At 44.0% G+C, this 144,179-nt stretch overlaps 1 protein-coding gene across 1 annotated transcript; it reads right to left on the reverse strand.

Annotated features, from left to right (window-relative positions):
* Positions 1-1,864: 1,864 nt before the first annotated feature.
* LOC126203989 (uncharacterized) lies at positions 1,865-105,676 on the reverse strand. The gene is made up of 4 exons (XM_049938419.1): positions 105,571-105,676; positions 33,356-33,475; positions 15,824-15,943; positions 1,865-2,027 (listed from the first exon to the last, which is right to left on the reverse strand). Exons 1-4 carry the CDS (start codon positions 105,654-105,656, stop codon positions 1,898-1,900), a joined length of 456 nt encoding a protein of 151 aa, XP_049794376.1. The 5' UTR covers positions 105,657-105,676; the 3' UTR covers positions 1,865-1,897.
* Positions 105,677-144,179: the final 38,503 nt, after the last annotated feature.

Here is a 144,179-nt window from a genome sequence, read left to right on the forward strand (position 1 = left end):
CTCATCCTCTTTTCGATGCGTCCACTCACGATTACTTCTTATCACGCTACTTCAATGGCAAAACTTTATCTTGTAGTATTCGAAACCGTAGGGTGCATAGGAGAAGCAAGATGAAAGAACATCAAGAAGGCATCTCCAGGAGAAGAAGTAGATAGTTGCGATAGGCACATTACATTTACTGGAATGGGGAAATGATTGGTATATATGCTAAGACTTTTCTTCGTTTGTCCCATTATGAGCATGTAGTAATTAATAAAGTTGTAACATATGTGCATACAATTCATTATTAATTATTAATGATGCTTCGGCACCCAAAATATACTTTGAAGAGCGTCGCGCTCTTGAGAAAGTTGGTATTGCTTGTAGTAATAAACTAAGGCAAATTTGCTGTTCAAGGGTACGATTCCGCTGGAGTTATGTGGTGTCCGTATAGTGAACGTAACATAGAAAGTGTTTCACAATTCATATTACACACTTCTATAGGTTATGGAGGGGACTTAGTAGATCATGTTTTACATAGGAATCCATGTCTCGAAACCTCATCTAACGACGCTATAGTGTCAATATTGTTGGCCCCGGCACCTGTAAGTGTACGTATATACAGGCTGATTCAGTGATGATGTTACAAACTCTCTAGGATGATGGAGAAGGACAAATGAAACAATTTCAGGTAAGGCTCCCTGTATTGGAGACAAACAAGCCGACTGATAAGCGAAAACCGTTCTGACACCTCTGACAGTGGAATACACCTACAGGTATTGTTGTTGCTAAGATTGTAATGTAGGGAACTTTCAGAGGCGGCAATATGGACCAAAACAAGGAAAAAATGTATAGCAAACGTGGGCTCTAAAACGCATACCTTAGGAGCACTTCTTCATCTTCACTGCTGTACAACACACAGCCGGCTCCTCTAACTCTGATGCTCTGTAGTGTCTTTGGATGACGTTTCCGGATATCGATTACTGTGTAAAAGTTGTTGTCCTAAGTCCCCTCCACATCCTCTAGAAACGTGTAACATGAACTGTGAAACACGCTGTATAGCAAACCAGAGCAATCTGCTGAAAAAAGTAAAGTTACAGACTGGTCAACGATCGTGAGCCAATGTAAAGCCGAAAATAGTTGTTTTATGGGCCAAATCCGTTTCACATACGTATCCTTGTACCTGACATAGAGCCTAAGAATAATTCTAAAAAACAAAGCGAGATTAAGTACATATTATTTACGTGTAAGAATGTAGCGTATACGACGTTTGGTAAAAGAAGTTTTCGTCCTAAATAAAGGCATTTGTTTGCGGCATATGACTATTGTTCAGTTTTTTACCGAAACTGGGATCATATCCGGTTCTATCCCGATGACGTCTGCCTGGCATTTCCAGTATCAAATGATGCAAGATTGAATAAGCTGGCTTCAACCTTCTATGGAAATAAAATAAATATGCATGCAACAGAACTTTTGTTGGAAAGATTACGGTATTGTAATTCAGACTGCGAGGCGCACACACAGATACTACGATTTCAGATTGGGGCTATACAGACAGTTGTGGTACGCGAACATTTATTAGAGTCTCAATAGAATAAAAAGAAGTGCTTCTCAGAAGCAAGCGTAGAAAATGGCCTCGTGGATAAGCAGGCTTCACTACCATTGTGGAAAGTACAGGTTCACGAACGGTTTGAATAAGGAAAGGAAATATTGGATATCTCAATGGAATGCATTGGGTTGGCAGGTGGTGATTCGCTGGACATCATTTTCGGTAAATAATGGTAACGACGTGTCCAATTTTGTGTAATGAAACAAAATGTTTTTATTTTCTTCAGTTGGTTTTATTTACAGTAACTGAGTGATCGTAGAAATATGTGGAGGGCTAAGTCAGCTCGGTACCAGAAGAGCAGTGAACTGGTCAACTGCTGCGTGCCGCGCCCCACCACTCCGCGGAGTCGACGTCTGTGTCGCCCTGGTCCGAGCCCACGCTCTGGTCCCAGTCACCAGAGTCTGCTACCCACCACGACCACGGGGCGCGCTTGCGACCTCTGCAACACATGAGTCAAACCAATACGTTAAGTACTAATCAATAGTGATCTGTCCACTGTAGCTCAGCAGATTGCAGGAAAAAATCACGCTGAAGTATTTTAATTGTGTAAACTGAGGAGCGAAGACATGATAACACTGTCGGTCCATTTTTGGAACGCAGTGCAACAGCGGTTCTGCGTACCATCGAACAGATAAGCGCTTGGTAGTTTTCTGAAGACACGTGGCCCCAGACGTCCACGCTCAGGTCACGCAGTTTCCGTAAACTGTAGGTCGACGGTTTGTGGCTAAGGAGCTGGCCACCGAAGTGTTCCATCGCGTTCACATCAGGTGAATTTGGAAGGTGAGACGTCGACGTGAGTTAACTGTGAGATTCCTTAAACTACTGTCGTAAGGTTCTGGTACTGTGGCACGGACAATTATCTAGCTGAAAGATGCCATCGCTGTCAGAGAAACATCACCCACGAAGGAGTGAAGATGGTTAACACACACATGGAATCGAAGCCCACCTGAACGTGCCCCATACCGTAAATCTGCCCCCACCAACCTGCATCGGTGGATCGGTGAATGTTTCGACAGTCATTCAGCTGTAGCTACTATTCCCTATAGACTGAAAAAGTAGCTTCTACAAAATTATACCTCCAATCACTGATTAAAGCGATAATATTCTGCAAGGCCTCTCTCAGTAAAGCTCACGGCTCCTGGACCTGGTTATGAATGCCTGTGGTCGTTAAATCTGTGATGCTCGACTTTTTGATCAGATTTCAGCATCATGTGCGCAGCTATCCTACCTTCGTGCAGAGAGGTTCAGGGATATTTCCACACCCTCTGCCTTCTCTTCTGTCTTATCAACGAACACTGTCCGTGATACCTTTCCCCGACTTTAACGCTCTTATCTTAACAACACAGCAGAAACAACCGATCCCGCCAGACGATATCCTGTTTTTCTCCACCGATCAGCCACTCCCTCAGTATCTTTGTCAGTATCAGTAACCCGACCGTATACTAACCTCCAGCATATTATCAGAGAACTCTATAACATCCCCAGCTTCATAAGATAGTTAATGACATACTACTAAAGCAACAATAAGCATTACCATTGTCTCTGTACGCACCCGTTACTCTCCTTCTCCCAACTAGATATTCCTAATTTCCCACCATTCTTAGCTGATACAGTCTCCTCAAATTTATTTTCTCCAGAGCACGCTATATCAGAAAACATCGATTTTGTACATCTATAAATTCTTTTTATATCTGCCATTATCATTATTGCTGTTATCAACATTATTATTATTATTACTGTTATCACTATTAGTGGCTACAGAACAATGCTGAAGATTAGATGTGTCAATTAACTAACTAATGAGCAAGTACTGAAGACGTGCAGTATGACAATAATGTTGAGGACGTTCAAAGGATTGGAGGTCAGTACGCACATGGCACCTTATGCGTCCAGGCAGCATAACACCTAAACCTCCAAAACGATCATGTTCGACCATGCTTCTGGGTGCAATACGTGTTTCCACATCTCGCCTTATGAGGGTACGGCCATCACTGTAGGTGATGATCATTTTGGTGGGCCAGGTGTTACGGTATTGGGGTGGCAAAATGTTGTGTGGATGTAATGAACTCCAAGTCTTTGAACACGGTACACTCACCGGTTAAAGTTATTGTGACTCTGTACTTCTTCCCCATGTGCTTATTTTCAAGGGAACCTTCGGCCCTGACTTCATTTCTATGGATGACAGTGAGCGACCGCACTGAACAGCGCAGATGGAGAAGAACGACGGGACTGGCGTGAACATCCCCCCTGACACAAATCCTGCCGAGCACGTACGGGACGAGCTGACGTGCACCAATGGCAAACCCGCAGTAGTCAACCGTGCGGGTGGGGGTGGGGGAATGTAACGCACTGGCACTACAACTGCTTCCCAACCTCGTGGGCAGCAAGGGAGCACAACTGTGTAGTTTTCTACTTGCTGATCGATTCTGCAGGCGGGCGTCATCCGTCCCACTTCTATTGTAAGTCTAGGATATCTACTCCAGTAGTTACATAATTTATTAATAGTTTTCACTTTGAGATTATTATGTTGCGAATACTGGTAATCTTATACACTGATTAGCCAAAACATTTTGATCACCTGCTTAATAGCTTTTCTGTCCGTCTTTGGAACGAAATACATCGCTGATTATGCGTATTACATTCTGTTCTTAGGTTTGTGGAGAATTGTGCCTTTATATGTCTACGCACAGGCCTGTAATTCGCTTAACGGGCCGCCAATTTGCGTACGCGGGGATGGTACCCGATAGCGACCCAGATGGGTTCCATAGGGTTTATATCAGGCGAATTTGCCTGCCGAGACATCAACGTGAGTTCACTATAATGCTCGTCAAACAACTGTAGCGCGGTTATGACTCCGAGGCACGAACAATTATACTGCTGAAATGTGACATCGTCGTCGGGCAAGACAACAAGAATGAAGGGTTCGGAACTGTCAGCGTATCTTCGATTACTACCACAGGTCCCGCGCAAGCGCTGGAGAATGATTCCCATAGCAAAATACTGCTCTCACCAGTCTGCGTCCATGGCGCGCTGCACGTTGCCTCGATGACAGTGTCTGTGGAGACGACCATCGACCCAGTGTAGCAAACTGTGTTTCACCCGAAGAGCCGACACTTTTCCATTTCCCGATGGGCCTGTGCCCACTGTGATCGTAACTAACGATGTCGTGGGGTCAACATGTGAACACGTAGGGTTTTCTGATGCGGAGCTCCACGTTCAACAATGTACAATGTACGATGAACAGTGTGCTCCGAAACACTTGTACCTGAACCAGTATTTTGCTCATTCGGCAGATATGCCACAAATCACTATCTATCCTACTTTATAGAGCAGCCAAGCCTCTGAACCCCACGTTCCGTGAAGAGTCGTGGACGTCCAAGCATTTAGCGCCTAGTGGTATTTTACTGCCCTTCTACCTCTTTCCGCAGAGGCTTGCGACAGTAGCACGTGAACATTCGACTAGCTTCGCCGTTTTCGACATACCCGTTAAAGTCGCTTATCTTACGAGATTGCCCCATTTTCAGTCCATATCTTTGCTAGGTTGATCCGCCGTCAGTGTATGCCCCGGTTTACATACTTTTGCTACCGTGTCACGTAGCCGCAATGCCACCGGGGTGCATCCAGTGTAACGGTGGGTAAGTGATCATAATATTTTTGCTGTTCAATGTATTTGCGATTTAAGTGCCAGCAACTTTGTTATGTTACGTTGTAAACTTTAACTTACAATTCCACAGTCAGAGTGCAGACGTGTTCACACTGTGAGCGCCTCTGGTGGCCTCTTCAGCTGACGTCTCATTGCATGCGGTGTGGTTGTTTAAAGAGCGCCTCATCAAACAATATGGAGGTCGGGGGCTTGCTGCTGTGTGAAGCAGGATAAACGGCGATCTCTGCCAGATCTGACGACAGACTGCAGTGCTGGAGCAGACGCAAGCGATTCAGAGTACACCGTCCAGCGCTCATGGGGCGCCGCAGTAAACGTTCTCTATTTCCTCACACGTTGACTCGACGACATCGTCAGTTACGATTACACTGTACACTGGACCATCGAGAACGTACCGCTGCTCAGTGTGAACGTGTCGTCCGGTCGGATGAACCACCTTTCTTGTCAGCAAGTTGGGTGGCGGTTTCCGGTCGCGGCCGTCATTTGGGTGAACGGCTACTCGGAAAAATTCACCGCGCCAGAGACTCTGTGGCGGCAGCATTACTGTGTCAGGGACACTCGCCTGAGCGTCAGGTGGAACTGTGGCAGCAATGGAAGGCAACATGGCAGCTGCGGACATCGTGCAGAATGCTCACACCACCTGCGTTCCTTCACAGCCGCCGTCATCACCAACGGTGGTGGCATCTTACAGCACGACAAATTTCCCTGTCAAATGCTAGCAATGGGCTACATTGATTTGAGTAGCACGATCGTGGACTCACACTGATTCCTTGGTCACCAAATTTGCCGGATGCGAACCAAATGTAACACAGCGAGGATGCCATCGGGCTCCATGTCCGCACCCGCAAACCAACAGGTTTTGGCTCTGAGCACTATGGGACTCAACTGCTGAGGTCATTAGTCCCCTAGAACTTAGAACTAGTTAAACCTAACTAACCTAAGGACATCACAAACATCCATGCCCGAGGCAGGATTCGAACCTGCGACCGTAGCGGTCTTGCGGTTCCAGACTGCAGCGCCTTTAACCGCACGGCCACTTCGGCCGGCAACAGGTTTTTTAAGGAGATGGTTGATCTGTGCATTTATCCTTCCATATGCTATCATATAGCAATAGATGACTAGTTTTATACGGCAAAGTGTTTTGTGAAGTGGACGAAGAACCTAAGGCCCCAACAATTCATTATCGTTGTCATTTTCGTTAGTATCATCATCATTTCAGATCATGTTTTCTCACCAGAAAGAGCTTCGAGATGACACACATCTTTTTCACCCCAACGAACAAGCTGGCTGGACCTGCAGTCGAGAGGCGTTCAAATTCCGTCCTTCCATCGTGATTTACATTTTCGTGGTTTCATTAAACTGCGTAACAAAAATACCAGGATAGATCGTTTTAAAAGGATCCTACCGGTTTCCTTCCTCATGCCTTGCCAATAAGGGCTGATCGCCCTTCCTTTATTTATTGTTGCTTACGTCTAGTGAACAAAAATATCCACTATTAAGTAAGATGAGCTAAACTTTCCCGTTCTTCCAATAAAACGAAATCCAGCATTCGCCTTCCCTAACGCCAACCTGACGTGTTGATTCTGTTCACACCATTTCATATCGCTCTGCAGCTTTAGGCCTAAATGTTTAATCGAAACGACTGTGTCAAGCTGCACCCAACTAATGCTTTATTAGGCCGTTGCAAGACTGTTTCTTGCTCAGCCGTAGTAAGCTACGTTTTTGTACACGGAGAGCTAGCTGCCATTTATGATACAAGTACAAATTTTGTCCAACTCATTTTGTATATTCCTACACTTACTCAACGACGACACGTTCCCGTACACCACGGTGCCATTAGCAAACAGCCGCAAATTGCTTCTCACCCTGTCCGTCAGATGATTTATGTATGAGGTCCGTTCAAAAAATTCCGGAACATTCGTAATTTCGTGGCCGTGGTGAGTTGGAGAGAAATGCGGTTGGCATCCCTGCTCACCTCTGTGTTTTGTGTTTAAGTTCCGGAAGTTTCAGTGTTGAATGTCTGTTGGTTATTCTGTATTCTGTACTGAGTGGAACGTTGTGTCGCACCGTTTGCGAATATCGAGATGGCAGAGTTATAAAGCCACGCTTCTGCATTGAACTGCGCGTGAAACTAGAGAGACACGCCAAATGATGCAGGAAGCCTATGGTGATGGGTCCTTAAGCCATACTCGGCCATACTCGGTGTTTCGAACGGTTCACACGGTTTAAAAATGGGTGGACGGAAGTTAAAGATAACCCTTGTTCAGGACGCCATCCGGCGTCAACCGACGACGCTCGTGCCGTTAAGTCAACGATACTGTGCATTCCTTCGAATACTGCCTGTCCGGGAGACTGCAGAAGAATGTAACATTTCAGTCGCATCATGTGATATCCTGACACAACATCTTGAAAAGTCTCATGTTGGCACCAAGTTCGTCCCACGGCTCATTAAGTTTTGGAAATTTGTAGTAAGGTCTTATGAGACCAAACTGTTGAGGTCATCGGTCCCTAAGCCTACACACTACTTAATCTAACTGAAAATAGCTTACTGTATGGACAACGCGCACACCCATGCCGGAGGGAGGACTCGAACCTACGACAGGAGAAGCCGCACGGACCGTGACATGACGCCCTAGACTGCCCGGCTACTCCGCGCGACCGGCTCATTAATCAGGACTAGAAAAACCTTCGCCTCGCAATCTATCAAGAGTTTCCAGATGGCGTAAATGTGATAGAAATGCTCCTTAAGAGAATCATAACCGGTTACGAGACGTCGGTTATGATGTTGAGACCAAGGTTCAGCTTCACAATCGATCTGGAAAGGTTTTCTAAAACCAAAAAAAGCTCGTCAGGTCAAATCAAATGTCAAAGTCATGCTCATAATTTTCTTTGGCTCTGAAGGATTAGTTAATCATGAATTCGTGCCACAGGAACAAAGTGTTGATCGATGATACTCTCGGGACGTGTTGCGACTCTTGAGAGAAAAGAAAACGGCCTGAAATGTGGCGAGAGAATTCATGGATCTCGCATCATCACAACGCATCCGCATATTCGTCCCTGTTGTGCGTGGCTATTGCACAAACTCTCGTACCTGACACCTGTGGTCTGTCTTTTATTTCCAAAGTTGAAAACCCCGTTGAACGAACGAAGATTTACAACGACAGACGAGATGAAAGAAAACTAGCACACGGCGCTTCACGCGATACAGCAAGAAGCGTACCAAGATTGCTTGCATAGTTGGGGACGGCATTGGAGCGGTGTATCAATTGTGGAGGAGAATATTTCGAAAGAGACCAGGCACAATAAGTAAAAGGTAAACGTAGAAAAGTTTTGTGGACAAAGTTCCGGAATTTTCTGAACAGACTCTTCTCCTTCTTCTTCTTCTTACGTTACGGCCTCTGTAGGACCACGGGTAGCCCCTTCGTGGACTGCATTTTCCTCTTCTTCTCCCAGAACCTCTTCATTCTTTCTCTTCTTCTCTCCCGCTCTTCTTCCGAGATCTTCAGTTTCCGTTTCTCCTGTCGGCTCCACTGGTGACACTCTAATCTTTTTCCTGTATTCTTCTCTGTCATTGATCTCCGGCATATTGGTCGGTGTATATTTGTTCCTCCAATTTTCCTTTCCTTCGATCTTGATCCCCAATTCCAACCATTCCTTCCGAAGTTCAACAACCCACTTGGTTCCTGTCTTTTCCCTTGTCCTCCCTGTTGTTTCCCACACTCTCTTCGTCATTCTGTTCATACTCATCCTAACTACATGTCCAGCAAACCTTGCCCTTTTGAGTCTGATTTCCCCGGATATTGTTCATGTTCCGGTACAATTCTTCCCCAGGTCTTTGCATCTACCTCTCTCCACCTCTTTTGGGACATAGTATTTTTTTCAGTATTTTTCTCTCTTCTTTCTCTAGTTGTTCTGCACCATTTCTTCCTAGTGTCATCGTCTCAGCAGCATATAATACTGCATTCCTCACCGTTGCCTTGTAGTGGCGTAACTTTGCCTCTGTGGATACATTCTTTTTGTTATATATGTCTCTCGTCATGCAGAAGGCTGACCTCATCTTCTTTATCCTCTCTGTTATTCTCTCCTTGCTCCTGTTCCTTCCTGTTATAAATTCTCCCAGATATTTAAATTTGTCCACCATTTGCACAGTGCCTTCCGGTGTTTGCCAGTCTGCAGTGGTATTCAATATCTTTGTCTTGTTGTAGGCGATCCTCAGCCCCACCTTTCTGGCTACCTTACTTAACTTGTGTCTTTGCTTCTTCTTCCGTCTCACTTACTATTGCTATGTCGTCTGCAAAGGCTTGGAAGTCCACTTGAGCCCTGTTGTGCTTTTTGCCCCCACATGGGTCTTTGGTATTCCCATTTCCTCTTTTATTGCTCTCCACTGCCTGATCACTTCGTCCAGTGCTATACTGAACAACAATGGTGACAATCCATCTCCCTGTTTAACACCAGTCTTGATCTCAAATTCTTCTGACAGTGCTCCTCTGAATTTCAGCCTTGCTTTTGTGTCTGTCATAATTTCTTTTAATAGTTCTTGTGTAGTTCCATCAAGTCCTCTGTTCTTCAGGATCCTAACAAGAGTCTGTCGATGGAGTCATATGCCTTTGTGAAGTCCACGAAGGTTATTACTGTCTTTTTGTTTTTTAAGGCCCTATGTTCTATCAGCTGCTTCAGGATAAATATCTGTTCTATACAGCCTCTTCCCTTCCTGAATCCCGCTTGGTAGTCGCCTACTGTCGTTTCTACTTGTTCTTCTACTCTCTTGAGCAATAGTTTTGACAGCACCTGAACAGACTCGTACATACAAAATAAATAAAGGGCATCGTACGATTTAAACAGATTTCAGGTTGGTCTCTATGGACCGAAAACGATAAACTCATGACAGTTTTTTTGATCATCGACTGCAATAGGAGATAATTGATACTCAACCAAACTGCCACACGTCATAATCAGACTCCATTACATGTATAAATCCACCAAATTAAAATTTTTTTCCGTTGAGAAATAAAAGTAAGAGAATTGATAAAGTCAATGGCAGTGACTGCCATATCTGACTACTAAAAATCTTTACGATTTTCTTCTATTGGATGATTTCTTAAATGAGTAGTTGAGAGTCTCATTGAACGCACGTTGAGCGAAGTCTCACAGAGCAGATATGGGAGGGTCAGTGTCGAGCCATTAGTCCCGCAAGACTACGAGTCCTACAAAAGGTGTACAAGCCGCCACTGCCGAGGAGGCGGCGAGGTGCCAGGTGCGGAGGCGCTGTGTGTGACCAGAGGTCTGCCTATCAGGGGCAGCCTGCGCCTCGTCGGATGGCAACAGTGTTTGCAGCATATTGAGAAGTAAAGGATTGTTTTCAGTGTGACATTTCCGCCAGCGCCAGGAATGCACAGCGACTCTTTCCCACTGCTTAAAAGCTACGGAGTGTGCAGGACTGTGAAGAAGTGCACCCTACAGTTGTCCTCCATTCTGGGGAACGCTGGGCCGGGGACAGTTTAGAGGCCAGTTCTAAGAGATGGAATGAGAAGAAGCCATCCTGCAACTTTATGCTTGCGGGCGTGGCTGACTTAGATTGATAATTTTTTGGTAAGAAACTGTAAGGGCACGTACCATTGGTTAATACAAATAAATTCTGGAGTGAGAGAACGCGCTTGACCAGTGCATGCATGGGGAGGCCTGGACAGAAAGTGGTACTCAGACACTGCCTGTTTCCGAGCTGCAGCACTGAAATTTCCGACTGCTGGTTAAACATATTAAAATCGAGTATGCGATGGAGACTGCTGGCTTATTAGAACGTATCTCATTGGGGGGGCTCTCAGAAGAACAACTGTCATTGGCGATCAAAATCGAAGCTCACATTCACAAAGTGAGAGTAAAAATTCCCTTCTTGCCGGAGCGCTCTGTAGAACAGTTCCATACGAAACACGACAGGGGAATTTTCGTCAGACAGACGGACTTCGACCTCGGGCTCTGGGGGAGACCAGGCTTCGATGCTAGGCGGGTGGGTTCCGCAGCCACCACAGCAGCCACTGGCCGCTACCGGGAACTCCCTGTACGGTAAACAGCAGCTGTGTTCACAAGCCGGATTGTAGGAGGCGAGCGTTCTCAATAATGGCAGGACCTTCACATTTTTATTCCAAGTACGTTTATTATCAATTGCAGGCTCAACATTATTTCAGTCAAGTAGGTACATCGGCAATTGTTTCTGTTGTCATTTGGATCTTTCTTGATTAAAGATTAGCAATCACTGCGCGGCTTCTAAGAGCCTAGTTGCACCCCAAATGTTGTGCTGGTTCTAATCTTCTCACTCGAGATTCATTATACAATCTTTCCCAAGTTGTTGAGGCTTCAATTAAATAGTAACATATGTTAATGTGAAGGGCATTCAGTAAGTAATGAAAAACTTTTTGCGGCCAATTTCCGTCGAGAAAATGCACAATACGCTGTGGCACATCGTGGAGTATTCCCGCTTCAGCTTCTATAGCACCATGAAGTTCCAATGGGTGGTACAGCTATACGTACGTTGCCTTGAAAATGGCGTCTGTAACGAGATGAGTTCCAACAATGGAACTGTCACTGAATTTATTTTGGCAGGAAACCAGAGCATCGCAGACATTCACCGGTGCTTCTAGAATGTGTACGCAGACCTGGAAGTGAACAAAAGTACGGTGAGTAGTTGAGTTAGACATGTGTCACTATCGAAAGAAGATCCCGCAGATCTGTTCGATTTCCCACGTGCCGGCCGGCCGCACGTAGCTGTGACTCCTGCAATTTTGGAACGTGCAGACACTCTCATTCGACGTAATCAACGGAGCAAAATCAACACCTCGCTGCTCAGCTGGACGTCTCTGTTGGTAGCGCTGACACACTCGTCCACCCGTTGACGAAATCAAAGGCGTGTGCCTGCTGAGTTCCTCGTAGCCTAACAGGAGACCATAAAGAGCGAAGGATGACCATCTGCGGGGTTGTTTGGCCCAGTGCGGGATATACATGGATAGCGGGGAGACTACTGATGCAGCAAGACGTTCGCTCCGTTGTCGACCAGCGGAGTGGCGCCAGGTGGGCATACAGCCCCCTGTAAGGTGGCATGAGGCCGTCGCATTGAACGGAGATTGTATGGAAAAATGGGCTGTTGTAGCTATAAGAGTGGGGAATAAGATGGCGTATTGGAATCCTGAATAAAACCAACCTGCTTTCAGAAAAAAGCTGTTACATTACTTATTGAACGCCCCTCGTTATTGCAGGCTCAACATGCGCTCAGTCAAGGCAATAGATGCATGTGCGATTCTTTATGTGCTTCTTTCTTTCCTTCCTTCTTGATTAACAACCAGCAATCTTCTGCGAGCTTAGTTGCATCCCCAAATGTTTCGCTGATTTTAATTTGTTCACTCCAGGTGCATTGTGCATTATTCGACGTTTATCAAGGTGCTGGTGCTTTAATTATATTGTAACCCGTGTTAATACTTCATAAAAGTAACTGTTCTTTGTTATGTATGCAGTCTGTGAGTTACAGCACCCATGTTTTTTAGAGTCACCCTTGTTAATTAATTAATTAACCTACGCCTACATCCGAACTCTGCAAACCGCTACTAGACATTTCCTTTCCTGTATCACTTGGAAATAGAACAAGGAGAAAACAATTGTCTATATACCTCTATGCAAGACCTAATTTCTCTTATCTTCGTGGAACTTGCACTACATGTACTTTGACGGCAATAGGATCGTTCTGCAGTCAGTTTCAAATGCTCATTATTTAAATGTTATCAATAGTTTTCCTCGAAAAGAACGTCGCTTTCCTTCCAGTGATTCTCAGAGGAGTTAGCGAAGTATCTCCATAATAATTGCGTGTTGTTCGAACCTACTGGTAATAAATGTAGCAGCCCGCCATTGAATGTCGTCCTTTAATCCTACCTGGTCTGCATCCCAAACATTGTCAGTACTCAAGAGTGTGTCGCACTAGTGTTTTATGTTATGTGGTATCCTTTGCGGAAAAATCTTACCACCTTGCAGCAATGTCAGTTGCATTTGGGTAATCTTCAGAGTGTCCCGTGTATGCTGGATTGTCTGCCTTTCTGCTCCACAGTCGCTCTTTGTAGGCGTATTTGGTTTCCTTTTATACAATGACTCCGCACACTTGCAATGGTTCATCTTCATTATACAGGATTTTCTTCGATGGACAAAGCCAGAAGGATTTTCAGCAGTACTTTCCTAAAATCCTCCCAATAAGCCGAATTCGACCATTTCATGTCGCTAGACATTTAATCGACTGTACTGTGTCAAGCAGCACACTATAGATGCTGCCTTCGGATATTGTGGGTTTGTTTTTCCTACTGATTTGCAGTAATTTACATTTTGTACATTTGAAGCTAGCAGCCATTCATCACACCAAGAAGAAATTTTGTCTGAGTCATCTTCTATCTTCCTACAGTCATTCAATTTCGACACCACAACATCATCACTGATTATTGGAAGTAAGTGGAGTAAGCAAATAAAGTGGAATAATGGCCTTCCTCAAGGGTCCGTCTTAGCTCCTCGCCTCTTTAGCATTTGTATTGCAGATACAGCTGCAACAACATCTCGAAAATTTTGATACTCTAATGAGTGGGCACTAGCAGCAGAACACAAGGAAATTAAGAAAACAGAGAATGTTGAAACAAATGATTTGGGTGCTCAGGGAAACTATTTCTGCAAATGGAGGGTCCAGCCCAGTTAAACAAAGACGGAGATTTTGTGCTTTGACCTGAACAATAAATTTGCAGATATATAACTTGGAATTCGTTTCAACAGTGTCACCTGAATTCACAATAAATCTCATAAGTATTCAGGAGTTACTTTAGACAGAAAGTTAAGGTGTAAGGCTGGCGTAAGAAACGCAAGGAATGAAATCAGACAGAAATGTGGCGGGACGTGGGGCCCTCCGGCACCTACATTATGAACAACGGTTTTAGCTCTGATTTAGCTGAACTGCCCACACACCAAGAAAACAGACATGGTACTAAATCACACAATGCGGATGACTTTGGTCACGATTAACAGTTCTCCCACCTTGTATCTAGCTGTCCTAAGTCATACACCTCCACCAAAACTGCGAAGTCAACAAGCACTTCTTAGAGAGTTTGGAAAAATGCAAAACAATTAACAACTTCCTATCCATTCTTTCACTGATGACACGAATATTAAACGACGCAGCTCAAGAGAACCATCGTTTTCGGAAGCTATATTTTTAGAAAATGGCGATTTTTTTATTGTGCAATACAGGGAGGTAGCCTGGAAAAATACTATAAATGCAGACCTACAGAAATTTCGAAGTATTGCTGAAAAACCTTCTGGCTTTGTCCATCGAAAAAAATCCTGTATAATTCTTAACCAAATGAAGATGAACCATTGCAAATGTGCGGTGTCGTTGTATAAAAGGAAACCAAATACTCCTACAAAGAGCGGCTGTGGCGCAGAAAGGCAGACAATCCAGCATACACGGGACACACTGAAGATTTCCCGAATGCAACTGACTTTGCTGCAAGGTAGTAAGATTTTGCCACAAAACATTTAATATTCTTGTAGATGTTTATTTAAATTAGATCACTGTTTACAATGCAAATTCGGATTACAGATCGTTTCATTGGATGACAGTGGCTAATACCACGTACTAACCATTTCTGTACTGAGAGGTAATTTGGGCTGAGCACTGAAAGTAAAGGTGAAGTGGGCCACATGTTCCTCAGAAGCAGCTACCGGCCAAAGAGGCGCTGAGAAGAGACTTACGTTTTCTGCAGGGGTGAAGATTTACTGTCCTGAGAGAGAGAGAGAGAGAGAGAGAGAGAGAGAGAGAGAGAGAGAGAGCGCAGAGTGTGTAGGCAGAGAAGTGCAGGTGTGCCTCGCACATCGTCTGCACTGCGGCCAACGTGCCAGCGAGCTGACCATCGGTCCAGTGCAACTGCTGGTCGTACTTCAGGAGGTGACATGCGTATAGGGAGACACTCACAGTAAATGTGGTGAGTTTCATTTGCTTGCCTATTGAGCATTTTCTGAAAGCGTCAGTCAGAGTGAAGGTCTTTTATTTCTCACAGTTAAACAGCATCAGCTAACATTGTGCCTGTATAGCAACAGGGGGCGCCGTCTAAAGGAAGTGAAACATATCTTCTGCAAATCTCGAAATCACATGTCGGGGTAGAACCCGATACTGCATGCTTCATGTTTATATCATTTTTTGCATTCTACATGTTTTTTTGAGAATAAATAATTTACGGTATCTAAGTTGTGATTCATTTTAGTAGCACCCCAATAGGAATGATGGTGCTACACTGAAGTGAAATAAAACCACAACACGGTACCTTATTTTATGGAAGTCTCTAAGAGTATGCAGTCAATGGCAGGGTCATCTTAATCATTTGTAGGCATAAAATTGTATTGTGGAGGAAACATTAGGCAACCAGACATGCACACGCCATTGTTACAGACACTGGGGCTTTACAGTTCAGTTAACTGTATTTGTAACTCAGGTGTTTAGTTATGAATGTCACTTGGCTTATAACCCTATGCAGTGGTCGGTGCTGCGAGGCGGCCGTACTCACACTTTGCGTGCGTCGACGGCGCCGTAGCCCACGGGCACGTGCTTCACGCTGCCGCCCATCGCCTCCAGCGCCGCCATCGTCTGCAGCTGCGCCAGCCGCTGGTCCGACTGCCTCTTCCCCCTGGAAGCGTGCCACACGCACGATTCATTAGCAGCTGCTGCACTCACGTTGTGACAGACAAAGAAATATTGAAAGTAGGTATTGTTTAATCTGTTTAACTCGCCGCTCTTTTCATAAATCAGAGATCAATTGCGCGACACGATCTATTTCGATTAGACTGCTTCAGATGAAAACTCCTTCGTGAACCTGTAATTATACGTAACAAAAGTTGGTTCCGATGTAACGTAACAACACTCTCGGTCACTATGTATAACTGCGAGAAATTATCAGACCGTTTCCACATCGATCTATTTAATTGTGTTTACTTTGTCAGTTTTTTCGAGTCGATCAGGTTTTGGTATTTGGTTTCACTCTGTTATTATCATATACTGGAAGTCAAAACCATCTGTTATTCGCAGTGCCGTAACACGTTTGGTGGGCTTTATCTTCCATCAACTAAGCCTGAAAACCCGTCGCTGGAACAGTGCTCGCCTAGATTTTGGCATTAAAGAAACAAAATGCTTTTTGAAGCAAAAAACGAAGCTCCGAGAAGGAATTACCTGAATAGGGCGGAAATCGGTGGATGTAATACACATGTACAGAAAAACGAATTATTACAAATTCAGAAAAATGTGATATTTTATTCGAGAGAAAGAGGTTCACAAATTGAGCAAGGCAATTACGCGTTGGTCCACCTCTGCCGCTTACGGAAGCAGTTGGTCGGCTGGGCACTGATTGACTCAATTTCTGGATGTCCTCTTCACTGATATCGTGCCAAATTCTGTCCAATTGATTCCTCAGATCATGAGAATCCCCATATCATTGGAAGGCCCTGTCAATAATGCTCTAAACGTTCTCAGTTGAAGATATCCGGCGATGTTGCTGGCCAACGTAGGATTTGGCGAACACGAAGACAAGGAGCAGAAACTTTCGCCGTGTGTGGGTGGGCACTATTTTGCTGAAACGTAAGCCGAGGGAGAATTGCCGCGAAGGGCAACGAAACGGGTCGTAGAATATCTTCGACGTGTGGCTGTGTTGTAAGGCTGCCGCGGATCAAAACCAAAGGCGTCCTGCAGTGAAATGTAGTGGTACCCCAGATCATCACTCTTTGTTAATCAATAATTCAAGAACAGTCTTACTCGCATATTTCCTACCGTTATGTAGACAGGAGTGACACCACCAGCAGTCGACCAATGGTGTAAACGCCCAGAAGATGACCCCTACGTCGGGTTGGAACCAGTATGCGGTATTATAACAATAATAAATGCGATTAAGACTGTTCTTGAATTACTGATTAATCATACTAATCGCTACTTCTCTCCACAACCACGTTGTCCAAAAATCACTCCTTGTTGCCGGCGATATGGCAGACGACAGTAAGGTTGGCAAACCACCGGTGTCCGGGGCGTCTCCAGACATGTCTGGTCATAGAGGCTCATTTCGAAGTGGGACACATCGTTGAAGACTACTCCACTCAGTGATAAACTGGTAATGTTTTGTTGCCCTTTATGGCATCCATCCTGTGCTTACATTACAGCAAAATGATGCCCTTCTGCAAACGCCGAGCCTTTTCTTTTCGGGACTTTCCCACAGTCCACAGTTCAATACTATACAATGCCGCGCTCCAGACGTACATTCTCAGACTCCCCTAGGCCAGGCATAGCCTCTTTGATTGTGCTCCGCTCATCTCCTTTTTATGCCCTCCTAGCTTCGTCCGATTAACTTCTCTTGTTCGCGATCACCAATTTCCATGTTAAGTTTCTCGCTACACTCATTTCTACTGTTTGTCATTTCTTTGGTCTTGTTCTGTAGTCCGTACTCATTAGACTCTTTGTTCCTTCAACAGACCCTATAATCCCTCTTCACTTCCTCCTAGGATAGCAATGTCATCAGTGAATATTATCATTTATATTTATTCATTCTGAAATTTAATCCCACCCTTGAACCTTTCTTATATTCCCGTCATTGCCACTTCGATGTTTAGATCCCAACATTAGAACAATCTCTCTTGTTCCCTTACCTTTTTGAAAGAAAGCTGGTCTTCATCTAACAGATCCTAAATTTTCTCTGTTGCCTATAATATTGCAGTATCATCTTTGGGGAGTTGGGCATATAGTATGTGCGTCTGACATCTGATAATTCACGCATTAAACGCGTTCGGAAGAGCCCTCCAGTAGCGTGTTATAAAACATGATGCTTGTATGATATATGTTATATGGACACATGAGTCGTGCTCTCATTGCAGCTTTCTTTACTCCAGTAAGCAACGTCGTGTGTGGAAGGGTACGAATAAAACTTTCGCTATCGTTTAGGTAACACAATTCTTCCGATAACGGAAGATAATGGTTGCAATAATTCACTGTTATCGTTTTTATTGTAGTATTCAGTCTGAAGACGTGTTTGATGATCTTCACGATAGCCTATCCCGTGCTAGTCTCTTCATCTCACGTAAGTATTGCATTTTAAATTCATCTGAGCCTGCTTACTATAGCTAAACCTTTGTCTATCTCTATAATTTTTACACCAAGCACTTCGTACCATTACGCAATTGACGAATCCTTCGTGCCTCAGTGTATGTTCTATCAACCGGTCTCTCCTTTTAGTCATATTGTGCCATAAATTTCATTTCTCGGCAACTCGAGTCAGTTCCTCGTTAGTTAGTCGATCCACCCACCTAATCTTTCTGCATTCTTCAGTGCCAGCAGAGTTCAAAAGCTTGTCTTTTATTCTTGTCTGAACTATTTATTGACTACTTTTTATTTCCATAGAAAGCTAAATTCGAAACAAATACTTTGAGAAAAGACTTCCTAATATTTAAATTTAATATTCGATATTAACAAATTTCTGTTTTTCAGCAATGCATTTAACGTCTTCTGTGCTCTGGCCATTGTCACAGAACTCATCTCCTGCCTTTCATATATCATTACATACGTTTATCCTGATGTACAGAATGATAATTATTGAACTATACGAATAAAACGTAAATTAGTTGCAAACTGCGGGGTGCATACACTTTATTGAAGATGTAAACGTCACTACAGGTATTCAGATTTACGTTGTGATATGTTCGATACGCTTGCCATCATTAGCGATGATGTGACGCAGACGAATAGCGAAATTCTGCATGATCCGCTGAAGCGTCGGAACTTCGATGCTGTCGATGACGTCATGAATAGCTGTTTTCAGCTCAGCGATGGTTTTGGGGTTATTGCTGTACACCTTGTCTTTAATATAACCCCACAGAAAGCAGTCGCACATGTCGAAAATCCAGAGGATATGGCGGCCAATTGAAGCCAATGCCAGTGGCCTCTGGGCACCCCAGAGCCAGAATGCGGTCCCCAAAGTGCTCTTCCAAGACATCAAACACTCACCTGCTTCGATGAGGTCAAGATCCGCCTTGCATGAACCGCATCTTGTCGAAATGAGGGTCAGTTTGGATAATGGGGATGAAATTATCTTCCAAAACATTCACGCACCGTTCGGCAGTCATCATGCCATCAAAAAATATCGCACCGATTATTCCGTGACTGGACATTGCACACCACGTAGTCACCCGTTGAGGGTGAAGATACTTCTCGATCGTGAAGTGCGGATTCTCGGTCCCCCAAATGGGCCAATTTTCCTTATTGACGGACCAATCCAAATGAAAGCGTGATTCACCGCTAAACCAAACCGTACAGCGCGTACTAATTCCCATCATACCCTGCGGCCAACCGTGCAGTTTGAACGTCCTAACACAAACGGTTCAGAAGTTATCACGATTTTATTTCATACAGTTCAATAATCGTTACCGTGTAATTAAACTATATACAAACTACACAACTCGTCATCATACTAGCATTCTTTCAAAGAGCCGAGTAGGGTGTGTAAAACAATTTGCTAGGAGTTTTCTCTATCTTAATATACTTCTTGCCTTGGTATAGTCTACCAATTTCCTCCTTTAGTCTTCAGATCTTCCTTAATCTGATCCAATCATCTTTTTCTGAGTCGTCCTATCGATGCTTTCTCCTGTACGTTTCTACCCATCCATTGTTTTGGCAAGCGGTTATTTTTCATCCTCTTCACACGTCCAAACCACAACTGGAAGAACTTAGCCAGTCATTGACAGACCCACTTTCATATCTGCTCTAATGTTTTCATTCCTAATTTCATGTAGTCTTCTGCAAGGTTGATCGCATGCTGGTAGCTTTCTCAAACCTGCCTTGTTGATTACACAGAACTCCTAGCTGTATGTCATAATCGACCCGAGATACGTTTCAAATATGGTCCGTTTGGCTCTCATAGGATCTCCCTTTACCCACACTTGATGGAAAAATTCGGATTTCTTTGTTACTCTGTTCTGTACTTCTATTCTTGCAGTTCTTTCCTTAATATTGTAGTTTCCAGGTAATTGAAAGCATCCACACACTGTTTTCTCTCCATCTAGCTTCAGGTTTCCCTGGACAGACGTCCTGCTCAAACTCGCCGCTACAATTCTGATGGTGCTCACTGTCAAGTGGTACTCTTTAAACCAGTTCTGTTTCTCCCCAGGTAGCGACGCCTTCACCAGGGACTAACACATTGAGATTACCATTTACTATCGCTTTGATTTCCTTTATAACCACTCCTATAAATGCAATAAAAAGTAACAGGGAAAGTGCACTAATCTGCCTCAGTCCTCTCTCTCTCTCCCTCCCTCTCTCTCTCCCTCCCTCTCTCTCTCTCTCTCCCTCTCCCTCTCTCTCTGTCTCTGTGTGTGTGTGTGTGTCCTGAAGCAGTTAGGTCTGCCAGTCTTCATAGAGCACATACACAATCTTTATTAGAGAACTTTGAATCATCAATTTTTCTAAACACTCCAGATCTTACACCTTGCCACACTGTCATATAATTTTTCCAAATCCAGAAACACGATTATGAGATCATCACCGAAAACGCCTTGTTACAACAGTGTGAAATAAATTATAAAAAAAAAAACAAATGAATAAAGGTTTGGATAGTTCTAAGAATTAACTGTAAAAGGTGGCTGTATAAATGAAGCTGAAATACACATATGGATCTAATAGACGAAGCAATTACGATACGAGTTGCAATATTTAACACACAATAATATATTCAGTATGAAAGTAGTTGAAATTTATTACCTACAAACCATAACTGACATCCCTGCTAATTACGTAAGGCCAGGCGGCATGCTATTGAAATAAAAGTCAGGGGTGGGGGGGGTATTCAAGAAGTATCCCGGAATAATTCCCCAAGACGCTACAGCATTCAGTCTCAGTTAAAAGGATGATTGACAATCAGGAATATGCATGACGATGCTATATCGAATGCACGTCTATGAAAGTGCATAACCAAATCAGATAATGTCATGTTGGAAAAAAAGGATCAATCTCATCGTGATCAACTGAAAATTTACTCACTCGGAACCAAACGCAACAGTCTCGGTCTTTGTGATAGATGGAAAATTGGTTTATACGGCAAGAAACTTCATGTAATCTTTGTAGATGGCTTAGAGACAAGGGAGATTTAATAGGTAACTAAAATTTAGCGATTTTACTCGTATTTACGACAGGTCGGTATTCGTTGCGTTGAGACTGTTTAGCACGAGCGGTTCAACGCTTCAGCACCGCTTTCTTATCTCCTTCACTTGTTTTAGTACGAGCATCGGGCAAAAGTCCCTTGTGCGTCACAAAAGTATATGACTGAAGACCACAATTCAGATATTTTCTCGTATTTTTTTCTCCCTCGATAAGAATCCGTTAGATATCGTATTACGCAACATGTACTGGCTGTTTTTATTAGTGTCTTTATTACTGGACCCCACATTTCAGATATTTTTTAGCATTTTTTGCCTCGTTAGGAATCCATTAGATATAGTCTTACACAACTGACGCGAAGATTAATGTGAATTCCGACGATTGTCACTTGTAGAGAGACAACGGGACTGATTGCCATTAACGGACCGGACTTGGACCTTTGAATAAGAGTTCGCGTTATGGTCGGCTGAACTGACGTCACGTTATGTTTATAAACATCAGAGACCCACGTTCAGGCTCTTCGGTTCTTGTATCTCTACTGACGACGCTGGGATTGTCAAGTACGTACATGACACTTGGGACGTAACGTAAGGGAACTGGTAATAAACACGTTTTAAAGCTACTCTTAACAATGCCATAGATTTAGACATAATCTTGCTGCGCTGACGGCTAAGCTCACGTGCTAGACACGTGCCCGGTGTGACCGCTCAATGTCATTCAACACGATCACGACGACACCCCTCGATCGACGTTAGCACTCGTGGTGTCATTCGCCTTCAAACATGGCAGTGGACGTTTGAAAATTCATGACGCTAGCTCAATGGTCGTCAATTGATTTAAATGTTATTCCCGGCTGACTCTTAATTCAATTACTGCCACGGGGGTGAGGAGAAAGAACACATCCTGGTGGTACCAGCATTATGCGTATTTAGATGTTCGATTAACCTGAATGGTTTGCAATGTTCCAGCGATTCTATTCGAACTCTATGCTGATGTACCGACAAGGACCATTTTCGCAGATAAACATGCAAGTACGTAATGGATGTTCAGTTTCTCAATATGGTTCGTCGCACTCACACATTATACATCCGCTGTAAGAACAATTTCATGGATTTACATTTTTGGTGTCCCCAATATTGGTTGGAAAATTTTATGACGATAAGTTTTATACAACTTCCACAAATATTGTTTATCATGTAGTCAAGGCTACGTAATGAATCCGAAATCGTGGGTAAAATTGAAATGTAGTTTGTTTATTAACACTTTTCTTTTCACTAACTAAATATGAAATATGAATCGGGATTGGAGGTGATGATCCTATCCTTCATATCTGGTAGTTAATGAGAGAACTATTTTTATGCTGGCGCGTTGTTTGTATCAGTTCCCCCGCAACCGTCCAAGGATTAGATTCTCTTAATGTTCCGCGCACGCTCGTTTCACAATTTCATAAAATGCAGAATTACGTAAACTATAGCTTTCCGTTGCGTACAACTTTCGTGGGTTCCACAACCATAATAGTTTCCCAAGAGTATTTTCCCAGCTAACACAAAGTTCGAATTATGTTGTCGGAATCATTTTCACTTCACCCGACAATAACCGCCTCTGATCACTTCGTCACACGTAATGTATTTTAAACGTGCTTGAAGACTCTTTAAATAATCTCTTTAACGAATTTCGCAGTCGCGTACCACTTTTTCATCGACTAGCCCGATCGCGATAACTGAAGGTAGAGAGCTCAGTAATGTGTTACATGTTCTTTTATATGTATTAAAAAACAAACGTGCCCCTATATCTTTCTGTCCCGCTTGGTCTTTGCTACTTTTCTTTTTATTACTTTTCATTATATTGCTTCTTAGTAATACTGTGCGGTTATTAAAGTTTCGTATTACTTTCCCCTTTTTAATTCTTCCAAAATAAAGTCTATTTATCCCCCATTTTAATTAATATGATGCCAATTGACACGTCTGCCCGCAAAGTACCGTTATACTAGCCAGAATGAATACTTGCACTGCACTAAAGTGCTTTTGACAGCCATCTAAATACACAGTGTGAGTAGCTGAGACGGGTCAGCGCGAACATACCCAGAATGACAGTGGGGTTGTCGTCCAGTATAGAGGACAACAAGGAAAATTTCTGGACGTTCAGAACTAATTTTTATCGTTTATAATCGCCGAATTACGACACCGACTTAGTTCATTACTGATGGAACTGTATACCTTTTTCTGTGATATTTGAAAGACCTTCTAAGAGAAGCTTCACTACATAACATGTATCGATCGAATAATATGAAGATAAGAGCGCCGCGAACCACTGTCCCGCCGTCGGAAGAAAAGGCTCCTTTCTGTTGTACCAAATGTAAGCAGGCACGTAGCTCACGAGGGAAACTCGCCGTTGCACCCCGCTCAGATTCAGTGGTAAGATGGTCCAGTAGGTAGCCCGTAAAAAACTGAACACAGATCAAGCGTGAAAACAGGAAGGAGGTGTGCTGAACAGCAAAATAAAAAAAAATATCAGTGAACGGTCCCAGGACAGGAAGTGCAATACAGAGCAGCTGGACAGCTCAGGGGCTTAGTGCTTAGCTGGCCGGCACGGCAGCTCAGCTGGCTGGTCTCTGCAGTGGAAAACTGAGTGAGGGGGTCAGAGTCGGACTTCAGTGAATGTCACGTGACGTCTGCTACGGTCAAATACAACGAACCATAATGGGAAAGAAAGAAAAGATCACGGTGTCTGACTGTTAAGCGGGTGCGCCGTTTCAAAACTACGAGGGCCGTTCAGAAAGTAACCTCCGGTTGATTTAAAAAAATATACCAAGTTAAATAAAAATATTTTAATATATACATCTTACAACTACATCTTTGCACTATTTTTCTACGTAGTCTCCATAGCGATTGAGGCACTTATCGTATCTCTTCACAAGCATTGAAATTCCCTCTGCATAAAAATCACCCGCTTGTGCCTGGAGCCAGCCTGTGACCGCCCGCATCTTTGAGCTCTTCGTCGTCATCAAACCGCTGTGACCCGAGCCATTTCTTCAAATGCATGAAGAGGTGATAATCACTTGGCGCCAGGTCTGGGCTGTAAGGTGGATGGTTGATAACGTCCCACTTGAAGGACTCAAGAAGGGCCCTTGTTCTGCGAGCAGAGTGAGGACGGGCGTTATCGTGCAAAAAAACGATACCGGAAGTCAGCATACCACGGCGTTTGTTCTGTATAGCCCGTCGTAACTTTTTTATTGTTTCACAGTACACGTCTTGATTAATGGTCGTACCACGTTCCATGAATTCAACCAACAACACCCCTTTGGCATCCCAAAACACCGTTGCCATCAGTTTTCTGGCAGAAAAAATTTGCGAGGCTTTTCTTGGTTTGGTAGGCGAATTTGAATGTGCCCACATCTTTGATTGTTCTTTTGTCTCAGGGTTCACGTACTTAATCCAGGTTTCGTCACCAGTCACGATTCTGTTTAACAATGGTTCTCCTTCGTCCTCATAACGTGACAGAAAGTCTAATGCAGAGGCCATTCTTTGAGTTTTGTGGTGGTCGGTAAGAATTTTGGGCACCCATCGTGCACAGAACTTACGGTAACCCAATCTTGCTGTCACTATCTCGTACAAGAGAGTCTTAGAAATCTGTGGAAAACCAGTAGACAACTCCGACATTGAGAAACGTCGATTTTCACGAACTTTTGCATCAACTGTCTGAACGAGTTCGTCAGTCACCAATGATGGTCTACCACTCCTCTCTTCATCATGAACGTTTTCTCGTCCACTTTTAAATAAACGTACCCATTCACGGACAACTCCTTCACTCATAACTCTCGGTCCGTACACGGCACAAAGCTCACGATCAATAGCTGTTGCAGAATATCCTTTGGCTGTAAAAAACCTTATGACAGCACGCACTTCACATTTGGCGGGGTTTTCTATTGCAGCACACATTTCAAACTGCCACAAAAACTAAACTAGCGCAGGTACGACGTTCACTCGACCACGGCTTGATGCCGACTGACCTGTTGAGTGCGTGAACGCACAGATGGCGTCGCTACTCCCCCCACAACCCGCACTGTGACCAATCGGAGGTTACTTTCTGAACCGCCCTCGTATATGTCATTTGCTTTTATTTTTTTCGCAACAACATGAACTGTCCATCTGGTCATTGAAATGTTTTTCCTCTTTCTGTAGTCTTGGCAACTTATACGATAGATTGATTATAGAATAGAAGTCATGTGGTAAGAATACATTACCGTCGCAAATAAATGTGATGAATAGTGAGAGCAGGAGAGATACCACATAGACGTCTCACAGAAATGAAAACAACAAATAAACAGGTGTGAACTGTGTTACAACAAAGGAATTCCAGATTCAAAACTCCGAAAATGGAACGCAACTTCAAAAAAGTTAGAAACATACGTTTTGACAGAGCACAGAGAGACTGTGTGATTGTGCAACTGTTGTGTTCATTTGTTGCAGCTTATGTGACAAACTATTATGTTTTCATCATTTCCTTGGCAGTGATCACATTCACCATATTCATACGAACACCTAAATCGGGCAAGGAGGCATACCTCACTCACTTACCAGGCTTACAAATTAGGTGCGTCGGTAAGAGATTCGTATCATATGACACTTGTAGTGTCACTAATGCCGTGTATGACATGCCAGACGTGTTTCTTGGTGGAGGATTTTGTTGACGTGTCGCCTTGTCGCCATCGTTTGCGGTTCCCATTCGAAATCCACTTCCTTTCGGCTGCTAATAGAGTACTTGTGCAGAATCAACTGCCATTATAGGCCTCTTTCTTACACCTCGCTGTTGCAAACGGACACAAATTTGAATACGGTGAACAACGCAAGAAAAAAATTGATACCACGGAGGTTCGAACACAGCTCCCCTGCTTGGAAGCCCACCGCAGGGATCACTGAACCACGGCGCCATTGTTGTATCAAACTGATCTATATTGCTCTTTTTGTGTTTGGACCGTTCACCGTGTCTATCTCGCTTTTTCTTTCACGATTCAGCACACCTTCTCCCTGTTTTCATGCTGATCTCTGTTGGGTTTTGACGAGCTGTCCACTGCGTCCTCTTAGCATTAAATCGCAGTGTTGCAATTCGGCGACTATAAATCGTAAACATTAGCTGTGAACGTCAGGAAATTTGCTACATTGTCGCCTATGACCGCACCTCGTTATATTTACTCATTCTGGACATATGGGGAGGCATGTGTTATCTCCCTCAACCTGCGTAACCTGACAATGTCGCAACAGCCAAAGCAGATGCGTAGTGAGAAATAATTAATTCTCTCAGTATATGGCCACAGAGCTAATGGAAAAAATAGTTTTAGTCCTTAAACAAACTCTTAGCAGCGATGGAATCCAAAGAAAACATATTAACTGCCTAGATTTTATTTTATTATTAGCATGAAAATCACCACAAGAGATATTTTAAAATCAGTACATCATGTCAAGACTGAAGAAATTGTTAGATAATAAAAGAGGTATTGAACTGATTACGAACAAAATATAAAATGACGGTAGATGAAGGAGGCAAAGGTGAATACAGTCGTCTAAAAAATAAGATTGATAGAAAGTGCAAAATGAAAAAGCGGGAACGCCTAAATAAGAAACGCCAAGCTATAGAAACACACACCACCACACAGATACGGGTACAAGAATATATTAAAGATAAGTGCCCGTACAAACTTCAAGAACTCAGATCGCAAGTTAGTACCAAGCAAAGAAGGAAAATCTAATACTGTACACACACACACACACACACACACACACACACACACACACACACGCACACACACACACACACACACACACATATATATATATATATATATATATATATATATATATATATATATATATATATATATATACTGTACAAGGGAACCGAACATAAAGACAATTTTATAAATGTCGATAGAACGGTAAGCAGTGGTTGAGAGTCTGTTCTCCAGATTATTCAATCTGTACATCTAGCAAGCAGTAAAGGAAGCCAAAGCTGAATTTGTAGAAGGAATTAAAATTCAGTGAGAAGAAATAAAGACTTTGAGTTTTACCGATGACGTAATTCTGTCAGAGGCAGCGAAAGACTTGAAAGTACAGCTGAACGGAATGAACAGTATCTCGAAAGGCGAACGTAAGATGCAGATTAACCAGTGCCATTAGTCGAAGTAAATCAGACGGTGCTGAAGGTATTACATCAGGAAATGAGAAACTACAAGTAATAAATTGGGCAGCAAAATAACTAACGATGGCCGAATAAAGGAAGATATCAAACGCAGACTGAAACAGGAAGAAAAGATATCTGAAATAAGGGAAATGTTTTAACAGCGAATGTAAATTTAAATATTAAGATTTATTTTCAGGGTATATTTGTCTGGATGTGAAACGTGGACTTCAAGGAGTTCAGATAAAAAGAGAATTGAAGCTTTTGAAATGCGGCGGTATAGAAGAACGAAGATTGTAGGGGCAGTCGCATAACTAATGGGGAAATACTGAACGGAAAGGTGTTCAGACTGGATTATTTAAAAACATTAAAAAAGTTAAGACGATGATTTTAATGTTTCAGGTGTTCCACATAGTCTCCCCGCCACTTGAGTGAACGTTCTTAGAATCACGTGAAACTATCAGAAAAGCACTTCTTTGCGATTTTGTACAACTCGTGTGTCACACTGCTCGTATGTCGGTTATGTTGCACCATCATGTGAGTTCCTGCACATTGGGTTTCGTGGTACGTTCGTATTCGTAACATCGTCTCGTCGCCGGTGGTGACTTTCTCCAGAAATTAATTCCCCCATTATGCATTTCAATCACGGCGCTGCAGGCGTCCTCGCGTTATTGTTTTTCTTCGGAAGCCGAGGTGTGCGGCATGAACATTGCCCACACTTTTCTCTTCTTAAAAACATTCTGGGGAATGTCCTGAACGTAAGCCCACTATTTAACACTGCGTGGTCACAGCTGACTGATCGCATGCAGGTCTTTCGTTGTTTACAGTTGTCAGCTGCCACCACAGCTACTGTGCTGCCGCCGCTTGTATGTCAGGAATAAAACCAGTCTTTGAACTTTTTGGACTGGAGGTGTACGGTAGAAATTTACTAATTAAGAAAACAAGCAAGCGGTTGGTTCATAGGTCACGTCTTGGGATGTCAAGGGATCTTTAGTTTAGTAATGGAGGGAAGGATGTGGGGTAAAAATCGCAGAGCGAGACTAACGTTTGACTACAGCAAGTCGAGCCACGCGGGCGTAGGCAGCAACAGGTACGCAGAGAAGATGATGACTGCAAAGGATGGACCAGCTGGGAGACATGGATGGATTCAGACTTCGTTCTAAAGTTCACAACAACTTCAGCAACAACAACAACAACATCAATAACTATGACAACAGTATATCAAGGAAGAAGTTAATCTAGTTGTGTGGGTGTCACATAACGAAATATTGTACTATTGTGGGGTTAGATGGCCTTGGGCAAGTACAGAAAGGGCAACAGCCTCAACGGGTGCAGGGCAAAGTCAGGACATGCGGGGACCAAGCAGCAATCGGTATTGTAATTGTAAACTGTCGAAGCTGCGTTGGTAAAGTACCGGAACTTCAAGCGCTGATAGATAGCATCGAAGCCGAAATCGTTATAGGTACAGAAAGCTGGTTGAAGCCAGAGATAAATTCTGCCGAAATTTTTACAAAGGTACAGACGGTGTTTAGAAAGGATAGATTGCATGCAACCAGTGGTGGAGTGTTCGTCGCTGTTAGTAGTAGTTTATCCTGTAGTGAAATAGAAGTGGATAGTTCCTGTGAATTATTATGGGTGGAGGTTACACTCAACAACCGAGCTAGGTTAATAATTGGCTCCTTTTACCGACCTCCCGACTCAGCAGCATTAGTGGCAGAACAACTGAGAGAAAATTTGGAATACATTTCACATAAATTTTCTCAGCATGTTATAGTCTTAGGTGGAGATTTCAATTTACCAGATATAAACTGGGACACTCAGATGTTTAGGACGCGTGGTAGGGACAGAGCATCGAGTGACATTATACTGAGTGCACTATCCGAAAATTACCTCGAGCAATTAAACAGAGAACCGACTCGTGGAGATAACAACTTGGACCTACTGATAACAAACAGACCCGAACTTTTCGACTCTGTATGTACAGAACAGGGAATCAGTGATCATAAGGCCGTTGCAGCATCCCTGAATATGGAAGTTAGTAGGAATATAAAAAAAGGGAGGAAGGTTTATCTGTTTAGAAAGAGTAACAGAAGGCAGATTTCAGACTACCTAACAGATCAAAACGAAAATTTCTGTTCCGACACTGACAATGTTGAGTGTTCAAGGCAATCGTAAAATGCGTTTTAAACAGGTACGTGCCGAGTAAAACTGTGAAGGACGGGAAAAACCCACCGTGGTACAACAACAAAGTTAGGAAACTACTGCGAAAGCAAAGAGAGCTTCACTCCAAGTTTAAACGCAGCCAAAACCTCTCAGGCAAACAGAAGCTAAACGATGTCAAAGTTAGCGTAAGGAGGGCTATGCGTGAAGCGTTAAGTGAATTCGAAAGTAAAATTCTATGTACCGACTTGACAGAAAATCCTAGGAAGTTCTGGTCTTACGTTAAATCAGTAAGTGGCTCGAAACAGCATATCCAGACACTCCGGGATGATGATGGCATTGAAACAGAGGATGACACGCGTAAAGCTGAAATACTAAACACCTTTTTCCAAAGCTGTTTCACAGAGGAAGACCGTACTGCAGTACCTTCTCTAAATCCTCGCACAAACGAAAAAATGGCTGACATCGAAATAAGTGTCCACGGAATAGAAAAGCAACTGGAATCACTCAACAGAGGAAAGTCCACTGGACCTGACGGGATACCAATTCGATTCTACACAGAGTACGCGAAAGAACTTGCCCCCCTTCTAACAGCCGTGTACCGCATGTCTCTAGAGGAACGGAGGGTTCCAAATGATTGGAAAAGAGCACAGGTAGTCCCAGTCTTCAAGAAGGGTCGTCGAGCAGATGCGCAAAACTATAGACCTATATCTCTGACGTCGATCTGTTGTAGAATTTTAGAACATGTTTTTTGCTCGAGTATCATGTCGTTTTTGGAAACCCAGAATCTACTATGTAGGAATCAACATGGATTCCGGAAACAGCGATCGTGTGACACCCAACTCGCTTTATTTGTTCATGAGACCCAGAAAATATTAGATACAGGCTCCCAGGTAGATGCTATTTTTCTTGACTTCCGGAAGGCGTTCGATACAGTTCCGCACTGTCGCCTGATAAACAAAGTAAGAGCCTACGGGATATCAGACCAGCTGTGTGGCTGGATTGAAGAGTTTTTAGCAAACAGAACACAGCATGTTGTTATCAATGGAGAGACGTCTACAGCCGTTAAAGTAACCTCTGGCGTGCCACAGGGGAGTGTTATGGGACCATTGCTTTTCACAATATATATAAATGACCTAGTAGATAGTGTCGGAAGTCCCATGCGGCTTTTCGCGGATGATGCTGTAGTATACAGAGAAGTTGCAGCATTAGAAAATTGTAGCGAAATGCAGGAAGATCTGCAGCGGATAGGCACTTGGTGCAGGGAGTGGCAACTGACCCTTAACATAGACAAATGTAATGTATTGCGAATACATAGAAAGAAGGATCCTTTATTGTATGATTATATGATAGCGGAACAAACACTGGTAGCAGTTACTTCTGTAAAATATCTGGGAGTATGCGTGCGGAACGATTTGAAGTGGAATGATCATATAAAATTAATTGTTGGTAAGGCGGGTACCAGGTTGAGATTCATTGGGAGAGTCCTTAGAAAATGTAGTCCATCAACAAAGGAGGTGGCTTACAAAACACTCGTTCGACCTATACTTGAGTATTGCTCATCAGTGTGGGATCCGTACCAGATCGGGTTGACGGAGGAGATAGAGAAGATCCAAAGAAGAGCGGCGCGTTTCGTCACAGGATTATTTGGTAAGCGTGATAGCGTTACGGAGATGTTTAACAAACTCAAGTGGCAGACTCTGCAAGAGAGGCGCTCTGCATCGCGGTGTAGCTTGCTCGCCAGGTTTCGAGAGGGTGCGTTTCTGGATGAGGTATCGAATATATTGCTTCCCCCTACTTATACCTCCCGAGGAGATCACGAATGTAAAATTAGAAAGATTAGAGCGCGCACGGAGGCTTTCAGACAGTCGTTCTTCCCGCGAACCATACGCGACTGGAACAGGAAAGGGAGGTAATGACAGTGGCACGTAAAGTGCCCTCGGCCACACACCGTTGGGTGGCTTGCGGAGTATAAATGTAGATGTAGATGTAGATTCCATAGTTCCCTGATTGATATAATTTTACAGTTAATGGTATAAGATTTACAATTAGAAATACGTAAGTAAATCCGGTCTTTACTTCTCATCTACGTGCAACACGGCGGACGATAAGGATACGCGGGCGCTGAAGACTTCTTTACTCGGAGACCACAGTTGATTATCCAGGTAATACATAGATCACCAATTTGGGGACGAGGAGGACATATTTAGTCTTAATTGGAAGACTGTTCTACAGCTCTCAACGAAATTATCGTGCAGACGTTGTATCACAAAATACAAATTATTACAATTTCGGAAAAATTGGATGATTTATTCAAGGAAAAGAGCTTCACAAACTGAGCCAGTCAGTTACGCTTACGTCCACCTGTGACCCTTCTGCAAGCAGTTATTCAGCTTGACATTGATTCATAGAGCTGTTGCATGTCCTCCTACAGTATATCGTGCAGCAATATGTCCAATTGGCTGGAATCTCATTGACTGGAGTAGAATTGCCTCGAGTGGAGTCCAGACGACCATCGAAGACATGTCTGGAGAGGCGCCTGACAGTGGTGGGTAATCACACCGAATGTCGCCCGCCTGGCGGCCCCACAATCAGGTGTGATAGGCTTGTGTGCCAAGTCTTTCCACAGCAGGACGCCATCCGCGGCACCCTCATGGCACAGCGGTACGTCGACGGTGTTGTACGTCCCGTTTTGTTGCCCCTCATGGCAAGCTATCCTGGGCTTACATTCAGCAAGGTAGTGTCCGCACTCACACAGGAAGAGTTTCTACTGCATGCCTCCTGCTTGCCAAGCCGTACCTTAGTCAGGAAGGTCGCCAGACCTCCCCCAAACGAGTACGTTTGTAGGATATCCCTCGAAGGAACATTCGACAACGCTATGAATCAATGCCAAGCCGAATAATTGCTTGTATAAGGGCCAATGCGTTATTACTTTGCTAAATCTGTGAAGCTCTTTCTTTTGAATAAATCATCAATATTTTGTGAAATTGCAATCATTTGTTTGTGTGTACATCCACATCGCTACTACCAGTTTCAGCACCATTCCGGGAATTCCTTCGAGTTGCGTCTTTTTTTTGTCTTAGAGTGTACATAGAAGTTAGTACGACACTGTAACGGTATCTTCTCTGTCATGTGACGAAAACAGGCAATGGAATCTCATTTCAAAGAAGTGCGTTCGGAGTACAGGTCTACTAATGATGATAGTGTGTAACAAAAATGAGCTTTTTGTGAACAAATAAATGGAGTACATCGCAGTCAAAAAATACACGTAATCTAGAAAACAGGCAAACGGAAACATAAAAAGCGAAAAATTCCACAAAATTAACATCAAGCTTGGCTATCAATCTGGAATAGTGATATCGATGTACAGACTGATTCGAAGATATCGAACAGCAATGCCTCACACCCATGTTTCAGTGGAGCTCGTACTCTTATGGTAAGCGGAGTGTAGGCTCTCGGTAAACACAAGAAGGCAATGTCAGTAAGGCAGCATATGTTTTGTAGAAACCTTGCAAGCTTATAGGCAGGTCAGACACAGACGATGGTCACTTGCTGCAAGGGTCAGCTGTGTGGCCGTACTCACACTTTCTGCACGTCCACGACTCCGTGGCCGACTGGGACGTCCTTGACCTTTCCTCCCATGGCTTCCGTGGCCAGCCTCGTCAGCAGCTCCGCCAGCCGATGGTCGGACGATGTGCGCCTCCTGGAAGCGAGATGGACAGGCTCAAGTTATCCGTGAAAACTGAGGGAAAGCAGTCTATTTCATCATCGCCACGTCCTTTCAAAACACACGAAAGTAGCCGCTCACTGTTTCTGTTTTTACGAAATTCTGGCAGAGATTGTAAAACTAAACCTAGCAACTAGCGGATTTGGTGAATGTAAGTGACCACATGCACTAGTAAGATGCCACAAAATGGTACGCTGGTTTCTGAAGCACAATTATTTTGTAGAAAAGTATTCAGTTACCACAAGCGCATTACCATGACTGTCAATACCAGATTTAATTGAAACAAAAACGTAACTGACATGTTAAGGGAGGACACACTGAAACCAGCGAAAATTGTGAAATTTTTTTATTGGCCCTTCATTTACTATATGATACTAAAATTTCAATTCCTAAATATTACGTTCCAATTCCACTCCCAAGTGTGATAAAAATAGTAGTTGGCAAAAGCTTGCACGGGGCCATACCGCTTTCTTTTTCTGTATTTCTTCATATTATTTATTTCTGTGGCTTTTTCTTCCAGTTTTATGCAATTATCATGCAGGGAAGGCTAGTGTAGTACATCAGGAAGGCTGTGAAATGCATCACAGCCATTCATTTTGTATTCTTTGATTTATGGTGTTTGTTTACAAGTGGTTGCTAAAGGTTAATGTTCAGGAAAGTTGTGTGCAGATCTATTATTACAACCTGAAGTATGCCTCGTTCCAGTAAAGTGTAATTATTAAGCATTAATAATTTTGGCAGACAAGACCTCTACAGAGGCTAAATTTGATCCAAGAACTTTCACACTGTATATATCGAAAGAACTTGAAAACAGGAGAACTGCTGCCGCTGACATTATTACTGCTCAGTTTGAAAATCGGATCAAACACGGAAGACAAACAAAGAAAAGACTGCTTCAGGATGAAGAGGGGTATGCATAACGTTTCCACTTGTTCACCCAAAGAAGGTAAGGCCTTATACAAACACTGCCAATCTTTGATTCAGATTTCCCGTATCTCACATTTAAAAAATTTATGTAATTTCTTCTCACAAATAACTGATGTTAGGGTACTTAAATTTGGCATGCAGGTAGTCAATGCGGCAGTGAAATATTTTATAGAAGGAACTTTCATTTAAAACAACAGTACGGCTTTTATGTAAGACAAAAGCCCTAAACTTTGCTGAATTTTTTTTACAGACATTTGGTTGGTTGGCTGATTTTGCGGAGGAGACCAAACGGCGATGTCATCGGTCCACAGATATTTGGAGAGCTGTAAAAATCCAGCAAAAGAAGGTATCAAAATTTTGTTCCACAGATATTTGTAATAATGCTCAAATTTTATAGAGAAATGCATTAATTTCGGTCTGATAGATTTTTCAAAACTGGAACATTTTTACTACCTTATTGAAAAAAAAATCCGTTATTTGTAACTTAAAACATATAACGACAATAAGCATGCAAACCTATGTGTATATCCACATAACATTTCACAACAACTGTACCGAATTTAGTTCATTGCCTTCAAAACTTTGGACTTTATAAGGTTTTTTCAAGGTATTCCAATTTCGCATACGCCCCTCTTTAATTTGGGAAACAAAATTTCGCATAACAATTCCGACTGCATCTCAGATCTGAGATGACACCACCTCAGTGCTGAAATCTACTTATTGCCACACCTTGTGCAGAAACGCACTCGTGTCGTGAGCACTGAGCGATTCCACCCCTCTGTTCCGAAGGAGCGCCCTGCCAACCTGAACACTTTGAGCTTTCAAGTTGCTGTCTCTATACTGCGTTGGGTAGCACAGCGAACTTTGCGCATTTTAGATGTAGCAAAAGATGTTCATAATTAGGCACGTGTGATAATATATGCCGGCCGGGGTGGCCGAGTGGTTCTAGGCGCTACAGTCTGGAACCGCGAGACCGCTACGGTCGCAGGTTCGAATCCTGCCTCGGGCATTGATGTGTGTGATGTCCTTAGGTTAGTTAGGTTTAAGTAGTTTTAAGTTCTAGGGGACTGATTACCTCAGACGTTAAGTCCCATAATGCTCAGAGCCATTTTTTGATTATATGCAATCCCATTAAATTGATGCCGGAAGAATGAAACGACGAAGCGAAACTCTCATGGCGCATGGAAAGGTTGCGGGAATCGCTAGCTATTCTACTTGATCAGTGAATTGAAGAGCCGAAGCCACCATTGAAGAAACATATCACCAAATTTTATAAGCGTCAAGTAATAAAATAATGGCGATTGGTATTTTCTGCTACATATCTATGGTATTCGACTGTGTGAATCACAGTATTCTTCAAGATAAATTGAAGTTTTATGGGATTAGTGGAATAGCCAACTTTGATTCCATAAGGAACTATTGTGCACAGCGACTGCAGACTATAAGTAAGAAGAGGCACACAGCAATTACTTGCAATCCCATTACTATTTATTAGTCTTGCATGTTTAGATTTCAGCTATAAGTTGCCATCTTCCGTAGTGAAATACAAGGAAAATTACAGAAACAGAATTTACTTTGCATAGAACAATAAGTAAAACTCCAGGTTATCCAATAGAAGTTATCCATTCTGGTCGAGAGACCATTTGACTCTTTCTGCAATCAGCATAACACAGTTGGAGCTATACCATACCTTTATGTATGAAATTTTACATCAGTAGAGAGCTTTTGTATGTTCTTTTAAATGTACCTGGTTAAATCAGCCTTGTCATGTTAATCTTCATTATTTCGCTATTATGTTAGCAGACCTTCATAAAAACTGCTTGTAAGGACTTTTATATTAAATACGTAGTGGATCACTTAACCACTATGATACGAGGTTTTAGCTTTTGACGAATTTCAAATTGGTTCGTACTATATTTTATAAAGACGATCTTCAACAAAAATTTTTAATTTATTAATTTTTATTTCTACAGTGATGTAAGAATTTTGTATAAGATAGTTGTATGGACGTGTTAATGATCCCTGGCGTTGGTTTTGATCGATCGCTTCACCACTAAAATGCGAGCAAGCACGTTATAAGCTGGCATTTCTTGAATACTTCAAAGTGAATTGCTAATATGCTTGTTGATTTTAGACAGTTTTAGATTGTTTTTTACATTACTGTATTGAAATGAAACTCTGCTACTTATTTCGTAACACAGAGGGCGTTACTTGGTGTATGTGATGTAAAATAAGGCTGTAGTACATGCTGTGAACAATCGTCTCAGTTCCTTTCTGCCTATACACCACTGAGAGCATATGACGACTTGTACTGCCACCAGTTTGTTAGATGTAACCCAAATGCTTCAGTCCGGAACCGCGTGACCGCAACGGTCGCAGGTTCGAATCCTGCCTCGGGCATGGATGTGTGTGATGTCCTTAGGTTAGTTAGGTTTAAGTAGTTCTTAGTTGTAGGGGACTGATGACCTCAGATGTTTAGTCCCATAGTGCTCAGAGCCATTTGAACCATTTTTTGTAACCCAAATGGTATGTTGGCCAGAATGGATAGCTAGTATTGGATAACATGATGTTTTACTTATTGTTCTATGTAAAGGAAATTAATTCTGATTCTGTAATTTTCCTTCTATTTTAGCACTTAAGATGGCTATTTATAGCGGAAATCTAGATATGCAAGAGTAATAAAAACCAATGGGATTGCGACTGACTGCTGTGTGCCTGGAGCCTAGATCGTCAATATTCTGTGTTGGCTGCAGGCCCTGCCCATAATCCTTCAAACGTTCTCAACTGGGAACAGATCCGGCGACCTTGCTTGCGAAGGAAGGGTTGGGAAAGCACGAAAACAAGCTACAGAAACTCTCGCCGCGTTTGGGTGGACGGTATCTTGCTGAAGTGTAAGCCCAGAATGGCTTGCCATGAAGGGAAGGAAACAAACCGGGTGTCAGTCAGGTTGGTATACCACAGCTGTGTGGGGCCTCTACTGACACACCTTCGCTGGTCGTTGAGGCCCCGAATCTCATTGAGTGGAGTAGAATTGTCTTCACTGAAGGGTCTCGCTTCTAACTGAGCCCTGACGACCAGCGAAGACGTGTCTGCAGACGCCCTCAACAGTGGTGGGATACCAACCTGACCGCCATCCGCCAAACTTCCTGACAACCAAGAGTGACGGTCTAGGGTGCCATTTCATTTCATATCAGGAACCCTTTGGTTGTCATCCACGGCGAGCTAACAGCTCGACGGTACGTCGACGATATTGTGCGTTCCGTCTTGTTGCCCTTCGTGACAAGCCATCTGGGCTCACTTTCAGCAAGATAACGCCATCCCGCACAGGCCGAGAGTTCCTGCTGCTTGTTTTCGTTCTTGCTAAACCATACCTCGGGCAGAAACTTCGCCAGATCTCTGCCCAATTGAGAACGTTTGGAGCCTTATGGACAGGGTCCTCCAACCAGATAGAGATTTTGAAGGAGTAACGCTCGAACTGTACAGAATTTGCACGATATTCCTTAGGAGGAATGCCTGAACGCGCAGTGGCTGCGAAGGCTGTTTGCCAAGACGGTGACTGTCTTGCTGCTGCTACACAGGAATACCGTTGACATTTCAACCTTCGACAGAGTGATTCTGTATAGTTGACACACACAATCAGGTTATGAGTAGAAAACTTTGAAGAAACAGGAAGTCCAGTTACCCTGAAATCTCCAGGAAAATCCAGAAATTGTTAGTAACATGGAAGAATAGAGGAGGTGCAAACTGTAATCAAGAGTCCAAAGCCTTATGTAAGACAAATTGCAGCAATGGTGGGAGTGTCTAGTCCTAGTATGCACAGAATTTTACGGAATGATTTAAAGTTGCAGTCGTACAAGATACAGATTGTAGAAGAGTCAAATAGAATTGATTATGAAAAGCGAATAACTTTGTGTGTTGAAATGTTGGCTAGAATTAGGGACGAGTGATGAGCACATTTTCATCTGAGTGGTTATGTGAAGAAACTAAACTGTCGTTGCTGGTGCGTGGATAATCCTCAGAAATCGACGTTCCTGATACAGTGTGGTATGCGAACGCTGACACGTCTCACCGCTATGCTGCCATGGCTGACATGTTCTTCGCGTCTGAGTCGAACAATTTCCTGCAGACGAGTACTGGTTACAGCTAGATGGTGGAGGGGGAGCAGCTTAGCGTTTAACGTCCCGTCGACAACGAGGTCTTTAGAGATGGGGCACAAGCTGGGATTAAGGAAGGATGGGGAAGGAAATCGGCCGTGCCCTTTCAAAGTAACCATCCCGGCATTTGTCTGAAGAAATTTAGGGAAATCACGGAAAACCTAAATCTAGATCGCCGGATGTGTGTTTCAACCGCCGTCCTCTCGAATGCGAGTACAGTGTGCTATGCACTGCGCCCCGTCGCTCGGTAGCTAGATGATGGTACGTCTGATTGTGCTCGAACTTCAGTGGCAGCAACTTGCAGAACGTTTGTTAACCACAGCATTTCAAGCAATGGGGACATTTGGTTGCCTCCCACATCTGCCGAGTGATCGGTCTGTGATTACTTCCTTTCCTGGTTCCCGAAACACACCGTGTATGCTAGACGTCTGCACACAATTGCGGAACTGAAAGACACCAGTCGTGCAAAATACAGAAATGTTATCACACAGATGCTTGAATGTGGCATGAACGATTTACAGATTGTCTGGGTGTCAACGTGGCAATGTACAAGACATTATTTTTTAAAACATGAAGAGTGCGTCAAATGGCAATACACAATTTTTTCTTTTTGAGAGCGAAAATAATCCTCGGCGTGTTTCGCTATGCTTATATCGGCCCGTTTTTTTTGCCACACCTTGCATAAAGCACTATATGTAAAATTCAGAAAGAGGTAGAGAGGTTGAGGGAGAGAGAGAGAGAGAGAGAGAGAGAGAGAGAGAGAGAAAGAGAGAGAGTGCGAGAGGGAGAGGTAGAACCTGACTCCTTCATTACCAGTTCCCGAGTTTCAAATTACGTCTGCTCGTGTACAGTGTTGAGAGAAACAACCCGATTACACTTAAGTGAACAAAGTCTTGAGATAGCGATATTCACATATACAGATGGCGGTAGCATCGCGGTCACAAGATATAAAAGAGTAGTACATTGTTGGAGCCTTCATTTTTACTCAGATGAGTCGTGTGAAAAGGTTTCCGACGTGTTACGGCCGCACGACGAATTAACAGACTTTGAATGGGGACTGGTAGTCGGAGCAAGACGGACGCGGCACTTCATTTCGAAAATCGTTAGCGAACTCAGCAATACGCGATCCACAGTGTCAATATTGTGCTGAGCATATCATATGTCAGGCGTTACTTCTCACCAAGGGCAACACAATGGCCGACGGCCTTGACTTAATGACCGAGAGCAGCGGCGTCTGCGTAGAGTAGTCATCGCTAAGGAGGCAACACTGTGTGAAATAACCGCAGAAATCAATTTGGTACGACGAACGTATGCGTTAGTACAGTGTTGCAAAATCTGGCGTTAACTGGGTAGGCAGCAGACGACGGAAGCGAGTGCCTTTTCTGACACTGTGACATCGCCTTCAGCAGCCTTCCCTGGCCTCGTGACCATACCGGTTGGCCCCTGGACGAATGGAAAACGTTGGGCTGGTCAGATGAGCCCCGACTTCAGTTGGTAAGAGCTGACAGTAAGGTTCCAGTGTGACGTACAGCTCACGAAGCCGTGGACCCAAGTTGTAAGAAAGGCACTGTTGAAGCTGGTGGTGGTTCCATAATGGTGTGTTGTATTTACATTGAATGGACTGGGTCTTCTGGTCCAACTGAACCGATCATTGACTAGAAATGACTATGTTCGACTAACAGGAGACCATTTGCAAACATTGAAGGACTTCACGTTCAAAAAGAACAACGAAATTTTAATGGATCACCATGCGCCACGTCATCGGGCCACAATTGTTCATGATTGGTTGGAAGAACATTTTGGGCAGTTCGAGCGAATATCTTGGTCAACCCGATAGCCCGACATGAATCCCATCGTACATTTATCAGACATAATCGAGAAGTCAGTTGTTGTTGTTGTTGTGGTCTTCAGTCCTGAGACTGGTTTGATGCAGCTCTCCATGCTACTCTATCCTGTGCAAGCTTCTTCACCTCCCAGTACCTACTGCAACTTACATCCTTCTGAATCTGCTTAGTGTATTGATCTCTTGGTCTCCCTCTACGATTTTTACCCTCCACGCTGCCCTCCAATGCTAAATTTGTGATCCCTTGATGCCTCAGGACATGTCCTACCAACCGATCCCTTCTTCTAGTCAAGTTGTGCCACAAACTTCTCTTCTCCCCAATCCTATTCAATACCTCCTCATTAGTTACGTGATCTACCCACCTTATCTTCAGCATTCTTCTGTAGCACCACATTTCGAAAGCTTCTACTCTCTTCTTGTCCAAACTATTTATCGTCCATGTTTCACTTCCATACATGGCTACACTCCATACAAACACTTTCAGAAACGACTTCCTGACAAATAAGTCAGTTAGTGCACAAAATTCTGCACCGACAACACTTCTGTAATATTGGACGGCTGCAGAGGAAGGCACGGCTCAGTATTTCTGCAGGGGACTTCCAACACCTTGTTAAGTCGATGCCACGTCGAGCTGCTGCACTAGACTGGGTAAAAGGAGGCCCGATACATATTACGAGGTATCCAGTACAATATCGAAGCAATATAGTGCTTGTCGATGTGAAAAACTCTTTCCACATAATAATGGTCGGATATGTAGTGTTGTCGACCTACTAGTCGAATACTATTGTCGCACATCAGATTAAGTTAATTAGAGGTTAACAAGTCTTCCAGACCAGTTACTACATTAATAAATATTTACTATAATTTTATTTATGGTTGTTTTGAACGACAGTTACCAAATAGACCATTACGGTTGCCTGGTGTGGACATACTGTACATATATTTCCCAATCGTAACTGGAATTTATTCAGGAGCTAGTAATTTTCGTTAAGATGGCGTTTTCACTTGCAAGGGAGTGGTTTGTACTGTGATCGGTCCTTTGAATATCAAAACGCCGGTGAGGCACCACAGAATCGGTTCTGGCAGTTATTAGAAGTCAGTATCAGTCAACATAATACAACTAAACAATTTTTCCAAAGCCGTGCAAATGGGTGCAGTTAGGTTGGCTGTGAAAAGTAGTGCCCTCTGTGCAGTCGGCCGAGTTCTTCGAATGGCGATGTTTTAAATTATCTCAGGAGGGAGAACTCTGCCTCTCTGCGAGTAGATACTTCTGTCTTTCTGTAGCCAGCGTAGCCGGTGTCCAGCACCGCATGGCCATAACTTCCAGGAGCCACATTGAGAAAGTTTAACTGATTGCTGCAGGAAGCAAAACGGCCGATAAGAGACAGACGGTTAGTCGGAGAAGCAATTACTTATCTTGTTGCTCGCTAGTCGCGACACAACGAACGCCTCCATGCCTCTACTAAGGTAATCTGCCACGTTCTCCTGCAATGTGCCACCACTGCTAGACAGTGGGCTACCTACGTCGATACCATCCTCACCGGCGTCTCACAGTTGGCAACGCAAGCTCATCCTATCGGCAGGCGCCAGTAGCGGTCGCATACGGACCCGGTGGGACATGCCTCCAGGGGCTCCGACTCTGAGGGCCCTCTGCTGGCCCATATAGGATGGCCGGCGGCAGCTACGTGGCCCAGTCTCAGTCGCAGTCTTACTCAGCCTTCGTCACTTTGCTCGTACATTAGTAGAGGCAGCCTCACATTACTTGACGCTCTTTTACTTTTTGTAATAGTTGGACTTTACTGCTGCTTGTTCTTTTGTTAAGTTCCTTTGCAATGCTTGGAGAAAGCTGCAAGTTCTTCTCCTGTCCAGCTTCCCTACGACAACACTCTGTAGCGCACCTCTCTTTATGACGGTGTATGAAGCAGTACGCAACAGATAATATCTCTCTCGCTTAGTTACGTGTTTTATGTCTTCATTTTGTGTCCAGATGTTACTTATGCACGTGGTTTTCCTTGATTGAGCGAGCATTGTCTCCCGGTCCCGTAAAAGCGGATCTCCACTAAGGCAAACTAGTTGGGACGTTACGTGCTACATGTCGCCTACAGTTGCCAACTTTAAGTATTCTACATGAAACTGTTCTACAAAGTTGCTGATGCCCCGAAAATGTGGTGCCCGCTATCGCATGATGCAAGTTGCGTGTGTTTCTAGCACGCGGCTCAGTCAGTTCCTCTGAAGCAACATGAGAACAAAGCACCATGTCTTCACCAACGTCTTATAAGAAGCCAGTAGATCATATTACAAACCAATTCCCTCCTTCTTCAGGTTATGTATCACTACAACTATACTACAACTACAAACACACTGAATATGATTGAATTACCTTATAGTTCCCTAACACGAACCTTGCTCAAGAGTCCTCCAGAGCTGGTGGTTTACAGTTGTTTCTTGCTTCATCAATGTCTTATAAAAAACTAGTAGATCATAATGGAAACTATTTTCCTCCTTGTTCAGGTAATGCACCACTTTTCTTTAACTGTTGTAGTTTTTTTTTACATTTATGGTAGAATACTGTTGTTCATAAATTCTTCATTTTCTTGTTTGCTTCCAAAACACTACAATCACATTTTTTAGCGGGCTGCTGCAGCTTATCGTTTCTCAATTTAGTGTCTTTGTAATCACTACTTTTGGCGACTGTTATAACTAATTTATATCTTTAATGCTTGGTAGTATGTTTAAAACTAAATGTTTGAACTTCTTTCTCCTTTGCTGTTCATCATATGTTGTTCCATCCAGTGCCTCTTAGTTGACTACTTAAAGCGCTATATTCATCAAGTAATCACAATTAATAAACATAGAAAACATATAGGTAAATTCGTAGGATATGAATTTTGCAGCTAGAGCTGACCAAGAAGCCTCTAGCTAAACAAAAAGTGGGGAACATGGTATTAAAATCAGACACGAATTATAATTTTGTGAACTACAAACCACAACAGCAAGGATGACATGTTGTAGGCCGAAATATAACACACAGTGTGATGGAAAAACGCAGATTATAAAACGAACCATAAAAGTAACAAAGTCATTGATGATGATACAGTGGTAATGAAACATATTTGGTGAGAGGTAACGCGTCACCATATGTATTTCTGACTGATGGTGCCTCTCAACTACAGGAACACATTAAGAAAACAATGTCAGGCCACGTTGAAAGAGGTTTTTGTAGAACACAACACGACTGCAGATACTCACATGCTCATAGAGTAGTGAAGAACAGCTTTGGGTTATCTGCATCAGTGTTTCGTGTATTTAGAAAATCACTATTTATATCTGTGGAAAATGCAGAAACTATTGCTGCAATAATTGTTTAACTTGAGGACTCCTTGAGAAAAGCTCCACTTCAGAACCACTGTACTCGCCTCAAGGAACATTTGACACAGACACAAGCAATGGAAACGTTGTTCATGAATCATGCTCGTCCGAAATTCGGAATGCTATTGGCACGGAGAATTTGCAAGTTTAAGAGCAAAAAAGTGTGGGATGAGCTTATGACTTTGTGTGTTGTAGATTAAATGAAGGACGCGTGCCTTGCCAAGATCACTACTGAGGTGTGCACAGCAAGATGAAATACGTATTCTTAGAATGCAAGGAAATGGAAACTCTGAACTGAACTACATTTGTATAAATGTAATCCACGAATTAAAAAAAATCTTTTTCTGTGGATTACTGAGACTGACAGTAGTAGGCTGTTGCAAAAAGTGCCCTAGATTTGGTACTTTACTTTTGGTGTCGTAGAACTCACACGGTTCCTTGTCGACAGGCGGCGTGAGTGGCTGGCAACTACTTGCCCAGCCCGACGTGCTACAAAGCCGCATCAACGTGTTGCCATGTCCCGTCCTGATCTGTTGCTCCTTGTAGCATCCCTCGTAGACTAAAGCCACATGTTGGCTCTGTGGAATGGCGCCTTAGTAACTGTCTCGTATCCAGATCATTTTTACACCTAATTTCATTGCGTTTTTACTTTGTTCAAACGTACGGTATTTATCAAAATTGGGTAAAGATAGTCTAGTTGTTGTGAGTAGTAGAGATGACGCACTTTCCGCTTTCATACTTGCCAATATGTGGCAAGGAAGTTATTAGCTGTAGATGACGGGGGTGATGCAAATTCTGTAGAAATTGTCAGCGTATTTGCAACTTTTAGGATTGAATATTATCACCGACTGGCCGAGCTAAGTGACTGAAACCATCAGGAACATTGCGCAGTATCGTCGTACACTCAGGTGACAAAAGTCATGCGGTACCCCCTAATGTCGTGCCGGACCTCCTTTTTGCCTGGCGTCCTGCAGCAACTAGGCGTCGTATGGATTCAACACACAGTGGGGAGTCTCCTGCAGAAATAATGAGCCATGCTGCCTCTACAGCCGTGTATTAATTTAGCAATATTGCCGGTGCTGGAATTTCTACGAGAACTGACCTCTCGATTATGCCCCATAAATGTTCGATGGGATTCATTTCTGGCGATCTGGGTGGCCAAATCATTCCATCGAATTGTCCAGAATGTCCTTCAAACCAATCACGAAAAGACGGTCCTGCTGACATGCCCTGGGGAAATGAACTTCATGAATGGCTCCAAACGAAGTATCCGAACATAACCACTTCCAGTCAATGAGCGGTTCAGTTGGACCTCAGGATCCAGTCCATTACATGTAAACAGAGCTCACACCATTACGAAGCCACCAGCAGCTTCCAAAGGGCCTCGTTCACTTTACTTCGTAGAGCCAGCGCCACACTCGAATACTACCATCAGCTCTTACCAACTGAAGTTGGGACTCATGTGACGGTTTTCTAGTCGTCTAGGGTCCAACAGCGATGGCCACGAGCCAAAGAGAGGCGCTGCAGGCGACATAGTGCTGTTAGCAAACGAACTCGCCTCGGTCGTCTGATGCCATAGCCCAAAATCGAAATATTTCGCCACCCTGTCCTAACGGATACGTTCGTCGTACGTTCCATATTGATTTCTGCGATTACTTCACGGACTGTTGCTTGTCTGTTAGCACTGACAACTCTACTCATACACCGTTGCTCTAGGTCTTTAACTGAAGCTTGTCGGTCCCTTAGTGATAGGTAATGTCTGACATTAGGTATCCTCGGCACACTCTTGACACTGTCGCTCTCGGAATCTTGAATTCCTTAACGATTTCAGAAATAGAATGGCTGATGCATCTAGCTCCAGCTGCTATCTCGCGTTCAAAGTCTGTTAATTGCCGTCGTGTGACAGTCATCACGCAGATAATCTGTTCACGTGACTCACCTGAGTGTATACGATAGCTCCGCCAATGCACTGCCGTTTCGCACCTCGTGCACTCGATACCACCGCCATCTGTGTATGTGGATATTGCTATCCCATGAATTTTGTCACCTAAGTGTGTAATGGGCACGGAAAGGAAATAAGAAAAAGCAAATGTGTAAGCGGCAGATACGTTAGTGGTAATGGCGAGTGGAGTATTTAATTTTTCAGACATTTTTACGTTTCCTTCAGTACCATTTGAGGACACTTGACGCATGAAAAAAAGAGAACCTCAAACTGGTGTACATTTATTGTTCTGCAGTTCCGCGCTCACAGTGTAGTACAATTTGTACAAATCACCTGTGTTGTGCTTGCCGGTTAAATTCTGTACATCATGCCAAATGCGCTGTGTGACGAAAAGCATCCGGGCACCTGGCTGAAAATGACTTACAAGTTCGTGGCGCCCTCCATCGGTAACGCTGGAATATCGTGATGGGCCATGCTTCGCCTTGTTGACAGCTTCCACTCTCGCAGGCATACGTCCAAACAGGTGCTGGAAGGTTTCTTGGGGAATGGCAGCCCATTCTTGATGGAGTATTGATGTCGGTCGGTGAGGCCTGGCACGAAGTCAGCGTTCCAAAACATCCTAAAAGTGTTCTGTAGGATTCAGGTCAGGACTCTGTGCAGAAGGGTCCATTAAAGGGATTTTATTGTCCTGTAACCGTCACAGGCCGTGAGCTATGAACAGGTGCTCGATCGTGTTGATAGATGCAATCGTCATCCCCGAATTGCTCTTCAACAGTAGGAAGCAAGAAGGTGCTTAAAACATAAATGTAGGCCTGTGCTGTGACAGTGCCACGCAAAACAACAAGGGGTGCAAGCCCCCTCCATGAAAAACACGAACACACCGTAACACGACCACCTCCGAATTTTAATGTTCGCACTACACACGCTGGCAGATGATGTTCACTCGGTAATTCGCCATATCCACACCCTGGCATCGTATCGCCACATTGTGTATTATGATCTTCACTCCACACAAAGTTTTTCCAATCATCCAATCTTTACGCTCCTTATACCAAGCGAGGCATCGTTTGGCATTTACCGGCGTGATGAGTGGCTTACGAGCAGCCGCTCGACCGTGAAATCCAAGTTTTCTCACCTCCCGCCGAACTGTCACAGTACTTGCAGTGGATCCTGATGCAGTTTGGAATTCCTGTGTGATGGTCTGGATAGATGTCTGCGTATTACACACTACGACCCTCATCATCTGTCGGCGATCTCTGTCAGTCAATAGACGAGGTCGGCCTGTTCGCTTTTGTGCTGTACGTGTCCCTTTACGTTTCCACATCGGAAACAGTGGACCTAGGGATGTTTAGGAGTATGGAAATGTCGCGTACAGACGGATGACACATGTGACACCCAACCACCTGACCACGTTCGAAGTCCGTGAGTTCCGCCGAGCCCCCATTCTGCTCTTTCATTATGTCTAATGACTACTGAGGTACCTGATATGACAGCACAATGCACCTAATATGATAAATGTATGTTTTGGGGGGTGTCCGGATACTTTTGATCACATTATGTTTCTGTAATCAGATAACGAATCTAGCACCTGGAAGTGAAGATGATTTGAGAAATGCGACCAATGCTGTAATGAATAAAATTCTTTCTTTGTAGGTAGCGAGCACGCAGTTCTGTAAACCCGAGAAAACACGGAGGACTAGACTAAAAAAGAATAATATGACTAAAGGAAGCCACCGACCTCAATCATAATCGAGACTTGATGCTGAAAGAAAATTAGTAAAAAATATTCTTGAGCTCCAGACTGCAGGATTTGTTCCATCAAGAAGATATGTTAGGAAGATTGCCTACAATATGGCGAATCTGGTAGATTTAAAAACTGCATATAATAAAGATGAGAAAATGGCGGGAAAAGTATGGCTAAGTTCCATTTTAAGAAGTAATTCTGAACACTGTATAAGAAAAAGTGAACGTTGTTCTCGTACAAGAATTGAAGGGATGAACAGAAAAGAAACATCTGATTACTTTGAACTCTTCACCTAAGTGCTGAGAAAAAATACTCTTCCTTACAAACCTGGATTCATATGGTAAGCTGATGAAACTGGACTCCATAAACAGTATCGCTGGACAAGCGATTGCTCGTAAGGGTAGCCAAGACTTAAAGTTATGAAACTGTCAGACAAAGACGAGTCAGTTACTGTTTTGGCTTGCTGCAGTGCAATAGGCTACTTTTATCCCCTCTCCCCACTTATTGCTTAATGTAGGGCGTGTACAGAAAACCAGGATTTCAAACGGGGTGGCACGTTCAGGGACAGTTATCAGTACGAGGCCTGAGTCAGCCTACGTTAACGGAGGCTTGTTCATGGATTAGTTGCTAAACTATTTTATTCCCCGAAAGCCTCTAGGAAAAATCTTTTTGTCTTTGATTGTCATGCTTTGCATATGGACAATGCGAATTTGTTAGAAGTAGCACAGACAATGACATAGGTCCACCGAGTCATACCACATATTATCTTCCACTACTGGTCTGTGTTGCTTTCGGATCACAAAAGAAATGCTGGGAACACGTTTGCCAGAAGTTCATGAGACTGAACAACGGCATCAAGAATATTTCCTGATCTCATTTTGCGAATTATTGAATACAGTGTGGATTAAATTTGCTAGTGTTCAGAAAGGTGTTTCAGCATATAGAGCTAATATGGACGCTGTTCCAGATTACGCTTATGTCTTATACTGCGACCAAAACCATTCCTATCATTCTTCCCCAAGACTTTTTCATTTAGTTTTTCTGTTTTTACTTCCCGCAAAGTAAGGTAGCAATTTCTAATGTGGATTCCTCATCTCATTTTCCAGATCCCATTTCTCCCCAGAAGGTGCAAGCTCATCAAGTTCTGAAATGGATGCTTGTTTCCAATCTCAGCATTTAATATGCACCAGAATCTTCAATTAACAACATCCAAGGGTCTGACAACTTCCTGCCCTATTCCCTCATAGTTAAAATCGTCTTGTTCAAAAAATGAAACTAAATGCATTTAACATAACGAATCCAGCTTACATTGTCAGACAAAAAAAAATCAAAGAATAAAATAGGAAAAAAACAAATAACAAGAAGCCTGCTGAAAATGTCACTCGTAAGACACGGAGAAATGAATCTAGGTTGTCGAAGAAGCATGAACGGACGGAATTAGAGTTATCATCAGATGATAACAATGACGAGGAGAAGGTTCTTCTCTCCGACAATGTGTCAGAGGAATTCAGTGAAGATGAGTGCGTGGGATATCTGGAACCGTACTCTGAAATTCGATCTGGCCACGATGTGTGTGTGCGAACGCTGGTTGCATGTAGACTTGATTTGCAACATGTGTGACGTTTGTGGAAGGAACGAAAACAAAAAACAGCAAATATTACAGTTACTCCAAAAGTAGAATAATAACTCGTATCTTGTAGTTTATTTGTTTGTTTAGATACCTGTCTACGTAGAGTTTCATTCAGTTTGTATGTTTACGTCAGTTATCGTAAGTATTTATAAAATTTAAGAGTTACTCTGACACCTTTATCGTTTCCATTGGTTTGTAATTGTAATAAGAACTTCTTAAGCCAACTGTAAACCAGTAGGCTGGACTTGCTCTTATATATTTAAACGAACCAGTTCCAAAGTACAGTCATGGGCAGCTCTCCTACAGATGGTATGTCATCTTACCTACGCTAGGAGGAGAGATGGCAAAATACAGATACGGTTTAAAATCCCAGTTTCATTGATATACACTGGTGTCCAAAATTAAAGCAACAATCGTAAAGATTGCTTTTATTTTGCCACAAAACAGTATATACAGGTGATAGTAAAGTAGAAACAATGTAGAGAATACAGAAACGTAATCAATGGCAGCATGCATAACGATAGACGAAAACGTTCTTCGTGCTCTCCAACTTACCGGATTGGCACACAGGTACTGGCAACTGGTTACGCTCTATGAGGTCGACCGTTATCACCCATCAACACGAAGTCTGGACCCGCAGCACCTCGCAACAGCCGCACATAAGGTCCCATGATATCCACACGATACATCACAGCAGTCAAACATTGCCGGCCCACCTGTACAATTTCGTGTAGATGTGTTCGTGTGGTTGCCTGCCCACACTGTAGGTAGCCTCCTCAATATCGGTCTCTTTCCACAGTGTTTGAGTCCCGAAATCGTATTCCATGTTCACTCCGGATGCGAATCCGTCGAGAATCACTCTCCAGAGCGAATCGGGACTAATCTGTGAAAAGAACATTGGCTCTCTGTTCGACTGTCCAAGCGACATGTTGACGCCTCCACAGTACACATTCCCGTCTGTGAAGACGCGTCAGAGGTAGACGTACAACAGGTCTCCGATAGTAAAGGTCACTCCACCGAAGCCTTCTGTACACCGTTTGCCTCGGTACGCACATCCTCGGTAGGTTTCTCGAGGTGTTTTGCTCCAGAATTCAACAAACTGGTCACACAGTTCCGGTAAATTAAGGGGGCCAAACAGTGTCCGAGATGTGTTCCACTGGGCTCAGATCAGGCGAATTTGTTGGCCAAGACATGTACCTGAGTTGACTATCATGCTCCAGAAACCACCACAGCACGATTCTGGTCTTGTGACACGGGCAGTTTTCCTGCTGGAATATATCGTGACTGTCAGAGAAGGCATCAAACATGGAGGGATGCAGCTGCCATGGCGCCTTCGATTATTTCTACAGATTCCACCGAAGCTCAGATGGATGCTACCCATAGCGAAATACTGCCCCCACTGGCTTTCGTCTGTGGTGGAGTGCATGTGTCATTCAGTCCTGACACGACCAGCGAGCTGGTAAAACAAGAAACATAATACATCTAATCGGAAGCCACGTTTCGACTAATTCACGGCCCACTCGTGATGATCCCACGCCCATTGCAATATTAAACGACGGTGTTGTTCGGTCAACATCCTGCAGAATCCAGTGCTGAACTTTGTACCGGGTATTGGTGAAGTAAGAACTTGAATTTTGAGCCATTTTATTATATGATGGTTGGTAGCCGTGGACTCTTTTGTGTTTTTTTATGTGCGATCGTTCCCATTTTTACTAGCCTGATAGCTTCTGTGCGGTGAGCATTGTTTTTTTATGTCTATTTTTCCTCATTGAGCAGATTACAACTGAGCGAGATATCCAAGTTATAAAGTTATTACAAAACAGTCAAACTCCCGTTGACACTCGGACGTAATGTCGCTCGAACTGAATCATCAGTCCGGAAGTTGATCTGGAAGTTTGAGACCACCAACTCTGTTTCAAACGTTAAGGAAACAGGACGACCACGTTCCGTTCGAACACAAGAAAACATTTTTGTCGCGCGTGACAGTGTGACCGTAAGCTCCAGAAATCGGTTCGCCGACGAGGTCGACAACTGAGTTTATCACGTAGTTCACTGCGTGAAGTCCTTCCAAAAGATCTCAAAATGCCTACGTACAAGATTCAACTTACACAAGATTTGAAGCCTGCAGATGATGGAAAGAGACCTCAATTTGCTCAAAGGTTGATGGTTCGACAAGCGGAGAACGAGTACGTCACAAAAAGAATAATTTTCTCAGATGAGACGCACTTCCACCTCACTGAGGACGTCGACAAGCAGAACTGCAGAATTTAGGGGTAACGAAAATCCGCGAGTGACTGTGGAAGGTGAGATGCATCCACAACGCACGACTGTGTGGTGTGGGTTCTGGGCTGGAGGAGTGATAGGCCCGTACTGTTTTGAAAATGATGACGGAGCTGCCGTCACTTGAACGGCGACCGTTACCGAAAAATGCTTCCTGACTGGTTTTTCCCTCTTCTTGATGGAAGTGTCGATTTTTCGTTTCAACAAGATGGTGCGACATATTACACATCCCATGAAGCGATTGCTATGCTGAATCAAAAGTTTCCGCGAAAAATTCTGTCTTTGCGTGGCAACCAGGAATGCTCTGCCGGATCATGCGATCTTACGCCTTGCGACTTTCTTGTGGTGTTTTGTGAACTTAAAAGTGTACGTGGATAAACTACAAACAATACACCAATTGAAAGTGGATATCTCCACATGCGAATTTTGTCGTCGCTAGAATGACACCCCACAAGGACGGGCTATAAAATGACGTCTCGTGGAATGATAGATTACGTTAAGCAATGAAGCCTCACATCTCTGAGCACAAATAAACTAGCAATGTATTTTCTTTTTCTGGTACTTTCTAGGAAGCGCGCAATGGAGGGTGCCACTGAGTATAGTTAGTTATTAGTGAATCGTAAACTGTGCGGTTTACTACTGAAGTAATTATTGATTTGAAACAGCAGTCAGTTTTTACGACGTACGTTCAGTAAGTAATGTAACACATTCTTTCTGAAAGCTGGTTGCTTTTATTCGACTCTTTTGGCTGAAAACTATTTTTCAACGTAACCTCCGTTCAATGCGATGGCCTTACTCGTGGCGGGGCCTGTAAGCCCACATGGCACCGATCTACTGGTCGACGTCTTGCTGCATCAATGTCCTTCCCATCAGCCACGTATTATGTCCCACGGAGTGCATCCTTCGTTGTCTCGTGCAGATGGAAGTCGGAAGGTGCGAGGTCCGGGTTATAGGTGGCTGAGGTTCCGTGAAGGTTCGTGAGCTCGTCTCTGGTGCCCACACTTGTGTGACGCCGTGCGTTGTCACGGAGAAGGTGAAGATCGTTTGCGATTTTGTGGCGACAAACGCGCTGAAGTCGTTTCCCCAGGGTATCACAGTAGAAGAGTTGATCGTTGCACCCGCGAGGACAGACACCGAACAGAATAACCTCATCAGAGTCCCAGACGACCCTCGCAGTGACTTCACCGTCTGAGCGTGAGGCTTTGAACTTTTTCTGCTAAGGAGAGTTTTATGGCGCCACTACATGGATTGCCGTTTCGTTACCAGTTCGAAGAGATGAACCCATATTTCATCGACTGTGATGGTGTTCGAAAAAAAAAAATTGTCACGATCAACCTCGTAACGTTTTAGCAGTTCCGCACAGATGGTCGTCCGTTGCTCTTTACGGTCTTCTGTTAGACTGCACACGTCACACCCTTGAGTGTGTCAGCACTAGCACTTGAGCAGCGGTGTGTTTGACTGTGATCTGTCGACCTCGTTGCAATGATGGCAGACACCTCTCCCAACGACTCATCATGCTTTTCTTCAGTGCCGGGTCACCTTATACATTCCGCAACCTCCTACGAATATCTACGATGCTGTGCTTTTCGCTGGGCGAATTCAATGACAGCTTCTTGTTTGGAGCGGACCTTCGTTACGTGAACTTCAACAAACCATAGGGGCAGAAGCGGGAATATTTCACGATGTGCCACAACAAATTCAGCGTTTTTCAACCGAAACTGGCCGAGAAAAAAAAGTGTTGCTTTACTTATTGAACGCCCTTCGTAGCAACATCCCTTATGCTACAATACAACATTGATCGCTTCGCAATCAGACTGTCAGAACGCGGCGCTGATAAATAACCCGAAAACACATTAGTGAGTGTGGCTGTCCAAGTATAGACTCCACCAGCCATCTTTCCTGTTTCTTTTCTGTGCCACGCGAAGCACACATACGAAGCAACGACGATCACAGTATCGGATCGTATTGTCAGCCTGCAAAGATTACTCTAATACCGGACATGGTTAAACAAGTGGTAGCTGCAATAACAAAATACATAATCTGCGATGAAGTTAATCGGTAAACTTATGACAAATGCCACAAAATATATCGCCGTGGAAGGATATAAAGGGTGTCTGGAAATTCCCGTTCAAGACTCGTCGGGCTCGTAAATAGGACTGAATAGATAATATTTTGAATAGGAACCCATGCCTGGAGACGTCAGCCAGCGATACTACTGTAGAGGCCGGTGCCTGGAAATATATGTGATGATATTACAATCTTGTAGGATGATGGAGCTGAATAAATGTATCATTTTGAGGTAAGTTTTGCCTGTACCGTAAACGAACGGGTCGAAAGTTATAAGCGAAAACCACTCTGATTCCTCTCACAGTGAAATATTTGTTCTGTTACTGTTTTTAAGCTTGTTGGGTAGGGTTAGCCAACTTTCAGAGATGGTATAATGTACCAAAAAAGGAAAAATTTCCAGTTAACATTGGTTCTAAAACGCATAATTGACAGGCTATGAGCACTTGCTCACCTTCGACACTACTCCTCTGTTGAAGAAGCCTCATGGCTCCTAAGGTATGCATTTTGGAGCCCATGTTTACTGGACTTGTCTTGCTGAAAGTTGCCTATCCAACGATCTCAGCTGCAGGAGTGCCAGTACGTACATTCCACTGTCGGTGGTATCAGAACGATTTTCGTTTATAAATTTCGACTCCCCCCATGAACCATGGACTTTGCCGTTGGTGGGGAGGCTTGCGTGCCTCAGCGATACAGATGGCCGTACCGTAGGTGCAACCACAACGGAGGGGTATCTGTTGAGAGGCCAGACAAACATGTGGTTCCTGAAGAGGGGCAGCAGCCTTTTCAGTAGTTGCAGGGGCAACAGTCTGGATGATTGACTGATCTGGCCTTGTAACACTAACCAAAACGGCCTTGCTGTGCTGGTACTGCGAACGGCTGAAAGCAAGGGGAAACTACAGCCGTGCAGCATCAAACCAGTCTCAGGACTGAAAACCACAACAACAACAACAAATTTCGACTCGTTCGTTTCCGGTACAGGATCCCTTACCTCAGAATGATACCTTTATCCTTCTTAATCATCTTAGAAAGTCTGTAACATCATGACGGAATAATCCTGTACATTCGTACATTTACATGGTACCGAAGCTTATAACTTTGACACTCTATAGCATCGTTTCCAGGCATGGGTTCGTATACAAAATACTACGTACTCACTCCCCTACAAAATTCCTAGTAGTTTTTAATGAGAATTTCCGAACACAGATTATTCGTCGAGATATCTTCTTCCCTGCCATTTTGTGGACTTTATACCCTGCGGTCATTCCTCCCAGTCTTCTTGCGTTTTACGTTATTATTGTTCACTTTTGGTTTGTCTTCTTGCTGATAAAGTTTCTTTTACGTCTTCTGCTGCTAAGTGGCTTTATCAAGTACCACCGTTCCCCATTCGCCTCCGTTGCTCTTATTACCGTTGTCCCGTCACCGCGTACCGCCTCCGCAACGCCACCAGGCCCTACTGAGGCTCGCGGTTTGCAGAGGTCGTTACGCTTCTGTTCAGCAGTGTGTGGCCACGAAACGGTAGCCATTCAGCGTGGATCATTGCACCGTAATCGAACGAATTTGAGCGTGTCAGGCAGTGCTGTTTTGTCTGACTAAAAGCTCCTGCTGGACTAATATGTGATTGTTGCGTTCCACTGTATTTGGAGGCAGGAATTCCGAGCAACTAATATAAATAATTGTGATTTGAAAACAAAAGAACGTTCAAAATTTAACTCGTACTTTGTTTTCCTCCATCATTTCGATTCACGCTTTATGCTCTACTGCACCTGTCTGAGTAAAAATTGGTGGTGGTGGTGGTTAGTGTTTAACGTCCCGTCGACAACGAGGTCATTAGAGACGGAGCGCAAGCTCGGGTTAGGGAAGGATTGGGAAGGAAATCGGCCGTACCCTTTCAAAGGAACCATCCCGGCATTTGCCTGAAACGATTTAGGAAAATCACGGAAAACCTAAATCAGGATGGCCGGAGACGGGATTGAACCGTCGTCCTCCCGAATGCGAGTCCAGTAAAAGTTGATTCATACCCTCTGTGATTAGCAAAAATTAAAATGTGTGAATTTTATATCTCCTTACGACAACAGACTTCTTAACCATTGACGATGACATGGCGTTGCTACTTGAGAACGATGTAAAAATGATGCTTCCTGTAACTCGGACAAAAGTCGACCTCAAGGCAGCATACAGTACACCGAGATCCTGATGCAGACACCAACTGAAAGGTTGAAGGTGAGGTGGTGGAGAATGTGGACACCTTCTGTTCACCGGGAGAAAACGGAAATTCCCACTACAAATTTCTAGAACTTATAGATGGGAGTGAGAGCAAAATATTTTGAACACCGTGTTCAGAAACATGCCGTTTCCTTTCAGTTCGTATGTTCAACTCATCTCCTTCTGCCTGAGGAACTGAATTAGGCGTGACACGGTGCAATTATTAAGTAACAATTTGAAAGGAAACATCCACGTATCACTTAAGCACGTTTATCTGCATTAACACTTAAACATTACGTGTTTGCATTGCCCCAAAACAAAATAGAATTGAGCATACTGTACGTACAGGGCAGTACTGATGGATTAGAACAGCGCATCGACGTGGCGATCACCTATGTTGTAACAGACATTGTACCCAAGAAGCATGCTCTGATACAAACTCTCCATTCCACCTGTTGTCTCTTCAATTTCTAGCGCAGCGGCTAGCACTCGTGCCCGCAGTTTCGTAAATTAAACTTTGCATACGACTCTACAAGAAGAGTTACACGTCACCGAATCTTCCCTATTGCACATCAGGACAAGCATCTCTCAGACTTTCCTCTTTTTCTCAGCAGACGTGAACGCGTTACACATCTCAATTCAAACAGTCGTAAAAAAAGAAAAAAAAAACGTTTCTGGGCATGAGTTACTATTCAAAATATTTTGTGCTCATTCTCCTGTACAAGTTCTAAAAGTCTGTAACGAGTATTTCCGAACACCCAGCATAACAAAGAAATTAGAAGCCAACAAGAGCATAACAGACAGGTCACAAACGCTGCATTTGGCAGGACAACGGTTAAGATCTCCGTCAGTCAATTCAGATTTAATGTTTTCATCAGGTCAGAACCAACAGCCGTTAAGTAGTTAAGGAAAACGATTTTAACCATCAGCTGTTTCATTTAAACTATATATCATCTACCAGTTTCGTTCATAGACCATCATCAGTGCGTATAACGTAAAACAGATCAATTAAAAACATAAGCCATTTTCCTTTTAAACTGATAAAACGTAAAGGCTGTCTCAGTGAAACCACCCAAACAGCTGTCACAATCACGGGGAACCTAAATCAGCTGTTTTCAACCGTCGTCCTCCCTAATGCGAATCCAGTGCGCCGCCTGGCTCGGTATGTGCGGACGGCGGTAGTTCCGCGTACACCAGGTATGAAGGGGAAACGCATTAGAGCAGCTGTCATTTGTACGCAGATGAGCCATGTGGAAAGGTTTACGATGTGATTATGGCCGCACAATGGGAGTTAACAGACTTTGAACGCGGAATGGTAGCGGCAGCTAGGCCCATGGCACATTCCATTTCGAAAATCCTTAGGGCATTCATTATTAACCGATCCACAGTGGCAAGAGTGTGCCGAGAATACCAAATTCCAGGCAGTAGCGCTCACCACGGCAACGACGGAGAGCAGCGGAGTAAGCGTACAGTTGTCAGTGCTACCAGGCAAGCACCGCTGTGTGGGAAAACCGTAGAAATCGATGTAAGACATATGACTCAGCGTGTCCGTTAGGACGTGCGACGAAATTCGGCGTTAATGGACTATGGCAGCAGACGACCGACGCGAGTGCCTTTGCTAACAAAACAACATCGACGGCATCGCCTTTCCTGGGTTCGTGGTCACGTCGATTGCACCCTTGACGACTAGAAAGCCGTGCCTTGGTCGTATGGGTCCCATTTCAGTGGATCAGAGCTGACATGCTCCCGTGGTCTATGAGCAGCGTCTTTGATTTGTAATCAAAACGTTCTCATTCCCGGATTCGAACGCCGCCACCGCTTAAATTTCGAATAAAAATCATCGGCAATGACGGCCCAAGACTTCTAGCGTAAGAAGTCACTCTCATTCAGCCATCGACGTTGTCAAAGAGAGCGGAAGGGTGGACAGAGTTTCGGGCACTCTCTTGCCCTAGGGGAGGGAAACTGTTCCTAAAGGTGGAAGAATCAGCTATGATCAACGGCGTGAGCATGCAGAACGCAATTGAAACCACTGCATTAAAGACACATAATGTGTATCCACAGATATGTGGCCTGTAATTGAAAAAGTGCCATAGTGATCTCACCATTCGCAAAAGATTCCAGAATAGTCCCCCGTTCGGATGTCCGGGAGGACGCTTCCAATGGGGACGCGACCATGACAAAAAGATTGGCTAACCAACGAAAGGATAATGTTCTACGAGTTTGAACGTGGTAGGGAACCTAGAAAATCTGAAAAGGGAAGTGCCAAGGCTCAGTCTTAGATATAGTGGCGGTCAGTGAACTGAAATGAAAAGAAGAAATTTATGGTCAGATGAGTACCGGGTAATATCAACAGCAGCAGAAAATGGTATAACAGAGTAGGATTCGTCATGGATAGGTAGGGAAGGGAGTTATTTAATGTATACAGTTCAGTGATGGGGCTGTTCGCATCAGAATCTACAGCACACCAACGCCGACAACCACACTTCGAGTATTCATCCAACGTCGTAACCCGGGGATGAAGAGAGAGAGAGAAAGTATATGGATACTGAACGGGTAATTCGGTACGTAAAGGGAGATGAAAATCTAAAAGTTATGGGGTATTGCAATACGGTTGTAGGAGAGGGAGTAGACGAAAGGGTTACGGAAGAATATGAGCTTTGTAGTAAACATGAAGAAGGAGAAAGACTAATGGAATTCTGTAATAAATTTCAGCTAGTAATAACGAATACACTGTTCTAGAATCACAAGAGGGGGAGGTATACTTGGAAGAGGCCGGGACATACGGGAAGAATTGAGTTAGGTTACTTCATGGTCAGTCAGAGATCCCTAACACAAATACTGTATTGTAAGGCGTATCAAGGAGCAGAAATAGACTCAAATCACAATTTAGTAGTGATGTAATTCAAGAGACTCGTCAGGAGGAATCAACGTCGAAAGAAATGGGTAGTAAGGAATGAAGGAATACTCTTGAAGTTCTCTAAGGCTATAGATACTGCAATAAGGAATAGCTCAATAGTCAGAGAGTGGCGGACGTCTCCGAAAAGGACACTCACAGACACTAGGAGGAAAAACATAGATACAAAGAAGGTAACGGCAAAGAAGACAGGGTTAACGGAAGAAATACTTCAGGTGATCGATGAAAGAAGCAAGTGCAAAACTGTTCAGGGAAATTCAAGAATACACAGGTACAAGTCACTTAGTAATGAAATAAATACGAAGTGCAGGGAAGCTAGGGCGAAATGCCTGCACGAAGAATATGAAGAAATCGAAAGAGAAATGATTGTCGTAAGGACTGACTCACCATACAGGAAAGAGAAAGCAACTTTCGGTGAAATTAAAAGCAAGTGTGGTAACATTAAGATTGCAATGGGAATTCCCCTGTTAAATGCAGAGGAGAGAACGGATAGGTGGAAAGAGGAGACGAAACTGAAAAGATAGGGTATCGAGTATTAGAATTTAAAAGAGCTTTGGGGAACTTAAGATGGAGGACAGACAGCCTTCCTTCAGAATTCCTAAACTCCTTGGGGAGGTGGCAACAGAACGACTAGTCACGTTGGTGTGTAGAATGTACGAGTCTGGCGACATACCATTTGACTTTCGGTACAACATCAGCGATACAATTTCACAGAATGCATCCAAGTTGCTGACAAGAACAATATACAGAAGAATGGGGAAAAAATTGATCGTGTGTGAGATGACGATCAATTTGGCTTTAGAAAAAATAGACATCAGAGAGGCAGTTCTCACATTGCGGCTGAAAATGAAGCAAGACTAAAGAAAAATCGAGATATGTTCATGGAATTTGTCGACCTGGAAAAAGCGTTCGTCAATGTCAAATGGTGCTAGGTGTTCGAAATTCTGAGAAATATAGGGTAAGCTACAGGAAAAGAAGGGTAATATACAATAAGCGTAAGAACTACGACAAAGGAACAGTAAGAGTGGAAGACCAAGAAAGAAGTGCTAGGATTAAAAAGGGTGTAAGACAGGGATGTAGTCTATCGCCCCTACTGTTCAGTCTATATATCGAACAAGCAATGGCGGAAACAAAAGAAAGATTCAAGAATGGAATTAAAATTCCGGGAGAAAGGGTGTTAATGATAAGATTCGCTGATGGCATTGGTATCATCAGTTAAAGTGAAGAAGATTTGCAGGATGTGATGAATGGAATGAACAGCCTAATAAGTGCAGAATATGGATTGAGAATAAACAGAAGAAAGACGAAGGTGATGAGAAGTAGCATAAATGAAAACAGCAACAAACTTAATATCATAATTCGTGATCAAGAAGCAGATGACGTTAAGGAATTCTGCTGCCTAGGCAGCAAAATAACCCATGACGGACAGAGCAAGAACAAGACAAAAAGCAGACTAGCACTGCCTAAAAGGGCATTCCTGGCCGAGAGAAGTCCACTAGTATCAAACATAGGCCTTAATTTTAGAAAAAAGATTCTGAGAATGTACGTTCGCAGCACTTAATTGTGTGGCAGAGAAACATGGACTGTTCAGAAACCGGAACAGAAGAGAATCGAAGGATTTGAGATGTGGTGTTACAGAAGAATGTTGAAAATTATGTAGACTGATAAGGAACGAGGAGGTTCTCCGCAGTATCGACGTGGAAAGGAATATACGGAAAATACTGGCAGGAAGAAGCGACAAGATAGTAGGACATCTGTTAAGACATCACGGAATAACTTCCATGGTACTAGAAGAAGCTGTAGAGGGTAAGAAGAAGAGCTGATGATAGCGTTCTAGTGTGGCACAGATAACATGAAGCCATGGACACAAACTGTCCAGAAGGTGCTGTGCGTGCTGATGGTGGCTCCGTAATGGTGTGGGCTATGTTTGCATGGAGTGGCCTGGCTCCTCTGGTCCAGTTGGACCAACTTGGTGACCATTAGCAGCCGTTCAGGGACTTCATATTAGCAGACAATGGAATTTGCATGAATGACAATGCACCATGTCATCGGCCCACTATTGTTGGCGATTGGTTTGTTTCACGATTGGTCTGGTCAATTCGAGCGAGTAATTTGGCCACACAGATCGTCCGACATGAATCCCACCGAACATTTACGGAACATAATCAACAGGTTAGCTTGCACACAAAATCCTGCACCGGCAACACTTCTGCAGTCAAGGACAGATAGCTATATAGACAGCACCACTCAGTGTTCCTGCAAGTGACTTCCAAAGTCCATGCCACGTAGAGATGCTGTATTACGCCCATCAAAAGGAGGTCCGACACGATATTAGGAATTATCCCACGACTTTTGTCATGTCAGGCGTGAGGTGGGCACACCCCACATCAGTGCCTACTAATAGCTTTCTACCTCTCTCTGATCACTAGTTTTAAAACATCTTCAGCTGGTACCCAAGTATGTTTCTTGTTTTCAACACAAATGATTGCTTTGGTGAAGTCGTCTGCTGTTTCACTTCCAGAAATTTGCAGCGACCTTTAAACTAGCACATGATGATATTATTTGGTTGGGGCAAATGATCTCTAATCATTTAACGAACTGCTGCTCATGCAGAAGGAACCGTTAAGTCAGACGAGCTTTACTTGTATAACCCCCCCCCCCCCTTCCGGGTCGGGGTGGTGGGGGGTAAGAATAGGCCCGAGGTATTCCAGCCTGTCGTAAGAGGCGACTAAAAGGAGTCTCACACGTTTTGGCCTTTATGTGTTGGTCCTCTATAGGGTTTGACCCCCATTCTTCAAAATTTTTCCGAAGAGTGAGCCAACTGGGGAAGGCCACCTTACATGGTGCATCGTGTCCACCATGCATTGAGATCTTTAGCCCATTTTCTCGTCGTTGCATTGCAGTCCCTCTCATTCTCCGTCTTTTGGGCGAGGACACTTTCCTGGGTGCGTTTTCCACCATGCACTATGCTGTGCCGCTTTCTGCGCCGACGATGACCATGGACTTCTTTGCCCCTGATATCCAGCATGGTAGCCAATCCGTTGTGGTGGGGCCGCCATGTTCCCCGTTGGTTGTAGCCCCCTGACAACACAGGGATCGCTCTGCTGATGCCTGCGCCGTTAACTCCCCACGTATACAAGGGTAGATGCCCGTCTCCCTGGGGCATCAGGACTCCCAGCAATGGGCGTGCTGCCAGGTGGCCCTTGCTGAGGCTGGGTGGCGGCCGTGGGGAGGGCCCTTCGTTGGAGTGGGTGGCATCGGGGCAGATGACACGCAGTGAAGCGTGGTACGTCATCCCACCAGCAGTCTCTAAGAGTCACAGGGCTCACTTGAATGCGCAGAAGTATGACCCCAACTCCCTCCCTGGCCACACCGTGGGAGGAACGCATGGCTAAGGATGGCAGTGAAGCTTATTCACCCCAGTATCTCGTCTGTACGAGAGTTGATGGGAAATCATTCATGTCAACGAAGCCTCATTTTTTTGTGGAGCATTTAGAGGACAAGTTTGGGCAGGTGGAGGGATTGTCCAAATGCACTCTGGGTTAGTCTTAATAAAAACAGCATCCTCTGCCCAGTCAGGAGCAATACTCGCCTGTGACAAGCTGGGGGATGTTTCTGTTTCCATCACGTCCCATAAGAGCTTAAAATTGGTCCAGGTTATTCCACGGGGACCTTCTTTTACAGTCTGATGACGCGCTGCACGCCAGTTTAGAGTGGCGAGGTGTTCACTTCGTCCTACATGTCCATCGGAGTCCGAGGGATAGTTTGCCGCCGGTGCCTTCATCTTGGCCTTTGAGGATGACGCATTACCCAAGAAGGCCAAGGTGATGGTCTACCACTGTGATATCAAGCCATACATCCCTCCCCCGATGCGGTGCTTTAAGTGCTGGAAATTCGGACATATGTCTTCCCGCTGTACTTACAGCGCCTCCTGTCGAGATTGTGGACGTCCTTCCCATCCCAATACTCCATGTGCACCGCCTCTAATCTGTGTCAACTGCAGAGAGCACCATTCCCCTTGCTCGCCGGAATGTAGGATTCTACAGAATATGGAATATAAGACCCTGGACCGCCTGACCTACACTGAGGCTAAGCGAAAATATGAGAGGCTCCATCCCGTGCATATGACATCAACCTCTGCCGCCGCTATGACAATGGTTCTACCTTTTCCCGTTTCGCAGCGTGGGGGGCACTTCCCTCCCTGTTGCTCCTGCACCACCTACTTTGGGAGCAGCACCCCACTTCTATGCCGGAGAAGCGTATGTCTTCTTCAGCTTCTCTCGCCAGGAAGGGGTCCCTTGGGTCACTCCCTTCCCAGGTTCCGATCAGTGGAAAAGCGGACACCTGCCAGTGGCCGAAGCAATCACAGGTGGCTGGTTGTACGGCTTCCCGGTCCTCCTCAGTGTATGAGGCTGCCCCAGTGAAGTCCACTCCCCCTCCTCCCAGCCAGAAACACCGAAGGAACAGCGAGAGAAACCAAAAAACAACAAGGCACCCAAGAATCCAGACCTTGGGGTGACACCCATGCCACTGCTTCCCACAAGCTCTGTGTCTGAGGATGTGGAGATTCTGGCGTCCGCTAAGGACCTAGATCTCGCCAGACCCTCAGACACAATGGATGTCGATCGCACAGGTGCTCAGTCGGTGGCAGCAGGTGACCCTGAGGCGTAATCTGGCTCCTTGAGCGCTTCATGCCTTCCCAGTATAACAATGACGTCATCCTCCAGTGGAATTGCGGCGGTTTTTTCCACCACCTGGCTGAGCTATGGCAATTGTTAAGGTTTACACCTGCTTTCTGCATTGCCCTCCAGGAAACCTTGTTCACAGCAATGCGAACTCCTGTCCTCTGCCGCTATAGGGGATATTACACGAACCGTATCGAATATAATAGTGTCAGATGGCGTTTGCGTCTATGTCCTGAACTTGGTGTATAGTGAACCTGTACCCCTTCAAACTCCTCTTGAAGCTGCGGCTGTCAGGATAACGACTACGTAGGAAATAACTAACTTATATCTTCCTCCAGATGGTGTGGTCCCCTTGAACGTCCCTAAGCCTTTAGTCCTTCTGGGAGGGCTTTAGACAAGGCAGACTGGGAAGTGGGAAGCCTTCACCTCCACTGTCACCGTTGAATCTTCCCCACATGGTGCCATCGATGTTGTGGTTGACCAGGTGGCCACAACGGTCGTTTCTGCCGCAGAAAGCAATTCCTCGTTCTCTAGGGTGCCCCCAGAGAAAGACAGTTCCGTGGTGGTCGCCGGAAGTCGCTGACGCCATTAAAGACCGTCGGCGAGCTCTACAGCGACATAAGCGGCTCACTTCCCTAGAGCACCTCACAGCCTTTAAACGGCTCTGTCCCCACGTTCGTCAGCTTATAAAAAGACGGAAACAGGACTGTTGCGATAGGTATGTCTCGACCATTGGGTGCCATACGTCACATTCAAGTCTGGACCAAGATGCCTTTTCGGGTACCAGACCCCACCGGGTGTCCCTAGTGTTTACATCAATGGCTTGTTGTCTACCGACGGAAACCCAATTGCCGAACGCTTTTCTGAGCGCTATACTCGCGCGTCAGCGTCAGAGAATTATTCCCCAGCCTTTCGCATCCTCAAACGGCGAATGGAATGGAGGGTTCTCTCGTTCACTACACGCCACAGTGAACCCTATAAGGCCCCATTTACAGACTGGGAGTTCCTCTGCGCCCTTGCATGTTGTCCCGACACATCTCCTGGGCCGGATCGGATCCACAGTCAGATGATTAAACATCTCTCACCTGACTACAAACGGCATCTCCTCGTCATCTTCAACCGGATTTGGTGCGATGGCGTCTTTCCGTCGCAATGGCGTGAGAGCACCGTCATTCCGGTGCTCAAATCCGGCAAGAAACCACTTGACGTGGATAGCTGTCAGCCCATTAGCCTCACCGACGTTCTTTGTAAGCTGCTGAAACGTTTGGTGTCCCTCCACTACAGATCAGACGTGCACAGCTGCTCACCAATTACGCTGCACACATTCGTAGTTCTCCTCAGCATCCGAAATTACCGTCTCCTTTTCCCGCCCGCTGCAGTCCATCTCCTCCATCAGCGGTCCACGTCGTGGGTAACGATTGCGGTTAGCATATGGTCCCTTCTCTCCGAACTGGAGTCCTTCCCTTTACCACCTCTACTTGTGGTCCGTTCACGTATGTCCATGATGTACGCCTCGGCCGTAGCTTCGTCTGGACCTTTTGCATGGCCCTAAGGACTCCGTCAACCGCGCCACTCTCCGCTGTCACTTCCTCTCGATTCTTGACGTGTTCTGGGGCTCTAATGTGATTTACACCGACGTCTCGATGGCTGATGGTGACGTGGGCTTTGCGTATGTAAATTTGGAAATTTGTGGAAAGTTCCTACGGAACCAAACTGCAGAGCTCATCGGTCCCTCGGCTTACACACTACTTAATCTAATTTAAACTAACTTACACTAAGGACATCACACACACACATGGAGGGCATATTGAACAACACTCCTTGCCAGATAACTGCAGTGTTTTCGCTGCAGAGCTGGCGGCCATATCTCGTGTCCTTGAGCACATCCGCTCATTCCCTGGCGAAACATTACAAGCTACCGACCAGTGCTACACTCGCCATCCTCTGGTAGTGTCCATCCAGGAGTCCATCTATGCCCTGGAACGGTCCCGTCGTTGAGTGGTGTTTGTGTGGACCATAGGACACGTCGGAATCCCAGGCAACGAACTTGCCGACAGCTGACGTGGGAACCGCTTCTGGAGTTGGGCACCTCCGAAGCTGACCTGCGTTCTGACTTAACGCCACAGCGTTTTACGGATTTGGGAGACGGAATAGCATAACAGTATACACAAAAACTGCGTGTCATTAAGGAGACTAGGAATGTGTGGAAGTCTTCCACGCGGTCCTCTCGCAGGGAATCAGTTGTCCTCTGCCGACTCGCGTTGGCCATACGTGGCTACCGCATGGTTACCTGCTCCGTCGCGAGGACCCGCCTCTGTGTCGCTGTGGCTCCCAAATGACAGTCGTCCACCTCTTGCTGGACTGTCCTCTTTTAGCCACTCTTCGGAGGATTTTTAACTTCCCCAGCATCCTACCTTCGGTGTTGGGTGACGATGCATCAGCGGCAGCTTCAGTTTTACGTTTTATACGTGAGAGTGGGTTTTATACTTCTATGTAGGTTTTAGCGCATGGCCTTTGTCCCTGTGTATCCTCCACCCTAGTGCTTTTTGGGTGGAGGTTTTAATGTGGCTGGCTTCTCCTTTTTATTCTTGTGGTCGGCCAGCCACTGTAATCTGCTTTCTTGTTTTACTCTTTTCTGTTTCTTGGGTCTCTCTGTTGTTTCCCTGTCCTCTTTTGTTCCTTTTCGTGTTTGTTTCCTTTTCTTAGTTCTTTTTGGTTTTTCATTTCTTTCGGTATGTGTGCTTGTTTTATTCTACCCCTTGTGATATAGGAACAAGGGACCGATGACCATGCAGTTTGGTCCTCCCCCCCCCCCCCCCTCTCTTAAACCAACCAACGAACCCGCTTATACGGCGATTTGCGGTTTCGAACATCACAGACCAATAAAACACCCGTTTGCGTCTAATTGCAGACGATGAAACGTGGTGGTATGAGAGTCGCAGCATGTTGTTTTTTTCGAAGGGTAGAGTAGAAGCTGTACACTGCCTGTTATGTCTATCAGTAGACCGTCTGTGCCACCACGACAGCTCTCCTGATTTCATTATGTAGCGTCATAGGCAGTTTCGGCAGTTTTGCATCAAGAACCAGCCGTTGTCGTTTTTTTTTTTTTTTTATTTCCTCGCCGTCGCTAGCGAGGTTGAGCTGCCAACAGTACAGCAGGGCACCCTTCGAGGTCGAGCACCTACACCGATACAAATCGCCTTAAAAAGGAGAACTATCCATAAGTTTTAGAATTATTGAAAGTACGAACTCGTTTTGATGGAGTTTTATAAGAAATACTGAAAAACTACTGCAGCAGTTATACTAAAAGGCCCTAACGTGGGAGGAGATAATTTGCCAGAAGTCGAGTGACTCTCATGATGTGACGAGCAGGTGAGTCAGTAATTGGGAATCTGCGTAATGTGGGACAGTGGGTGATAATGAAACGTGTTTCAGGATGGTTGTAACGAGGATGAAGATCAGGCCGTGGATATGAAGAGCGAAGAGCAGTAGCGGTTTGGGTGGGGATGTGTGGGAGGACAGTGAGCGAATCAGATCTCCTACAAGGGATACATGATGGGTGAGTCCATTGTCTGGGAACAGGAGTGTGATAAAACTGAATAGAGGGAGGATGTGGAAAGTGTGAACGTGTTTGATTAGTGGGCTATGGTGGTAAAATTCCAGTATCATTCTACGATTCGAAAAAGTTGGCTAGATGGAGTCGAGTTTATGAGAGCAGAAAGTAATGAGCTCGGAAATTATTCGTGTAGAATTGCGCAAATGGAGTGCGTGTTTTTCACGGATTTGGAGAAAGTAGCGAAACGGATGTCCAGGCTAGATTGTCATACCAGAGGATGCGACGGATCAAGGATTTGTAGGTCTGAAGAACTCTGGAAGCCTGCTAAATTATTATGATTATTATTATTATCGTATGTTAGATAGTACATTACACTTACTTACAATTTCAAAATATATCTACAGTATTGAAGTAAGACTTTGTGCATACCAAACTGATCTTGAAGCTCAAAGTTCGGCAGTCTTGATGGCTAGAACATTTTCTGGGCCCAGGTTCTCATCTGATAGGGTAGTTCGAAACCAGCGAAGGGCTCTTCTTTTAAATTTTAGTTCTTACTTCCAGTCGCTTTGTCTCGCCACAGTTCTATCCGGGGAGCAGAAGGTGACGATGTAATGGCTTCAACATTATGAAGAAAGCTCTTTTTCGACTTCTCCCTAGAATGTGATGCTTCGCTTCCAAAGGTGGGATGCCTTCCACCACCAGGACAACAACTATAATGAGACCAATAGGATTTTTGAAATCCAACTCTGATAGTGATCTCCAATAATATTGAGGCTACTCCTTTGTTTGGAAGGTTAGTATTTTGCGATTTCTATTGGATGTTTGGTATTTAGGCTTACACTGTTAGTTTGCATTTGAGGGTTAGTCCGAGGTATTTTAGAGTTTTACCAAATTGTGTTGAAAGGGTACAGTACCGCCCGACATTGAAAACAGGTACAACATTCTTCGTTATTCTTGTCAGAACAACATATTTTTTCTAATAATAACTCAATTTCAATTAATACAGCGAAGCCGGATACGAGTGTGGGAAAGAATGACAATTTATTTATTTAATTGATCACATGTGCACTCCCACAAAATAAATCCCTACATCCAGTTTGGTGAGATCTGTGAAATGAATGAATGTATGGTCGTCTGCTAACCGCAGATAGTGAATGTGAATAGATGATCATCTTTGAGACGATCCTTTGGCCACCTTTGGTGGGACCAAAGAGATGAAATTTACCTGAGCTCTGAGCGCCTGAAATGTGGCTGACCAATACGGTAGCAAGGTGCTCCCCCACTTCGGCAGAGGTGCGAGAGGACCTGAAGAACGGCCATGTTTCAGCACTCTGCCGCTGGATCTTGTGCTGTTAAGACCTGTCTTAGGTGTGCTCCGTAATGACAAAAGAGTGGAGACATGGTATGCATGTGGAATATTTAAGAGTAGTTTGAAATAATAATTTCTCTATTTCAGGAACTTTTCTGGGGAGAATTAAATGTCAGGCAGGTAATATTAATGGGATCGTAGTAATCTTCGGAAGTGACCAACGGTGACAATGAAACCACGTGTAGCAATAAGTTGAAATACTTCCGTGTGCTTAAGTTAAGCTGAATTACTAGCGTGTGTACTATAAGTTGAAATATTTAAGAAATAGCGTGTGCAGGACTTGAAATTAGAGGCGAGTACTTCCACGTGGTGAGTACTGTGTGAGTCTCAATCTGTGTATGAGACAAAGGATGAAGAGAAGTACTCGTCCATGGTATCAGTTGAGGACTCGTGTGTGTGATGAATATGTTCTTAATATTACTTTGCGTGTTATGTTTCCGTGTGACGCTTGATTCAAACAACAATACTCTGAGAGAGAAGCAAGGTGAGTCAGCCGTCTATCCAGCAACGCCACTTGGCTTGCATTGCACAGGAAGACGTGCATATATCTCCAGAGTTCATAGTAGGAAAGTAGAATTACGTAGTGGGGCAGTGTCGTGTGAAACTGGGATAAATATTAATTGAAGTGGGAAAGCTGAAAGTGATAATGTTGTGACTAATCCCTGTGTTGTATTTCATGTTGTAGTGTGATGTATGTCATGTAATTTAAGTATGTGTGGTTTGCATGGGAGAGTAGCAAGGTAGTTTCAGAGGTAAAGGGCTATGCGTGTTCCTTTTGTACTGCTCGGTCTGGAGGAAAGTTTCGTGATGCTGATTGTGAGGGTCGAAGTGTGAGAAATAATAAAAGATCCACCATCCTATCCAGAAAGTGCACTGTAGCGTTAAATAATTACGAGACCATAATATAGAGATTCACCTATGTAAAGCCATGCCCACTGGGCGGAATTTCTCATGTGTTATTGTTGTAGGTTATAGAATTTGTGTGTTTAGGTTATAGAATTTATCGGAATAAATAAGATAGTGAAAAGAAAAAGATTGGTGGCTTTTTCCTTCGAATTGTATGTTGTCAAGATATCCAGAAATTATAATGTGTGCGCCACTCATATTCAGTGCGATGGCCACGTGTTGATAAAGCCGTTAAATAAAAAAAAAGAAAATGTGGGATTGCCAGTGCGTAGTGAACAGTCAGAGTTCTGTAAATTTCTGGTAGTCAGATGCGTGTTTCCGTTGCGTATTATTCATATAGGAGGATAACTTGTAACTTAATTGTGAGTACTAGAGTTCATGTTACTCGATAAAGAAGAATGAATCCACTCGCTTGGCAGACCACTCATCTTGCAGGCCTGACTGCTTGATGCCACAGTATGAGCAAGGCATGTAGGTGCCTCTCAGTGTAGGACAGCAATAAATGGTAAGAAGAGTCGTGAAGACAGCTATTGCCGCTGGGGCGTCCTATAGTTATTGTTTTTGTTCTGAACCGATTTGTCTTGAAGATTTACTGGATGCTGCAACAAGTGGTCTGGCGGACTTCGAGGTGAAGGCACGATTCCTATTTGTGGAAGGTACTGTGTGGTAGAGGGTTCACACAGCCAGTTCATCGTTTCTAGCTCCCTAACTCTGTATTTCGTTTTGCTTAGAATTAATGGAGACTAATAGGGATGCGTTTTAGGACGATAAAAAGAGACGAAACAGAAACCATACAACAAGCGAAGCTTTACGAAAACTAACATTATTCGGCACGGATAACTGTTGTTCAAGTTACTCAATCATGCGTTCAAGAGCCATCTAACAGAAGGAGGCATAACTAACGACCCACCGCTCCAAGACAGCAACGGCAATGACTTTTAAAAGACTTCATAAAAGACAGAATTGCCGTCTTCGATAGATGAAATTGTTTGTTTATAAAATTCACTATTCAATTTTGGCCTGCAACTGGAAGAATGAAAATTTCGTACTTTACTACACGTCAAAATTTGAAAATATGAGACTTGTATACGAGCCGTCATCACATGATCCACGTTCGTTGGATGAGTATGTTATGGCAGCTTTTGTGTGAGTAGCATCAACCTGCTGTTCGATAGCAAATGAAGTTGTTGCCATAGCAACAAAGATCGCTTTTCGAATGTGTTCCTCTCGTCAACAACTTTAGCTGTACCAAACAGTGAACGTGTCCAGTAGGTGGACGTCAAACACTTTACATTCTCAGACATCGAGCAACCCCCACGTTGGGACGTACGATGTGCGGCCGACCTTGAAGGCGTAACATCGCGACGCATCGGATGTACCATGTGATGACGACACCTACACGTGGTTGATGTTTTGTAAGACTGTGAACCCCAACCAAGAAAAAAAAATTATAAGAATTCCAGTTACTTCCGGGCCTTCTCAGGTGTTTTCAATTTTAGCGCAGCTAGTGCCTCTAGAACGAACTGCATTCAAGCGGTTGCCGCTCTGACAGTAACATTTGTCTAAGCTGTATGTTTCCCTTTCTGAATCTTCACACAGTTTGATGTGGCCTGCCAAGAGTTTCTCTGCTGCGCCAACCACCTCAGAGCAGCATCTACATTCAACGTCCTCAATTATTTGTTGGGTGCATTGAAATCTCCGTCTTCCGCTCCTGTTCTGGCGCTCTACATCTCTCCAGTACCGTGTAAATTACTCCCTGATGTCTTAACACACGTGCCACCATCCCGAGGTGGACATAAATCGCAGACACAGCACGCTAACGCGGCACGATACTGCGACAATACAGACGGCTATATGACGTTCCCTAATATTCCTCCTTCGCTTGTAACTTAACACGCCTATTCTATTCCAGAGCAACATGGATCTTTTCTTGAAACACTTCTTTGTCGAGTTCACTGTTCCGCTACTAATCAAAACGAGCGAATTGCTCAAATATAATTCATCTACATCTACATCTACATCCATACTCCGCAAACCACCTGACGGTGTGTGGCGGAGGGTACCCTGAGTACCTCTATCGGTTCTCCCTTCTATTCCAGTCTCGTATTGTTCGTGGAAAGAAGGATTGTCGGTATGCTTCTGTGTGGGCTCTAATCTCTCTGATTTTATCCTCATGGTCTCTTCGCGAGATATACGTAGGAGGGAGGAATATACCGCTTGACTCTTCGGTGAAAGTATGTTCTCGGAACTATAACAAAAGTCCATACCGAGCTGCTGAGCGTCTCTCCTGCAAAGTCTTCCACTGGAGTTTATCTATCATCTCCGTAACGCTTTCGCGATTACTAAATGATCCTGTAACGAAACGCGCTGCTCTCCGTTGGATCTTCTCTATGTCTTCTATCAATCCTATCTGGTACGGATCCCACACTGCTGAGCAGTATTCAAGCAGTGGGCGAACAAGCGTACTGTAACCTACTTCCTTTGTTTTCGGATTGCATTTCTTTAGGATTCTTCCAATGAATCTCAGTCTGGCATCTGCTTTAGCAACGATCAACTTTATATGATCATTCCATTTTAAATCACTCCTAGTGCGTACTCCCAGATAATTTATGGAATCAGCTGCTTCCAGTTGCTAGCCTGCTATTTTGTAGCTAAATGATAAGGGATCTATCTTTCTATGTATTCGCAGCACATTACACTTGTCTACATTGAGATTCAATTGCCATTCCCTGCACCATGCGTCAATTAGCTGCAGATCCTCCTGCATTTCAGTACAATTTTCCATTGTTACAACCTCTCGATACACCACAGCATCATCTGCAAAAAGCCTCAGTGAACTTCCGATGTCATCCACAAGGTCATTTATGTATATTGTGAATAGCAACGGTCCCATGACACTCCCCTGCGGCACACCTGAAATCACTCTTACTTCGGTGGACTTCTCTCCATTGAGGATGACATGCTGCGTTCTGTTATCCAGGAACTCTTCAATCCAATAACACAATTGGTCTGATAGTCCATATGCTCTTACTTTGTTCATTAAACGACTGTGGGGAACTGTATCGAACGCCTTGCGGAAGTCAAGAAACACGGCATCTACCTGGGAACCCGTGTCTATGGCCCTCTGTGTCTCGTGGACGAATAGCGCGAGCTGGGTTTCACACGACCGTCTTTTTCGAAACCCATGCTGATTCCTACAGAGTAGATTTCTAGTCTCAAGAAAAGTCATTATACTCGAACGTAATATGTGTTCCAAAATTCTACAACTGATCGACGTTAGAGATATAGGTCTATAGTTCTGCACATCTGTTCGACGTCCCTTCTTGAAAAGGGGGATGATCTGTGCCCTTTTCCAATCCTTTGGAACGCTACGCTCTTCTAGAGACCTACGGTACACCGCTGCAAGAAGGTAGTTGCTATTCCTAGATCATATTCACTGACGACACAAGTGACAGAAAAAGGGTAGTAAGGCGCATGGAGCACGTGGGCGATATTTTATAAGAAAACTACGATACTCTCTACACCAATTTCAAATTAATAGACATATTTTAAAATCAAGAAAATATGTTCATTGGCTTTTAATGCTGTTAGTTCTGTAATCCCCTTTGTCACACAGCGCAACATTAATATGCATTACCTTTTTTCCGCTCTCTGATCATTGCCACGCCTTGTGTAAAGGTGAGCGTGTCTCTCACAGGAATTGAATTTTTAATCGTTATTTTACATATAGTTCATGAATTACAAAATTATTCAACCAACTATTACGTTCAGAGATCTGCGGTTTACCTTCAACATATCTGCGCGAGATGTAACATGAAAATCTCTGTATTAAAGACCAACACTTTCACAGGCAAATATACAGTCCGAACAAAAGTAACCCTAGATAATAGATCGACTGAGCAGGTATTTCCTTTCCAATACATTGCGTGTCACGTAACTTACTGCACTGATACTGCTATTACACCCCGTCTGAATACATACCAGACTACATGTGAAGCGACCCGAAGAACATTATCTGGGAAAACGAGAAATCGAACGAAATTGAAATGCTCCAAAGTAATAGCTGCGAAAGTATTGTTGGCCATCTCGGAGTCTTACGTGATGAATGCTAAACATCCTGGTAAGATACGGCTACCAGAAACGAACCGTGCAACACTGCATGAAATACATTAACAAATGATTACGTGCAATGGATTTTTATAAAGTAGAAGATAAAATCAACAAAATGAATAAAGATGGCTTTAAAAAATACGTTTTATTATTTAGACCGAATGGCAAAAGAGAACTGGGAATGCCATGGAAACTTTTGGCAACAAATACTTCTGCGCACGGAAAAGGTGTATCACATACTCCTTTTAAGGGAAAGAGAAAGAAATACAATAGTCTTCCTTTAATAGAAATATACCCTATGTACTTGGACGGGCCTAAAATATAAAATAAATACGAGTTTGCGTTTTCGTTTACGTTTCATTTTTCATATCAGGACTTTTATCTCCAGACAGTTACCTGGAAATCAAGAAAGGCGCCAAACCATGTTAGCAAATTTATGAACGCAGAGATTGCACAACCAACGGTAATCTACCATGGAAGTAGAATCTACGTACTTTCTCACGTAAGAGAGACTTCACTGCATATCTTATGCATAAAAAAACATTGACAGCAAAACTGAATAAAATAAACCATGTTACGCGTACATAGAAAGAACCAACGCACAGTTTAAAGTCTTCCTTTACTTATATGACGGATAGACAGAAAATTCATAATTTAAAAGCAAACTTACAGGAGAGAATAAGTGAACTTTTGACAATTTATTTTGTGGGGTGGGGGAGAGGAGGATGAAAATAAAATTTTGTAATCTGCAAAATGCACCGTGCCTTGCGCCTAGGAGGACGCTGATAGACAGAATATTTTGGAATCTGTAGTGAAGTAACTAAGGGCATGCAGTACTTTACTAAACAGAAACTACAATATCTTATAAAATTTGCAGGTGGTTGATGTTGTATAAGCATGAGTAGGCCTATTACAACTTAAATGTGGGTTATGAACTTAATTTAGCCATCGATGTAAAAGGTTAACGACGGGCAATAGTAAGGAAGAAAAAGTAAAATGAATACAAATATACACTATGGAATTTATTTCATTTTATTATTTAATTTTTGCACATTACTTCCTGATTTCTTTGTTTCATTTTTGTTATTGATAATATTACATTAAGCTGAAAAAAGGTCTTAAATTTCTCAACATACTAGCATGACAGCCTTTGCAAACAGGTAGATAACAGGTTAATACGACATGTTAGAGGCACGCTAGGGAACAGGTCAAATAAAGTGACAATCTCAATAAAGGATAAGAAAAAATTGATCAATTCGGAATGCTTACAGTCATTTAAGTAAAGTAAAAAGACTTCATGTGCTAATAAATGTAGTCTAATAAATGTATTAATAAAGACACACATAAATAAGAAATATTTCTCTGCTGGTAACAAAATCTGCAGATATAATAATTGTAGTACAGAGAAGTCAGCGTAATTAATAATTTAAAAATCCAATAGTACTGAACGGTTGTTACGTAATTAATGAAACGCAGTTGGTAAAAACATGACAACATAAATACATAACTAAACCTTAACATTTAACAACGTAATGATAAATGACCGAAAGTGATCTAAGTATTGGAATTGCTGTTTAGGAAATACGTAATATCTCTTTAGTACCCATAACAATGAATAAACGCTGGAATTCTGCATGCCAAGGCAATACAAGAGAAGTGCAATAAACTAAAAGTATACGTATAATAATAGACACAGACTTAGAGGAAAATGTGTATTATTCTGTTTGCTCTCGTCTAGGCATTCAGAGAGCCACGTGCGATTACAGTTCTTCACACCATGTTGATTTCTCTTTCTTTCCCTCCGATATTCCTTCATTGTTCCGCTGTGTGCTTTTTCCTCTCTTCAGTCCATTTTGTGTGTTTTTGCTGGCTTGGAACACTTCCACCCGCAACGCTTTTATTCTAAAAGCGCCCCTATCTTTCTTCTTTTCTGATTTTGAAATGTTTGTTGAGCTTTTGTAAGTTTTTTTTTGCAAAGGTATTGGATGATCTCCTTAGTTAAACTTTTCTTATCCATCTTGTACACATGACTAAAGAAATCAGTCATGTCTTTTTTATTGTTCGCGTTATATTTTCTACTTTCTGTATATTTTAACAATACTTTTTAATTTCTAGCAGGTGGTGACTTTTGGTGGACCAAATCTATTCCTTGTAATTCAGCTCTGCAGTGTTTCTACTTCCTCCAACTTACAATTTAATGTTAGAGGTTCAATTTTCGCCGCTGTGCTGTGGTGTTCCCTTTTAAGGTTCTTAGATAAGAATTTTTATTGTAATCCATGTTACGATAAGCTCCTGCCATCTTGTGGCTCCTTACCTCGGCAGCAAATTTTTCTTAACCATTTTCTTGGATTATTTATCGTAAATATTTGACTTTGTCGTGTTTCACAGATATCTGTTATTAAAAAGTTCGGAATACTTTTTATTTTTGTGACTTTTTTTGTTCAGCGATTCTTATGTTTCTTTTGTTGGCTATGTCCTCCGAGAGATTCGTTTTTATCACAGCATTTGTTAAACTGTCTGAAAGTATAGCAAAATCATCATCTAATGTCAGACAATTCAGTTGAGGGCCTATGTTCTCTACCTCCAGCGTTATTGGCGAAATTTTATGCCTAGGGAATTCTTCATTCCACTTTCTTATGATTTTCTTCACAACACATTTGAAAAGAGTTGGAGGGAAACAATCGACTTGTTTCACTGCTGTATTTGTTTTTAATTTCTCTGCTGCACCCATACATTTTATTTTCGAGGTTGTATCTGTGAGAGACTCACGTATTAGGTTTGCTAATTTAGCTTCAATTCCTCGTGTTATTTTATCTATAGCATCCCTGTCAACAGTGTCAATAGGTAATAACTCTGTTCTTGTTGTAACCTGTTATGAATTATGGATTTTAAACTGAATATGTTTCGATTCTTTCCTACATCGGTATGAACGCTAAACAGTGTCACATGTTCACTCAGCCGAGCAAAATTTTTGAGAATATGCTATAAGCATCTGGCAGAAGACAGGCCTATATGGATCAGTAGCTATTGACATCTTTTTTGCTGCCGTTATTTGGATCTTCGGAACTGAGTATTTTTCATTAGACGTTACTGAGCCGTGCTGCTGTTTGCAGGTTTCCGCCCTCTCTTGGAGACCAGAGGGTATCGTTCGGTTGGCATGGTTGCGGTCATGTGTTTCCTTCTCGTGTTAACTGGCGCCACTCGGTTTCGCAAGTGTTGCCTGTCCGCTAATGGCAGCAGCGGTGGTTATCGATATGTAGTAACTGTTGCCCTATCTTTGGGGCGTCGTCGTTGTTTTTCAGGGTCGTGTGAGTGTGCGACTTCGGTTGGGGACTCAGGAGGAGCCAGGTCAGCGCACTGCCAGAACACGCTGAGACCGCTGGCGGGACGCACGGACTGCCGCATGGAAGGGCTGTGGTCACGAGGGTGCACCACCTCGTCGTAAACCGGACCCAACAAGCTTTACGATGGCGCATTTCAATCCAAGTAGAGAAACCTCCACCAAAGTGATATCTCGCGATTCTCCAGTGACTTGGATTCGTGTTGCTGCTCGTAGTGTCGCCGAGGCGAAGAGCAGCGAGTGGAGTGCTTGGGGAAGGCGAATCTGAATAGATTTTCTCGACATCTTATTACTATTTACTGCGTTCAATTTGTTACAATATGTTAAGTTCAACCAGTGGTGGTAGTGACTCCTTTCTCGTTCCGGGCGCTCTAAGCACAGTGTTCTGGAGACGTAGTGCAGACTGCCGGTTCCAGCTTTGGCGTATTGTTCCATCGTTGCATTTAGTTTATCGGACGTCAGGGAGCTTCAGCAACATTATCGTCAGTCATTCGTTAGACTGCCACTAGTCTGAGTTACCATCTTGTCAAGTTAATGCAACTCTTGGCTGCCTATCTCATCGCTCGCGAAACTGTTTGTTGCAAGACCTTCTTAGAGGTCCATTCCTGGAGCAACGTCCCTGGTTTTTGTGTGTTCTAGAAGGAGATCTGATGGCCAGTAGTTCAGTGCAGCGCTCCTTCAGTCCACACCTTCTACGAGTATAATCTGCCTCAGTATCCTTTAAGGAACTTATGTACTGGTCCTTGTGTTTTATTATTGTATTATATATTACAATACCTTGGAATGCCTACATTAAAGGTTATATATGTCTAGTTAATAGTTCTGGTCGCCTTCTGGAATAAATCCAGCAGTCAATTGCTATTCGCAGTATATATAAATGACCTTGTGGATAACATCGGAAGTTCACTGAAGCTTTTTGCGGATGATGATGTAGTATATCGAGAGGTTGTAACAATGGAAAATTGTACTGAAATGCAGGAGGACCTGCAACGAATTGACGCATGGTGTAGGGAATGGCAATTGAATCTCAATGTAGACAAGTGTAATGTACTGCGAATACATAGAAAGATAGATCCCTTATCATTTAGCTACAATATAGCAGGTCAGCAAGTGGAAGCAGTTAATTCCATAAATTATCTGGGAGTAGGCATTAGGAGAGATTTAAAATGGAATGACCATATAAAATTAATCGTCGGTAAAGCAGATGCCAGACTGAGAATCCTAAGGAAATGCAGTCCGAAAAGAAAGGAAGTAGGTTACAGTACACTTGTTCGCCCACTGCTTGAATACTGCTCACCGGTGTGGGATCCTTACCAGATAGGGTTGATACAAGAGATAGAGAAAATCCAACGGAGAGCAGCGCACTTCGTTACAGGATAATTTAATAATCGCGAAAGCGTTATGGAGATGATAGATAATCTCCAGTGGAAGTCTTTGCAAGAGAGACGCTCAGTAGCTCGGTACGGGCTTTTGTTGAAGTTCCGAGAACATACCTTCACCGAGGAGTCAAGCAGTATATTGCTCCCTCCTACGTATATCTCGCGAAGAGACCATGAGGATAAAATCAGAGAGATTAGAGCCCACACAGAAGCATACCGACAATCCTTCTTTCCACGAACAATACGAGACTGGAATAGTAGGGAGAGCCGATAGAGGTACTCAAGGTACCCTCCGCCATCACCGTCAGTTGGTTTGCGGAGTGTAGATGTAGATGTACTGTTCAGTGGATGTTGAGTGTTGTGTTGCAAAGTTTACCATCATCTTATTTCACCCGTTTGGTGGTCAGTTGCTTGTTTTTTAATTAACCTTCACTAGTTTATTTGCTGTTTTGGAGCAGGTTTCTAAATTTTTATATTATTGCCGTTAATGGCGTGTTAGTGCTTCAGCTGTGATTTTGATCATTTGCCTTAAGATTCTAATTTGGTATTTGTATTTTAGCAGTAAGCTAATTATTTACTACCATTCCTGGCGTCTGATGCCTTCTGCTGTGTTTGTGGTGACTTACCTTTAATATTTCAGTATCTGTAATTTGTAAGTTGCAGCGAGTTTTAAACAATTCTTAATTTATTGCCATTCCTGGCGTGTAACGCCTTCTGCCCAGACCACAGTGGCTTGCTTTTAAAAAATTATCTGCTGTATCTGCACTATTATTTACACAGTTGTTTATTCCTTCATTAATAACGTGTGGTATTTTTATTTGTTGCTGAGTCTGGAATTACTAGTTTAAAATAAATTTGTGTAACTGTAAAAGGCTCCCAATAGTAAATGATTACAGCCCTGTCCGCAATCGTAACCGGATCCTGCCTTCCCTTTACTACCAGGTTTCAGTTACCTGTTGTCCGCATGTCTTCAAAATATACACTCCTGGAAATGGAAAAAAGAACACATTGACACCGGTGTGTCAGACCCACCATACTTGCTCCGGACACTGCGAGAGGGCTGTACAAGCAATGATCACACGCACGGCACAGCGGACACACCAGGAACCGCGGTGTTGGCCGTCGAATGGCGCTAGCTGCGCAGCATTTGTGCACCGCCGCCGTCAGTGTCAGCCAGCTTGCCGTGGCATACGGAGCTCCATCGCAGTCTTTAACACTGGTAGCATGCCGCGACAACGTGGACGTGAACCGTATGTGCAGTTGACGGACTTTGAGCGAGGGCGTATGGTGGGCATGCGGGAGGCCGAGTGGACGTACCGCCGAATTGCTCAACACGTGGGGCGTGAGGTCTCCACAGTACATCGATGTTGTCGCCAGTGGTCGGCGGAAGGTGCACGTGCCCGTCGACCTGGGACCGGACCGCAGCGACGCACGGATGCACGCCAAGACCGTAGGATCCTACGCAGTGCCGTAGGGGACCGCACCGCCACTTCCCAGCAAATTAGGGACACTGTTGCTCCTGGGGTATCGGCGAGGACCATTCGCAACCGTCTCCATGAAGCTGGGCTACGGTCCCGCACACCGTTAGGCCGTCTTCCGCTCACGCCCCAACATCGTGCAGCCCGCCTCCAGTGGTGTCGCGACAGGCGTGAATGGAGGGACGAATGGAGACGTGTCGTCTTCAGCGATGAGAGTCGCTTCTGCCTTGGTGCCAATGATGGTCGTATGCGTGTTTGGCGCCGTGCAGGTGAGCGCCACAATCAGGACTGCATACGACCGAGGCACACAGGGCCAACACCCGGCATCATGGTGTGGGGAGCGATCTCCTACACTGGCCGTACACCACTGGTGATCGTCGAGGGGACACTGAATAGTGCACGGTACATCCAAACCGTCATCGAACCCATCGTTCTACCATTCCTAGACCGGCAAGGGAACTTGCTGTTCCAACGGGACAATGCACGTCCGCATGTATCCCGTGCCACCCAACGTGCTCTAGAAGGTGTAAGTCAACTATCCTGGCCAGCAAGATCTCCGGATCTGTCCCCCATTGAGCATGTTTGGGACTGGATGAAGCGTCGTCTCACGCGGTCTGCACGTCCAGCACGAACGCTGGTCCAACTGAGGCGCCAGGTGGAAATGGCATGGCAAGCCGTTCCACAGGACTACATCCAGCATCTCTACGATCGTCTCCATGGGAGAATAGCAGCCTGCATTGCTGCGAAAGGTGGATATACACTGTACTAGTGCCGACATTGTGCATGCTCTGTTGCCTGTGTCTATGTGCCTGTGGTTCTGTCAGTGTGATCATGTATCTGACCCCAGGAATGTGTCAATAAAGTTTCCCCTTCCTGGGACAATGAATTCACGGTGTTCTTATTTCAATTTCCAGGAGTGTAATTGTAGGTCATCGATCGAGTTTAAACGCACAGCATGTAAAGATTCGACTGCTCTGCACTAGATTTACTGTTTTATTGGGTTTTAATTACTTCCAGTCTCGTTTTTGTAATAGCTATATATAAAAATACTCATGAGTAACTCTTTCGTGTGAACATTTAATTACATTCAGTGCACTATGCACTATGGCAGATCATAAATACTTGAGATTATGTACACTGAAAAATTACGAATCAAATTTTTATATTTATTTATCTCTAATAAGTAATCAATAATTGAGCGACAGTAAGAATACGATTTAGAAAAAAGGCACAGGATTCCAGCCCAAGGAATAATGAAGAAGGTCTGTACCGTGACCGCCTACGACTACAGCTGAATTTCAAACGTAGTTCAACAAAAGGTATTTATGAAGTGTAGCCATAAAACAACGGGAGTGTTGCTGTAAAACGTCTTTCCAGACAGACATACACACTCAGTTATCGTCGCCTTCATTATACTCCCCTCCACTACGCCTACAACGCTCCACCCGAATTTCCCACTGATGCAAACAGTGATGGAAGTGTTCCTCCGTGAGCTCCTGTATGAGTTGTGCCGCTTTTCCTTTCACTGCTACATCGGACTGGGATCTTGTTCCTTTTAATACGATCTTGACCTTGGGGAGAAGATACGTCTCACGGTACTAAGTCAAGCGAATAAGGTGGGCAATGTAACACTGGCACTCTGTACTTCGCTAAAAATGCGGTGTGAGTATTGTTGCTGAACACATGACTTCTTCTTCCACGCATTGGGTCTTTTTTTTATTTTCTCACAGAGTGTGCAGGAATCTCAAGGAAGTATGTTGACTAATAGTTTGTGTGGTGTCACCGCCAGACACCACACTTGCTAGGTGGTAGCCTTTAAATCGGCCGCGGTCCGTTAGTATACGTCGGACCCGCGTGTCGCCACTGTCAGTAATTGCAGACCGAGCGCCGCAACACGGCAGGTCTAGAGAGACGTCCTGGCACTCGCCCCAGTTGTACAGCCGACTTTGCAAGGAACGGTTCACTGACAAATACGCTCTCATTTGCCGAGACGATAGTTTAGCATAGCCTTCAGCTACGTCATTTGCTACGACCTAGCAAGGCGCCATTATCAGTTACCGTTGATATTGACTCATGTGCCGTCAAGACCGACGTTCTTCATTAACGGATTAAAGTTAAGTATTCCACCAGCTACGTCGGTTTTTCTAAATTCTAATTTCCTTGTCCTGTTCCAGACCTCACGCCAGCCTGAGTGAGCTAAAACGCGTGCCTTTCGGCCTCCTTCTAGTAACACGGTGTTGGCTCTCCTGCCAACCAAAACAGTTTGACTTTCAGGAAACCACTGAAGATGCACTATTCTATGCATTAAAAAATCATCATCGCTTTGAAACTTGTTTTGCTCATTCGAACGTTTTTCGCTGTCGGTGATGTTTGGCACTTCCAATGCATAAATTGGCGCTTAATTTCAGGATCATAAGTGATAAACCAAGATTTGTCGCATCTTATCAGTCTTCCCAAGAAAATAACAGCAGTTTCAATGGTGTTCAAAGTGTGAGAATTTTCGGCACCAGTTTCGCACACACTTTTCCCATTAAACTGGATATGTAAAATTTTCCTGACGCATTCTTTGTTAATTTCTACAGTTCCAGCAATCGATTGAGTACCCAACAGGCGGTCAGATCGAATTATATCACTTACTTTTTCTATATTTTCATTCGTTTTTTGATGCTGAAGGGAGTCCCGGGCGTGAATCATCTTCTATGGCTTCTCGGCCATCTTGGAGACACTTAAGCCACTTCTTTTAGTAAAAAAATGTAGGTTTCAGTACCAGTTTTTCCAAGTTTCATGTGAAACGTCACGACAGTTCATTGCTCTATTATTACGCTTACGATTTTTCTGGCAAAACAAAGACGAAGGCCACATCCACGATGATTTGTCTACAGACGCTGCATTCAACTGACAAGGATCCTCGCTTCACAGCTGTTGGTCATTCATCTTTGGCGCATGCGCACTTACTCCGTGACAACATCAGTCTCGTTACTTTGTAGCCATGCCTCGGAAAATATCACTGACTGGTGAGCCAAAGCACTGCCGTCACTACCTGTCGCAGACTGATACGGCCGTAGTGTTGGTACGTGGACATGACCACACCGTGAATGAATGTACCCGAATTGTAGGTGTATCATTGCCAACTGTCCAACGTGTCTAAAGGAATGGAGTATTGCTCACAATCATGTAGGAAGGTGTAAGGAAGATGGTCGTGAAAAGATCGGAACCATCAGTGACCAGAGTCTATTGGCACGACTTGCTAATGACAGGTGGTTTAAACCCGACAGGAAGTGCCACTCTCAGTGAACCCACATCCATATCAAACAGTTTCCAAGACGAACATCACGAAGGGACCTGCCCGCAATGGACATTTGATGTCACATACCTTGCAAAAGGCCACATACGGTACTTCTTAGGCGGCGCTACAGTGGGACGACTAGCGTAAAAACGAGAGACTAGTCATCCGTAATTGTACTCAATGCTTTCTCAGAAAATTATTTTGAACAATTAGTTCATGAGCCCACTCGAAGCGTAAATGGTTGCGAAAGCATACTTGACTTCTTAACAACAAATAATACTGGACTAACAGTGAGTATTGTGGCGGATACAAGAATAAGCGAGCACAAGGCAGTTGCTGCTAGGCTGAATACCGTAACACCTATAACCATAAAAAAGAAACGCAAAGTATATTTATTTAAAAAATCCTGATAAAAATGCTCTTAACGCCATTTTAACAGACAGTCTTCTGTCCTTCCGATCTGATCATGTAAGCGTAGAAAAGTTGTGGAATGATTTCAAAGAGATAGTATATACAGCAATTGAGAGATATATACCACACAAATTAGTAAGTGATGTTATTGATACCCCATAGTACGCAAAACGGGTCATATGGCTGTTGCAGAATGAACGAAAAAAACATTCTAAATTTAAAAGAACGCAAAATCCGCAGGACTGTTAAAGTTTTGCAGAAGTTAGAAATGTAATGCGTACTTCAATGCGACAGGTTTTTAATAATTTCCACAACGAAATTCTGTCTCGAAATCTGGCAGGAAACCCAAAGGGTTTCTGGTCATACACAAAGAACACCTGTGGCAAGACGCAATCAGTACCTTCTGTAACATCCACGAGATAAATTTTTGGCTACAGTGCGACGAGAGGAAATCTATGCCTCCAACAGTTATAAACATTATCTATTCGACGTATGAAAAAACAGTGAAAACTTATAAATATTAATTATTTACCTAATATTCTATGAAATAATTGGACATATCGATGTGTATTATACAAATGATAATTGTAAATTCCTTTTATGATCTGCGTTTGTCTTCCTTTGTTTTTACCTTTTGTTGGTTGGCTTTTGTAGGTTTCGGACGCATATCAAACTGAGGTCTGTTAAGAAATTGTAATTATTTATTAATTATTACTTGAAAACAGACTTCATTATCATTATAAATATGAATGAATAATTATTTCTAACTTTAATTCCTCTCTCAGTAAGCATTATCTGTGTTAATTATTTCTTTCCGCTGCAAGGAGCGCAGCCATTGATGATAGCGATTTGTATCGCGTTTTTGTCTGTGTTTTCCTTAGAAACAAATCAAATGTTTGCTTGATGACGTCTAAATAGTGCACAATACGAAAGTAGAGCTTCTGTAAAGTTTAATAAGCAGTTAAAATACTTATTTGGTCTAACAATAAAAAGTCTATCAATTGTCTGCCGCCATCTTAACAATTGTCTCAGCGGCAAATTCAAAGTACGCAACTCTGCAGACATAAATGCTGAACGTAATAAAAATGTGTAAAAATAAATGTGCACCGGTGGTCCCGAACTCATTTTAATGAAAATAATTCGAATCAGATTGGTTCTTTAAAAACAGTGCTCATAGCACGATCGTTATAACAAACTTTTCTAGCTGATGTATGGAGCCGAAATTAATTACGCACGAGTTGCGAAGAATATTGTTTCAGGTAACGTACGTCAGTGTTGTGCGCGGCTGATACTCGGTGGTTTTAATGATCATTTTGCTGAAGATAACTGCTTCCATCTTAATCAGTAGTTGTATAGAATCTGTTGTATGAACTGTGATTTAGTGACACTTACACAACTTACAGACAACACTTTAACACGACGTTAACTTGGAGTTCTTTAGCAACTTGATCAAATCTTTAGCCGGGAGAAAAATTATTTAGTAATTACTCAATGTAATAAAATAAGATTATCATTTCCATTTACAAATTAGTTAAATACCAAACCACTGAATAACACAGCGAACGCCACACTTCACTGCTCGATAACAACGGTGAAGTCACGGATGACAGTGCCACTAAAGCAAAGATTTGAAACACGGTTTTCCGAAACTCCTTCACCAAAGAAAACGAATTCCAAACAAGAACAACTCCCAAGATGAGAAACACAGAAGTAGATATCCTTGGTGTAACAAAGCAGCTTAAATCACTTAGTAAAACCAAGGCCTCCGGTCCAATTTATATACTGGTCAGGTTCCTTTCAGAGTATGCTGATACAATACCTCCATATTTAGTAATTATATACAACCGCTCGCTCACAGAAAGATCTGTACCTAAAGACTGGAAACCTGCTCAAGTCACACCAATATCAAATGGTTCAAATGGCTCTGAGCACTATGGGACTTAACATCTGAGGTCATCAGTCCCCTAGAACTTAGAACTGCTTAAACCTAACTAACCTAAAGACATCACACACATCCATGCCCGAGGCAGGATTTGAACCTGCGACCGTAGCAGTCGCGCGTTTCGGGACTGTAGCGCCTAGAACCGCTCGGCCACCGTGGCCGGCCACACAAATATCCAAAAAGGGAAGCAGGAGTAATCCTCTGAATTACAGGCCCATATCACTAAAGTCGATCTGCAGTATGGTTTTAGAACATATAATAAATTCGAACATTATGAAGTACCTCGAAGAAAACGATTTATTGATACATAATCAGGACGGATTCAGAAAATATTGTTCTTGCGAAACACAACTCATGAAGTAATGGGTGCTCTCGACAAAACGATTTTAGATATCCAGAAGGCTTTCGACACAGTTCCTCACAAGCGTCTTGAAACCAAACTGTGTGCCCATGGAATATGGCTTCAGTTGTGCGACTGGATTCGCGATTTCCTGTCAGAAAGGTCACAGTTCGTAGTAATAGACGGAAAGTCATCGAGTAAAACAGGTATAATATCCGGTGTTCCTCAAGGAAGTGTTATAGGCCCTCTATTGTTCCTGGTCTATATTAACGATATAGGAGACCATCTGAGCAGCCGTCTTAGATTGTATGCAGATGATGCTGTTATTTACCATCTTGTAAAGTCATCAGATGACCAAAACGAATTGCAAAATGAGTTAGATAAGATACCTGTATGGTGCGGAAAGTGGCAATTGGCCTTGAATAAAGGAAAGTGTGAAGTTATTCACGTGAGTACTAAAAGAAGTCCGCTAAATTTCGATTACGCGATAAGTCACACAAATATGAAGGCTGTAAATTCAACGAAATACTTTGGGACTACAATTACAAATTACCTAAATTGGAAAGAGAAAGATTTGTGCAATGTTGACTCGAATAACCTCTTTGAAATTACGAAGGTAGCAGGAACAATAAATAAGGAGTGAAAATTTATCTTCAACTTGTACAGAAACCATCCTGTAGTCATAAAGAGTAGAAGGGCACGAGACGCATTAGCTGAGAAAGGAGCCAGACAGGGTTCTAGTCTATAGCCGCTGTTATTTACTTCGTACACTGAGCAAGCTGTGATGGAAACCAAGGAGAATTTTCTAAATGGAGAAGAAATGAAAACTTTGCTGTTTGGCAGCGGGATTGCGATTCTGTCAGAGACGGCAAAGGACTAGAAAGAGCAGTTGAATGAAATGGTCTTTGAAAGAGGTTGAAGGATGAACTAGATGAAGAAATGGGACGCTGAATGTAGTCGACGAGTTTTGCTACCCAGGCAGCAAAATGACTGATAATGGCGGAAGCAGAGAAGATATAAAACGGAGATTGGCAACAACAAGAAAAGAATTTCTGAAAGAGTTAATTTTGTTAACATCGATATAAACTTAACTGTTAGAAATAATTTTCAGAAGTTATTCGTATGGCGTGTAGCCTTGTACAGAAATGAAACGTGCACAAGAAACAGTTCCGATAAGAAGAGAACAGAAGCTTTCAAAATGTCGTGCTACTGAAGAATGAGTGGATAACAAATAAAGTGGTACTAAGTCGAAAGGAAGAGAAAATAATTTTGTGGCACATGTTGACTAAAAGCAGTGGTCTGTTGATCCTATTGCATCGAAGAATCGTCAGCTTGGTAATGGACAGAAGTGTGCGGTTGAAAATTGTTAGCAGACCGGGGCTTGATTATAGAAACAAGGTCCAATGGGATGTAGGTTGCAGTTGTTACGCATCTTGCACAAGGGTAGAGTTGCATGAAGAGCTGCATCATCATCATCACTTCATCCCCTCACCATCAACAACAACAACAAGTTCAGAATTTTTTAGTTCAAATGGCTCTGAGCACTATGGGACTTAACATCTATGGTCATCAGTCCCCTAGAACTTAGAACTACTTAAACGTAACTAACCTAAGGACAGCACACAACACCCAGCCATCACGAGGCAGAGAAAATCCCTAACCCCGCCGGGAATCGAACCCGGGAACCCGGGCGTGGGAAGCGAGAACGCTACCGCACGACCACGAGGTGGGGGAAATTTTTTTTTTTTTTAGTATACACGCATACGAAACCATCCACCTCCAACTGAAATTTTCCTTGCCGGAGCTGTGTTTGATATTAAACGTTACAGGAGCATTGTGTGCTTCGAACCTATTACTGTTTGCAGAAAAACGAAACAGGAAGATGAGACAAAAGTGTACCTGCGACTGGAAGCGCGCGGATCGTCTCAGTTCCCCTAGGGGTCATGAAGAGAAATGGCAGAGGAAGTAATAATGGCGGAGGAGTCGCGTCGACGTAATATCACCATACGGCACTACAGCATCTGAAAGTCCATGTCCTATTCTTTCCATGTTCCAGTTTCCTTACTGGGCGGGTTTTGGGAACAAACACATTTATTTGTAAAAAGGTATAATCATCTCTTTCAATATTACAAAATTCCATAATGAAAATGTGTATTCTGTCATTAATACTTCCTACTCCGGGTCATAGGGACGCTGTTCTGTAACGACATCCACGTGAGCGTCCCCCTTGTTGAAGATGAAGCCGAACACTGGTATGTAACACTTACGTGATGTTCCTCTTTTAACTGCACGAAAGTAGTCAGCCTGTGTTCTACAGATAGTCGCACACATCTGCGTCCCCTTTTCTCCTGGCGGCAGCGCACTGATTTGCGGCGCTTGTTATTATTTGATGAAGTTCCAAGCGAGCTATGTCATTGAAATCCTCTTCTAAAATTCTTTCGAATGCCAGACAAATTGATTCCATAGTTCGGCTGCTGTAAACAAAAAAAAAAATAACTTATCCGCTTCAGAAAATTTTCTACGTTGCCCACTCTAACGTGACGATAACAGGACCACGTTCTTCATGTATTTTGGTTGACTTGCCTTAGTTTTCTCATATATAATCTAGTCAGAATTTGTTGTTATTATGGTTTTTTATTGTGGCTTTCACTGTTAAGACTGATTTGATGGAGCTCACAATGATAACCCTGTGCAAATCTCTTCATTTCTGCGTAACTACTACAATCTACATCCTTTGAATCTCCTTGCTGTATTCATCCATTTCTCTCCCTCCACAGTCTATACCCCCTACACATCCCTCTTTTACCAAGCATTGATGCCTCAGGATGTCATATGAAACTATCACTTCTCTTAGTCACGTTTGTGACATAAATTTCTATGTACTTTTTAGTTATCCAACCTATTCATTTAATCTTCAACATTATTATGTAACTCCACGTTTCGGAATCTTCTCGTCTGAAATGTTCATTGTCCACGTTTCACTATAGTACAAGGCTACATTCCGGACAAACACCTTCGGAAAAGAATTTCGAACATTTAAATTTGTGTTCGATATTAACAAATTTGTTTCATCCAGAGTTGCTTTTGTTGTTGTAGCCAGTGTGCATTTTATATCATCTGGACTCTGGCCATCAGCAGTTGTTTTCCAGGCTTAATGCTAAAATTCATCCACTAGACTGTGCGCAGTAAGTACAGCAAGTGTGGGGAGGGTGTTAGTGGTGGGTGCTGCGGGCAGGCGCTGTAGGGGAGATGTCAAACGTTGGGGAGGGGGGCAGCGCCATTCTAAACGAAAGCCTATACTCGGATCTCTTAATATTAAGTGGATCCCCTCCACGCCCACACTTGCATGGTTTCCATCCAAAAAGATCTACTTTTACCTCTGTTTTTCTTAGTATGTAAAAAGAATACCACTGAGAAAGGGAGAAAAGCAGCGATTTATTTTCGCCTGAATTGCTAACCATTTGTAGCTTTTAGAAAAACGTCATGAGTGGCGAATTTTGAAGAATACCTACATTTCTCTTCTTCCAATGTTAAAATTTGCTTCTTTTGCCTCACCTTACTAATATGTTGGGCAAACGTAGTTGTGAGATAATTCTGAAACAGTGGTTCACTAAGTTTATGAAGTAGGGAACTGAGGACAAGGACGGTTAATAGTTTATAAAAAAGCACACCCTTGCTACAAAAATAAATGTGTAATATTTTTCCTTATGTTGTCCCAAAGCTTTCAGCACTTTTCCAGCAGCTATGGATGGTCCTTAAAAATTATATTCTTCCATCGAAGAAGTCTGTAGTTAGTGTAATAACACAGCAGATAATGAAGTTCCACATAATAACCATATGGCAAAACACTCTCCTCTTTGTATTCGCCAAAAACGGATTTCTGTATCTCAAATCGTTGATGAGATGTGAGGAATGTTACGGATATTCCATTCTGGCTTTTTCGCTGGTGGATGCAATCACAAATGAAAGTGGTAAGAGATCAGTTTTTCTGAGATTGGTCACAGATACCTCCATATCTAAAGAAAAATTCAGTACGTTAGCTGAAGTTCATAAGAAGCACCGTTGTTGTTGTGGTCTTCAGTCCTGAGACTGGTTTGATGCAGCTCTCCATGCTACTCTATCCTGTGCAAGCTCCTTCATCTCCCAGTACCTTCTGCAACCTACATCCTTCTGAATCTGCTTAGTGTATTCATCTCTTGGTCTCCCTCTACGATTTTTACCCTCCACGCTGCCCTCCAATGCTAAATTTGTGATCCCTTGATGCCTCAGGACATATCCTACCAACCGATCCCTTCTTCTAGTCAAGTTGTGCCACAAACTTCTCTTCTCCCCAATCCTATTCAATACCTCCTCATTAGCTACGTGATCTACCCACCTAATCTTCAACATTTTTCTGTAGCACCACATTTCGAAAGCTTCTATTCTCTTCTTGTCCAAACAATTTATCGTCCATGTTTAACTTCCATACATGGCTACACTCCATACAAATACTTTCAGAAACGACTTCCTGACACTTAAATCTATACTCGATGTTAACAAATTTCTCTTCTTCAGAAACGCTTTCCTTGCCATTGCCAGTCTACATTTTATATCCTCTCTACTTCGACCATCATCAGTTATTTTGATCCCCAAATAGCAAAACTCCTTTGCTACTTTAAGTATCTCATTTCCTAATATAATTCCCTCAGAATCACCCGACTTAATTCGACTACATTCCATTACCCTCGTTTTGCTTTTGATGATGTTCATCTTATATCATCCTTTCAAGACACTGTCCATTCCGTTCAACTACTCTTCCAAGTCCTTTGCTGTCTCTGACAGCCCGCATCTCGTGGTTGTGCGGTAGCGTTCTCGCTTCCCACGCACGGGTTCCCGGGTTCGATTCCCGGCGGGGTCAGGGATTTTCTCTGCCTCGTGATGGCTGGGTGTTGTGTGCTGTCCTTAGGTTAGTTAGGTTTAAGTAGTTCTAAGTTCTAGGGGACTTATTACCACAGCAGTTGAGTCCCATAGTGCTCAAAGCCATTTGAACCATTTTTTTGTCTCTGACAGAATTACAATGTCATCGGCGAACCTCAAAGTTTTTATTTCTTCTCCCTGGGTTTTAATACCTACTCCAAATTTTTCTTTTGTTTCCTTTACTGCTTGCTCAATATACAGATTGAATAACATCGGGGAGAGCCTACAACCCTGTCTCACTCCTTTCCCAACCACTGCTTCCCTTTCATGCCCTTCGACTCTTATAACTGCCATCTGGTTTCTGTACAAATAGTAAATAGCCTTTCGCTCCATGTATTTTACCCCTGCCACCTTTAGAATTTGAAAGAGATTATTCCAGTCAACATTGTCAAAAGCTTTCTCTAAGTCTACAAATGCTAGAAACGTAGGTTTGCCTTTCCTTAATCTTTATTCTTATAAGTCGTAAGGTCAGTATTGCCTCACGTGTTCCAGTGTTTCTACGGAATCCAAACTGATCTTCCCCGAGGTCCGCTTCTACCAGTTTTTCCATTCGTCTGTAAATAATTCGCGTTAGTATTTTGCAGCTGTGGCTTATTAAACTGATAGTTCGGTAATTTTCACATCTGTCAACACCTGCTTTCTTTGGGATTGGAATTACTATATTCTTCTTGATGTCTGAGGGTATTTCGCCTGTCTCGTACATCTTGCTCACCAGATTGTAGAGTATTGTCAGGACTGGCTCTACCAAGGCCGTCAGTAGTTCTAATAGAATGTTGTCTACTCCCGGGGCCTTGTTTCGATTCAGATCTTTCAGTGCTCTGTCAAACTCTTCACGCAGTATCGTATCTCCCATTTCATTTTCATCTACATCCCCTTACATTTCCATGATATTGTCCTCAACTACATCGCCCTTGTATAGACCCTCTATATACTCCTTCCACCTTTCTGCTTTCCCCTCTTTGCTTAGAATTGGGTTTCCATCTGAGCTCTTGATATTCATACAAGTGGTTCTCTTTTCTCCAAAGGTCTCTTTAATTTTCCTGTAGGCTGTATCTATCTTACCCCTAGTGAGATAAGCCGCTACATCCTTACATTTGTCCTCTAGCCATGCCTGCTTAGCCATTTTGCACTTCCTGTCGATCGCATTTTTGAGACGTTTGTATTCCTTTTTGCCTGCTTCATTTACTGCATTTTTACATTTTCTCCTTTCATCAATTAAATTCAATATTTCTTTTGTTACCCAAGGATCTCTACTAGCCCTCGTCTTTTTACCTACTTGATCCTCTGCTGCCTTCACTACTTCATCCGTCAGAGCTGCCCATTCGTCTTCTGCTGTATTTCTTTCCCCCATTCCCGTCAATAGTTCCCTTATGCTCTCCCTGAAACTCTGTACAACCTCTGGTTTAGTCAGTTTATCCAGGTCCCATCTCCTTAAATTCCCACCTTTTTGCAATTTCTTCAGTTTTAATCTACAGTTCATAACCAATAGATTGTGGTCAGAGTCCACATCTGCCCCTGGAAATGTCCTACAATTTAAAACCTGGTTCCTAAATCTTTGTCTTACCATTATATAATCTATCTGATACCTTTTAGTATCTCCAGGATTCTTCCAGGTATACAACCTTCTTTTATGATTCTTGAACCAAGTGTTAGCTATGATTAAGTTATGCTCTGTGCAAAATTCTACCAGACGGCTTCCTCTTTCATTTCTTAGCCCCAATCCATATTCACCTACTATGTTTCCTTCTCTCCCTTTTCCTACTGTCGAATTCTAGTCACCCATGACCATTAAATTTTCGTCTCCCTTCACTACCTGAATAATTTCTTTTATCTCATCATACATTTCTTCAATTTCTTCGTCATCTACAGAGCTAGTTGGCATATAAACTTGTACTACTGTAGTAGGCACGGGCTTCATGTCTATCTTGGCCACAATAATGCGTTCACTATGCTGTTTGTAGTAGCTTACCCGCACTCCTATTTTTTTTATTCATTATTAAACCTACTCCTGCATTACCCCTATTTGATTTTGTATTCATAACCCTGTATTCAACTGACCAGAAGTCTTGTTCCTCCTGCCACCGAACTTCACTAATTCCCACTATATCTAACTTTAACCTATCCATTTCCCTTTTTAAATTTTCTAACCTACCTGCCCGATTAAGGGATCTGACATTCCACGCTCCGATCCGTAAAACGCCAGTTTTCTTTCTCCTGATAACGACGTCCTCTTGAGTAGTCCCCGCCCGGAGATCCGAATGGGGGACTATTTTACCTCCGGAATATTTTACCCAAGAGGACGCCATCATCATTTAACCATACAGTAAAGCTGCATGCCCTCGGGAAAAATTACGGCTGTAGTTTCCCCTTGCTTTCAGCCGTTCGCAGTACCAGCACAGAAAGGCCGTTTTGGTTAGTGTCACAAGGCCAGATCAGTCAATCATCCAGACTGTTGCCCCTGCAACTACTGAAAAGGCTGCTGCCCCTCTTCAGGAACCACACGTTTGTCTGGCCTCTCAACAGATACCCCTCCGTTGTGGTTGCACCTACGATACGGCTATCTGTTTCGTTGAGGCACGCAAGCCTCCCTACCAACGGGAAGGTCCATGGTTCATGGAGGGAGGAAGCAGCACCATATTATGTAAAATACACCAAAAGTAAAATGATAGCGACTCCCATTTTTCATCGCACAAACGTTTCGAATATTGCGCGTTTCTCAAGTAAATGCAAATATCACAATAACTATGATCGTTAAGGAAATGACGAGTAAGTCATGATGAAGCTGACATACAAAGTTATAAGTTTTTTACGAAATAGTTTCTGTAAAATCATTTGAAATAGGTTACAGGACGTGCGCCTCGATTGTGTCATCTCAGCTAGTCACCGACCAGCCGAATGTTGGCAGATAATATTGGCCTCATCTTCGAAACAAACGAATGAACTCTCCCAGTGCTTCAGATAAAAACTAGTCACTGTGCATGGGCCGTCGTATCGTTAGTGTCTTGTTTCTCACTCTAACCTTTCCACAGTGCCACACCAAATTCCTGCCATATGCTGACACAAAGAATCGACAAACTAGAAACAGTTGTATTTGACAAAGTGTCTTGCATTATTAACCAAAGTGATGCAGTCAGGACTTGTTTTATACACAGAGGTGACAAAAGTCATGAGCTACCTCATAATATCGTGCCGGACGTCCTTTTGCTCACCGAGCGAGGTGGCGCAGTGGTTAGACACTGGACTCGCATTCGGGAGGACGACGGTTCAATCCCGCGTCCGGCCATCCTGATTTAGGTTTTCCGTGATTTCCCTAAATCGCTCCAGGCAAATGCCGGGATGGTTCCTTTCAAAGGGCACGGCCGACTTCCTTCCCCGTCCTTCCCTAATCCGATGAGACCGATGACCTCGCTGTCTGGTCTCCTTCCCCAAACAACCAACCAACCAACCTTTTGCCCAACGTAGTGCAGCAGCTCGACGTGCCACGGACTCAACAAGCCCGTGGAAGTCATCTGCAGAAACAATAGCAGTCCATAACTGCGAAAGTGTTGCCAGTGCAGGGTGCTGTGCACAAACTGACCTCTCGTTTATGTCCCATAAATGTTCGATGAAACTCATGCGATGCGATCTGGGTGGCCAGATCATAAGCTCGCAGTGTCAGGGATGTTCATCAAACCAATCATGAACAGTTGTAGCCTGATGACACGGTTCATATTCATCCGTAAAAATTCCATCCTTGATTGGAAACACAAAGTCCGTGAGTGACGGCAAGTGGTTCCCAAGTAGCCGAACGTAACCATTGTCAGTCAATGATCGGTCCTGTTGAACCGGAATACCCAGTCTATTCCGTATAAGCACAGTCCCCACCATTACGGAGCCACCACCGGCTCGCACAGTGCCTTGTTGACAACTAGGATCCATAGCGTCGTGGGCCCTGCACCACACTCCAACCCTACCAGCACCTCTTACCAACTGAAATCGGGACCCATCCGACCAGGGTAAGGTTTTTCAGTCGTCTAGACTACAACTGATGTGATCACGAAACCAGGAGAGGCGCTGCAGACGATGTTGTGCTGTTAGCAAAGGCACTCGCGTCGATCCTCTGCTACCATAGCCCATTAGAGCCAGATCTCGCCCCACTCTCCTAACGGATACGATAGTCGTACGCCCCACATCGGTTTCTGCCGTTATTTCACGCACTGTTGCTTGTTTGTTAGCACTGACAATTCTACGCAAACGCCGCTGCTCTCAGTCGTTAAGTGAGGACCACCGGCCACTGCTTTGTCTGTGGTGAGAGCTAATGCCTAAAATTTGGTATTCCTGGCACACTCTTGATACTGCAAAGTGCGGAATATTGAATTTCCTAACGATTTCAGAAATGAAGTGTTCCACACGTTTCACACAAACTACCATTCCCCGTCCAGAGTATTTTAGTTGCCATTGTGCGGGCATAATCACGTCGGACACCTTCTCACAAGACTCACCTGAATACAAATGACAACTCCGCCAACGCACTGCCCTTTTATACATTGTGTACACGATAATACCGCCATCTGTCTGTATATCTGCATATCGCTGTCCCATGACGTTTGTCTGCTCAGTGAATATTAGTAGTTGGTGCCAACAAACGAAGAGAAAGATGATAATTTACAAGTCAAAAGGAATGACTGTAGGTTTTTGTCTCATTTAACCTTTTACCACAGAATGTTCTGTTCTAGGAACAACACAATCAGAGCTCGCCGCAATACTGAAGATAAAAGAAAGCATATTACTGTCACACTCCAGGAAGCATCTTTTTCTTGCATCGACATATGCATCACAACAGACTTTTAACATAATGACTATGGGGGTCAGTGTTCAAGTATAAACATTGCATTTGCACTCTCTTTCACTAACATTTCCTTTCGCAGTCGCATTACATGATACGTTATATTAACAATGTTGCGCAAATGAAAGTAAAAAGTCACATTTACGTGGCCATTAATGTCAATAGGCGGTTATTATACCCAGAAGAAAGATTAAAATTTGGTCATCTAATTAGTTATACTACAACTGCTAGTTAACTACATATGATATGCATGCAGTAATAGTATACATATATCACTATGTTAACTAACTATGCAGCAATTATAATGCAATGTTACGTGCCAGTTGTCAGGTTTTTTCATGCCTTTTTTGAAGTCCTTGAAGCTACCTGAACAAAAAATAATCGCATTAAAAACAACTACGTTACTGTATTGCTATCGTAGCTGCATGTCAAGAGTACTACCAGTGGGAAGACCATGGTCTGGAAGCTTCCAGTCCATTCAAAATCACTGTTACAAGACCGGAAGTAATTCACTTCAAAATTACAAAGAGTAGTCAGATTTCACAAATTCTGGAACTCTATGACTTCTTTATTGTAACATAAAGTACAATATCTCTGTTCTACCCACAGGCGAAAATTCTCCATAATGTATGACGCACGGATGTGGTTACACTCGGAATGATTAAGTCCTCAGCACATCGAGTGGAGACAGCTGACACGGATGACTAATATCTTTGAGAACAGATTCTCACTCTGCTGTCGCAGGAGGAGGAGGATTGAGGAGGAGGAGATTAGTGTTTAACGTCCCGTCAACAACGAGGTCATTAGACGGGGCACAAGCTCGGATTATGGAAGGACAGAGAAGGAGAGCGGCCCTGCCTTTTCAAAGGAACCATCCCGGCATTTACCTTAAGAGATTTAGGGAAATCACGGAAAACCTAAATCAGGATGGCCGGACGCGTGTTTGAACCGTCGTCCTCCCGAATGCGAGTCCAGTATGCGAATCACTACGCTTCCTCGCTCGATCGCTCTGCAGCAGAGTTTGTGCTAACTTGAACCTTCCTGACAGAGTAAAACTGCGTGTCAGAGTGGCACTCGAAGCTCGGATTTCGCCTTTCGTGGGGAACTGCTCTGCCAAGTGACATATCCATTGAGCCACAGAGAGACAGACTAATTCCGGAAACATTGGCCTAGGCTGTAGTTAAGCGATTTCTCTTCAGCAACCTTTCTTCCAGGCCTAGTCTCACAAGATAAGGGGGGGACCATGTGTGAAGTTTGGAAGGTAAGAGAAGAGCTACTGGCGGAAGTAAAGCCGTGGGGGCGGGCCGTGAGTCGTACGCTGATCGCTCAGTCCTCACAACACTTTTCTAAGAACGGCAGAAGTTCCATGTTTGACTCCCGTCAAGCACAGTTTTAATCTGCCAGGACGTTTTAATATGTTAGAGACCTTCAGAGTACCTAGGGTTACAGTCTACTGGAAGGCAAAGATCTTACTGTAATGTTGTAAGTGGAAATTTATGACCACATTCGACAGACTGTGCCACCGTGACTCTAGTGCGTTATTTGGTTGAACGATTTGTATCAGCAGGAACATTAAAACACAAGGAATAGTCTATTCCTCAGAAAGCAGGCAGGAAAATCCCTTTCATTAATAATTTTTCGAACAAGATTTGTTTCATATTCATGTCTAATAGCATGCGAACTGCTAGCTGGTTTCGCGCTCCAGGAATGCAGTTTCCCAGAAAACCGATGTGAGGGACTGAACAGTGGTCCAACAAGGAAACATCACCAACTGGACGTAAAATTTTAAGGAGAAAAAAAAAAATGCAAGCTATCAACCCGAACAAAACTAGTGGAAAAAGTCATCCGTTGGAGCACAAATAAGGCGAATACGTTCCTCTTTAAAAGTCTCTGGCAGAATAGTGCGGAAAGAGCAGTCACAACCCTCATTCCACCCAAAAATCTATCTCCTTTTTCTCTCATTGTTTTAAAATGTATCCCACTGCCATTTTTGTCCTCACTCACTTTACTGTCTCGCTTTGCCTTTCTTTCCCACAGCCTCCGTCTCCACCAAACCACAGCAGCTCACAAATTCTGGAGGATACAACCTATTTTTACCCCTATACCCACTTGATTATAATTCCGGTTATAAATGCACACTCCTCTCTTGCTACGTGTTAAAAGTTCGTCAGTATTGGACGATCCGGATCCCCAAACCTATCTACTGTTTTCACTCATATGTGTTTTTCATTTACATCGTCTTCTCTCTACTTTACTTCCACTGCTTCTATCTCTTTCTCTCCTACTGCTGTTGTCTGTCACTGACCATCGAAATCTCTCTTTGGATTCCACTAGTATTGCCTTCGTCTCTCTTTCTTTTTCACTGCCACTTTCTCTCTCCCATAATCGACCTCTCCTCCGTCTTTTTCTTCTTCTGGCATTATCTTGTCTCTCTTCCACGACACTGTCTTTCTACTACTCTCTTTTAATACAAAAAGCAAGAGTGTGACCGTAAGCCAAAATTTTTGGTCCGGAAATAGGAACTGAGGCAGTTGGTTGCCCACTTTTCTGTCAGAGTCTTTTAAAGGGGAACATATTCGCCTTGTTTATGCTCCGACGTGGACATTTTTCCGTTAGTTCCCTTCTTATTCCTGCAGCACCCTGGTGTGCTGCTTATAATTCTATAGGAAGTAATGTTTCGACAGTTTATTTGTATACTTTGGTATGTATAAACAACAAAGACGTACAAAAATGTAAGGTTAACACAAATTCGTTTGTTTCACTCTCTCATTAGTATATGTCTATTATTTGCTTTATTATTTCTCTCCTGTTTCAAATGCACTACTTTTTTAGCTGTTGGGTGATTTTCCCTTATTTGACTTACGTATGTTCTTTTTGTTTCGGGTTTTTATTTATTTTTATTTTTGGGTCATATAATACGCACGACTTGTGATTTATATCTTAAAAGACTAAAAATGTTACTAGAAAAGTTTTACTGAATTTGTAGTCTTTCCAGTTTTACATAATTTTTGGGAGTCATTTTCATCTCTTTTCAGGCATGTAAAGAACATTTTAGTCCACTTTTTGTTACTGCAGCGGTTCTTTTGGCATATTTCTATAAGGGTGAAGCACCCGTTGTACAGAGACAGCGCGTCATAAAGTTTTATTGGTGAGAAAACGCTGACTTAAAAAATAGTTTGGTGACCTCAGAACTCTAGCTATGGCCCTGCAAGGCTTGTCATATCCTCAATACGTCAGGAAACTACATTTACGCCTCAGACCGGAATATTACACGATTATTTTATTTGCATTAGTACTATAACTTCGAACCTGCGGATCTCGGTAGCGCTTATGATATCGAAAAGAGTTTCAAAGTTCCCTGAGAACATCAGCTTAAAAAGATATGGTACAAATTTCGAATATTTTCAACGAATAAAAATGATAGAAGTGACCGTTCCGACAGGCGATACCAACGACGGTTAAAACTTGATCTGGATGGTTTTCTGCATAAGAATGCCGATATTATCCTCTAGAAGTCGGTAACAGATAATAATACCGAAAAATCTTTCGAAGTTTCCCGAGAATATCATCTTAAGAATAAAAATTTAGACGATCTGCCATGAATAGGAATTACAGACGTGTCCATCCCCAGGAACCTCCCACGAACAAATGTTGGTTTTATAAGCCGCCTATGGTCCGCCGTAGACCATACCTAATGCTTGCTCTCTTTGCAAGGGCTGGAGGAAGTATTTAAATTAGTTTTTTTTTCTTTATTGATTTTCAATTGCCCCCGAAGGGGGCGGGCTGGCAGCAGCTTACTACGCTGCTCTACAGCCTACAGATCCCTTAAATTTGTACCCTAAACTTTAGGATAGCTACAGTATGCCCGTTCTTTCGACGAGTGTAAAAATAATAGCTACACCAAGAGCTATCCAAAACAGATGATCCCTTAACTGTGTGATCCATAATTCCCTGAAAAATCGTGTTTACGCGCTCGGCTTTTTGGAACATCTTGGTGCGGTAGACTGATAGGTAGTACGCAGTTATGACCCACGGAAAGTAGAGCGTTTAAACATTTGCGCGCTCCGTCTGTTCGTCACTCGCTCCGCTCCGCTACAGCCGCCAGATGTCAGGGCACGCTGTGTGGTGTACGTTGACGCGGCCCAGAGTTTCCTCTTCGCAGCGTCGGTGAACCAACAAGCGGCAGGGCTTTGTTCAGTGCGCAGAGTGAGCGATTTCTAGCCGGTAGCTGGTGCCAGAGATCTATTTGCTTTCAACATTCTTATGTTGCGATTCACAAGTGCAATGTAAATTAATGAAATGAATGAGTTTGCCATTAAAGAAATAGGTAGCACCATTTAATTTAACATAGCTGTTGTACTTTATTTTCTGTGGACTGAAAAGCTGACAATGTTGAAGTGAAAAACATTTGCAAGAGTTGCGTTATTCAATGCCACCGGCGTGATTAAATTGTAAATTGAAAATCATTGACTCCATTTCGTAACAACTCTTCGTTTGGTTAAGTTTATTGCCTTTGATCCCTGCAGGTTCTTCCATTTCTGCCGATCTTGAGCTTCCCGTTGCCAGTTCAGTCCGACTGTCTTTCTCAGTTCTCTGTCGTATCTATCCGGTAGTCTTCGCCTTGGTCTTTTTTGGTAGATTGTGCTCCAGTCTAGTACTTGTTTTGACCGCCTTTCTTTCCAGCGACGTGACCTGCCAACCGCCATTTCAATGTATTCACTCTTTCCATCATGCCACTGACCTCTGTACTTTGTCTGATATCAGTTGCGTTCTTTCTGTCTTCCTTTGTGTAGCCCAGTATTGATCTTCCCATTCATCCCTGGGCTAAGTTTACTAACTGTTGTTGTTGTTGTGGTCTTCCGTCCTGAGACTGGTTTGATGCAGCTCTCCATGCTACTCTATCCTGTGCAAGCGTCTTCATCTCCCAGTACCTACTACAACCTACATCCTTCTGAATCTGCTTAGTATATTCATCTCTTGGTCTCCCTCTAAGATTTTTACCCTCCACGCTGCCCTCCAATACTAAATTGGTGATACCTTGATGCCTCAGAACATGTCCTACCAACCGATCCCTTCTTCTAGTCAAATTGTGCCACAAACTTCTACCCAATCCTACTCAATACCTCCTCATTAGTTATATGATCTACCCATCTAATCTTCACTAACTACAAATTCATTTAATCTTCATGTCTCACGGCCATAAGTTATTACTGGCAGTAATACATTGGTCAAAAGCTGTTTTCTTGAGCTCGGCTAACAACTTAGACTTCAAAACTGAAGAGTGTCTTCCATAAGCTTTCCAAACTAATATAATACGTTGAAATATTTCTTATTTTGAGTCTCCTTTTATATTCGACAGTTGACCGACATAGACGTATCCTGTGGCCCTTTGCAGTTGTACATCTCCAGCAAACGTACTTCCCTCCGGTGTCCATTGGTTCATCACGATCTTTCTTTTGTCGTGGTTTGTTTCAGGCCAACTTCAGAGCAGACTAACCCAAGATCACTAACAAACATTATAAGTTATTCCATATTACTTTCAAGTAGAACCTTAGGTTACTCATCTTTTTCCCAGAATTTGGATTCTCTCTCTTTTGTAATCGAATTTAGACACTGCTTTTTCGAAGACCGCTGGAGGTGGTAGTATCATCGAAGCATGAAAACTAAGTCCAGTAAACATGAGTCCTGAAATGCATACTTTCTGAGACAAATACGTGCTTAGGGGAGGTGGTCAGTGTAAAGTCCATTCATGACAGTGCGCCCCTCTGCGCTCCGGCGTAAGGAATGGTGCACCCTTTGAAGTATACTGGGTTGTTGTTACATCGGCTGGCACGCATTGAAGATGTCACCCTGTGGTGTCCGCATATCGTTGATTGGCGTGGCGTAGATCATTTCCTTCACGTGTCCCCATAACCAAAAGTATAGGGGATTGAGGTTTGGGGAACGAGCAAGCCAACTTGTGGTCCTCAAATGTGTGTGTCAGATATTTTTGCACACTGTCATATAAGTGTGCTGGGACACCATCGTGCATGAACCACATTTGTATTCGTTGCTGCAATGGCACAATCTCCAGCACGATATGCAGTACATTAATGATAAAGTCCAGATAATGCGCCCCAGTTAACCTTTGAGGCACTACGTATCGCCCTATTAATCTATCACCAAGTACGCCTGTCCTTACGTTGATTGAGAATCGGTGTTGATGCCTCTTTACAGAGCTGCTTGGGGTTTACATGTGTCCATTGGCTCTGAGCACTATGGGACTTAACTTCTGAGGTCATCAGTCCCCTAGAACTACTTAAACCTAACCTAAGGACATCACACACATCGATGCCCGAGGCAGGATTCGAACCTGCGACCGTAGCGATCGCGTGGTTCTAGACTGTAGCGCCTAGAACCGCCTGGCCAATCTGTCCATTCATGCTGGTTATGGAAATTCGCAATATTATCTCTTGTGAAACCTGCCTCATGGGTAAATAAAATCTTTTATGGGAACAGTGGTTTTGCGGCACACTTCTGCAACAGCCGTTGGCAGAAGCGCCGACTGCCATGATGATCCTGTGGCCTAAGGGCCTGAACGCGCTGTAGATGACATGGCTACAGCAATTGTTTACGAAGAACCACTCACCTTCTTCTGTTACTAATAGTGGCACACTGGTACCAGGGTTTTTGCGGACTGTGCTTGGCCTTCCACTGCCGGTATTCCGAGATGCAATGGTACCTGTAGCCCTCAGACGCTGGAAAAGTCTCGAACAGCTTATCAGAGGGCACTCTGGATATTTTTCAGTGTATGGGACATGGAATGGCAGGCTAAGTCCATTTGCTAAACCATAGCAGAATATCGTATCCACCATTGCACTTGTCGAATAGTAGGCTTCCATTGCTAACAAGTGGCGGAAGATAGAAAATGTAAATATAGTACACCATTTGTACGTACAAACAGCGCAGTAACAGTTAACACGTAAGTGAATCCGCGTCTGAAAGAAGGTAAAACACCATAATAATGCACCCAGATTTGACAGTACAGTAGAATAATGCACACAAACATGACGAAAACTAACGACCAGAACCACACAAGTGACTGCAGATCACTTAACGGTTGGTAGAGTACTGTGAGTAAGACATCATAATACCCTGCCGACACATTTTACGGATCGCCCATGCAACGACTGTGCTAATATTTGCAGCCAAGCGTCACGCACACCTTCCTATAAATACGTGTTTATTTCGAAATGTATGCGTTGCTGGATCCACGTGTTTTGGAAGTGAAGAACGAAATTCAAGGAAATAGGAAAACAAGACAGAAAAATACTAGAAAGGTCCACGGGTGGGTTCAGAAAGATGTGACCTGGATAAAGAAACCGTCGAAAGAACTCTACGAACAGACAGAGACGATTACAATCATCTACATCTACATCTACATCCATACTCCGCAAGCCACCTGACGGTGTGTGGCGGAGGGTACCCCGAGTACCTCTATCGGTTCTCCCTTCTATTCCAGTCTCGTATTGTTCGTGCAAAGAAGGATTGTCGGTATGCTTCTGTGTGGGCTCTAATCTCTCTGATTTTATCCTCATGGTCTCTTCGCGAGATATACGTAGGAGGGAGGAATATACTGCTTGACTCCTCGGTGAAGGTATGTTCTCGAAACTTCAGCAAAAGCCCGTACGGAGCTGCTGAGCGTCTCTCCTGCAGAGTCTTCCACTGGAGTTTATCTATCATCTCCGTAACGCTTTCGCGATTACTAAATGATCCTGTAACGAAGGGCGCTGCTCTCCGTTGGACCTTCTCTATCTCTTCTATCAACCCTATCTGGTACGGATCCCACACTGCTGAGCAGTATTCAAGCAGTGGGCGAACAAGCGTACTGTAACCTACTTCCTTTGTTTTCGGATTGCATTTCCTTAGGATTCTTCCAATAAATCTCAGTCTGGCATCTGCTTTACCGACGATCAACTTTATATGATCATTCTATTTTAAATCACTCCTAATGCGTACTCCCAGATAATTTATGGAATTAACTGCTTCCAGTTGTTGACCTGCTATTTTGTGGCTAAATGATAAGGGATCTATCTTTCTATGTATTCGCAGCACATTACACTTGTCTACATTGAGATTCAATTGCCATTCCCTGCACCATGCGTCAATTAGCTGCAGATCCACCTGCATTTCAGTACAATTTTCCATTGTTACAACCTCTCGATACACCACAGCATCATCTGCAAAAAGCCTCAGTGAACTTGCGATGTCATTCACAAGGTCATTTATGTATTATCATCAGGAAAAGAACGGCATATTTCTTCAGACACAATCATAGGATGAAAGAAAATAGACTGACCAAGAAGATTTTTAACATAGTGACAAGTAATACCGCGGAAATCAACTGCCCGAAGGGAATTGAAATCTTCACAGAAGATATGAGAACAGGAAAAAATACAGAGAAAAAAAATCAGAAAACAGAAATTTCAGTAAACTTTCAAAGAGAAAAAAAAAAAAAAACAGGAAAGAAGTGGACATAAGAGAGGAAGAACAAATGCAGTGAATATGTGAAAGGTATTTGGGAACAAAGAAAAAGAGAGACAGAAAAAAATGCCATGGAAACTGTGTTTTAGCGCTCTCCCGTCCGTTGGTTTTCCGTTACAAATAAATGATTTTTAAAGCGTATTTTTGTGGGCCCATTGGATAGAGTGGTCACAGAACATCCTAGTACGGCATTTATTTTATGGATATGTATTAACATGGACAGTAACACACGAAAAACAAACCAGTACAACAGCGACACCTTCGCCCTGTCCCGTGCTACCTGCTACCGCCATGCAGGCGCGCTGCTCAGTCGCTGCTGGAGTACCAGTTACTCTTCCGGTTATACTGTCGCTCTTAATACATATCGACAAAATGAATATTGCTTGAGACTAATTGAGAACCGCTCTATCGAATGGGCGGTTAAAATTCTGCTTTAGAAATCATTTCATTTGTAACGGAGAAAACAAACAGGCGCTTTCCGCCGACACTGGACGTCACGTGAAAGGTGTCAAGAGCTGTATCACACAGTTTGAAAATGAAGTTGCAAATATTTGCCAAAACACCAGAGAAAACGCTCCTGACTAATCTTAGGAGCGACGCCCTGTATATACAGGTCGTATCATAGTTAAAGGTGTAAAAGTGTGCAGTTGATTGAACATGATACTAGAAGCAAAAAGGTGCAATAATCTAGGGCTCTAATATACATACCTTACGACCTACGAGCAATTGTTCATCTTCGCTACTGTGAAGACAACTCTTCACAAGTGCTCGTAGCTCGTAAGGTACGCATTTTAGAGCCAATGTTTACAAGACAAGTTTGTCTTCTTTTGGTATGTACTACCTTGTCCAAAAATATGGAAACCAAAGAGACTGCAGTAGAAGAGGTAAGAAACTTTCAGGCAGGTTCAGACTGTGTGTTGGACCGAAGCTCCAATTCCGGACCTTTGCTTTTCGCCGGCATGTGCTCTACCGACTGAGCTACCCAAGCACGACTGACGACCCGTTCTCACAGCTTTAATTCCGGCAATACCTGATCTGCTACTCTCCAAATTTCACAGAAGCTTTCTTCCGAAACTTGAAAGACTAAAATTGCTGAAAGAGGCACCGATTACGTCAGCATTCCCCTCACACGTGTCCGCCCGTCGCAAAGACCAATCTAGCCATTTAGAGTTTTGTTCATAATTTCCAGCAACTGTTCCTGAAGAATGCCGACGGCAAGAGATAGCGCACTAGTTGAGTTGAAAGTTGTGGTTGGTGTGCTATTTCTCCACATCGGAAATCTTGTTATTCCATTCACACCTGCACCCCCCCCCCCCCCATCCTCCCCCCACCCAGTTCAATCGGACTTGTTCTTTTGGGCACATATACTTGCTTCACACAGTCAAAGAAAAAGACTGAACGTTATGAGAGCTTAAGAATTAGCAAGACTCCTTCACACAGTGAAAGTAAAATTATGTTCTACTACGATTTCAAAAGAACAACTTCAAATATGTGGCGTAAATCGTGGAAAAATGTAATACAAAATAAAAATATTGGCACTCAATGTTGCCTTTCTGATATCGATAGATCGCTATACGCGTCGGAAACATATCGATTCTCTGAGACATATTGATACATATTTATATCGATACTTTAGCATCCGTTCTAATACAGGCCTTTGTAACCCCGTACCGTTGAACGGAGAATATGTAGAGAAATACGATTTTGTAGCCAGAAGAGTCGAGAATAACATGGTGTATTGGAAGCCTGAATAAATCGATTCCACGAGTCGTGATTCTGGCTTGTGTAGCTCTGTGAGGCTTGTGACGCTAAGGGTGCGCCTGGCTGAAAAGTCTGGGACTGTCGAGAGGGATTCGTCCGCCAGGAGTGTCCAGAGACGCTCCTCCCTCCTACCTGGCGGAGGCGCGGCTGGCGGCTACCAGCAGCAGCAGCAGCAGCAGCAGGGCGGCGACCGGCAGGGCGCGGCCGGCGGCGGTCATGGCTGGCAGGGCGGGACCACTGTGCCCTGTGCCGCCGCCAGCTCCCCTTATATACCGGCAGCCGGGGCGCCGGCTGACGCCACCCACCCGCCTGTCACCGCCACCACAATTTGCCAGACGAGGGGCAGGCGACGGAAGCTCTCTACGTGATTAGCTCTGCGGGCCTGCGTACACTCTCGCCTAGTCTGCGGATCGTTCTTTCGCTGTCAGTTGCGCGGTTACGAATGGCTCGACGTGGGTTAATGTCGCAGGTGCTCCGTACTAACACACAGCTCCGGCACTTTATTCCGACTTCTGTAGCGCAGCTGATTCGGCTGTGAGCAGGAGCAATTCACACTACAACACCTGCCAACTGTGACGGGTTGCCGCGTGGCTATGTTAAGTGATACTAACATTGATATAAAACGAATCATTCACCGGAACAGAATCACTTTCATCCTTATTGTCGCAATTACTTGAAATCGGTGCCACATTACACCTCTTTAAGGATCTATGATGTCACTGTCAGAGGAATCGTTCTCAGAAGTATGAAAATATTCTATATCTACATAAACATCTACATACATACATACTTGGTGTGGCGCGTGGCGGAGAGTACCTTCTGCCGCTACTAGTCAATACCTCGCAAATAGATCGAGGAAAAAACACCTGTCTATATGGCTTCGTTCGAGCCCTAATCTCCCTAGTCTCATCTGCGTCGTCCTTACGCGAAATGTACGGTGCGACAGTAGAACCGTCCTGCAGTCAGCCTCAAAGGCTTCTTCTTCGTCTCAGTAGTGCTCCTCGAAATGTACCTGATCTTTTATCCAGGGACTCTCAATTGGCTTTCAGAAACATCTCCATTACACTTGCGTGTTGTTCGAATCTATTGGTAACAAATCTAGCAGCCCGCCTCTCAATTGCATCGTTGTCTCCCTTTAACGCAAACTGGTGCAGATTCCAAACACTGGAACAGTACTCCAGAACAGTACTCCAGAATAGGTAGCGCCTTTTATACCGTCTCCTTTACAAATGAACCACACCTTCCTAAAATTCACCCAATACGCAGAAGTCGACCATTCGCCTTCCGTGCGACAGTCCTCGAGTGCTCATCCCACTTCCTATCACTTTGCAACGTTACGCCTAGATATCTAAACGACGTGACTGTGCCAGCCAGGACACTAATAACGCTCTATTCGAACATTGTGGGTTTGCTTCTCCTGTTCATCTGAATTAACTCACATTTTGCTACATTTAGAGTTAGCTGCAACTTACTACAACAGCTAGAAATTTCGTGTGAGCCAGACTGTCGCCCCGTACAGCAACTCAGCGACGGCACCTTCCCGTACTCCACAGCATCGTCAGCAGGCCGCTGCCCAGCCTGTCCGCCACATCATTTACGCATACAGAAAATAACAACCGTCCCGTCACACTGCTCTGAGGCAATCCTCACGATACCCTTGTGCCTGATGAACACTCTCCATCGAGCGCAACACACTCGGTTCTGCTACTTAACAAGACTTCAAGCCACTCACATATCTGGGAACATATTCGCCAAGTTCGTTGCTTCGTTAACAGTCGGCAGTGTGGCAGTTTGTCAAATGCTATACGGAAATCTAAGTATATCAAATCTTCCTGTTGCGCTTCATCCATAGTACGGAGGATATCATGTAATGAAAGGGCAAAATGAGATACGCACCAGTGACGCTTCCTAAAACCGTGCTAATACACGCCTGGAAATTGAAATAAGAACACCGTGAATTCATTGTCCCAGGAAGGGGAAACTTTATTGACACATTCCTGGGGTCAGATACATCACATGATCACACTGACAGAACCACAGGCACATAGACACAGGCAACAGAGCATGCACAATGTCGGCACTAGTACAGTGTATATCCACCTTTCGCAGCAATGCAGGCTGCTATTCTCCCATGGAGACGATCGTAGAGATGCTGGATGTAGTCCTGTGGAACGGCTTGCCATGCCATTTCCACCTGGCGCCTCAGTTGGACCAGCGTTCGTGCTGAACGTACAGACCGCGTGAGACGACGCTTCATCCAGTCCCAAACATGCTCAATGGGGGACAGATCCGGAGATCTTGCTGGCCAGGGTAGTTGACTTACACCTTCTAGAGCACGTTGGGTGGCACGGGATACATGCGGACGTGCATTGTCCTGTTGGAACAGCAAGTTCCCTTGCCGGTCTAGGAATGGTAGAACGATGGGTTCGATGACGGTTTGGATGTACCGTGCACTATTCAGTGTCCCCTCGACGATCACCAGTGGTGTACGGCCAGTGTAGGAGATCGCTCCCCACACCATGATGCCGGGTGTTGGCCCTGTGTGCCTCGGTCGTATGCAGTCCTGATTGTGGCGCTCACCTGCACGGCGCCAAACACGCATACGACCATCATTGGCACCAAGGCAGAAGCGACTCTCATCGCTGAAGACGACACGTCTCCATTCGTCCCTCCATTCACGCCTGTCGCGACACCACTGGAGGCGGGCTGCACGATGTTGGGGCGTGAGCGGAAGACGGCCTAACGGTGTGCGGGACCGTAGCCCAGCTTCATGGAGACGGTTGCGAATGGTCCTCGCCGATACCCCAGGAGCAACAGTGTCCCTAATTTGCTGGGAAGTGGCGGTACGGTCCCCTACGGCACTGCGTAGGATCCTACGGTCTTGGCGTGCATCCGTGCGTCGCTGCGGTCCGGTCCCAGGTCGACGGGCACGTGCACCTTCCGCCGACCACTGGCGACAACATCGATGTACTGTGGAGACCTCACGCCCCACGTGTTGAGCAATTCGGCGGTACGTCCACCCGGCCTCCCGCGTGCCCACTATACGCCCTCGCTCAAAGTCTGTTAACTGCACATACGGTTCACGTCCACGCTGTCGCGGCATGCTACCAGTGTTAAAGACTGCGATGGAGCTCCGTATGCCACGGCAAACTGGCTGACACTGACGGCGGCGGTGCACAAATGCTGCTTAGCTAGCGCCATTCGACGGCCAACACCGCGGTTCCTGGTGTGTCCGCTGTGCCGTGCGTGTGATCATTGCTTGTACAGCCCTCTCGCAGTGTCCGGAGCAAGTATGGTGGGTCTGACACACCGGTGTCAATGTGTTCTTTTTTCCATTTCCAGAAGTGTATTTGGACAGAAGCTTTTCTCTGTGAACGAAATTTGTTATATTCGAACTGAGAATACGTTCGAGGATTCCGCAGCAAAGCAACGTTAAGGATACTGGTCACTAATTTTGCGGGGCGTTCTGTTACCCTTCGTATATACAAGGGTTACCTGCGCTTTTTCCAGTTGCTTCGGACATAGCGCTAGGCGAGATACTCGCGATAAATGTAAGATAAGCAAGGGGCCAATGCAGTAGGGCACTCTTTGTAAAACGGAATTGGGAATTTATTCACATACCCATCCGGTTGTGCATTCTCACCAGAAGCATCTGAATAATCCCAGTCAAAAACCTCCAAAGGCATTTCAGGTTCGTTCATTTCCTTTCGTATTCTGATTAGTGCCACCTATAAAACCGGGAAGAAGTTAAGGACGAAAGTAGCAACTATTTGAAACGTTTAAATACAATCGAAATGCTATATAAGTGAATATTACACTATGGCAAGCAAGTTTGATGCATTCACTACTCGCGTGGACACCTATCAATGAAGAAGCTAGTGTGGAATAACGACTGTATTATGCAAAGACTGCTACGATATAGAAGAGATCTTGAGTCAGAGAGAGAAATAACAATAGGACCACCGTACATGTTTCTGCCAAAAGACCTTTTTCTAAAGTAGACAGCACACACACATTCATGCAAGCTAGACTTGTAAAACTGCCTTAGGATACCACAAGTAAGCGTAAAGTACGGTAGCTCTCACTATCGGTTTGGTCACTTAAGGTCGTACCTGCGTTATCTGTACGTTAGGTGTGTTGCATACCTATCGGACGTTTCCTCATAACGATAATTTCTTTTACGACTGCGACCAGTGTCTTATTAGAGTCCCCGAAAAATCGGAAGCGGTGAGCCGTCTAGAAATTGAGTGTGGATATACGAGGGTTAGAACTTGAATAGTGGCAACTATTTATTCACAACCAATACAAAAGAGTTAGATGTTTGCACCTATTACTGTCCTTCAGAGTAGTCACCAGCGATGTGTAGAACCTGTTGCTAGCGATGTGGAAGGCGAAGTATACCGTTAGCAGAGCCTGTTCTGTTGATGGTGCGAATGGAGCGGTCTACTACCTGTCGAATCTCTGGAACACTTCTGAAGAGAATACCACGAAGTAGTTCCTTCATCTTCGGAATCAAATCAAAGTCACAAAGACTTAAGTCCGGAGAATGTGGTGGGTGGTTCAGTACTTCTCAGTCCCATCGACCGAACAGAGCAGCCACAGCTTGCGCTGTATGCCCCGTGCATTGTCGTGCAAAATGATGGGTGGCTTGCGCAGGAAATGTCCCCGCTTCTTTCGCAAAGGTGGTGGCAGGTGATGCTCCAAAAACGAACAGTAATACTGTGCATCGACGGTCTGCCCCGGAGGAACGTAATGGTTCAAAAATGGTTCAAATGGCTCTGAGCACTATGGGACTTAACATCTATGGTCATCAGTCCCCTAGAACTTAGAACTACTTAAACCTAACTAACCTAAGGACATCACACAACACCCAGCCATCACGAGGCAGAGAAAATCCCTGACCCCGCCGGGAATCGAACCCGGGAACCCGGGCGTGGGAAGCGACAACGCTACCGCAAGAGGAGGAACGTAATGCTATTGGATAATACCATCACAGTCGTACACGAGAAGCACCGTAACTTTCACCACACTGGGGATGCGACGCACTTTCGAATTCGCGGCGACTCATAATTACGCCATTCGGTGGATTGGCGGTTCTGTTTTGGCTTAACCTACTGAACGCTTTTGTGCTACTTACTTAACCTCCTGTCTGCTGCGTAAAAATAAAAATCTGCAGCAAAATTGAAATTGTCAGTGGTTTAATTCAGGTTTTGTTCGAAAATGGTTGATCTGTGACGTGAAACAGAGAGATGTTGTTGTGAAAATAAATAAAACAGTACAGATTCATCTTATAGCTCTAGAAAACGCAATTTCCTTAGCAAGAAAGGTAATATGAAAAAAACGAATTGGAAACAAAAAACGTATGTAACATCGCTTCGATATTTCGTCGAACTTATACAAAATATGTTTCTGTTATTCATTAACAACTTTCGCATTTATTAAAAATAACAGGAAACTCTTGCGTTTGATCATGATGAAAAACGTTCTATAGATTGAAAAATGTTGTTGTTGTTGTGGTCTTCAGTCCTGAGACTGGTTTGATGCAGCTCTCCATGTTACTCTATCCTGTGCAAGCTTCTTCATCTCCCAGTACCTACTGCAACCTACATCCTTCTGAATCTGCTTAGTGTATTGATCTCTTGGTCTCCCTCTACGATTTTTACCCTCCACGCTGCCCTCCAATGCTAAATTTGTGATCCCTTCATGCCTTAAAACATGTCCTACCAACCGATCCCTTCTTCTAGTCAAGTTGTGCCACAAACTTCTCTTCTCCCCAATCCTATTCAATACCTCCTCATTAGTTACGTGATCTACCCACCTTATCTTCAGCATTCTTCTGTAGCACCACATTTCGAAAGCTTCTATTCTCTTCTTGTCCAAACTGGTTATCGTCCATGTTTCACTTCCATACATGGCTACACTCCATACAAATATTTTTAGAAACGACTTCCTGACACTTAAATCAATACTCGATGTTAACAAATTTCTCTTCTTCAGAAACGATTTCCTTGCCATTGCCAGTCTACATTTTATATCCTCTCTACTTCGACCATCATCAGTTATTTTACTCCCTACATAGCAAAACTCCTTTACTACTTTAAGTGTCTCATTTCCTAATCTAATCCCCTCAGCATCACCCGATTTAATTTGACTACATTCCATTATCCTCGTTTTGCTTTTGTTGATGTTCATCTTATATCCTCCTTTCAAGACACTGTCCATTCCGTTAACTGCTCTTCCAAGTCCTTTGCTGTCTCTGACAGAATTACAATGTCATCGGCGAACCTCAAAGTTTTTACTTCTTCTCCATGAATTTTAATACCTACTCCGAATTTTTCTTTTGTTTCCTTTACTGCTTGCTCAATATACAGATTGAATAACATCGGGGACAGGCTACAGCCCTGTCTTACTCCTTTCCCAACCACTGCTTCCCTTTCATGCCCCTCGACTCTTATAACTGCCATCTGGTTTCTGTACAAATTGTAAATAGCCTTTCGCTCCCTGTATTTTACCCCTGCCACCTTCAGAATTTGAAAGAGAGTATTCCAGTTAACGTTGTCAAAAGCTTTCTCTAAGTCTACAAATGCTAGAAACATAGGTTTGCCTTTTCTTAATCTTTCTTCTAAGATAAGTCGTAAGGTTAGTATTGCCTCTCGTGTTCCAACATTTCTACGGAATCCAAACTGATCTTCCCCGAGGTCCGCTTGAAAAATAACAAAAATAATTATATACATATTTTTCATTTGTGCATGTAAAATGTACTTGCATCAGAAGTAATTGCTCTGGTTACATAAGACCGATAAAGATAGGTGATAAACAATTTTATTACTTTTAAACTTACAGTAAGAATATAAAATACACAGAGGATTAACACTGAATGATAAACAAACAAGAAACAAAGAGGAATCGTGGGCGCGCATTAGCTGTCTTCCACACTCATTTATATTCCTCTCCCTACAAATGCCATTAATACTACCGGTAATCCCACTTCTAAGTTACTTTATGAAGCGTATCAAAACTACCATACCGAAGTTTTGGTAGAGCGCTACCACAGTCCAGAACACGCGCGCGCGCGCGCGCGCGCACACACACACACACACACACAAAATGGTTCAAATGGCTCTCAGCACTATGGGACTTAACTTCTAAGGTCATCAGTCCCCTATAACTTAGAACTACTTAAACCTAACAAACCTAAGGACATCACACACATCCATGCCCGAGGCAGGATTCGAACCTGCGACCGTAGCGGTAGCACGGTTCTAGACTGTAGCGCCTAGAACCACTCGGCCACTCCGGCCGGCACACACACACACACACACACACACACACACACACACACACACACACACACACACACACACACACACACACACATATACATACACACATATGTGAGATCTCAGTGGAGGCCCTAGGATACGACAAAAATTAAACGGGCAGGAGAAAGATGCAGGCTGTGTTTACTGAAAGCTGAAAGCTGTTTGTTGCTTTACGGTAGTTGGTAGTTCTTTATTTAACAAGATGTACTTAAAGCATCAATAAAATAAACATCAATAGTAGCTGTAGAGCCCTTTAGTCACTCGTATAATCTCTACCGGCCAAATGTGAGTTCTCTAGAATTACAGAAAGACCATTACTATAAAAATTTGAGAACCACTCACTAGACAGTAAACTTCAAATAAGAGATGTGGTCCTTATTTATAAAATTTAGAAAAAAAATTACGAGTTCAGGATTACGATTAAAAAGCTTGAAGGCGCTTCTGGTGCTAGCAGATTAGAAACCGAAGGACTTAAAAATTTACATGTTCAGCAATCCACAATTAAAAGATCTTCGAATCAAAGCAAATCTTAAGGCAGATATAACAAGACAAGGCTGTGCTGACGGAGGCAAGGCTTGACTAGGATGGTTTAGGGTAGTGGACACTTTGATTTAAAGTAAAGTCCGAAACCCGTAGGAAGTGAGGAGAACCTCAGTGGCTACCGCGTGACTCGGGGCGAAACATGCTAGCCGCGCGGGTGGTGGATGATGTGCTGGGGCCATCGGTTCCAACGCTACCAACAACTCGGGGAGGCCGAGAGCAAGCAGAAAGGCACGTAATTCTTGCAAGACTGAAGATCAAAAATAAGTAATTTCTCAAGACCGCTTAGAGGAACGCAAAATGCAAACCCGACCCCAGGTACGGACCAAAATGTAAGTGCTACAATGATTGCATAGATAAAACAAAGGTAATTAACCGGTTAATCGTTTAACAGTAACGACCAAACATAACAGTTTTATTAAGCAGTCCACTGTTAACAATACCACCAAAAAGCAAGTTTACTCAAGTAAACTTAAGGTGTAGCAAACAATGCTTGAGAGCTAATACCTAAACACGAAAATATAGAGGTAATAAAATATATAACACTGAAAAATAAATTTCTTCTTTTAAGAGTAGTGCTGGATCTCACCGAGATCTGCTGACATGAGTACAGATAACGAGCCAGCATTTATCGGGCCGCTGGCATTTGCTTATCACGACCGCGAATGATTTGCAATTCGTGCACAAGTCGGCCAAGCGCGAACTTGCCACCTCAAAGGTCACGCTCGATATTCGACCTCAATGGTCACTAATATATGTGATGCCCTAGAACGTATTACAAACAAATCAATAACGACAAAGATCACCGAAATGCTGAACAAAGTACAATAAAAAGGAAAACACAGTGTAAATACGCTCAAATACAGCCCATAAAAGGAGTTTACACAGAGAGGTGGGCGAATACAGTAGCTTGAGTACGGAGTGACGGTTCATAACGGGGAAACCAACGTAACGGGAGCTAGTCCAACACCGGAGCACATGCGCCAGAATCCAATAACGGGAGTACCTTAACCAAACATAGGATATGACGGGCGGTTAACGGGGAAAGTCAACGTGATCAAGACGACCACGTCAGCAGACGGTCACTCCCCAAACCCAGATAGCCAATCGCGCGCAACAGTGTAGAGCCCCGCTCTACACAGCAAGACGGCGCACTTGAACGAGGGACCGCCGACCAGGCCCCGTAACCACACGCTCACCGTTCGTCACACGTTTCTCTGTCTCAATGGCTCGCCGTCCGTCAACAACCTGCCTCCAATTCCCCCTAACCAAAGTGCCAACTACCAGAATGCCGAAGCGCCACCGACAGGAAAATGGGTATGTGTGTGTATGGATGTGTGTGTCGGGCGGGGGGGAGGGGGAGGTTGACTTGCGTGAATGGATTTATGTCGTTTACTTTAGAAAAAGGCCTTTTCGCCGAAAGCTCAACATGAATGACAATGTTTTTATTGCGTCTGTCTAGGCCCCAGCGCCTCCTCTACATGCTGAGTAGCAATCTTTCCTTGTCGTAATACATCTACAGAAAGAGAGTAGAGATTATTTACATAATCCAAGTCCCATCTATAAACCAGTTTCAAACGTCTGATAACCTGATTACCTAAATACCTTACAAGTGAGTTAATGTAGCAGATGTTTGACGTTGCACATACTAAACCTTTGTATCTGAAGACACACGATCCTAACTACGTTGCTTTTACTAGTTACGGATTATTCATCCATAGATGCAAGATAAGTATAGTTTGTGCAGTTTTCGCTCTTTTTTAAGAAAAGCAAGTTCTTCACGTGTGTCAATGTTGACGATGTCGTACCTTCTCAACTACGTGTCCTGAAGTGATAAAACTTTGCAGGTAAATCCAGCGGTACACGTGGATGCAGCCCAAAAACTCTGTTCCGAATAGACTTAGTTGCACAGAAGTAATAAATTGAAACGTCATGCCAGCTGCTTAAGTTTTACCGTATTAACAACCAACATTTACTAGGCGATAAACTCTTTCCTTTCCATTTCTTTGTGGGTCTATAACCGATGAAAAGCTTAGAAAAAGTTTCAAATCTTCTTTAAATATTGTCAGAAGCCTCTGTGTGCTCTCATTATCAAACACCAGTAAGCATATTGTGGGTAATTTTTGTTCCATTTAAAGAAAAGCTAGTAGCCAAACTTTATGACGTCATCTCTCATTAACTACGTCTTGTAAAATAATAGAGTTTTCCAGATACGTTTAGTGGGATATATCGATACTGCCTACAAAATGTACCGCAAACATTTCTAATATGAAAGTAATAAATTAAAACGTCACCCCTGATCCTGAGGCTTTACTGCATGAACAGCACAAACGCAGTAGGCGGGAAAAGGGAAAACGTTCTTCCCGTTTTTCCTTTCGTTGATTTCCGGGGTGGGGGTGGGGGGGGGGGGTGGAGGAAGGGGTCAAGAGGAAAATGTTTATAAAATGTTTGAAATTGTATGTGAAGTTTGTTCGCAATAGCTAAAAGGCCTCACACACAAATATTGGATGAATATAGTCTGGGTAATATGAATGCCGGGAGTTAATGCTGCTTCGAGACATGTACACAGTTTCTAATAATCTTCAGTACTTAACTTAGTGTGTTAAACTTTGAGAACGTTTCAAATCCCGTCAGGAATTATATAAAATACTCAAAATTAAATTTTTGTTGTCTCTCGAAACCGTTAGAAAGTCAATTTGCAGCTGAGCCGTTTAACAAAATAGATCTCAGTGAGGTTACAGTGCTTATAATTGTTGTGGACTGGCCAGACAGCCAATCCACAATGACCGGTAGCCGAAAGGCACGCGTTAAGCTCACGCAGGCTGGCGTGAGGTCTGCAACAGAACACGGAAATGAGAGTAGTAAAAAAGGTACGTAGCTTCTGGAATACTTAACTTTAATCCATAATTGGTGAACATCGCTCTTGACGGTACATGCATCACAAGATAAATAGCAAATGATAAAGGCGCCTTGCTAGGTCGTAGCAAATGACGTAGCTGAAGGCTATGCTAACTATCGTCTCGGCAAATGAGAGCGTATTTGTCAGTGAACCATCGCTAGCAAAGTCGGCTGTACAACTGGGGCGAGTGCTAGGAAGTCTCTCTAGACCTGCCGTGTGGCGGCGCTCGGTCTGCAATCACTGATAGTGGCGGCACGCGGGTCCGACGTATACTACCGGACCGCGGCCGATTTAAAGGCTACCACCTAGCAAGTGTGGTGTCTGGCGGTGACACCACATTCCTCCCCCGCAAATCGGCGTACGGTTGTGTTATAAGGCTTCCGCCCGCCGTGGGGAGGACACCATGTTGACGTATGCGACGAGGTGGGGAGCCTAACAACAGGTGAGGCTGTGCCACCCGCACCCTGCCATTCGGTCCGTGGGGAGCTAGGAAACGCCTGAAAACCTAGTCCAGGGTGCACGCCAACATGCGGTGTATGCGCCCGTATAGAGACAGGAGGGGCCGAAGGGTCGACCTCCATCGGGTCGGGGCACCTGACGGGCGAAGACGCCATGTGGTCCGGAGCGGGCAAGAGTTCCATGGCGGAGGACAACTGGTCACGGGAAGCGATCGGCGGCGCGTGACCCAGGGAGGCGCCCGGCGGTTGCAGCGACGCGTCCACTTCGGGCGTCGCCGGCGGGAGAACAGGCGGCGGCGGCGGCGCGTCGCCATGGGGCAAAATGGAAGGCAGAGTCGGTAACACCTGGGGCTGAGGCGAGCCAGTAGATGGGTCCCCAGGGCGCTGACCGGACGGCACCATCGCTGAAAGCAGACGGGGTGCGGCAGAACCCAGGCGACGACAGAGACGCAGCTGATTGAGATGCCGGCGCAACTCACCAGAGGCCCCCAAACCAAGATACATAGCGCGGCCGAGGCAGCGAAGAATGCGCCCTGCGAGCCAACGTCGTGAACCGCGAAAGTGACGATAGTAGACAACGTCGCCTGGAGCAAAAGCAGGTGTCTGCCGCTGCACAGGAACCTGATGCGGCGGATGTAGCAAAGACATCAAGGTTCGGTGAGGACGACCGTGGAGCAACTCAGCCGGCGAGCGACCATCTCGGGGCTGAGAGCGATACGACAAAAAGAGCAATAACGCGTCCTCCCGAGAATGCGACTCTTTCAACTTCAACATCTGGGACTTGAAAGTCCTGACCAATCGTTCAGCGGCACCGTTTGACTGTGGCTAAAATGGCGCGGACGTCAGATGTTGAATACCATTGCCTTGCAGAATGACTGAAATTCTGCGGACATGAATTGTGGGCCATTGTCGGAAACAATAGTCTGCGGAAGACCTTCAATGCAAAAGATAGCAGATAACGCTTGGATGGTGGCAGAAGACGTCGTGGAAGACATCCGGACAACAAAAGGAAAATTACTGAATGAATCTACCAGAACCAACCATCGAGCATTCCAGAATGGACCAGCAAAATCGATGTGTAAGCGTTGCCAAGGGGAAGTGGCTTTCGGCCATGCAAAGAATTTCCGTGGTGGTGCGGATTGTTGTTCGGCACACGCCATGCAAGAAGAGCACATATTCGTAATCGCAGCATCGATTCCGAACCAAGTACAGTGCTGACGAGCAAGTTGTTTCGTTCGCACTATACCCCAATGTCCTTGGTGGAGAAGCCGTAAGACAGAGGACTGTAACGAACGTGGGACCACGACTCTGGACTGATCATTATCAGAACGCAACAGCAAAACACCACGTCGTACAAAAAGTCTCTCCTTGTGAGCAAAAAATCGGCGAACCAACGGATCCTCGATCCGTGACTTTGACAAGGGCCATTGCGTGGCAACAAAACGCAAAACGGTAGCAAGGACAGGGTCAGCAGCTGTGGCTGTAGCTACACGACGAAAATCAACCGGAAACGATTCGACAACGTCATCGGTTTCCGAATCAATGAACATGCAAGCAAGTCCGGAGGAATCGAATGCTCTATCCTCAGCAACAGGCAAACGGGACAACGCATCGGCGTTTCCGTGCTTATCAGTGGACCGATACAAGATATCGTAGCGGTACTGCGAGAGGAAAGTAGACCAGCGGATGAATTTCTGCGCTGTACGTGGAGGTACAGGCTTGTTCGGATGAAAAAGCGACGTCAAAGGTTTGTGGTCTGTGATGATGGTAAAGTGACGACCATACAAGAAATCATGAAACTTAATAACACCAAATACGAGAGCCAAAGCTTCTTTCTCGATCTGTGAATAATTTCGTTTCGCAGACAGCAATTTGGACGCAAAGGCAATAGGGCGATCGTGCGAACCATCTTTGTGCGCAAGCACAGCACCAATCCCGAAATCCGATGCATCTACCATCAACAAAAGGGGTTTCTGGGGATCGAATGGCGTAAGGCAAGTATTGGAAAGCAACGCCGATTTCAACTGGCGAAAGGCACGTTCGCATTCCGTCGTCCAGACAAACGGAACACCTTTACGGCGTAAGCGATGAAACGGAGCTGAAATGGAAGAGGCGTGGCGCACATGGCGATGATAATAATTGATTTTTCCCAGCACACTCTGTAGCTGCTCCAAATTCTGCGGCGGAGGCAAGTCTTGTATGGTACGGAGGTGCTCGGGACTGGGATGTATGCCTTGGGCATTGAGGACATGTCCCAGATAGGGTAAGTCACGAGCAAAAAACACACATTTGTCCTTCCGCAAGCGAAGACCATTTTGTCGCAAGACCTGAAATAATGTTCTGAGATTGGCTAAATGTTCTTCTTCCGTCTTTCCGGAGATCACAATATCGTCCAGATAGTTTGCTGCAGTAGGGACCGACGCACAAACAGTTTGCAAACATTGCTGAATTAATGCAGGGGCGGATGCACACCCGAATGGCAGTCTTTTGAATCGATACAAACCAAGATGCGTGTTAACCACCAAAACGCGCTGGGATTCTTCGTCCACCGGTATTTGCAAGTACGCATCTGCGAGGTCCAACTTCGAAAAATATTTACCCGGGCACAGTTTGTCAAAAAGATCTTCCGGGCAGGGTAAAGGAAAAGTTGCAATCACTAGTTGTGGATTCACCGTTGCCTTGAAGTCCACACAAAGTCTCAATTTTCCGGAAGGTTTTGGCAAAATTACTAATGGTGATGCCCAGAGAGAAGCCTGCACACGTTCAATCACATCTTGTGATTCCAAATCGTGTAATGTTTTTGCGACCTCATTACGCAATGCGTGGGGAACATTGCGGGCTCTGAAAAATTTCGGTTGCGCGTTTACTTTCAGTTCCAAATGTGCTTTATAGTTCTTAGCGCAACCGAGGCCCGGTGCAAAAATGTCTGAAAATTCTTCACAGAGACGAGAAACACTGTCTGAAGGCACAGTCTGGTTCACTGAGAGGACCTGATTTACTATAGACAAGTTAAACAACTGAAATAAATCGAAACCAAACAAGTTCTCAGCAGAAGAAGAACGAAGGACGTAAAATGACACAAGTTTTGTTTGTCCCTTGTATGTTGCAAGAAGGCTGCACTGTCCTAACACAGGGAGCCCGTGACCTGAATATGTAGTTAGCTTAACATTTGCGGCACGCAACGGAGGCGTGCCCAGCTGTTTGTATGTTTCTTGATTGATCAGTGAAACTGCAGCTCTGGTATCGACCTGGAATGGGATCACGTTGCCATTAATGTCCAGGTCTACAAAAAGTTTATTGTCCTGCTGACGACAAGAGCGACTGTCTCGTGCAACGTGAACTGACACTGGTACAGAATCACTTGCGACTTGACGGGATTTCCAGCGATGTCGTCGCACACTATTTGTGGGACGCACTGTTAGAGAGAGTGGCACTGAGCGGAGTGGAATGAACTACATGAATTTCCATGGGCGAAGTGTCACAAGCCTGAATATTCTTGGTTCGATTCCGATTCCAGCGCGAAGCAAAGGGCCTGGAATGGTTTTGAGCTTCCAATCGGAGCTTTTCCTGGCAAACACTTTGAACATGTCCTGTTTTATTACAGAAAAAGCAAATAGCTTGGCGTGATGAGCAATTCTCACGCGAATGTCTAGTAGCACACCGCGGGCGTGATTTCACTTCATTTGCTTGCTGGCGCGGGACACGTGGCTGACAGCCAGGCAGCTTTGGCGCGGCCGGGCGCGAGGACTGTTTACTGTTCCGTGCAGCTCTCCCGGCGGGCCGATTAACCTGACACACGGGTGTCAAAGTTTCAAATGATTCCTGAGCAAAGTCAAGTGTGTCCTGTCGCTCCAATATGTCCATCATTTGTTGAAGGGAGGGATTGACTAGTTTCAAAATCTGTTCCCTTATACGAACAGTAATACCACCTCAGAACTGAATAAGACGCATCTCCTGTAATTTTACTAAATTTTGACCGTGATCGAGTCTAGGACAGTTTGTTTACGCAGTCGGACTCAACACCGATTTATTCGTGTCCGAAGCACAGCATAATGAGGATGTAACAAAATGCATTTCTGTTAGGTCAGACAAAACGGTTGTTACGAGCTGCACCAAGGTAATATTACGGTCGCCAGTATACATCGGAAGCAAGGAAATTGCAATAATTAAACCCGTAACTTCATGAAGTAAATAAAGTTCTTCACTGAGTGTTTCGTGAGAAATCTATTTCACGGAATCAACTTTATACTATGGTATTGATTTTACGCTTTAGAGTTGGATACTGACAAGAAAATCACGGTCTCACATTAACGATTACAAAAATAACCTGCATGGATCCGAATAAAACAACATCAGGACTTATCATGGAAATCAACCTGCACACCTACATTCATTACAAAGATAATCCATTAGCACAAATTCACATAGACGAATATATGCTTGCCTCACTTACAAGACTGTCAGATGCTAAACAAAATTTAAATCTTTATGTTACATGTTTGTTCAAATCGTACTGCCAGAATCAAGTTACTCGTATATTTTTCAAACTAATGGCCAATTCATATTCTATTCCAACTTAGCGCAACATCTTAATTGGTAACCTTTCCAGCTTTACTCAATCGGCAAATTGTTTTTCAAGCAAATGTTATCCTCTGACAGTGTTTATTAAGAAAATGTGACAGTTTTTCGTTACAATTATTACGCCAAGATATATTTTAGTATTCAAACCGAGATCGTATCACAGGTATCATTACTTAGGTCAATAACATTCTGGATGCACACGTAAATTAAATTTTTTCACCATGTTCACAAAAGAACACACTATAAATACCGACCCAAGTGTTTTTTACAGTACTAAAGCAAACGGTACTTTGCCTGAAGGCTATACTATACGAGATGGCGTCGGTGAGTGTTGCATAATTGTAATCCCAGTATTTACGTTGGTCACGCATGGCTCTTTTTCTAATTACCAGTAACCATGCAGCAACATAGAAATCATTTCACATCCTCACATGCATAACCAACGTCCATCCAAGCCTCCATTTCCTATTAACTGTAGATATTTTAGCCTCGCATCCACTGGCCGGAAAATGCATCATAGCTTGATGGGTAACCGCCCACTGCTGCCTTATTCGCTACGTTTTCCATCGGCACGCTTTTTCCTCACTGACACAGAGCGAGTTCCCTGCAGCTTCTCCTGTTCTATCGTTACAATTCTATTCACTTATACATCAACGAGTAAACTACACAGGGTGCCCCCCGCCCCCCCCCCCCTCCCCACCATCGTCACCCGTCCAAAAGAAAAAACGACACAACTAACGCTTAGTATGTTGTGCTGGAAGGCAAACTGGTCGGTTTTGAAGAAGGAAACCCATACGGAAACGCGCAACTTGGGCGCTGGAGAGCGCCGAAATCCGGGAACAAACGGTTGTGAGGGTTTGTGTTCCGATTCGTTTTGGTGTCTGAATAGGGGAGGCACGCAACACTTTAGGCATCTGTGTACTACGGGTGAACGACCAGGAGCTAATAAAATTCCCGCGCATGCTCTCAGCCCTCCATAAAGCCCTTGTGCGTGTACTGCTGCGGACCTTGTGTGGTCTGCCGGTACAGTACCGTTGTGACATCAGTGCAACATGTACCAGTGGAAATGACCGAGATGGTGCTTGCACACAGTAAAGCGCACTTCAAGCGGAACGTTTTCGAAACATCACTCCACATTCGCAGCGATCGAGAGACGCCTCAGGGAAGCCGGAAAGTTGCACATAGATGTTTTCTACCAGAGATGTGTCCATAATGCAGTAAAGTAGCAGCATTTTCTGTTTGGTATTTGCGAATACTATCACTAGTGTAACGTTTGTTCTCTGGCAGCTACCGAAACGTGATGCGGTCATCCGTACTCTGCTCGTACAGCTGGAGCAGGACGTGGGAAGGGGAGCCAGCCACCAGCACTCGGCAGGTGGCAGGCAGGAGGCAGATTTCAGACTACCAAACAGATCAAAACGAAAATTTCTGTTCCGACGCTGACAATGTTGAGTATTTATGTGTAAAGTTGAAACCAATAGTAAAATGCGTTTTAGACAGTACGTGCCGAGTAAAACTGACGGACGGGAAAAACCCACCGTGGTTCAACAAGAATGTTAGGAAACTACGGCGAAAGCAAAGAGAGCTTCATTGCAAATTTAAACGCAGCCAAAACCTCTCAGACAAACAGAAGCTAAACGGTGTCAAAGTTAGCGTTAAGGGGGGCTATGCGTGAAGCGTTCAGTGAATTCGAAAGTATAATTCTATGTACCGACTTGACAGAAAATCCTAGGAAGTTCTGGTCTTACGTTAAATCAGTAAGTGGATCGAAACAGCATATCCAGACACTCTGGGATGATAATGGCATTGAAACAGAGGATGACACGCGTAAAGCTGAAATACTAAACACATTTTTCCAAAGCTGTTTCACAGAAGAAGACCGCACTGCAGTTCCTTCTCTAAATCCTCGCACAAACGAAAAACTGGCTGACATCGAAATAAGTGTCCAAGGAATAGAAAAGCAACTGAAATCAGTCAACAGCGGAAAGACCACTGGACATGTCGGGATACCAATTCGATTCTACACAGAGTACGCGAAAGGTCTTGCCCCCCTTCTAACAGCCGTGTACCACGAGTCTCTAGAGGAACGGAAGGTTCCAAATGATTGGAAAAGAGCACAGGTAGTTCCAGTTTTCAAGAAGGGTCGTCGAGCAGATGCGCAAAATTGTAGGCCTGTGTCTCTGACATCGATCTGTTGTAGAATTTTAGAACATGTTGTTTGCTCGCGTATCATGTCATTTCTGGAAACCCAGAATCTACTCTGTAGGAATCGGATTCCGGAAACAGAGATTGTGTGAGACCCAACTTGCTTTATTTGTACATGAGACCCAGAGAATGTTAGATACAGGCTCCCAGGTACATCGCCTGATAAACAAAGTAAGAGCCTACGGAATATCAGACCAGCTGTGTGGCTGGATTGAAGAGGTTTTAGCAAACAGAACACGGAGAGACGTCTACAGACGTTGAAGTAACCTCTGGCGTGCCATAGGGAGTGTTATGGCACCATTGCTTTTCACAATATATATAAATGACCTAGTAGATAGTGTCGGAAGTTCCATGCGGCTTTTCGTGGACGATGATGTAGTACACAGAGAAGTTGCAGCATTAGAAAATTGTAGCGAAATGCAGGAAGATCTGCAGCTGATAGGCACTTGGTGCAGGGAGTGGCAACTGACCCTTAACATAGACAAATGTAATGTATTGCGAATACATAGAAAGAAGGATCCTTTATTGTATGATTATATGATAGCGGAACAAACACTGGTAGCAGTTACTTCTGTAAAATATCTGGCAGTATGCGTACGGAACGTTTTGAAGTGTAATGATCATATAAAATTAATTGTTGGTAAGGCGGGTGCCAGGTTGAGATTCATTGGGAGAGTCCTTAGAAACTGTAGTCCATCAACGAAGGAGGTGGCTTACTAAACACTCGTTCGACCTATACTTGAGTATTGCTCTTCAGTGTGAGATCCGTATCAGGTCGGGTTGACAGAGGAGATAGAAAAGATCCAAAGAAGAGCGGCGCGTTGGTAAGCGTGATAGCGTTACGGAGATGTTTAGCAAACTCAAGTGGCAGGCTCTGCAAGAGAGGCGCTCTACATCGCGGTGTAGCTTGCTCGCCAGGTTTCGAGAGGGTGCTTTTCTGGATGAGGTATCGAATATATTGCTTCCCCCTACTTATACCTCCCGAGGAGATCACGAATGTAAAATTAGAGAGATTCGAGCGCGCACGGAGGCTTTCCGGCAGTCGTTCTTCCCGCGAACCACACGTGCCTGGAACAGGAAAGGGAGGTAATGACAGTGGTACGTAAAGTGCCCTCCGCCACACACCCTTGAGTGGCTTGCGGAGTATAAATGTAGATGTAGATGTAGAAGTGACAGAGGCGCTGCAGGCGGGTAAAAGTGTCGTGCCGCGTGTCCACGAAGAGCGACTCCGTCCATGCCGTCTGCAGGAAGTCATGGGATTACGAGGGGGGGGGGGGACTACCACGACAGGTACAACCTGCGCACTGGCATACTCCAGCCACAATTTCCGAGCCTGGCACTATTCGCGGATCAATACACGTTTACTAGAGACGACATACCACACTTGGGCGACATGCACGTTTAGGCGGACGAAAATTCGCGAGCGCAGGTGATTCAAAACCACCAACACACGGTCAGCATTAACATCTGGGGCGGGATAACTGCTGACCATATCATTCGGCCATATCTACTGCCAAACAGACTAATTGGACCGATCTACGTCATATTTGTTGGAGATGTTTTGTCTACCGTATTGGGTGCAGTGCCTGCAACACGACTTTGATATCGATGTGCGGACTAACCTGAATGCCGCATTTCTCAGATGGATTGGTAGTTGTGGTCCAGATTCATGACCGGCACGGTCGCCAGATAATACACTTCTCAGTTGTTTTCTGTTGCATCGTATGAAGAGTATAGTGTAAGGCACACCTGTAACGTCAGAGGAGGAAATTATTGGTCCAGTACACGGAGCTGGTGAAATACATCAAAGACAACCGCTCATGTGCGTGAGACTCAGAACCGCTGATGTAGGCTGTGTACTGACGTAGGAGGCACGCAGTTTGTAGTGTAGACAGCGCGATGAGCTACTCATTCCGGGTTTATGGGCGCAATGTGGAAAGCACACCCATCTCACACTCGGACGCTTTCCAGCGCCCAAGCAGAGCGTTTCCACATGTGGGTTCCTTCTTGAAAACCGATCAGTGTGCCTTCCCGCACGACATACTAAGCGTTGTCGGTGATTTTTTGGGACACCCTGTGTAATATTTTACAATTTACACTACACGTATAAAAAGGTTCAATACAGAACCAAAATTAACATAGATAGTAATAAAGTAAACATGAAAAATTCAGGTAAAACGTTATTTACAACGAAGTGAAAATTACGACTGGTATGAAGTGTTGGTGCTACAAGTTGATCAAAAAAGTACCCCCCCCCCCCCCGCCCCCCGAGTCTACTTGCATAACTCAAGCATACAACATACTGGCTACAGGGGGACAGGGGGAGGAGCCAGAAATCCACAGACGAAATACCGAAGGTTGTTGAGAGACATTTTACGAATGTTTTGGTATAACGAACCTCTGAGGTCCGGTGCCTTCTTGCAGAGTAGTTACTAGACTGACCATATCTGCACAACAGTCAAACAAACTTGTCCATTCACTCGCTCTACCTGCTGTTGACGACGGTAATGCCTCCATTACTCTTTGCCCTCAAACCTGCATTCGGTGGTGCTCTTTACCGACAGTTTTAGTTGTGGGTTAACAATGATAAAGAGCGGGACAGAACGAACTGATGCCCCCCTCGGGCGTGGGTCCACTGCAGGCCCTGGGAGAGCGGGGCGGCGGCGGCGCCGTGCACGGCTGATCCCGCGTCACGGCACTTTGACATCTGCCACACAGGCGCCCGCGAATCACCACCTCCTTTCGTGTTCCTGCGTTTTGAGGACTGCACATATCACTTACACAAAGATAATTCTGGTAACAAATCCGAGCAAGTCATAATTACAGTACTACACTGTAACGGAGCACCGGAGGCCACAGGTTCCTTACACGAAAATACTTAGTAAATATCATTTAACAACATCTGAAATTTTGTCTAAGGAGATCTTGTTCAACGCTAATTACGAGAAGTGTATGGTAAACTAACGAAAACGTAATTACTGCTGTCGTTGTAGGCATTATAATATCTGTATAGGGGAAGTTGGAGTATAATCTGACAGCTAAAGAAGAAGCTAGAAAACAATAACAATTTTTATTGTTAGAATTTCAAATTCATTTCAGTGAAATGTAAACAAGCGATGAACAACTTAGGTGAACTATGAGGAGTTATGTTTGATGCTTTACTTTACATTTAATATGAAACTGTGTGCCGGACCGAGATTCGAACCCGGGACCTTTGCCTCTGGCGTGCAAGTGCTCTACAGACCGAGCTACAGAAGCACGGCTCACGACCCGCTCACACTACTTCAGTTCGACCAGTACCGCGTCCAGACTTTACGGAGGCTGTGAGGGCGGGTCGTGAGTCGTGCTTGAATAGCACAGTCGGTGGACCTCTTGCCCAAGAAAGGCAATGGTCCTGACTTCGAATCTCGAGCCGGCACACAGTTTTAATCTGCCAGGAAAGTTTCATATCAGCGCACTCTCCGCTGCAGAATGAAAATTTTATTCTATATTTGGTATATTCATCACTGTGCAATGCGTGGTTATATCCGCATTCCTTGGGGTAAAAGCAGGTACCCCGTGGGGCACAAGACGGCGGTGTTACATTTTCCGTCTGAACCATGGGACACATCGATACTCATGCAAGTTATCTTGAGTCAAACGTGTACAAATCTCACGGGACCACTTCTCGCACTTTAAATACTTTACCCAGTCACCTGACTTTATTGATGAGACGAGTACGTCTCTTTGCAAAGAAGTTTGATTCTCTTCTTCACAAGGGTTGTTTGCCTCACACGTCTTCAGACCCTTCTCATTCTTTTTCGTGGTCTAGACCCGGAGTCGTACAAGATTTTTTTTTTAATACGCCGGGAAGATGCTTTTGTTGTCTTGAGTTTAGTTATGCAGCGGAGCTCCGTGATCACGGCGCATTCTCCTCTCCACCTAGTTTATGACGGTAATGAGGAACTGGCTTCACACTTTCTGGTGATACAGTGAATAGAGGCTGTGCTTACACATCAGTCGATGGACCAGGACGTGGAGAAGAGACAGTAACTGACTCTGTTGTGTTCTGGGAATCTGGCATTATTCTTGCTGTTGTATCTGATGGTGCAAATTTCGCTTCGCATAATGCTTTTGTATCAAGCGGGCAAATACCTGTATTTTCAAACGCAGACAGGTCATTTTGCATTCTTACTGTTCTAGTATATGCAAGTGGGAACAACTGAGGTACTTGTTTCTGGGTTGACACTCTTCCCGAATAGCTGCCAAGCCAAGTCTTAATTCCCTGATTGTGTAATGAGCTTAATGGTTCCATCCCACACTAAAATATACGTTTTCAAATGTTAGTTACTGAAACTTCTACACAAGAGCAGCCGTTAAGAGGATAGCTTCTTAATTCACACATATAAGTTACGTGCAGCGAGGTGATGGGGTAATATCAGGTGAAAGGGTACAGTACCGCCCGACATTGAAAATACGTACAACATTCATTATTTTTGTCAGAACAACACATTTTTTTTGTAAAATAACTCAATTTCAATTAATACAGCGAAGCCGGATACCAGTGTGGGAAAGAATGACAATTTATTTATTTAATTGAACTCATGTGCACTCCCACAAAATAAATCCCTACATCCAGTTAGGTGAGATCTGTGAAATGAATGAATGTATGGTCGTCTGCTAACCGCAGATAGTGAATGTGAATATATGATCATCTTTGAGACGATCCTTTGGCCACCTTTGGTGGGACCAAAGAGATGAAATTTACCTGAGCTTTGAGTGCCTGAAATGTGGCTGACCAATACGGTAGCAAGGTGCTCCCCCACTTCAGCAGAGGGGCGAGAGGACCTGAAGAACGACAATGTTTCGGCACTCTGCCGCTATCTCGTGTTGTTAAGACCTGTCTAGGTGTGCTCCGTAAAGACAAAAGAGTGGAGACATGGTATGCATGTGGAATATTTAAGAGTAGTTTGAAATAATAAGTTCTCTATTTCAGGAACTTTTGAGGGGAGAATTAAATGTCAGGCAGGTAATACACTCCTCGAAATGGAAAAAAGAACACATTGACACCGGTGTGTCAGACCCACCATACTTGCTCCGGACACTGCGAGAGGGCTGTACAAGCAATGATCACACGCACGGCACAGCGGACACACCAGGAACCGCGGTGTTGGCAGTCGAATGGCGCTAGCTGCGCAGCATTTGTGCACCGCCGCCGTCAGTGTCAGCCAGTTTGCCGTGGCATACGGAGCTCCATCGCAGTCTTTAACACTGGTAGCATGCCGCGACAGCGTGGACGTGAACCGTATGTGCAGTTGACGGACTTTGAGCGAGGGCGTATAGTGGGCATGCGGGAGGCCGGGTGGACGTACCGCCGAATTGCTCAACACGTGGGGCGTGAGGTCTCCACAGTACATCGATGTTGTCGCCAGTGGTCGGCGGAAGGTGCACGTGCCCGTCGACCTGGGACCGGACCGCAGCGACGCACGGATGCACGCCAAGACCGTAGGATCCTATGCAGTGCCGTAGGGGACCGCACCGCCACTTCCCAGCAAATTAGGGACACTGTTGCTCCTGGGGTATCGGCGAGGACCATTCGCAACCGTCTCCATGAAGCTGGGCTACGGTCCCGCACACCGTTAGGCCGTCTTCCGCTCACGCCCCAACATCGTGCAGCCCGCCTCCAGTGGTGTCGCGACAGGCGTGAATGGAGGGACGAATGGAGACGTGTCGTCTTCAGCGATGAGAGTCGCTTCTGCCTTGGTGCCAATGATGGTCGTATGCGTGTTTGGCGCCGTGCAGGTGAGCGCCACAATCAGGACTGCATACGACCGAGGCACACAGGGCCAACACCCGGCATCATGGTGTGGGGAGCGATCTCCTACACTGGCCGTACACCACTGGTGATCGTCGAGGGGACACTGAATAGTGCACGGTACATCCAAACCGTCATCGAACCCATCGTTCTACCATTCCTAGACCGGCAAGGGAACTTGCTGTTCCAACAGGACAATGCATGTCCGCATGTATCCCGTGCCACCCAACGTGCTCTAGAAGGTGTAAGTCAACTACCCTGGCCAGCAAGATCTCCGGATCTGTCCCCCATTGAGCATGTTTGGGACTGGATGAAGCGTCGTCTCACGCGGTCTGCACGTCCAGCACGAACGCTGGTCCAACTGAGGCGCCAGGTGGAAATGGCATGGCAAGCCGTTCCACAGGACTACATCCAGCATCTCTACGATCGTCTCCATGGGAGAATAGCAGCCTGCATTGCTGCGAAAGGTGGATATATACTGTACTAGTGCCGACATTGTGCATGCTCTGTTGCCTGTGTCTATGTACCTGTGGTTCTGTCAGTGTGATCATGTGATGTATCTGACCCCAGGAATGTGTCAATAAAGTTTCCCCTTCCTGGGACAATGAATTCACGGTGTTCTTATTTCAATTTCCAGGAGTGTATTAATGGGATCGTAGTAATCTTCGGAAGTGACCAACGGTGACAATGAAACCACGTGTAGCAATAAGTTGAAATACTTCCGTGTGCTTAAGTTAAGTTGAATTACTAGCGTGTGTACAATAAGCTGAAATATTTAAGAAATAGTGTGTGTACCATAAGTTGAAATATTTAAGAAATGGCGTGTGCAGGACTTGAAATTAGAGACGAGTACTTCCACGTGGTGAGTACTGTGTGAGTCTCAATCTGTGTATGAGACAAAGGATAAAGAGAAGTACTCGACCATGGTATCAGTTGAGGACTCGCGTGTGTGATGAATATGTTCTTAATATTACTTTGCGTGATATGATTCCGTGTGACGCTAGATTCAAACTCTGAGAGAGAAGCAAGGTGAGTCGGCCGTCTATCCAGCAACGCCACTTGGCTTGCATTGCACAGGAAGACGTGCATATATCTCCAGAGTTCATAGTAGGAAAGTAGAATTACAAAGTGGGGTAGTGTCGTGTGAAACTGGGATAAATACTAATTGAAGTGGGAAAGCTGAAAGTGATAGTGTTGTGACTATTTATTGTATTGTATTCCATGTTTTGGTTTGGTGTATGTCATGTAATTTGGGTATGTGTGGTTTGCATGGGAGAGTAGCAAGGTAGTTTCAAAAGATTAGTGGGTTATGCTTGTTCCTTCTGTACCGCTCGATCTGGAGGAAAGTTTCGTGATGATGATTGTGAGAGTCGAAGTGTGAGATATAATAAAAGATCCACCATCCTATCCAGAAAGTGCACTGTAGCGTTAAATAATTACGAGACCATAAGGTAGAGAATCACCAATGTAAAGCCATGCCCACTGGGCGGAATTTCTCATGCGTTATTGTTGTAGGTTATAGAATTTGTGTGTTTAGGTTATAGAATTTATCGGAATAAATAAGATACTGAAAAGAAAAAGATTGGTGGACTTTTCCTTCGAATTGTATGTTGTCATGATGTCCCGAATTTATAATGTGTGCGCCATTCATATTCAGTGCGGTGGCCACGTGTTGATAAAAGCCGTTAAATAAAAGACAAAAAGAAAATGTGGTATTGCCAGTGCGTAGTGAACAGTCAGAGTTCTGTAAATCACTGATGTGCGTTTCCGTGTCGTATTATTCATACAGGAGGATAATTTGTAACTTAATTGTGAGTACGAGAGTTCATGTTACTCGATAAATAAGAATGAATCCACTCGCTTGGCAGACCACTCATCTTGCAGGCCTGACTTCTTGATGCCACAGTATGAGCAAGGCATGTGGGTGCCTCTCACAGGTAGTTCCGGTTTTACCACATTGCTTTTTCTCGTTTTTACCCCAAATGTACCTTATGTATAAAATGCCTTCTGCACGAGAAGGAAGGTGAAGAATCGTTTACCATGGCATATTTTGATAAACCCTGTTGAAAGCATTACTCATTGTTTCATTAGTTCAATCTTACAATACGACGGAATAAGTTCGTTATTGAACACAAAATATCACCAACTAAGATACACAACCACAAAAATGTAACAAATTAATTTTTCCAACATCGTGTCCGACACTGCCAAGCCTTGTGGCGATACTGAAGCTGCAGGCTGCCTTCGTGGCGCAATGGTAAAGAAACAAAATATGAGGCTTCCTGGTTTCACCCCCATACACCAAACCAGATCCAAGTCTAGTAGCCACGGATTACACTGCAGATGACTAAATGCAGAAGTCTGCCCCTTCCTCGAGTGCTGGACGTACTGAGCTAGCTCGGGACACTGAACGCGCACTCTCGCTCCTGTACGGGCTGAAGTTGGTCTGGCCAGTGTCCGGTGTAGTGCTGCCGCGGTCGTTCCAACTCGGACAGTCGAGGACGCGGCTTTGCACTCGGATCGTCGGAGCGCAGGGCGGTGCTGAGGTCGCGGCGGTGCGTGGAAGCGGGTGCTTTGTCCGCCAAACGCGGCGTGGCAGTTTCCGACCAGCCTGTGGCGTGTGAAAACTCCGCTCCTTATCCAACCACAGGACAGAGTCTTACTCCTGCACTACAGTTAGCCACAGAACCGCCAAGCACGGTCAAAAGTTTATCCTACAATTTTCTTTTATTAAAATATCATAACAAATGTCCGTCTACGTTTATGAGCCCTTCTCTTTTTCTCTTTCACCTTATGAGGTACTATAGTGTACATTCATATGGATAAAACTTTTAAAAATTTGAAATAAAAATACAAATTTTGTGCTGAAGTTCATTTTTTGCCCTGGGTTGGTAATACATGTGACCAAAACTGAAACTGCGTCTAATTTTCACTTGGCAATCTTGACATGTAATAACTACCTTAATTAATTCAGAAAATTGCTGTTTCTTAATGTAAAGGGAGGGTTTCTTCTGTATTACCTTTATGTACTCTCTCCATTTGCTTACTCATATGCACAAATTGTTGCGGACGTGTAGTTTGTCGCCATCTGTGTAAGAGTCATTCAGAATCAACCACATTGTGTGCAGGGAGCAAATATCGTCTGTAAATGACACTGTGCTTTCCAACTGAAGCGTGTTTCAAAAAATGTCTCTGAGCACTATGGGACTTGTCTTCTGAGGTCATCCGTCCCCTAGAACTTAGAACTAATTAGACCTAACTAACTAAGGACATCACACACATCCTTGCCCGAGGCAGGATTCGACCCTGCGACCGTAGCGGTCGCGCGGTTCCAGACTGTAGCGCCTAGAACCGCTCGGCCACTCCGGCCGGCTGAAACGTGTTTCTTGAAAGTTTCCAGTACACAGTAAAATATAGTTATGCAAGTGATTTACATCTGTTTTCGAAACTTTTCGTCAAGGACAAAAATGAATTATTTTTTAGATCAAAGAGGGAATAGAAATTTTGCACAACTTCAATATTCAGGTGCGGACTTTGTTTCTAGTTTATGTAAATTTTCACTGTCCAAGCTCTGACCACTATTGCTTGTTATACCCTTCATCTGGGAAAAATGTATACTAGCTTATACATTTTTGGATGCACAACATGTTCCAAACATTACGCTTTTAGTTATAATGTTCTTGAGCGCTTCTACACAGATCTCACATTGGAAACACAATCACTTAAATAGGGTATTATATGATTGTAACAAGGGCAACTTTTTCCCTTGGTTAGTCGTCCGTGTGACCGAAAATAACTTTGTGCTCCTAGGGTTAACAGTTGACTGCGGCACTGACAACCCTCTAGCTTCTAGTAGACCGCTGAAGCCTTCCCCTACTCATCCTCGACACGCCAACTTCCTGTCTGCTCACTCAAAAATCACTATTAGTGCTCGAATAGTTTTCTCAATTATCGATGGATAAAGTTTTCGATAAACTAGTTGAGTGATATGACTGCAGACGACATCTTGCTTCTCAAGTTCGGATTTTTTTAATTTATTGCTGAAGCATCGCAGCAGGTATACACAAAAATAACGTGTACATCAGCACCTACTTTCGTGATCTCAGAGCCGCGTGAAATGTGTGGGAGAGGTACCTCCAGTGGTAACTACTAAGGCTTCTTCCCGTTGCATTCAAGTGTGGAGCGCAGGAAGAACGATTACTTAAACGTCGCTGTCCGCTTTAATCAGTCCTGCCTTGTCCTCGCGATCCTTACGGGGATGATACGCACAAGGTTGTGGAAAATTAGTAGTTTCATCGCTTAAAGCTGAATTTTGAAACTAATCGGTTGTTCGTACTGTCGTGAGCATGTGTGGAAAGTAATTGCCGGGCGGTGGCACGATGAGGAAGTGACAGGGTTTTGGAGGTCCAGGCCTCAACACAGAACGTGGACGTCAGACTTACCCTCTGTGTAGAGTAGGATAGGCGGAATCTGTGGAAGAGCTCACGGCGGACTACAGAGCAAGTGTCTGTGAACACACCGTTCTACACACATTGTTGAAAATGTGCCCCAGCGTGTTCCCACGTTGCTCCAACGACACTGTCAGTAACGATTACAGTGATCAAAGTGTCATCCAGATTTGACCGTGGCCCATTGCAGACTTGTCTCCAGGTCGAATGAATCCGCTTTGCACACGTCGATTATGGTGTCCACATACGTGTAAGGCACACGAATCACTGATTTCAACGTGCATCGTGCCACAGATGCAAGCTGGCGAGTGCAATATTATACTATGAGAGAGATTCATTTGGGCCTCCATGGTACCTGTATTAGTAATGAAGGACATCGTGACAGCTGTGGATTACATGTACATTTTTGCCGATCACTTGAATCCAATCTTACTTGACGTCTTTCTCCAAGAAAATAATATCTTCCCACTGTCCATGTCGTAGGGCCTGAATCGTTGAACGGTGATAATGAATATACAGTGAAGCACTGCATTAAAATTTGTATCAAGCCTGGGGTTCAAACCCGGGTCTTCTAGTCACTAGGCAAATGCGGTAACCGCTGCGCCACACTGGCACTGCGACTAACAGAACTGCGCGGAACACCGTAGTAGCCGCCCGTTGTGGCCGAGCGGTTCTAGGTGCTTAGGTCTGGAACCGCGTGACCACTACGGTAGTATCATTGATATCCTTTCACCTTGTATTTTAATTCCACTCCTGAACATTTCTTTTACTTCCATCATTGCTTCCTCGATGTACAGATTGAAGAGTAGGGGCGAAAGGCTACAGCCTTGTCTTACACCCTTCTTAATACGAGCACTTCGTTCTTGATCGTCCACTCATATTATTCCGTCTTGGTTGTTGTACATATTGTATATGACCCGGCTCTCCCTATAGCTTACCCCTACTTTTTTCAGAATCTCGAACAGCTTGCACCATTTTATATTGTCAAACGCTTTTTCCAGGTCGACAAATCCTATGAAAGTGTCTTGATTTTTCTTTAGCCTTGCTTCCATTATTAGCCGTAACGTCAGAATTGCCTCTCTCGTTCCTTTACTTTTCCTAAAGCTAAACTGATCGTCACCTAGCACATTCTCAATTTTCTTTTCCATTCTTCTGTATATTATTCTTGTAAGCAGCTTCGAGGCATGAGCTGTTAAGCTGATTGTGCGATAATTCTCGCACTTGTCAGCTCTTGCCGTCTTCGGAATTGTGTGGATGATGCTTTTCCGAAAGTCAGATGGTATGTCGCCAGACTCATATATTCTACACACCAACGTGAATAGTCGTTTTGTTGCCACTTCCCCCAATGATTTTAGAAATTCTGATGGAATGTTATCTATCCCTTCTGCCTTATTTGACCGTAAGTCCTCCAAAGCTCTTTTAAATTCCGATTCTAATACTGGATCCCCTATCTCTTCTAAATCGACTCCTGTTTCTTCTTCTATCACATCAGACAAATCTTCACCCTCATAGAGGCTTTCAATGTATTCTTTCCATCTATCTGCTCTCTCCTCTGCATTTAACAGTGGAATTCCCGTTGCACTCTTAATGTTACCACCGTTGCTTTTAATGTCACCAAAGGTTGTTTTGACTTTCCTGTATGCTGAGTCTGTCCTTCCGACAATCATATCTTTTTCGATGTCTTCACATTTTTCCTGCAGCCATTTCGTCTTAGCTTCCCTGCACTTCCTATTTACTTCATTCCTCAGCGACTTGTATTTCTGTATTCCTGATTTTCCCGGAACATGTTTGTGCTTCCTCCTTTCATCAATCAACTGAAGTATTTCTTCTGTTGCCCATGGTTTCTTCGCAGCTACCTTCTTTGTACCTATGTTTTCCTTACCATCTTCTGGATGGCCCTTTTTAGAGATGTCCATTCCTCTTCAACTGTACTGCCTACTGCGCTATTCCTTATTGCTGTATCTATAGCGTTAGAGAACTTCAAATTATCTCGTCATTCCTTAGTACTTTCGTATCCCACTTCTTTGCGTATTGATTCTTCCTGACTAATGTCTTGAACTTCAGCCTACTCTTCATCATTACTGTATTGTGATCTGAGTCTATATCTGCTCCTGGGTACGCCTTACAATCCGGTATCTGATTTCGGAATCTCTGTCTGACCATGATGTAATCTAATTGAAATCTTCCCGTATCTCCCGGCCTTTTCCAAGTATACCTCCTGCTCTTGTGATTCTTGAACAGGATATTCGCTATTACTAGCTGAAACTTGTTACAGAATTCAATTATTCTCCTCTTTCATTCCTTGTCCCAAGCCCATATTCTCCTGTAACCTTTTCTTCTACTCCTTCCCCTACAACTGCATTCCAGTCGCCCATGACTATTAGATTTTCGTCCCCCTTTACATACTGCATTATCCTTTCAATATCCTCATACACTTTCTCTATCTGTTCATCTTCAGCTTGCGACGTCGGCATGTATACCTGAACTACCGTTGTCGGTGTTGGTCTGCTGTCGATTCTGATTAGAACAACTCAGTCACTGAACTGTTCACAGTAACACACCCTCTGCCCTACCTTCCTATTCATAACGAATTCTACACCTGTTATACCATTTTCTGCTGCTGTTGATATTACCCGATACTCATCTGAGCAGAAATCCTTGTCTTCCTTCCACTTCACTTCACTGACCCCTACTATATCTAGATTGAGCCTTTGCATCTCCCCTTTCAGATTTTCTAGTTTCCCTACCACGATCAAGCTTCTGACATTCCACACCCCGACTCGTAGAACGTTATCCTTTCGTTGATTATTCAATCTTTTTCTCATGGTAACCTCCTCCTTGGCAGTCCCCTTCCGGAGATCCGAATGGGGGACTATTCCGGAATCTTTTGCCAATGGAGAGATCATCATGACACTTCTTCAATTACAGACCACATGTCCTGTGGATACACGTTACGTGTCTTTAATGCAGTGGTTTCCATTGCCTTCTGCATCCTCATGTCGTTGATCATTGCTGATTCTTCCGCCTTTAGGGGCAATTTCCCACCCCTAGGACAAGAGAATGCCCTGAACCTCTATCCGCTCCTCCGCCCTCTTTGACAAGGCCGTTGGCAGAATGAGGCTGACTTCTTATGCCGGATGTCTTCGGCCGCCAATGCTGATTATTTATAAAAATTTAGGCAGTGACGGGGATCGGACCCGGGACCGAAGATGTTTTGATTATGAATCAAAGACGCTACCCCTAGGCCACGGGTGCGGGTACATAGGTCATACCACAGTGTTAATGTATCGTATAAAATCCAGCCTTCTGAAATGGTAAACATGTCCCAGAATGTCCTCAATCCCACATTATGTGAGGAAAATCACTTGAAATTTCCATATGACTGCGGCTACATTCAAAGAACGTTGCCATTGTACAGAACAAAAGCTGTGGTTTAACTATGACTGACGTAGCCTCTTCAATGGGCCAGTACAGCTTCCCAGCCACAAAATTCGTTAGATATAGGAAATGGAAGAAATCAGAGGGAGCCTTGACTGATAAACATTTCGGTGTTCTAAGAACCCGTACCACAATCCTCAATGTGTAAGATTTCAAAATTTTTTTGCTATTCCAGAAAAGTGATGCAAACTCTATTTTCACTGACTGTGTCATATTTCATATCTGTACGCTAAACATTTTTCAAACAGGGATTTTCAATAGTCGTTATACACTAATGCTCATAAATTAAGGGTAATGCTGATACATGGTGAAACAACGCTTTGGTGGGCGGCTTGCGGGTTTAAATCACCTCGGGGTATGACCATGCGGTGAATCTGATCTGCAGTTGTCGCACTGTGGCGCTGGCAGCAGAGGTGTGTTGCTGCATGACAGAGTACGGTACAGCGAATACGTGTGCAGACGTTTTCAGACGTGCTAATGGTGACTGCGTGTCGAGAATGGCTCAAAGAACACATACTGATGACATTGTGAGGGGTAGAATACTAGGGCGACTGGATGCTGGTCAAACGCAGCAGATCGCAGCATGCGCCCTCCGTGTGCCACAAAGTGTGATCTGAAGATTATGGCACCGATTCCAGCAGACAGAAAATGTGTCCAGGCGCTACAGTACGGGACGTCCACAGTGTACAACACCACAAGAAGACCGATATCTCACCATCAGTGCCCGCAGATAGCCACGGAGTCCTGCAGGTAGCCTCGCTCGGGACATTACCGTAGCCACTGGAACAGTTGCCTCCAGACACACAGTCTACAGACGACTGAACAGACATGGTTTATTCGCTCGGAGACCTGCAAGGTGCATTCCACTGACCCCTGGTCACAGGAGAGCCCGTAAAGCCTGGTGTCAAGAACACAGTACATGGTCATTGGAACAGTGGTCCCCGGTTATGTTCACGGATGAGTCCAGCTATAGCTGAACAGTGCTTCTGGCGTGAACCAGGAACCAGATACCAACCCCTCAATGTCCTTGAAAGGGACCTGTATGGAGGTCGTGGTTTGATGGTGTGGGGTGGTGTATGAACATCCCTGCATGTCTTAGACAGAGGAACTGTAACAGGTCAGGTGTATCGGGACGTCATTTTGCACATGTCCGCCTTTTCGGGGTTGTAGTGGGTCCCACCTTCCTCCTGACGGATGATAACGCACGGCCCCACCGAGCTGCCATAGTGGAGGAGTACCTTGAAACCGAAGATACCAGGCGAATGGAGTGGCCTGCCTGTTCTCCAGACCTAAACCCCACGAAGCACGTTTGGAATGCTCTCGGTCGACGTATCACTGCACGTCTTCAAGCTCCTATGACACTTCAGGAGCTCCGAGAGGCACTGGTGCAAGAATGGGAGTCTATACTTCAGCAGCTGTTCGACCACCTGATCCAGAGTATGCCAACCCATTATGCGGCCTGTGTACGTGTGTATGGTGATCATATCCCATATTGATGTCGAGTTACATGCGCAGGAAACAGTGGCGTTTTGTAGCACATGTGTTTCGGGACGGTTTTCTCAACTTCTCGCCAATACCGTGGACTTACAGATCTGTGCCGTGTGTGTTCCCTATGTGCCTATGCTATTAGCACCAGTTTTGTGTAGTGCCACGCCGTGTGGCACCACATTCTGCAGTTATCCTTAATTTATGAGCATGATTGCATTACGCCACAGAGGTTCTCAGTAGAAGCCCTGTGATATTTGGTTGCTAGTAGTATTGCCATTGCGGCAGCATTTTAGGGAAAACTAGTGAATGAATCGGATGTTGGCTATGCTAGCGAGCGATATTAAATAGCCTGCGGAGAACAGAGATATAGATAGGGAGGATAATGAATTTTGGAATATGATTTCGCAAAGATTAATTTTACAAATAAATGTATGAAGTAATGTTGTTTCCCCACGGCATTCATAGGCGTATTTATGATGTTTTTGAATAACGGAAGAATTTAATGAAATTTTTCTTTATAGGATTGGAGTCGTTAGTTCATTGTCCAGCCGGCCGGTGTGGCCGCTCGGTTCTAGGCGCTTCAGTCTGGAACCGCGCGACCGCTACGGTCGCAGGTTTGAATCCTGCCTCGGGCGTGGATGTGTGTGATTTCCTTAGTTAGGTTTAAGTAGTTCTAAGTTCTAGGGGACTGATGACCTCAGATGTTATGTCCCATAGTGGTCAGAGCCATTTGAACCATTTTTTTTTATTGTCCAGATGAGAATAAGTTAAGTTAGCAGTTCCCATCGGTTGCATTCAGAAGTTAGTTTTGCCATTCCTGTACTATTTTCAGTAATTAATTTCATGGCCCAGAAATTACATCTGCATTATTCTGTGTTTGGAATTTTGTTTAGTCACATCGCGTACGTAAACTCAGGGAATTTTTATAGAAACATTTTGATGATTTATTCATTCAAAATTTGGTTGGTAATTTTTTAGAGCATTTTTATTCTGTAAGCTTTGTACGTTGAAAGTGCAAGTCACATAACTTGACGTCACGCTGTGTAGGGCTGCTCGCTTCGTAGTTTCACAGGACAGCTTATTTAATTTACAGTTTTGGTTTTCTGAGTACTTCGGCAAAGCTAATTAAAAATACAGTTACACAGTTTACGTTTGGGCGACTCATTTTATCAGATACCGTTTTTTTAATTACATCACTTGTTTTGTTCAGAATTACGTCACAGATACGCGAGCTACAAGGGATAGCAGTTCAATTTACTCCCGTTTCAGTTCGTGAGATTAAACATGGAGCATTTACAAGTATTCCCATAAGTAAATCCCATTGTTTTGTCCGATTAATCTAGCATGCAGATCTCCTGCTTTTCGCGAGTAGTGCAAGCTAAACGTTATTACGTTACCTAAAGAAAAATATTATCTTGGCAGTAACCTTCATATCGTGTCTACACCCTTAATATTTATATATGAATCAGTGCATTTACTCATATCACTTTTGTTGCCCTATGCCTGTAAGCACTTTCAGAACTCAATGTAACAATGAAATTAATTACTTTAATAATATTGAACTTGCTGGTGTACTCATCTACCACCACGATAAAATAAAAACAGTGAATAGCTGACGGAGTATGAATGATAACAGTGGCGTATTTAAGTTTACAAAATAATTACAAGTTTTGATGATGCTTTTGTAATTACAACTAGGCCGGCCGGAGTGGCCGAGCGGTTAAAGGCGCTTCAGTCTTGAACCGCACGACCGCTACGGTCGCAGGTTCGAATCCTGCCTCGGGCATGGATGTGTGTGATGTCCTTAGGTTAGTTAGGTTTAAGTAGTTCTAAGTTCTAGGGGACTTATGACCACAGCAGTTGAGTCCCATAGTGCTCAGAGCCATTTGAACCATTTTTGAATTACAACTAGCTCATAAATCTTACACAAAAATGGCAAACACCAATCAGTTATGGAATGGTGTTTGATAGGAAAAGCATTCATTGGGATGGAAGCTGCACTAATTCTCCACTGAACTAATGCTTTTTACAACGCAGTCTGACTTTGTTTACATGAATGCACTGTGAGGCCCAACTATATTAAAACGGAATCAACTACGACCAAGTATAGCACACTACGGTTCATGTGAGAACAAGAGCTGGGAACATCATTCAACAACTCTACGCCGGTGCAGCAGTACTTTACCGTTTCACCTTTATTCAGACGTCAGCAGGAAACGGCACGTTGAGGGCGAGGATTGCTCGCAGAGGCAGCTGTAATGTTCTGACGCATCTACGAAAATTTGAAAACTATGCGGTCGGGTGTTCCGATTATCAGAACGCGGGAAACTGCCCTATCAGAGTCCTGAATTCCTGGCAGATTTCAGTGCGAGGTACAGCCGTTGGCTGATCTGGCAAAACCAATGTGACTGGCAGGCACTATGGTACTTGCTGGAATTGTCAAATGTCAGACGGCCGACTGAAGACGAATAAGTTCATTTTCGTGACACGCATGATGTCTGAGATGATACGCGGTTCCACGGTCGGTGCAGATGGAATCTGCCGCAGGCTCTTAGTCCACCACAACATATAGACCTGGAGTTCTCCACCTGGGGAGGAGCAGAGGACGAAGAAGCCAAAGAATCAAAACCACTTTCCACCAGTTTTCCGTAAGGAAGCCGTATTAGTAAAAACAAAACCACCCCCACACTGCACAAACAAATCAAACTATCCTCTACTCATTGAATCTCCCCTGTTGACTGTTCTGTTGGCCTGGTACCAAGCCAGACACAGCAGTGTGATTCCCATTGTGTGTGTGGGGGGGGGGGGAGAGGGGGGGGGCGTCGTGTATCCTGAGAGGAGCCACTCAGTGACTTGAAATATCTCTTGTCAGAAAAAAGAAGATTTTAGATTAGGGAGACGTCGTTTTCGTCGTAAGCATGTTTTGGCAAAAAACTACCTAATTAAACGGGTCCTCAGTGCCACATTTACAGAGTGATCTAGTCTTTCTGGGCCGACAATTTCCAATTTCTTAAAGAAAGCTGTTAAGCTTCCCACACCGTTGTGGCTGTGAAATATATGTTTTTGCTGCTTGCTAAAAGAACCTGGTTACATCCTGATTTCAGGGGGGGGGGGGGGAGGGGTCTACAGTCCTGCCTCCACTAAACAAATACACCAGCCACTAGGTTCGGATCGTCCCAAATTCTAACATGAGAATGCACGGGGTTTTATGCCCTTCCCATCGTTTGCACAAAAGCTCAGTTTACAGCAGTCTCTCTTAAGGGGCTCCGGAACGCCCTATACTTGTAATGTTAAAATAACGCTTATAAATTACATCTTTCCTCACAAAGTATTTGAGGTAGGAAGTTGAACTTTTTACAGATTATTTATTGGAATATGGGCTACAACTTAACACAGGGATTTTACAAAATTTTAGTTCAGTAATTAAAGATAATTTTTTTCAATTGTAATGAAAATTCACAACATTTTTTTGCAATTTTTTATTTATATATTCAAAAATATACAGTTTTTTGGAAAAAGGCTGTGTTAAATTATGCAGAAGGTACTGTGTAACGTTTACTGAAAGTTTGAAACAAATATGTTTGGAAGATCCTTAGAAAACATGTAATTAGTATGAGAAAATAAAAGTTTTGGGAATCGAGCGACAAAGATTGGATTAACTTTTTAGTGCATTCCAGGTCCATAGGATGGATTATCTTCATCCTCTGCAAACTCCTTCTCCAGCTTCCTCTTGTTCCTCCTCCTGTTTACCCTTGCTTGTATTTCTAGACTCTTTACAGCCCTGTCTGCAGCCCGAAGGCGTTCCTTGTCTAAAGCAAGCATCGCTCGTACCATGTTAGAACCTATCTTCATTCCCATATTTCTAAATACCTTGCACCTTACAATGTTGCCATCATTGAAAGTCGCAACAGCATCATACACACCAAAGTGAAGTGTTTCTATTCCAACAAATACAGTCTTGGGGATTCTCGACCATATAACACTATTTACACTTTCATTGGGGTTTTGAGTTTTTCCGTGAATACACTTTTTCAACAGTTCAGGTGCTGCTAAGTCTCTGAAAATAGGTTTTATCACCTCCATTATTGCATGAGGCAGACTATGCTTATGAGTGTACACTTCACCAGTTAGCAATCCTTTGTTATACTTACACCAACTGTCTTCTTCTTTGGGACACAAGCTATGTTGGGGATTTTCATCGTCTTTATTGTTTACAGTAATAACACATACCTTTGGCTTTCCAACATTTCTCCTTTTCTTAAAAGCCTTCAGAGGATTTCTAATAACTTTACTTTTACTCATTATTATACTTCAACAAAACAGAGACTCAAGAAACATTGTTAATTACGAATATTTTCGAGATAAAGACAGAGTAAATAAACATGAAACAATCGACAATCACACCAGCGATATATATTGAACCATCACAGGGTAGCCACAACACATACTTTATCTCACATCACTAAAATGTACCTGATGAACACGGGCGTTAATAATAACACCATTTGACAGCTGTTTAACTGCGCCACAGTGGGTCACGCCCATGTAGAACACATTTCAAAAAAAATTTAAAAATAGTTGTAGTCTTCGGATTTGATTAAATTATATATCTATTAAAAGGTAATAGTCTGCAGATTCAGAAAACGCAAAAAAGTAAAAATTGAACTTTTCATGATTTTGAGCCTTTCCGGAGCCCCGTAAATGACTTCTTCCACCGACTTGCAGCCATCCGGCTGCCGCCTGGCCCAGGTAAAATGCCTTGTGAACCAGCGCCCTTCTGCTCGGTCCTAAACGGAAGGAGGGGAGGGCACCGGCCAGCTGCAGCTCTGCAGGTGAGGTCCGCTGACCGCTGCTCCCCAGAATCACTCACACGAAAAGTTCGCTGCACGCAGTGTTCACGGCCTCCGATTCATCTGTCTCACTGTTCTCTGCTAGGCGTATCGGGTGCAACATATGTTGTTATAAGAATAGTTTGCACACAAATTCGTCATGTAAAAAAGTCATAAAACGCACACAGCAAATGTAGTACTGGGGAACAGCGAGATAATGACTTAAAATATGAATGTTAGTCTGATTGACAATGTTATTAAAGTGAGACAGATGTCACACCTCTCAGTAGTCGCATTAACAACTAATATGTCTTAGCATGCCTATATGCCTAACATAAACTTTAATTCTCACTGAAATTCCCAGTGACGACTTTTAGACAAGATAATGGTCTTGCGTATATTGAGAGATGGTGCACGAAACGTATTAAATGCACTGAAATGAAGTTAAAAGGATTGTGGAGGAATCGATGACGACTGATTGACACGAAATTATGTAAAAGCAAACTGCTGAGGTAGGCTGAATTTGCTATGGAACTAATGTGGAGTGACAACTGAAAAACCACTTCTCCTCCGCCATCTTTACGTCAGTGGTGCTTTTCTGTTAATATTTATCCTGTTTCAGAACCTGTGGTAGCGATATTTGGGAATCTTAGGCTGTTACATGGATCCTACCTGTCCACCTGCAAGTACTGGAGGTACTGAGTAAAGCGTGAACGCCATGTCACTGTCAGGCAGAGGA

The sequence above is a fragment of the Schistocerca nitens genome, chromosome 9 (assembly GCF_023898315.1).
Source record: "Schistocerca nitens isolate TAMUIC-IGC-003100 chromosome 9, iqSchNite1.1, whole genome shotgun sequence".
Taxonomy (NCBI): Eukaryota; Metazoa; Arthropoda; class Insecta; order Orthoptera; family Acrididae; genus Schistocerca; species Schistocerca nitens.

Excerpts from the sequence above, each read along its gene's own strand:
- LOC126203989 (XM_049938419.1), bottom strand. The coding sequence starts at position 105,656 with ATGACCGCCGCCGGCCGCGCCCTGCCGGTCGCCGCCCTGCTGCTGCTG. Across the intron at positions 33,476-105,570 it reads GCCAGCCGCGCCTCCGCCAG|GAGGCGCACATCGTCCGACC; the intron begins GTAGGAGGGAGG and ends TCTCGCTTCCAG. Across the intron at positions 2,028-15,823 it reads GCCGTCGACGCACGCAAAGT|AGGTCGCAAGCGCGCCCCGT; the intron begins GTGAGTACGGCC and ends CATGTGTTGCAG.